General features: G+C 38.9%; 1 protein-coding gene across 1 annotated transcript; it reads right to left on the bottom strand.

Moving 5' to 3' along the window:
* Positions 1–276: 276 nt before the first annotated feature.
* RBPJ (recombination signal binding protein for immunoglobulin kappa J region) lies at positions 277–61,618 on the bottom strand. Its single transcript, XM_039381438.1, has 11 exons — positions 61,571–61,618; positions 29,365–29,403; positions 25,876–25,971; positions 16,060–16,225; positions 14,789–14,963; positions 13,185–13,322; positions 12,884–12,996; positions 10,631–10,771; positions 6,262–6,417; positions 5,240–5,343; positions 277–4,449 (listed from the first exon to the last, which is right to left on the bottom strand). The coding sequence occupies exons 1-11, from the start codon at positions 61,588–61,590 to the stop codon at positions 4,134–4,136; spliced, it is 1,464 nt and encodes a 487-aa protein (XP_039237372.1). The 5' UTR covers positions 61,591–61,618; the 3' UTR covers positions 277–4,133.
* Between the last annotated feature and the right edge of the window lie 60,278 nt (positions 61,619–121,896).

Here is a 121,896-nt window from a genome sequence, read left to right as displayed (position 1 = left end):
AGATGACCTCACTGTTCATTTGGGGAAAAAAAAAAATCAAACCAAGCAAACAAAACCCAAAACCATACTCCTTGGTTAACATTGAAAAAATCCACAAAAACATGGCAAGTTTCAACACCTGCTCAAATTGTAAGTACTTTTGTATCATCATACAGATGTTCAATTATGGTTGTCACATCAAAAGTAACATGACATTTTATCTTTAGCCTTGTAGGAGAAAAATCCGATAGCATATGCACATGCACACACAGAGTACACTTGACAAGAACACTTTTACGTGGTTTACATTTCACTTTTATTTAATCCTCAAAACTGCCCATATTGCAGGGTTTTTCTTGATGAAATATGGAACTGAGCAATTAATTCTACAAAATTATGGTAAAAACTTGCTCATTTTTCTACCTTTATTGCTAAGAAACTTTACAGGTGCACAGTTTGTAAAAATAACCCTTTTAAGACTGAATGTATACACATGCTACAGGATTTAAGAAAAACCGACATTAGCAGAGCACCTCCAGATGGGGCAAACGCAGTGCTGAACACAGACAGAATGTTCACGAAGTTAGAACTAATCATTTATTTTACAGCTTCTAAAGGGAAGAAGTTGTTCAGTCCTAAAAGGGTTAAGTAGAAACCCTAGTATACTTCTTTTTCTAACAAAGCTGCCACTCAATCCCACAGTACAGTGCTTGAAAACAAAGTCAAAAGTCTGGCACAGGAAAGTATACACATTTGTTCAGTACTCATAAACACAGCTGCTTTTGAAAGAAAGTAAATAATATGGTTAATAATTGAAGAGCATCTTAGTTTCAAGATGGACACCTCTATGGAGTCATTTAATCTACAAGTGGGTAGCTTACTTCCAATAGGTAATTTGTTTCACTTGGCATTAATATTTTGTATATGGGGAATCCACCAATTTATGTCTTGAGTTCATGTCTTTTCAGGTAACCATTCTGATCTTTTAAGTCTGTGCAATGAAAAGAAGTACAGAATACCATTATTAACACAGTTGTGGGATGCCCTCAAGGCAAATAATTAGGAAAAACATCAGCAGCAGATTATTAAAGACTATGCTAGTGTTGAATTCTGAAATGCAGTTCCAAACAACAGAAAATAAGAAAAGGCATAGCTAAATTAGAGCACTCACTTTGCTTTGTCTTCCTAAAGTTGGAACTATAACAACATTCTGAACACAGACTCAATTTCTATGTATACAGAATTAACAGCAGACTTAACAGCTAGACTTGAACAGTTATAAGAGTTTCATACTGAAACATTCTATAAGTAGTTTTATCAAAATCTTGAGATATCGTTAATATAATGAAAATTGATTAACAGCTCACAAGGCCAATATATGTAACAATATCACCCCACAGAAAAAAGTTCAGGAAGATAATATATCTGAACAACTGGACGTATTAACAACAGTAAGGACCTGGAAGACCATTTCTGTACTACAAGATAACTACTGGCAACAATAGAGCCACAAGCCCAATGGAAAAATGGGGTTTAAAATGGTCTTGTAAGCAGAACTTAATAGGCTCTTTTTTGACCCACTTGGCTGTAGTGTGTAGAACAGCAAAAATTAGGCTAAATCTTTACACGTCAAGGAATATTATATCTATTGGGCAAAATTACTGCACGTAAAGAAACTGAATATAAAAAGTATTGCATTTATATGTAAAAAATTTAAAATAATGAGTATAAAAGCACGTGTCAAGTTCTGAAAAGATATTTTAAATAGTCTTTGAAGGTTAAAAGGCTTGTTATGGTTTGCCTGCTGTGTGTATATCACGGTGTCTTCAATACCCTCTAAATCTGATATATATATCTCGTCACTCTCAGTCTAATTACCGATGAAAATCTGTGGCTCTTGAACTAAGCCATATTGTAAGATACCTATGTCCTTCTAACAAAAACACTGTGAAATGATTCCTGCCACAACACGATAAAACAAAATTTTATAGCACATACAAAGGTAAACAGATTTGCAAGTAAATGCCAGTAAACAGTTTAAAACAGAGATAAGGCCACAATGAATTCTGCCCTTGGTCACTGGAACGGAGATGAGGTGAGGCAGCATTCACTAGTGCTCGGAACCAGCATCACGACTGTCACGGGAACAAGTTTGTAATACAGAATAGCAAACATGAAGGCCTGTGGTAGAATACAAGCACATTTTAGGAGGACAGTGGCACTGATTTTACCATTTGCTAAATATGCTTTATAACTGATCTCTTCCTTTGAACACATCCTTCTCATACACAACGGAGCACTAAAGCAAGCAAGTAGAATGGAGCGTCAGAGTATGCAAATATGGTGCAGAGTCGATGCCTTAAACGGTGGTGGGTGTTGAAACTGGAACAAGTGGTCAGAAACAAAAACCCTATGAAAATGGTCAACAGGTAAGCTGGTAAGCAATGCACTGCTGTAGGAAGCCACAGGTTCACATTTACACAGCAGTGGCGACTTTTGCTTCAGAGTACAGAAAAGGCTAAACGTGTAATGAAATTTGTATTTTGGCTTTTAAAGAGATCACACTATCAGAACTTGTCCTACAAGTCTATGCCTAGCTCTGTGACTACAAATGAACTACTGGGGTATACTTTCAAATACAAATGAAGCAGGCAGGTCTACAAAGAGGGACAAAACATGGCAAAGTCAAAAAGAAAAAAAATGCAACAACCAACAAAGTCAAAGTGCAAATGAGCCTTGAATTTATGATGGAGAGAAGACTTGAATGTTGCACAAGCTGTTGGCAGGGAAAGGGAAACCCACAGGAAACAAAGATGGGAGGAGTTGACATCTTCATAGTGCTTTTATGATTTTCTATTTGCCCATTTCTAAGTAATAAAATTTACTTCTAGTTATTATGGTATGATCACTTCACAATGAAAGCACGTTCTCAATACAAGTGTTACATGAAAGTCTGGCCTAATTTACTGAACAGTATGAAGAAAAACATGCTTGTTGTGATTCTCAAGTGATGGAGGGCATCACCTACCAATCCCATTTGTAGCACATACTTCTCGTGGTACTTTAGTTACATGCCAACAAGACAGAAGACATGCTGCCAAATGAAGTTATTGGGAACATTCCACTTTTGAAATAAAACATTTAACTTACATTTAATACAAATTATATACAAGATTAGAAAAACCTGAACAGATCCTGAAACATTTTCAGATGTAATGTGAGTGCGCAAGGAAGAGGGGGAGTAACCCAGTAACAACCCTTCAAAAACACCAACATATGCCTGTGACATGAACAATCATTAATATGACTGCTTGAGATGCCACTTTAGGAAAAAAACTCATGTAATGTTAGAACCTCATGAATTATCACTATAAATACGTATTTAAAAAAAGAAAAACAGAAATAACTATTAACAATGACTGAAAACAGAGCACTAAAGTTAACATACATTGCATGTATTGCAGGCAAGGCAGAGGCATTTTTTAAAGCTTTTGCACAGACTTCATATAATCTTAAAAAAAATATGCTGGCCTTTACAAGGTTCTACTTGCTGAAATAAAAACAATTTCAGTCCATAAAAAGTCACAAGACTTCAGTTTAAAAAAAGGAACAGTTCCAGCCACAGACCAAAAATATATATTTTTTTTTTAAAACTGGAAGAGTATGGTAATTAGATTATACAAGCATGGTCAGGCTTTGGAACCTGAATATACTTCAGAGCAAAAGCTCAGAGAAAAAAAAATATAAACTATTTGGTAACAAAAGTGTACTATATGTTGTGATACAAAAAAGGTATGGTGAAAATGTACCTTTTATACTAAAGCTTATACAAGTTCCTTGGTCCATAAAAACTATGTTGTGTTCATGTTTTCTAGTTTGCTCAACATGTATCCCAGCCACATTTTTGTTTCTTGCCCACTAAAAAAAACCAGCTGAAAAATAGATTTTCAATAAAGTTCTTATGTTTCGGCTGTTGTTTTGTTTTGTTTTTTTTTTATCGTGGCTTCTGTTTTTAAGATCTCACTTGCAGGTAACAAGGTTCAACTCATATCACCTAAAATGGAAAGGTGTTTTCCCATGAAACCACAAAAATTGTTCAGTTCTCTTGAATGTAGCACATGACAGTCAGTTAAAGTCCAGACAAACAACAGTAGTTAGGAAACTACGGTTGCTGTAGATGATGTGACGTTGGTTGGGTTTGTGCTGACACTTGTGTAACTTCCCTCGCTGTTTGTGTTTGTTTCACTGGAAGCCATGAGGCTCGAGTTGGCTCGGAGGATTGCTCCAGCAGCACTGCAGTGTGGCCGGGGCCCTGGTTCCGGTGTGTATGTAAAGGTAAGGCTGGTGGAGTAAATTATGCCATCGTTACGGACCAAAGTTACTGGAACCTGGACTGGCTGTCGGACCCATCTCCAACCCTCTCGAAATGCAGAAATGTCTGGAACAACACACAGCATGCTCTCCGCGCATCTGGAAAACAGGAGAGTCCAATGAGCAGAATATACTTAAATTTAAAGAACAGAACAGAGAAATTTAAAGAAAGAACAGAGTAACTCAACAATCATCTAGTCCACACTCTGACCACTGCAGGGCTGACCAAAAATTAAAGCATCTTATTAAGGTCCAATAACCTTAATATGCCTAAATACTGACAGGCCTGGGGCATCGACTACCTCTCTAGGAAGCCTGTTCCAGTCTGATCACCCTCTTGGTAAAGAAATGTTGCCTCATGTCCCATCTAAGTCTTCCCTGGTGCAGCTTTGAACCATTCCCATGCATCCTGGCACATGACAGCAGGAAGCAGAGCACAGCACCTCCCTCTCTCCTTTCCCTCTTTAGGAAGCTGCATAGAGCAATGGGTCCTCCTCCTTTTCTCCAAACTGGACAAGCCCAAAGTCCTCACCTGTAACACACAGGACATGCCTTCCATCCCTTCACCAACTTTGCTGCTCTCCTCTGGAAACATTCCAGTATCTGGACATCCTTAAACCATCAGGCCCAGAACTGCATACAGTGCTCATGGTGAGGCTGCACCAATGCTGAATACAGCAGGACAATCACCTCTTTTGACCAGTTAGATGTGGTTTGCCCTCCCTCCCCTCTGCCAGGGCACACTGCTAACTCATACTGAGCCTGCTGGCAACCAGATCTCTTTCTGCAGGATGGAACAGTATACACTTAAGTGTGTACACATGAGTATACACTCTTCACAGCACCCAGGAGAATGTAATCACCATGAAAGTAAGAGAAAATACTGTACCTGTACATGGTTTCAGCTTCCACATCCCCAAACCAGACACGTAAATTTGGAGTGAAGTTCTGTCCTGTAAGTTCCAACATTGCTACATCCCCACCACCATTCAACTGGAAAAAAAAAAAAAGGAAGAAAATTCCCCCAAAAATATGTATTAATAAAAATAAACACTCCTCCATTAGGAAACAAAAACAAACAAAACAAACGAACAAAAACCCCCAAACAAAACAAACGAACAAAAACCCCCAAACAAAACAAACGAACAAAAACCCCCAAACAAAACAAACGAACAAAAACCCCCAAACAAAACAAACGAACAAAAACCCCCAAACAAAACAAACAAACAAAAACCCCCAAACAAAACAAACAAACAAAAACCCCCAAACAAAACAAACAACTCCTCCCCCCCAAAACAACAAAGAAATCCCAAAATCTTCATATGCAAACAAGAACTGTAATCAGTGCTGTTTCTATTCAGCTGGACAAAACCGAAACACACACAACCTACACAACTGAACTATAAAGAAGTAACACATACAAAAGGTACTGCCAATTAACTTGATAACATGAGGGAATTTCCAAGTTTTGATAGTGGTCACTTAAGAAACAGATGTCAACAACGCTTTGAAAACAGAGAACAAAATCTTCCAGAGAATGTGTTAGGAGAGCTTTAAGTTTTTCTCAGATGAATGCTGATTGTATTTTAATAAGCTCTCTTTGATTTATAATTGTCTAAGAGTCAAAAACAATTTCTAAATAATCAAAACAGAAGTCTTAAGGATATCACTACCACAGTATTTTAAGAAATAAAAGTCTTATTGTATAGAGCAATACTAATATTATTCCTGTGATGGATAGGCTCATGTATTCTGAAATGTAGGTAAGAAAAATTATTACAACATAAAGTAATTTTACTACTTATAAAGCCATTAAGACTGTTTTTCTACAGTATTCCAAATGATGATTAAAACAGTATGACAAAAATAATCTAACATAAAAGAGCTTATTAAAACCAACAGCAAACTTACTTGAAGACTTTCTACAACAGGCACAGGCGTCACTGGAGCATGGACCGGTCCCATCCCCTCATAAAACGTATATTCAGCTTTGTCTGTGCTAATGATTGTCCAGGAAGCTCCATCATTAATCATTTCTTTATTTGGTTCTTTTGGGCATGGAGTGGCCTTAGAAAGAAAGAAAAGTTTCAGATCTGATCTGTAGACACGTCTATCAAATCACAGACCCAAAAACCAACTCAGTCAGTAATAATGCCTATTATTGCAAAAACATGTTTCCTTATGTTTTCCTCTAACAAAGTGACTGAGAGAAACAGTTACATACATTTCAGAAAAACTAACAGAAAACTAATATTTGTGAGAACACCATAACTATCACTTATGACACTGTCACCTCGCCTTATGTTTGAGTTTTATTTTAGTTCAACTTTTTAGGTTTTAATGTTATTCAATAGCCATTATCCAAAAAACTACAGTAATGAGAAGTAGCTGCTTTAAAATTGATTCTATTAATGCAAAGTGACTAAAACAGCTACAGACTGAAGTGAAATACTTTTCATTAGTTATGATTTACACCTGGTCAAGATTTTTCTTTTTTTTTTTTTTTTTTAGAGTTCTTCACCATCCACAAAATGATGAAAACACAAGCTTATATTTCAGTCTTTGTTCAAAGACATAGGACAGAAGCTGAAACAACAACCTTGCAAATTAGAATAAAAGAATCATAAAATGGCTTGGGTTGGAAGACCCCTTAAAGATCATGTACTGTCTCCCTCTAAATATTACTAAATTAGTACACATATATATATTTATCACTGTATCCAATGTGGATAGAGCCTTCCCAAATCTTCGTTCGTGAAGCCTAGCCATGATATATTTATCTACATAGACAGAAAATACACTGAACCTTTTTCTTATGGCAACAGAAGCCTCTCTGAACAATAGCAACAACACCTAGCAATCAATAAGGAAATTGTGTATAGGTTAAACACTGGCACAGAAAAAAAGTGGGACTCAAAAATTCTAATACCTAAATCCTGTTTTTCCTCCATTGGGCTTTAAGAATGTCGAGGTATATAACAGTAACCTTCACTCTTCAAAATGTCAGATAAACTTCAATTACTGTGAATTGACCAGTTCAGATGTTAAAATCTAAGCCTAATTTTCACGTGGAGTCTTCACTCTGGTATAATCATGTAAAAAAGCACTGAAAACAGCTTGCAAGGGAAGTGTGCAACATGGATAGTAACTATAGATCTTTCCAAGCTCAAGATCAAAATGATACTTCCACTAGAAACATATGGAGCTTCTAAATTACTAGTCCAACTTCAAAAGAGGAGCTGTTGTATATGTTGTATAGGAACTGTTGTGTGCTATTTTGAAGCATGACATTTTTCCTACAGGTTGATCGCAATTCCTCTTGGCACGGACTGACGCACTTTGAGCCATGACAAATAAAACTATGGATATAAAAAAATGAATGAACCTGTAAAGGACCCTTGAGTGACTTTTTTCAGATCTCCTAAACCCACAAAATGGAAGGCAAACGCCACAGAATTTGTTTTCAAAGTCCTGCTACATGAAGAATCATTTCAGGAACACATTCATTACTTCTGTCACAGAACTCCTTGAAAGATTATGAGTCCTATTCTAGAGAAACATTCCTCCTTACCACTTCTAAATACAGCAGTTTACCTCCCGGGACACTTCCTTCCCTTTATTTCCTTTCATAACTAAAGTTTCTCAATAGATGGCTCTGGAAGATTGAAATGCCTTAACATCATGGTCTGGCTCCACATGGAGACAGAAGTTACAACTCCTAATGCTGCCACTGACAGTTCTCTGAAAAGGCCACCTCAACGTGCAGTGGCAGCAGTGAGTGACAACACAATGTTGCACACCATCAGAAAAAAATACTGAGAACAAGCTATCAGGTGTTATTTTGCCAGTGTAGATGTTTTGTTCATCTAACTCTGGAATATTGTGTGCAGTTACAGTCTCCTTGTCTAAGAAAGCCATGGAGGAAAAAAAGAGAAGGGACAGAAAGGGCAACTAAAATCACCAAGGAGTGCTGACCTTACGAGAAGAAATTGAGAAGACTGACTGTACAACTAGGAGAGAAGAAACTAAGATGTTGACGGCTAAAGTGAATGCAGAACTGTTGCTCACTAAATCCTGCAACACTGGAAGTAGGAATCACTCACAGAAATCGTTACATCATTCAAAACAAATACAGCAAAAGTTTACTACACAAAGGACAGGAAACCTCTTGAACTTTCTGCCACTCTGCAGAAAGTTCACTGCAGTTCACTGCAGAAAAAGAACATCAGCACATTCAAAAGTAATCAAATTGATGTACAAATCTACAAAATGATACTAAAAGATAGAATCAGGGAGGCAGCCTCTAACAACACCTAGTACAAGCAGTGTGGATGCTGGTAGAGTATAACTGCACTGGACTGCATAAAGCAACCACATCCACCTGCTTCCCATGAGCACCAACTCCTATTGCTGCTGTTAGACAGAGACATGGAGTATGCTCTGATCCTGTAAGGCATTATTTATATTCTTTCTCTATGCTCCAGAACACATGTCTTGAAAGAAAGATCTGGCTGGTACTTCAGCAACTGAATTTCAAGGTTCATGCTCACTTGTTAACTTTTTACAGCCTCTCTGCTTTAAGCCTCTAAGGTCTCTATATAGTGCTATTTCCATTCACCTAAGGGAGATTTGTCACCCTAAAGAAAAGTTCAGGGGTTTTGTAGGTTTTTGTTTTGTTTTGTTTTTCGGGGGTTTTTTGGTTTTTTTACAGTGACCATAGTTTGCCTAGATTCCTACTACAGCAACAGTATTCAAAAGCAAATGCTTAAGAGCAGGCAGGTGAAAGATACTACACATGCTGTTTCCCTGGTCTTTGTCTTCTAATCCAAATAAAAATCAGATAAAATAGGATTTCTCTCCTGACATTGATAAAAAGAGTTTATTGTTCATAGTAATTTCACTTACCAAAGCATGGTAACAGCCCAATGTGCAAGACAAAAGATTTTAGCCAGCAAGTAGAAGCAGCAGGTACCAACTCCACTAAAAGAATTCAGAATAGGGGGTTGTCCTTTTATCTAACTCCTACCCATGTGGAAAGTTCAGAGCTCTTATCAGACTGGGCTCCATGAGTGCTGCAGAAACTGAAGAGTGGTAGGATGTACTGATAGTCCCACAGGCAGTTCCAGGATGCTAAACTAAGGCAGCTGTCAGAGAAGCAGGAGTTGCTTCTTCATTCAGCACTTCCCATAAAGTACTCTGAGAAAGATTAAATAGTAAGGCTGATCTCCTGAGGTATTGTAATTTCCATTTCACAGTCTTCTTCTCCTATATCATACTATATACTATCATATAGTATATTAATAGATACATGTCTGCCGTGTGCTGTGGGTAGAAACAATAGATCAAACCACCTTCTGAACCACAGGACATGAATATGTTTACTGAAATAAGAACAAAGTTTTTCATATTCTAGTTCCATTGTCCCAATTCAGGACAGAAGTCAAGTGAACCTTTACCAAGCCTTCCACTTTCCTACCTCTACTTTTCTTACCCAAGAAGCTACAGCTGTTCTGAGGAAGTCTTGAGTCTTTCCCATCTTCCTGAAGCACAGCATTATCTCTCAACACCCTTTGCTATTTGAGCTGCCCTGACATATTTAAAGAAAATTGCAATAGTTAGTCCTGAATTTGGACACAGTCTTGTTAGTCTGGCAGGAATTACCATGCTGAAAGTCTGCTAAAAGCATGCTAACATACACATGAGACTAAAATCCAGTATTTTTCCCCATCTGCTGGAGAAAAAATAAATACTTCTGAGACAGTTATATTCTTTACAGACAAACCAAGTTTCTGTGGCTTTATAAGTTACTGTGGTCAACTGCCACAGCTGTCTACGTTTACACTGTCATCCAAGAGCAAGACATGGCAACTGCTGAGTTCACCATGAAACAAGACTATTGTTGACTGTATTGTTTCCTATTTGTGGTAAACTAGAAATGGACACACAAGTGAGTGGTGCAACTCCACCGGCATATGTCAATATGTTAAGCCACAATATCATGATTGCATGCACAAGTTCCTAGTCTGTTTCCATTTTTTTCTATTGGAGAAACCAGAATTCATTGTCTAGACAGACATGGAAGAAGGTTTTGAGGAAAGAAAAACAGATTTGGAAAGGGACAGATGAAGTTTGTAGCTTTCCATCCTCTCTTTTCAATACAAAGTATCAGACTTGCATTTAAAACCTACTGGAAAAATGGTATTCGTACATATTTTGGGAATATCTGGGAAAACTTTGCAACCACGCTTCTCATCTATTGAAAGAGTTTTAAACAACTTACTTGAAATTGAATTATTCTCTCCTGGGAAAGGCACAAATACATTCTCTCAGTGTCTTTAAGGTAAAATGCACATTTATGGAGCTGTGATACTGGATCATCTGCATCCAATAACGCCGTTTGTTTATCTACTTTTCGAATTATCTGTGAATGAAAATAGTACATATATATATTTAGGACAATTTCTGTATTTTATTACATATGTACTGAAAATAAAGGAAGGGAAAGGTAATTTTTTTTTACATTTACGTGCCTCCTGTTTTAATACCAATATTAGATTCATAATTCTCAATGCTTTTGAAACAAGAACACAACATTGAAGTAACACTCAGTACTACTTCAATGTGCTACATGCATATATATTTTATCTTTGTTACAGGAGTGGGGAAAAAAAGTTGAAGCTTCAGCAAGATCTATTTTTGTTCCATTTGTCAGTGCAGAAAAGCAACTATTAATTATCTTACTATTTTTATTATTAATTACTATTTTTAATAATTAATACAGTTCTACAGAAGCTTCCAACACTGACAGGATCAACAACATTCTGTGGCAAACCAGTTGCCGAAGGAGAATAGTTAAAAATAAGGATTAACTTAAGCACATCTCAATACCTTTAGAGTTTTGGAAACACAACAATTACAGTGTATCTTAACAGTAGTTGGTCATAAAATATTACTTAAAGACAACTGCAAGGAATAATTGTTCCTTACATCCAGAAGTTCAGTGAAAAAAAAAAATCTGCTAACTTAATTCAGATCTGTTTTACCAATTTATTTTTAAAAATTAAAAAAGTTACTCCCTTACAGTCAGGGAAAATCTGTAGCTCGTAATTTTAATCAACTTCCAGAAAAAAGTTTAATACTTAATTTTATGCAGTAGCAGCTATGTGCTTGCAGATTTTTAAGCTGACAATCAGAAAGGCAACTATGTCCTCTAGGATTTCTAATGACAGTAAAAGGTATTATATCGATGATGATGATAATAATAATAATAATTATGTTTCAAGGTTAACTTTTTCCTTCAAAGTTCTTTGCATTAGCCTATAAAACATCTGCAATTTACCTTTTAATCACATCACCTCCAATCAGTCCTGTAAGGCATATGGCAAACAAACAGGAACCTTTAGCCTAATTTGTTTTAATCTATTTCTACCTGCAAATAAGGCTTCTGGAATAATAAATGATGGCATCTCCTTTAAGCAATAAGAAAATATTAACAGGAAGCCCACAAATAAAGTGACATTATGTTAATGCATTTCATTTGCTTGCACCAGATCAGTAGTAACCAGGTCTGGACTTCACTGTCAAACAACGCGATTTAAGAAAAAAGAAAATCTATTGAAATTATCATTTTGTCCCATTTACATTGAGCAGGCTATTATCTTCTGTTTTATCTAAGTTTGATATTGAGAAAGAATTTCTCATTACAGTCCTAGTAAAATGTAGGGAAGGCTGGTTTTACATTGGTGCATTCTACAGATTGTTTCTAGCTAAAAATGGAATTGAGAAAGCCTTGTATGTAATTCATAATGGGCTGACAAACCACAATTTCACAGAAGATCTCATAAGAAGCATTATTTATTATCAGTCACATAAAATTCCACTTAGGCTGGCATTAAGCACACAGAAAAGGAGAAAAAAAAATGTGTAATTACACTTAACTTTATTTATAGAAACTGCTACTGTGTATCCAGAAGTAAATTTTTTTTTTTTGGTTCACAAACCTTAACTGGTCATCTCAAAGGTACTTCCCATGTTTCATATTAATATTCATAGTATTAATAAATTTTAAAAAAAGTTTTTGGAAGCTGATATTGGTCTAATGTATCCTCAAGAGTACACAGAACCGCTTTTAGATTCAAATCAGTAGAGCATTTTTAAAGCTGTGCTGAACTCAACACATGGAATAGTCCTACTGGCTGCAAATATTTTACTCATCCATTCAATATCAATATTTAAAGTACTTCGGCACAGGGGATATACTGTTTTTAAAATAGACAGATTAACCTACTTTGGCAGGCTTGAATTCTGAAAAATATCCTATGCTTATTTTACAAGATGATCTTTGTTCACAGAATTAATCTGCGGATATAAAAATATGCTTTCATTAAAGTGAATGCCATTTTCCATATAAAACATGTAGTAACAAAGGGAAACATAAAAAGCCAAAAATTGTAAACCATGTGAACCCAACTATGGAATTACATTAAGTAGCTATCTATAAATTAATTACAGCATTGGAGAAATTAAACTGTACCAGTCTTGGGAGTGCCATGCCAGTAACTGAGCATACAAGTTTGACAGTCTGCCCATAATGAATGTAGCCATCTCTCACTGTGAATTCTTCTCCTTCTGATTCATCATCATCCACTGCATGAAACAGGATTTTTCAGAATTATTTGTTTTGATAAGAACAACAATTAACATCACACTATTACATCAAATATATATATTCAGTAACAAAACAAATCTGCATATGGGCAATTAATATGCAGGATGTTTTTTTGTGAGGATGGAGGGAGGGAAGTGAAAAGATATATTGCTTTGTTTTTACTTACAGAGGTGAATGTAAAACGCTCCCCACTGTTGTGAACTGGCATGGAAATTACCACCTTCTACGTGCAAATATCTGGTGCTAACTGTTTGGGATCGAAGTCTATTAAATAGTGCCACTTTTGTCCCTGATGCAATACATACTGCAAGGAACATATACAGACTTGAGATCATAAAATTACTTCATTATTACATAGAAAAGTAACAAAAAGTCACAAATACTGTAAAATAAACTGAAGCATACGTGAAATCAAGAAATAATTTTCAAATATTGGTAATTTAGGAAATATTTATATTTGTGACAGACCAAAAATACTCAAAATACAAGTGGGATAACAAACATAGTGTCTGTTCTCCAAAGGCATGCTAGCTCATAGGATTTTGCCACTTAGCCAAATAGGCCAGTGTTTGCCAGCTGAAGACTCCTTCTCCAACAACTGATTATTTGAGCAGAAGCTTTAGCCTGCCCTTGCAAAGTACTTAGACAACTTTCGGCAATCATTTGAAGTATATTTGAAGTATAAAGAAAAATTATTCTTACAAATCACAAGCAATTGAAAGAAAGACGGATGTAACTATGTCAAATTATAACCATGCAACTTGAAATGTTCTTGGATCTGAACTTACTGATCATTCAAGAGAGAGAAACGCAAAGTTTGCTCCCCTAAAAAAAAAAAATCAGCAACTAACATTTTGCCATCAAAATGGGCTTGTTGTTCTACTTGGTTCATATTCACTGTCCATCAAAACTATCTGTCTGAATACAAATTCAACAGTGCATACTCTGAGCCCACGGGTGTGAACTGCACAGCAACAGATTGCCTTTAGTCATGTGCCAAGCTAGCGGCCCCGAGATCCACATTCCATAGGTGAATGGGTTCCAGCCCAACACAGATGGAAGAGCCTTTTAAAGCACTAGTGAAGAGAAAGAGAAAAACAAACAAAAAAAAAAGGGTATCTCTTGAGGTGCTCCAGTGGTATGCAGGCAAAAAACGCTGGAGGAGAAGCAAAAATGTTCCAAATCATACATTAGCACCAGAGATACCGTTAGCTGAAAATCACAGTAAGCAAATATCTGGGTGAAACATCACCATACAGATTTCTTAACCAACTACTTAAAAGGAACCATGCAAAACAAAAATAAAAACATGAAAATGGCCTGAAGGAGTAAGAAGGTGGCTGTGATGTAAGGAAGTGCAGTTTGGGTAACGTGACGCTACTCATTTATCACTATCTCTTTGATACTGATCAAAATATCCTAAGCACCAGATCACAGCAGCTTAACAGATCCAAAAGCTTGGAAAGCTGAGGTAGAACAGTCTTTATACACTTGTCTACCAGGATTCAATTCTCAGAATACAGGCTTTTTGGTGGACCTTCTGTATTTACTAAATAATTAGCTGTGACTGCATAAGACTCAACAGTGTAACCTATCTATATTGGAATATATTAAAATACGCTGATGTGTGCAATTCTGAAATGCAACAAAAAAACACGGAAGTTGAAAATGTCCTCGTATTTACTTTGTAATCAGACATCAGAATACATAAAAATTTAGTAGGAGTCAAAATTAATTGCTACATATAGAAAAAACCTGTAAAATACTTACAGTCTGCATTTTTCAGTGACTGTTTCTTTTTAGATGGTTTGGAGATGACTTTGATCCGTTTACTGAGGAACACACCGATGTCATCACTATTGCCATAGAACATTTTTACTGATAACATGAAGTGCTTTCTCTTGTCTGAGTCTGATATGTATAAGGTTTTGGCAGTGCAATAATTCTGTAGGTGAAAACACACTGTTGTTTCTTCTTTCAAGTCAACCCAGTTCCAGAAACTATGTATATTTAATTCTGAACAAATAGGAAATATGATGCAGTAATTTCTAAAACAGATCAGAAACTGCTTTTTCCATCTCTTCCCTATGGATTTCTTTTATGACTACTGTTTAACTTTGTGAAGTTTAGCACCCAACCTCATTACTTTACAGTTTTCCAGGACTGGAAAACATGATTGGAGACCATAACTGTGTCAAAGCCATCTCTGAGGGGTTAAGAGCACTGCTAAAAATTACACTTGAGTATAGCCATACAGACACTACACTGGGCATGCACAAGAGGCTACCTGTGTAGAAAATGTGTTGAGACAAACTTTTATTGAAAGGATGGGAAAGACTGGGTTTTGAAACATGAGAAAGTTACTTTTGGCTAAGTGTTTATGCTAGGTGACAACAGAAGCTCAAAAAATATCAAAAAGAACTTTTATTATTCTTTCCTATTCAGCAATATATGAAGCACTTCTGGTAGACAGTGCTGGAAATACTAGGTGACTATAAAATACAGTTTAATAAAACAACCAGCTAAAATGAACACTTGTGCTGCTAGTTTCCAACTGTTTAATTCATCACAAATACCTTTAAAAAAAAATCTTGTAAGCAATTGACACCACTGTAAAAAACGATCTACCAAATTTTTAAGACGGTATTTTAATAGTATTTTTATGCAAAGGGACTTAAAGACCACTTCTAGCAGCAGATGTTCAGACACTTCCATTCATGCAAGGAAAGGGACGTGGAGTCTGGGCCAGAAATCAGATTTCAGTTAGCCACTGATGCCTACCAAACACCTAACAGTTTATTGACTCTGCATCAAGAACCTACAAATTAAAGGTTAGTATCTTGTTATGACCTTATGAACTAAATCCACCTATTCAACCATCCTACATATTTTCGAGGGATTTTTTTTTTAAACCACTTATGTAGTATCTGCTATAGTGTAAGAAAAGTTACCAAAAATAAGCAAGGGCATTCCTTGAAATATGCACCATGTAGCTATAATATCCTTTCAGTAATCTGAGTGGTTTACTACAGTTCTTCTACCTTTCCTTCCAAGTTCAGCTGCTGCATTTCTTGGTCGCTGTTTCCTATCCCAATAAAGGCGCAAGGTTGTGATTCTTGCTCAGTGCAACCATCCCGTTCCATTTGCTCTTTTTTTTTCTTCCATCCACTGCCCATAAGATACACACATGGAGGAGGACAAAAGAACCTGAAAATGAGGAACAAATGATAGCGTTACACACAGCTTTCCAGAAAAACAAACTGATGTGTACCCAAAGCTTTCTTAGCCCATTCACACTTTGCATTTGAGTTTGTACAGGCATCTCCTTCATTTGCCTTGAAGGTTTTCTAAAATGCAAATTTAAAAAAAAAAAAAAGGGAAAAAGTAAGGACAAATTCAGCAGTAGATGCACTGTCACTGAGTATCTTTCCAGTTCAATATATGACAGTCTGCGCCTCTGTAAAATGAAAATGCTTTCTACCCTTACAAAGAGATTCTGAAAGTAAGTAAAAAGGCCTCAAAAGTTATTATAGTAATTTGCTTTTGTAAGTGCTTAACATGATGCAGCGATTAACATACACAGAACAGTTCCACACACTAATTTAATGGACAACTGCTGACTACTATTCCTAAACATTTAGTGGTTTGTCATTAGCAAGGAGGGACTCTATTCCATCCATGCATAAGCCTCTCTTCAATTTTTAAAAGGATTAAATGATTTTTTTAATCTTCATCAGTAACTACAGAAGATAAGACCTAGTAGTCTTCAGCAGCACTGACTGCAACCCATTTAGAGTCTACACATAGCAACATGCTCAAAATCAAATTCAGCATAATACAATGCATTGGTCTTGAGGTTTCTGTATATTGTTAAAGCCCAAATTGTGAAAAGGTTTGGGTTCAGTTAGTGAACAACTGCAGTGTTTTTATCGTCATTTCATTAGGATGAAAGATAAAAAAGCAGGAAGAGTACATCCACTTGTGAGGGAGATAAGGAGGCATGAAGGGAGAGGGACCTGAAAAAGTTCTTAATGATTCTATTTGCTTCAAATTAGAGTAGTGCTTAACTTGGCACTTCTGAAATCCTGCACTGACTCCTACCTTGCATAGGTGGGAAAGATTTTTTTTTTTTTTTTTTTTAATTTGGCTTGGGACAACTGAATTCCAGGCGGAGGGAGCAGACCCCATGCCGGGGCAGCAGCCAGTTGTGCACCACAGGCAGCCCCAGCAGCAGGCAGGAGCGATCAGGGCGTGGGTGAATTGAACTGCAGGCTCTGAGTCACAGGAAAATGATCAGAGGATAAAATTATTCCGTTTCTAAAGCATCTGTGGGAGTCCTGGGCAGGAGAGGACAGTGCCAGGTTACTGGCTCGACTCAATGATCTTAAAGGTCTTTTCCAACATTAAATGTTTGTACAACTGTTACTTCTACTAAACATCACACAAATCTTCATTAGTGGAAGTCAGCCTTAGTATAAAAATCCAGTCTAAATCACTTCTTTATCTCACCTATTCAGCAGAAATAATCTTTATTTAACAGATACAAAATTGTCCTTCTAAGTAACAGAATCCTTAACAGGTGAAACCAAAGTACTGTTAATAATAACATAATTAAAGAAATGTAAATATCAGGAATTCATATAAGTAACTAAAAATATTTGTAGTATTTTCAGTTAATGGACACAAATAATGTATATTCTTTGTCAAAGAAACAAACAATCAGATTTTGTTTTACAGCTATTTAAAACATCTCAGTGCTAATGAACAAAAATTACTGCCTGCAGGCAAAAAAACCCCCAAACTTACTTTCTTGACAATAAGCCTGCAGTCAAAATTTTTCACTTACATTCATCCTATGTAAAACACAGCAAAATGGGTGCTATACCAGTATCCATTCAGCTCAAATATCTGTGAACGTCTTTCAAAAGTATTGTGGTCCGAAAAAAAGACCACTTATAAAAGAGAATCTGTAGAAAATAGCTCACTATGTGACATCACAATTTCTGCATTTTTGAGGTGTCCAAATTAATTCATGAAACTGCTCCCCAGATTGCTTTTTAAACTTAATTCTAAACAAACAGAAATGCTATATTTCCTCCATGTTGATAATCCATTTCAGCAAAGACTTAATTATTTGCTCCTTTTCCCACCTTCACACTGTTCTGAAGCATAGAAATTTTGATAAATAGAGAATTATGAACTAAGAGAAAGCCACTTGTAGAAACAATCTATTCAAAGTTTAACAATTAACATTTTTTCATGTGCTTATTGCATCAGTTTTTAGTATTTGTATTTCATTCTTTGGGGTAATCACAGGTCATATGAAGGCTCTAGAATCTTTTTCTTCCAACTGAAAATGCAGGACACAGAGAACCAAGGTGGCAAGCAGAAACTCGCCAATTTGCAGAGCAGATGTTTCCTGATGACCTGTCAAGAAGCTACGCAATAAACCAACACAAAAATAACACTTCCACAGTAGCAGCACATGAGAATACTTCCACTAGCCCAACCACTATTCATAAAGCTAAAATTTGTAGTTATCTGACATTAGAATGGGTTATTGTAATATTATTGCTCTAAGAATAGAGATTCTGGAATTTGAAAATCACCATGAATAGAGTGAGCAGCAGTAAATATTAAACAGCACACACTGTGTATCCCTTTTAGATTGCAATTATGCCTTTTGCTTCTTATCTTCTGCTATCTGACCTCTGTTGCAGCTTCCCTCATCAAGACATTGAATGATGCAGTAGAGGTATATTTAAGCACACCATGAGTTTCTGTTATATGCTGATTAAATCTTCCCCTTACTACTACAGATTTTTGATTTGAAAACCAGGAATGCATTTTCTACTTTTCAACGGCATTTATTTCAAACACAACAGATGACTTAATTTCCCTCAAGTGCTTCTCTACCCGAAAGAAAAAATTATCTTAAGAGGACTTACATTTGTCAGGGAGACAGTGCAATTACAATGGTCAAGATCATAAAGTTCATATTAAAAGTACAACACGTATATTTACTTTCTACACATCACCCCACGACTAGATGTAAACACCCTAACTGTTGTTAGAAACCTACTCGGAAGTTCACCTACTGGTTGCTGCAACTTTCAGTATTTTTTAGGGAAACAGAAAACCAAAGAAAGAAAGAAAGAAGTTTTAGCATTACACTGAGAAAATGTCTACTTAGACAACTGTGGTAACATTAAAAAAAGAACCAAAACATTGGGGGAGGTGTGAGGAAGAAACAGGATAAGCAGGAGTCACATTCTTATTAGATCAAGGGGTCGAGTGAGGGCAATGACCATGCCCAAGTACTGTAGAGAGCAAAGCAGAGGCCTAAACTACTCTGCCATCCCAGATTAGGGAAGTGTGACCATGGTCCTCTAAGAACAATACTTTCCAAATGCAGGTTAGGAACTAAGTCTAAGATATGCAATTTCGGGGGGAAGAAGCTTTCAAGTAACGCACCACAGAGCTTCTGAATTTTCAAACCAAAATGACAATACAAGACCTTTTCAGTGTTGACAGACATATCCCACTAATTTTCTTCTGACAACCTATTTCTGATGAAGAAGTTATACACAGACTAAAAATTAATACCAACCTTTATTAACATAGCAATGCTTTGAAAAAAGAAAACCCCTTGTATTCCAAGTATTATAACACCATAAAGCACATGTGACATATTTACCTTTCTTCCTCATGTACTCTTTCATATTTATCTTACTGGTTAGAACACAAGAAATATAAAACTCCAAACTTTTTTCATATCCTTTCTCATTTCAGCTTAATTCTAAACCAAGTCTTCTGAAAATCTACAGCCACTAGATGGCAATGAAGACCTTTAAGAAACAAGCTGTAACCCATTGAAGAAGAGGAAACAAGCCACAATAATTAAAGCACTCTTTTAAAATTAGATCACAGAGAAAACCCCTCAAAAACTATGACTTACAGAACAAAGAAACAAACTTTTGGAGCTGAGAAAATTTTAAATTGGGTTAAAACTATGAAAAAGAAGAGTGTGGACATTCACAGTTTGAATGGATTTTCTTATGTAACAGGCTCTTATTCACCCTTCAGGCACAGACAAGTATAGTCCAAAGTAAAGTCCCAAGGCCTTTTACTTCATATTTACAGTTCCAGGAAGTAATGTATAGGAGAGATTAATTAAAAATTTTCTATCCAATATACAGTGAGTAAACTATCACTTGCTCTATATTTTTAATTTTCACAGAGAATTAAAGAAAGTCTCTTTGATATGTATAAAATAACTGCTGGAAACAGGTTCTCTCATTAATAAAATATTTCCAATGTAAATAGGAATGTAAATGTTCATGTGAGAGGCTGGTTTTCAGATAACTGTAAAGAGAAAAAGAGAAAAATCACCTCCCCAAAATAAGTAAGGTAATTTATGTAAAGTAAATTCCAGTACTACTGATGGAAATAAGGTAGGATGACGTTTGGTGGAACAAATGAAAATACTCTTCCTTCAACCTTTGATTTACAAGCCCTACCTCTCTTTAACCACAAAACTAAAGTGACACTGAGTAGGAGGCAAAAATTCTTCTGAAGTATTAATCTGAGTAAAAAATAGTAAAAAAAAATTATGTTGCAGGGAGAGGTAGCTGTGTCTGATTCTTCTGAACTTCTTCGGAATTTTCAGTACAAGAAGTAATAGTAGAAAATCATATAGGATATAATTTCTTCACTGCATTTGTAGCATATTCTTGTAATACCTCTTCTCTATGCCACGAGCAGGCTGGCATTTTCTTGCTGAATGTGCAGTAAAACAACACAAGGCATTTCTCTGTGAGGTAAACACCTAACAACTTGATCTAAAAAACACACGGTATCTGTTAGGGATTCCTTCTGTGAGTTATTTCATTACTGGAAGTACAACAACCTGGAATGTCATTCCTGAACAAAACCTATTCCACGTTTGTTAGAGTCGCATGACAAGATGCAGGTTCAGTGTTTCCTACTTGCTGATATAAAGCAGAGTGACTGAACCAGGGTAACAGTTTGGGATACCAGGTCTCTGCAAATACTTCACGTATTTAACGTATCCCTACAACATTTTGTTACGGACTCCTGGTTCCTCAGAGGCTCTGTGTGATGCTCCTCCTATGCATCTTTAAGTATTTGTGATCAGTGTAATTAAAACCATGGGCAGTTTTAAATGAAGCTAACATGGGAACTGATACTATCTAGAAAAGGTCAGAGGATCAACCTCCAAAACGTAAAGGGCACCCCCATAGTATCTTCTTACACTATAATTTCATAGGCCGTTCAAGTGAGGAAAGACCAACCTCCTGTTAGACTCCAGGTTTAGTAACTCAGTACAGCAAACAGAAACAAGCTGTTACTCATCTGTTCTGACCGATCTGTTCCATCAGACCAACTGGAAACCAACCATTTTTCCATGGCAAGAAAACCAAGCTGAGATTTGTCTAAGGATGTGCCCCTTTATTCCAAATGAGTTGAAGGGAAGAATAGAATAATTTCTAGTGTTTTCCAAATCTTGACTGCAATAACACAAAGAGAACCAGGTTTGAACTTTGGCAGTGCCTGGAATACTGTGTTAAATCAGACAATCACCAAAGGGGAAAACAATACTCCTTCAGGCCAATCAATGCAGAGAAAATATGGTACTTCAACTACAGAAGCTACCCTAATTTGCCAGGAAGCAAGGGGTAGAAAGTAAAAAAAAAAACCAGCTCATGTTACTGCTACCTAGTTCTGATGTACTCGATGCCCTCCTCAAACCACAGGCTTCTGTTCACAAAGGTTTGCTTTCTCAAATCCTCCAAGTCATCCGTGTTCATCTTACAGAAGTATTTGCCTTCAGGAGAATTCAGGGGTTTCCACCAGCTAGGGTTTTTTATATTCAGAGTGACATTGGAAGGGAAGTTTTTCCTTTGTACCTGTCAATTCCAAGTCAGTCAAGCAGGACATGTGTTTGTCAATTACCCACGTTTTTCTGAGACTCCCTTTTCTTAGGAGCTAAAGAGCTAACAACATTTACTAAGGAATTCATTACAACTACAAACAAATGAAAAATCATTAGGTCCAAGAGTGCAAAGGATGAAGCAGCGAAAACCATTGGGTAAGCCCTGGGAAAGGCTATGCTCTCAATAACAAGAGCATTATCCAGAGAGCAGGCACACTCAGTTCAGGGAAGGGAAGTATTTGAATAGAAATTACAGGAGCTCCTTCACTAACAGCCATAAACCAAGATGCAGTCAGAGCATTCTCATGCTAATCAGCAGTGATAACGTCTAAACTCAGAACAGCATGTAATACAAATACACCAGTTGGGCTCACAGTCTTTAGATGAACTATGTCTTGGAATCCAAAACACTTCAGTTCTTTAAACTGCTATAGGATCACACTGTTCAGACTCTGAGAGAGGTCTCAGTTAATGGTAAATATGGAAAAAAATACAAGCACAGACCAAATACTCACACTCATCAGGAGTAAATATCACCTGAGTCTCTATCAGTTGAATGTCTCTGAAAGATGACAGTCATCCAACAGGAAACATGAGGCATGAAGTCTTAAATTCAGCTAAAGCCCATCCCTGAGCTTCTTACCTCCTGGCTTCTTTGTTTAACTAAAAAGCATTAACTTTGGGAAGTGCAAGGCTAATATGAAGAGTCAACTCAAAAAGGAAAAAAGTCTCCTTTCATTACTGTTACTTACAGACAAGTATGAAGAATTCTCAAGCTAACCCAGAAAGTCTCCATCCACGTGACAACAACCTGGAATTGTGTTTCTGTGATGCCTATTTAAACCAGGCCACACTACGTGACATCTGCGCCGTCTACAGCACAGTGTTTTCAACAGAGTATTTCACCATCTACTAAGCCTCATCAAAACACTGAAAGGTAGTTATTATGCCATGCAAAGTTTATTAATGGTAAGTATTTTCCATGGCCTTGCAACAAATAAGATTTAAAGACTGGAACAAGAGGTGGAAGTTTGTTTAGGTGGTTTTTTTTTTAGGTTCTATATTTATTTGAAAGAGATGTCAAATTTAAGAAATAATTCCTTTTGTAACTGGAATTCTTAATTACAAAAATAGTACAAACTAACTGACTCTTTAAAGATCAAAAGCTAACCAGATTATATACAAGTCATAATGAAGTCCCATGGAAAACACGAAATTTCTCCATAAAAGAAAAGCTATGAAATAGGTTTCTTCCCATAAAGAAGATGTATGCAAAACAAGTCACTTCAGAAATGGTACTGAATGTAAAAATGGTAAAAACTTTACTGGTCAGTTGCATAAAGCAACGTTAAACCTTTACTAATTTTGCTCAGTCCAGAAATATGAAGAAATAAAGGGCACATTCTGCTATAAATAAAACAGAAGCAATTAAAAAAAAAACTCAAAAAAAGAAAAAAGGAATACTTTAATTCATCATTAAGTTTCACTAAGTACCTTAGGGCACACGTGGATCCAAGGATTTAATAATGGGCACTTTTCTTTACACTGATAACAACAGGACATCATGACTGATCCTGACAGTCTGGGAACTAGCAGAACAGTATGACAGACTGTATATATGGTATGCTAAAACTTAAGAAAACCTAAAATACTTAAACAGAAAAAATGAAACCCTAGTATGTATGGCAAGAGGCTATGAGCAGAAACTGATGCACTACACCTGAACATTAGGAAGAATTTCTTTACTGTGCAGGTGACTGAGCACTGAACAGACTGCCCAGAGAGGTTGTGGAGTCTCCCTCACTGGAGATATTCAAGAACCATCTGGATTCAATCCTGTGCCATGTGCTCTGGGATGACTCTGCTTGAGCAGGGAGGTTGGACCAGATGACCCACTGTGGTCCCTTCCAACCTGCACCATTCTGTGACTCTGATTTCACACTATCATTTCATACCCATACCAGGACAGCAATCATTTCACCATCGTACTACTTGATAACCAACATCCAAGCATTCTGGTCATCTTTTGCCAAGGTCTGAAATTCTTGTTTGACATGCTTCCATTTTTAAAGAGGGAAATCTGAGATACCTTTCTTAAACAAATGCAGTTGTGCTGAGATAGGACGCTGAACTGCATCTCAAAAAAAATGGTGAAAGAATGCCTAGTTTCAGTTAGCAATTGTTTCAAGCAGTGAGAAACCAATGACCAGTTTGCTAACCATTATTAGTACTCAGGTAATGTATGTACCACAGTGACGTTACAGCACTAAGTGAACTATACACATATATTCAAGGCAACAGGAATCTATGGCAATACTATGAAATACACGTAGGCACTTTCACAAACTGTTACCGAATAACAATTTGAATCTTTGCCCTGGATATTTCAGAACACTTATGTACATCTTCCAAACAGTAATGAAACTTTTAATAATCAAAATTACATACTTTATATTTTCATCCCACTTTTGATGTAATTTGCTCTCCAGAATAATGACACATAGGACAGCTTTGAAAAATGTTCCTACCCTTATGAACTGCTCTGGCCTCAAGAGAACAAAGTTACAGATACACTGTTTAGAGAATCACTTTCTTATCTGCAAGCACATCCCTCATTTTTGGGGAATAATATGCTTAACTCATCTGCAGTGATAAGTTAACTATGCAACTCTTGAATGATAGTACAAACTGAGAAGATAACCAGAGGTCCCTATATTGTCAGGATAAATCTTTCTGGCTTTTGAGTTTGCTGCTAAGGGTCAAAGTTATCATGTACTGATAGCACAGCCCGGCACTGCAACCCCTTTGCATTTAAACACGGCAGAGAGCAAGAGGGCTGTACAGCTATGCAGCAGGTACACAGCACACTTGTCGGCTTTCGTGTGCTTCCTCCTTTTTCACTGACTTCCTACTTGATTCACATCAAGAATTTCACAAAGATCCAAAAAGCACTTTGAGCAAACAATTCCATGGAGCTGGACACTGCTCGAAAGAAAGGACTGCAGACACCGGCTAACAGAAAAGACAGCACATACTGAAGGACAAGTACTCAGGCACAGAATACTGAAGAACAGTTGACAATATAGTCTGTATCTCTGTGATTCAGAAAGTCATCAGAAAGTGTGACTTTGGTAAGTAGCAATACACTGAGAAATCTGCAGATTTAATTCTAACATTCCTGTTTTTCTAACACTGTCATATATAAATATCTTAAACCTCTAATGTCAGAAAGTTGTAAAAACATACTGATGTAACAGGACTTTCACAACAGTGGCAAAAGAAAGGTTAAAACTTCAAAACCATTAGTGTGTTGAATATGTGGTCTTTTGTGTGGTGAACAAATAATAATAATACAAAGTATCTGAAAAATAGCCAAACACTGACTACTTCAGTGAAATGTAAGGTAGAAAAGCATCACTCATAATTAAATAATGTTCTATTTCACCAAAAGAGGGCTAGAAACCTGCATATATGAAGGACCATCCTATTTGCTTGTACTAGTCATGCAATAAAAACCATCACACAGACTACAAGACCGCACAAAAAGCACCTTTGAAATTCTTCAGGAAAACACTCCTCTACAAATAGTCACTGTGGATCACCTTATTTACACCAGACTTAAAATGCAACGTTTAAAATGAAAGCCATTTTACTTCAATGGAAGAAAAGCTTCACCCACAGACAGGGAACCTGTTGGTATAAACAGGCATCGCCCCATTGAATGCCACAGGTTTGCAGCACTTGTTACAGAATTAAATGATTTATGAGAAAGCATTTAGTTTCGTGTTTCTTCAGACTACACTGCATTCTTAGGAATTCTGCAAATTATGCACCAGACTCCAAACTATAGTTTCCCTGGCTGGCAGCTGAAAAGGCAATGCAGGAAAGCGTAAAGACTTACCTTTTTTCATTTCCATATGATTTCTGCGCAACTTTTGCATGGAGTATTAGTACTGTTTGGTCACCTCGCTCCTTCAGGTAGTTTCGCATTGCTTCCCTAAAAATTAAAAGACAATATAAGCTTTGAAAGTTCTTCTGGTTTTGTTTATAATTAGAAGAACTGAAAGACTGTTTTAGGAGAAAAACCCCAAACCCAAACACCTGAAAAAACAAGAAGGCAATCATTAACAGGGTCAAGATGTGTTTGCTTACTGTTTAAGACAATTGCACAGGAAAAAGAAGGAACTATCTTGCATGAAACTAGCAATAAGGGTCTGTGGTCATTTTCAATTACTACATTTTCCAGAAATAAAAGATGCTTGTGTCAAATCGTACCAATGCCAATCACTACACCATGTTCAAAGTCCTACTTCAGAAAGTACGATGCCACAAATACATGATTAGAGCAGACTTCATTAATTCAATATTTTCTTCATGAACAACTTAATATCTCATGATATTGACAAATTGTTTAAATTTTTTAACTAAATCAGTGCAATGTTTATGTACAAGCTTTCTTTTGGTTGTGAAGATACTAAGGAAAAGTTAAATTCTTCAGCTTATTGTTTCATCTAGTTTTCTAGAGAAAACCTCTACTTCCTGCATAAAATGAGGTTAAAAAAATTAATTTTTAGAACTTTTCTATTGTTCATCATCCCTGTAATGACAGACATCATATAAGTGCTGTAATTACCTCAAACACACCAACAGCAATTCCTCGAGAGAACTGAGAGAACAATACACCCTATCATTCTTCTGCATAATATTCTAACTGTTCATTAAGCAGCATGCCAAATTCAACACCCTAGGGATTAGCTGTGTTGGAGTGCTGGCAGGAACACTTTTAAGTTCCTGAAGGAGTTTCTGCGGGTTGAATGCCCACCAACGCATTCATTTTCAAAGTCATCAACTAAAGAAACAAATTATGAATTTACCAGGAAGTTATATGAAGAGATTAAACACTAAATAAAGCGAATTTTTTGCTTGGTTGGATAAATTTTTCTATTTTTAATTTTTTTGTGAATGACACCAACTGTTGAATTCCCTTTGGAAAGATCTCGAGAAGTAAACATTTCTAGTGGAAAAAAATGATGGAAGATAAAAGGCAATATTTTATCGACAAGACCTTTTCCAAAAGAAATCTCCTCATATAGTTTCATAGAGCAAAGCAAGTCCATTAAGCGGGGGTCGAGTTGGACAATAACAATCCAGCTTTGCTAAGGATGTTTTGCAAATCTTGTGTTTGTCATGGCTGAATGAAACATGATTAACGTCTAGTGGTTAGTGTGCAGATTTTCTGTCTAAACAGCAGGATATAAAAGCAGACAAAAGACTTCAGTTACTGTTTTAAATTTGCACTAACTTGATCTACTTATATTTGACATTAAAACTGATTTTACATTTGATAAAACTGATGTTTATCCATGAAACACAGCTGGAAGAACCGTGTTAAAGCAGACAGACTTACCTATTTACAACTATTGTTTAAGAATATATTTTAAAACACAAAACATAATTCACTGTGAAATTATTATGACACACTTCACTATGATATATATTAGCTGCATTTGTTTAAAAACTTTTAACCTGACAATTTGAAATACTCTATCAATAGTACTGTCATACTAAATTAAGAACATCTGTCATACTAAAAACTTTTGACTTGACTACTACTACAAAAAAACCCCAAACCACTCAAACCCAGCAACCCATGCAGAAAACCACTAGGTGCTATCTTTATTTAGCATTTTATGAGGAAGAAATTTTGTCTTTTCTAATGGTCTGTTGCTACAGTGGACTTGAATAATCCAAGCTCCTGGGAGAACTAGGGATGTTCCCCTCCAACCTCTCACACTGATAAAGAGAACGCATAACCATTGCAATTCTTACACATCATTTTTCATTATTAAATCTTAAAACTCTTCACAAAGGTTGTACTTTTATAGCTTACATCCAAAACCAACTAGCACAGTATGAACAAAGTGTTGTTCTGCTGGAGCTTGCACGACAATGAATGGATTATTAGCCAAACCAGACTGTCTTTACACAGAAAAACCCACAATAATTTTCCAATAATTGGACTAAATGCTCTAAACTAAGGGTTTAGAGACATATTTTACAGCTTTACACAAATCAGTCTTAAAAATCTGTGTGACAGTCGTTAGGTTGCTTGTTTCCAGTTAGGTTAGGTTGCTTGTTTCCAGCCTCTAAGGTTTTACAAGTTGCTGCTTTGAAGGATGGTGAGTACTTCCCAGATGCCTACTCTGCACTCACAGGAAAGAGTACCTAGCACACCTAGTACGTAAAATCCTGCACATGGAATTTACAGTAAAAAACTACAGTAAATAGTTAAAAGACCTTTCACTCACTAGTCACTATTTTTGTTGCTTTTTTTAAATCACAGAAGATAAATCCTATGAGCAACTTCAGGGTGATACTAACAAGCGTTACTACTCAAGACAGAAAGCAGCTCATTCCTTAAAACACAGTATCTTCAAATATCCCTGAAGACTGGCACGCCAACAGCAGACAGCCAAGTTTGTTTAATTACCTCTAAGTCAGTACAGATCAGTATTTCATTAAAATGAAGTTTAATGATGACATAAGCTAACCTGAAACTTATCCAGAAATGCAATGAGACAGATATTCATAAAACAAAATGTAAATGCTCCCTGCCCCAAGTGCTAACATGAGGCAGCATTTCATTCAAAACAGAGGTTAAGTCAGAGTGACAAGGGGCTTCCTCTATTACCACAAGAAAACTATAAAACAAATGGCACATCTTTTTTGCTTTCAAGCAAACCGTGGATTTTAAAGCCTGTAGCTATTTATAATGGGCACAGTTTGTGGCATGGAATAATAAATATTTGCACAGACTGTGTTACAGCAGTTTGAAAAGAAAGGTGACTACTTAACAGCTTCTGGTGTAAATACTTCCAAGGCAGACCAGGAGCAAATCAGGCACTGCGTTCCAGTCACTCTAAGCAGTTTTCAGAATGGATTGACTGGATAGTACTATTTGATACTCTCTCTGACTGTTTAGGTTTCACCAAAAATTGGTTAAGATCACTCCCTGACAGCACTGTGTTCAGTTTGGGAAGCAAGAAGTGTTACTTTACACAACCTCAGAAGGCACCTTTAACCAAGAAACAAAATCAGCTCACTCCTAGTGATTTAAAACTAAGCAGATTCACATCCTACTGAATAATCTACAATAACTGATGTAAAGCCAACGCCATTTCTAAAAATGTCATTTTGAGTTTCATATTAAAAACAAGCCACTCTGTTTGAAATTATATTTCTGGTTAATGATTGCATATATAATAGAAAAGCTTTGATATTTAGAATTCTAGGATTAGCAAGCCACAAATTTTTAACTTACGAAATTCTTCTGAGAATGAAAAGGATAACTTCAGAAAATTGTTAAATACAGAGTTTCTTTAACGCTTACCTGGTGAGCCGTTTCGGTTGAGGTCGCTCTCCGAATTTCCTGAAAAAAGAAGAAATTACTAATTTAAAACAAAAGGATTTAGTCATAATTTTACAGTGAGATACAATCCCAATTTTACAATTTTTGAAATTGTATTGGAATTTGGTATCTTTTCTTTGTAATTTCCTAGATAGATCCCTATCAAAATATCAACCACCTCCTCACAACAGCTTTTCCTAAAACAGCAGAGGATTTTATTTGGAACAGTACATAATTTTCTTTGTTAATTCATGGTTTCCTTCACAATTGCTTTTGAAAAGTTCAGATACCACAGGAATGTAAAAAACCAGGAGATCTTTGCCATAGAATTGACCAGAAGTGCCAACAACAAGCGGTTATTATCAACATACAAAAATTAACAGACATATCTCTGAGTTGACAAATCACAGTGAATGCTTCCGATCAGGACAATTTCACAAAAATCTGTTTTTCCTTCATGACTTCTCACAAAAAGGATGACAATGTATTTCATAAATGCCAGTACAGAACTATAGGAAAAATCTATTTCCTATGGAATCCATTCCTATGGAATGCAGCTAAGCTTGATCCATAAATAGCCAGCTATACACTCAACGTTTTTTAGCCATAAAGTGTTTTGAGACAGCTGTACTTCCTTCAGTGCTTTAACACCATTCTTGAGAGAGAAAACACTCTTTATAGAAAGGTAAGACTTTCCACAAAAGCCTTTTACATAGGACACCAAATTTACACACTGCAGAAACATTTTTATTATCAAAACCATCCTCAGATTAAGCCAAAATGGTTAGGTAAAAGATCTGCGAAAAGGAAGACTGTACCCAGCAATGTACATCTGCTCAACCTGGTAAGGAAGTATAACCACAAGCTAAAATGATGACAAAGAGAGGAAAAAGAAGAGAATACAAAAACCCACAAAGCAAACCAAAAAGGCAGGCTTATCTTAACACCTTTCTACCTAAAAATAAACTGAGACTGTGCTTTTGGTGCCAGTGTTCATAAATACCTCTATGATTTGCCAAAATGTTTTTTAAGTGGACATATCTTTCCCTTTGTGCTCCCTGGATAGGGAAAAGAACCATCTCCTACTATTTCCCTGCAACAGTGTTGGAGGTTCCATAGGACAAGAACTTGATCACTAAGTAATGTGAAAGGAAATTCCCCTGTCCGTGCAGTGGATCTGTCCTGGACTCTACAGCAACTGGTGGTGGAATGATTTCATACATTCCAATTTAATTTCAGTAATTCTAGAAACATACAAATGTATAATTACATAACTATTACCACATATAGTTGAGCAAAATAGCACTCTCCTGAAAAGACAGTGGTAACATTCAGAAAATTTTAAAAGTTATTTTTCAAGACTTGAGAAATTAGTCTTCTAAAGTACTGGCAGTCCACTCGACACAGAGGAATTGAATAAACAACATGAAGTCAAATTATTTTTTTTCAGCTTAAACAATGAAATAAAAATTTATCTTTCCAATTACAGAAGTTCATTTCATGTTTTACTTTGTTGTTGTTAGTATACTGTTCACTTCTCTGGCTTTATTTTAACTTTAAATGAAAAAAAGAAACCAAAACTCTTGCTGAAAGATTTGTTTTTATGTATTTTAAATTTTGAGGTGTACTGGACACAAACTTCATTTATCTTTTCCTCTGTGGTATGTATCACTGCATTGTCATATTTATAATGCAGAAAGGTAACTACAAACGCCAAAAAGCTTTGCAGTTTGGCAGTGGGGAAGTTACATCCAAAGCCTTTCTGCTTCTAAGACTTATCTTTCCAGGATATGCCTTGCTTCATCTCCTGAGCACACCTTGTGCCTCAGATTTTCCCTGGATAACAGTGTGAGTAGGTGTGTGTATCCCACCTCCTCAGTACCATCTGTGTTGTTGCAGTTTTCCCCTGAAGACCCAGGATCATTCTGTCTGGCAGAGGTTTGACTGTCTGTGACTCGCTGACTAGACAACAGATTACCTTTAAGCAATACTCTACAGACAAACAACATCCCTGTGGATTAGCTCCCTGCTTTTGAGCAGAACTACAGTCTTTGTTTCAATCCCTCTGTGCACCTCGATTCACCATGAAAAAACATTAAGAGTTACTTATTTTGAAGCAAAGAGGGCACTATGCACACCACACTTCCCTGTACTGTGGCCAAACAGATACAACCCAAGATGAGGACCCAAGTGTATCAGGAACTGCATTAACACAAAAAAACCCCTTACAGACAAAAACCTTACACTGCCCTAATGCAACACATACCTTTGCAGAACTCCTGAGAGCAGGAGATACGTTCCCCTTGCACAAATGCTTATTGTTAAAGAGTTTAATTAACAAAGCAGCTACACAGCACAGCTGCAATTACTTAAAGAAATAAACTTCATCTTCTTCCTTAGTCAAATTCTGAATATACAGCACAGGAGAGAAGTACCAAAATCCCCATTCTTCAGAGACAGAGCTAAAGCACTGAGTCACCCTGGAGATGCACAGGGTAAATAAACTCTGATCTGATGCTCAGTGTAGTACCTTTCTAAATCACACACCAGCTTTCCCTAGCCTCTTCCATCTGAAATAAAGTTAATAATGTCACTGCGATCAACTTGTGAACACATACAGTGCTACCCTTAGCAACACGAACCTTCCAAAGAGATGATGTAAAGTAAATTGTGTAGATCTTTCATTATTCTTTCAATATACATTAGAGGGAGAGGTAGAACAGGAGGACACTGCATCTTGATATTTACTTTAAGTCCTATTTTTAGCTGTTTCTAATTAAATTCAGCTATTTTTCCTCAGTAATGTTATCGCAACAGATGACTGACGGTTACGTATCCTAGCTATGGTGTCAATGATCAGCACTTTCTCTACCATCTCAAAATCATTTCAATGATCCCATAAATATTCACCTCTCTAGTTGAACAGCAACAGCCAAAGAAGTTAGAATTTAAAAATGATTAGGAATAGAATAGGAAATGGAAACATCACCATGTCATGGCATTATTCTGCCACACCCCCACAATTCAGAAAACGTGAAACAGTGGAAAAAAGTTATCTCAAGATAAAAAAGATACACAAAAGTCAGTATGGATAATCAATAGTTTTCATATGCAATTGGATAAAACCTCAGCCTCCAGTGAGAGTATGAGAGAAAAGTGACAAACTGATGCAATGACATAAGAGACTAATAAAAGGTATGCAAAATGTAAAAAGGAGATGGTTATTCTCTCTGTCTCATAAACACAGGAAATGGGAAATATTTCTACTATCTGAAAATTTAATTTTAGAATTTTTTTTTTCTCCTTGCTCTAAAAGTACTGTTAAAACTGAGCTGTGAAACATATTGCTAGAGTATATTGTGGAGGCTGAAAGCAGAAGTGGACTTAAAAGATTAAACAGAAGTCAGCTACAAAACTCCATTAAGTATAATGACCTATTTTACAACCTTGTTCTCAGGAAAACCTAAACCATGTTCTACCAGCAGCAAAAATATATCAGGAGGAAAAAAACCCAAACTAGTCTATATTTACCCTGCCTTGCATATTCTTTCCTTATTCATCCATTACTGATGACTAGCAGGCACAGTCCAGCATGTATACTCCTATGAACCAAAGCAGCAACTGCATCCAGGATGTCAGAGTTTCAGTCACACTACAAAACTCAGATATACAAACTAGACACAAAAATTGAAAAAAAAAAAGTATCACATGCATTTTATTTAATGGCTTATCTGGTTCACTCTTCCCATATGTTCATAAACTGATGTAGAGACGTGTACTGACAACACGACCTGAAGGACAGAAACTATCTTCAACTGCTACGCAGAAGAAAAGACTAAGAGGCTTTTTAATTTTTCTGATGTTAAGACAGATGAAAGTGCAAGAAACACATTACATATATGGTTTTGTACTAAATGACAGACATTGCACAAGCTGTGAAAGTTGCTATTTCAAACTTTCATATTTGACTGGCATATTGAAAAAAGAGCCAGTTCAGACATCACAAGGTTACCTGCCAGAGATGACACGGACCGCAACACTTTTCTAGCGTAGGTTTTCACTGGCTTTCACTGTTATGGAATTTCTTTTTACACTGAGTATTTCTATTTCTCCCTTCTTTACATCTTGAAAAATATGCAGATTGATGGATAACAAAAATGTACAAGAGAGGAAATTAAAAATGTATCATAGTTCTATTCCTACAGTGGTTATTAGACAAGATGAATGTACATCATTTGAAATCCTACTTACAAGTTATGTACCATTACACCTGAATGCTCACCAAGTTTCTTTCCTTTCCTGTTTTTTTTTTTTTTATTTTTTATTTTTTATTTTTTTATTTTACTATCCAAGACTAACTGCTGTTTCAGATGTCCTCTATGGGGATTCTGGACATACAGTCAAGCTGCTGTTTCATTCACATCAGTTCAAACTGTATTCTATAAGTATTCCCTAAGACCCTGCACTGGAAATACGAGTGCAAGCATTAGTCACACTGTAACCACTTGCTGTTGGAGCAAGTTATACTTGTCCTAATAATTCCTTTCCCAGTCCCATATTTTCTCCAACCACTAGTTAGTATTCTGTTATTTCACGTATTTTATTTGTCTTCTGATGCTTTGCATCAATTAATTTCACTTCCACATTTTGCACTGTAGGCATAGCTTTACTCCCACATCACATCCCAAATAATTCCTCTTTTCAATTCCAGACTTTTCATTTAGCAAGTCCCAGTTTGACATTTAAACCTCCTTTCCCCATTCACAGAAATGGAAGTGAACATACTTTTTCTTTTTACCTTTTCGTTGCCCTTTCAAGTAACTACGGAAGCAAGCAAGTGCACTAACATTATTATTAATCTTGTAAGTACAGCAGCTAGTTTTACTCAAACTTTTAATATTTTCAGGTAAACACATGGCAAAATGTAAATTTCAAATGTTTTTGGACAATAACAATGTCAAATCCTATTTGGAATTCCTAGTTCAGATACAACATGTACTATAATATAATTTTCTATGGCTGCAGGAGGATGAATTTTCACTGTTTCCATCATCTACAGAGGAGCACAAAGAAATCTATCAGTAGTTATGTGCCTCTACTAAAAATACCAAACTTATTTTCCAGAGATAACTATTTTGGCTAAATTTTTTTGTTGAATAGTTCTATGTGTCAAGTCAATTTTGAATGGAAAAATTAGTAAATGAAAATTAAGCACAACAGTTTTGTTATCTGCCAGAAAAAAAAAATTATGGAAAAAAACCCTCTACAAAAATCACATGCTATCCCATCCTCAACTCTGACTGCAGATCTGTGGTCACTGAACAGCTCTAGCATCCTCCTGCCTGGAATATGAACTTTAAATTTTCCGGTACTGGTCTTCAGCCAACAACATCCTTTTTACAGTCCCTGAAAAAAGTCCATTCACCTTTACTTACCGAGCAGAGAAGCCTTGAAAAAATATTTCCACAACATTCAAATAGAGACAAACTTCAGCAATTAGAAATTCTACTTGGCTTACAGACTGACACGTTTTGGCATCTAGTAGGAATAGCATGGATCTTTTTGTAAATAATGCTCTCCAGAGAAGCAAAAGGCAAAAGGGAGTTGTCAAATTTGACTACAGCAGGAACAACAGCTGAGCAGAAAGTGAGTGTATTGGAGAGGCCAACATGGGGGGAGCAGCAGAAACAGTGAGGACTAAGAACGGGAAGACACAGAAGAGTTGCTAAGTGAAATAAATGGACCTGAGAACTCTACGGGCAATGGGTACCAGAAAAGCCTGCGGCGAGGCAAAACATTCGGCTTTAAAGACTGGTAAAAATACACTACAGTTACTGTTTTCTGTGTCGACTTTTTCGTGACAGAAGCTTTCCTGGTGTCTTAACATTGAAAAGAAAAGCAAATACTTGCCTTACCCTGAAGAATGCAAAAATATATTATACAAAGACAGCCTGCCCAGATAGCTGGTAGATGCCCCATCCCTCAAAACATTCAAGGTCCAGTTCGACAGGCCTCTGAGCAACCTGATCTAACTGAAGATGTCCTTGCTCACCATGGGGAATTTGGACTAGATGACCTTTAAAGGTTCCATTCAAAACAAACTATGCTATGATTCTATTTTACAGTTATAGTAGATATCCATGTGTTGAGATCTATTTTCTTTCTACTCATACCTTCATGAGTATGAAGAGATCAGGTGGTGCTTAACTGCCCAGTAGGCAACTAAACACCACCCAAATGCTTCTCTCCCCCTGCCATCACACAAGTGAAAAGCATGAATAAAGAGCAAGAAAACTTGTAGGTTGAGATAATAAAATTGTTTAAGAAACAAAAGAGAAGTGGAAGAAGAGAGAAACAATAAGCCAAACACTCACCACTTCCCATGAACAGACCGATAACTAGCCAGTTCCCAAGCAAAAGCTGGGTAACCTCTCTTAAACCTCCCTCCTCTCCAGTTTATTGCTGAACATGACATTATAAGTCAAGGAATATCTCTTAGTTATTATGGGTCATCTGCCTGGTTGTGTCCCCTCCCAATATCTTGTACACCCCTCAGTCACTGTGGGGGGAAGGACACCGGGCGGAATGAGAAAGAGAAAAGGCCTTGACGCTGTGCAAACACGTTCAGCAAGAGCTAAAATATCAGTGTGTTATCAACACTGTTCTGGTCACAAAGAACACAGCATCACAACAGCTGCTATGAAGAAAATTAACTCTATCCCAGCCAAACCCAGCAGAATGAGAAAAAAACATAGATGCCTTCTGCATGGGCAAAAAGTTTCCTGTTCATTGGAAAAGTTTCACCCCCAAACATCTGACTGCCAGATCATTTCCAACTGGACATACACACTTGTTGGTGCTTTTAACTATCTACCAAAGGCCTAACATCATTCCCGAACAGTGAAATCAATTCTCTATTAGTCCTGTTATATCATAGCATGTCACAGTATTTGCTGCAGAACATATCAGAAGAACTCTTTAATAAGCTACAAGAGACGACTGTAATACCTCAGTACAGATTTTGGAAACCATCTCCAGACAGTGTCACAAGGAAACTTCCCTGGAAGGAAGTTACCCCACAGTGCTCAGTTCAATGGTTTCAGTTCCGTCTCCTGCAGCACAGATGTCTCAACACTGTCACAAATAAGATATGGCAATCACTAAACTAGGGCAGTATAAGACCCAGAGACTCACTGAGTAGTAAGTCCCACTTGCCTTAAACAAAGCTGTTGAATAAACAGGTTTTGAGTCAAACACAGAGTGCTGTGCACAGGCTTGCCAGGGGCTTGAGATGATCAGGATTAAATTAAATACAGAATAGTGACTAAGGGAAGTTTTTACTTCCCCAGAGGAGATCTGAGGGAAATAATGCTTCAAATAGAGGTTTAATGAAAAGAATTTCAGACTTTCACATAGTTTCTAGAGACATTTCAGAATACACTATGCAATTCAGAAAGAATGAATGTAAGAAAATATGACCTCTGCTCTCCAACGATATGAAGTGACAATGAAGTTTGGCGGGAGGCTCAAGTTAAGTTCCAACCCCCATTAAAACAGGGCCTATTACTTTTTACCATAAGAAACAAAAATACTTTTCAAAGAATTAATTTTGAGTTGCTTTGTGATCAGTTACGAGAAACCTACTAAACTACAAGCTCACCAGTATGAGATCTCAATGTTTACTTGGTCTACTGAAGTTACCTAAGATCTAGGAAAGTGAAATACTGAGGTTTTCATTTAAAGTTTGAGGATTAATATACAAGTATTCCTTTTCAGTTGCTAACAGAGACATCTTCTGAGAAAAGCTGAAAGAGACAGATTCAAGTAGCACTCTGAGACTCTGTTTTCTCTTTTTCTTTTAATTCTTTATCCTCTGCCCATTTCCAGCTTCAGTTTGCTTACAAAGACAAATCGGTGAAGAACTGAAGAAGCACTGAGGGAAGTTCATACTCATGGACATAAAATACGCTTAAAATTATCCAAGCCAACATATGCAACAGTGCCCATGTACAAGACACACTGAATAGTTCTCAGGAGCAATCCCTTAATTTGCCATTTGTTAGAAACGTTTCATCAGATTAAACAGCACACTACAACCTACATGGTAAGACTCAGCTACCCCACATCAGACTTGATTTAGTTCTGCAGATTTCTACATTTAGGATAACATGTTACACTAACAGAAGCAAAGCAGTAGATGTACATTTTAAAATATAGGATTTTTCTGTTAATGAAAGTATATTTTCTGGTGCACAGATTTTGGCGAAGACAAAATGCAAATACTGAAAATATTTCTGTGCATTCACCTACAACCATAGTCTATTACAAACATTTTAGAGCACAACTCACAAGGGAAAAGATCATCTGCCAGTAGGAAACATTATCCCATATGGTGGGTTCATGGACCCAAAGAGAATTCCTATGTATTCAAAAAACTGACCATTTATGATCCAGCATGAGCTGGCACATAAGACCACCATAAAATTTCATATAGCAGTTTTGATTTACATCACTTTTAATACGTTTGCTGTTGGAAATAACTGATGCATTTGATTTCTATAAGTGCACCCTATTCCACAGCGATATCCTTTATTTTTTAAATGAAGCTGAAAATAGTGCACTGCTATGAATTGCCAATGGTAAAAATGCACAGTTTAAAAAAATGATGTCCTACAGATTTAACATGATTAAAAAAAAAATCAAAGCACCTAAAGGAAACAATTTCTAAGAGATTAATGCAAAAGACATATAATTGTATATATGAATTCAGTCAACATGGAAGTAAACACAAGCAATTACTTATGCTCAAACAGAACATTTCACATTTATCTTTTCCATGGATGAAGATATTAAATAAATGAACCATACAATGGCTAAAACAAAGCCTTCAGAAGGAAAATTTTGTCTTCTCCAAAACAAAAATGCGTTCAGTATCCACAAGTCTGATCATTATGGGAAACAGAAGCAGTTTTACTACCAGTAACATTCAGCGCTAAACAAACACCACACTGGAAACACAAACCAAAAGAACTAAAATAAACAAGCCTATACTGCCAAAAGAAAGGACAGGTGATGAAGTAGTTCTCTCAGCCACTTTATACTCCATAGCCTACAATTCCACACAACCTTCATTCTTCACAAAGTTCTGAGCACATTTACTTTTCTCAGGCTACCCCCCCTCCACGTCCCGCAAGATTTTGGGGCTTTTTGCCCTCCACTGATTTTTGTTGGTTGTTGTAACTTAATGCCATATGTAATGACCCAGTCTACCCTGTGTCCCTAATTACTGTGGCTTTCTCTGTGTAGTATCATAGAGTAAGCAGTTTTTAAATCCCTAGATTACTCATATCCTAAACATTTTATAGTCTTGTTCTTTCTACATGATCACACACCTGAGGTACAGAAACTGCTGAAGAAATGACACCTGTCTCCTCTGTTGTTCCCTGCAGACACAACTGCGTTCATAAGCACGATCCTTTGATGCTGATGAAGTCACCAAACAGACTGACAGTTTCCAGCTCACCCATCTCTGGTTCATCCCTCAGGACGAACACAACTACTAACAGAGTCACGTGCAGCCACCAAATCGCTCTCACTTTTGCCTGCCAGCAGCACTTAGGCCCTGAATCTCATTAGGGTGCCTACCGTAATAAATATTGCCATAAAGACTTCATCCTGAAGATTAGGAGTTGAACTAAAAGCTAACTCATTTTTAAAAATAAATACAGTTTTCGTAGTCACATACAAAGAACTAACCTCAACCAATCTGCTTTGAAATATACTGACCCAATGTACCCTCTTTCTCATTCATCCTACAAAAGGAGATAAAATTCATTAAAATCTCACCAATCAAGAATGTCTAAGGGATATGAACAATGCTATCATTTCTCCTACTCCTAAAGTCCCTTTCTCCTCTGTAAAGAGCAAATGATGGGTGGTCCAACTGCACTGTGACTCTTTGGAAGTAGGGGGCACAGCAGCCCCTGAAATCACAAAACCAGAAAGTTTTTGATCAATACACAAAACATTTTCCCTCTTCAACGAAAAGAAACACCAAAAAAGACCCACCTGCTCCAGGGTGAATGCCAGCAACCATGCACTATCATATCTTTGTACTGCATTATCCTGTACTGCTCCCGACTACACCTAAAGAATTTAAGTCCTCCAACACAGGGAACATATTATGTGTTTGAAACAAGTCTTCTGCTCTACAGCACTGTATACAATTTTGGCACTATATCAAAAAATACTGACAAAAATACAACAGAAAAAGCTCTGCTGCATTTAGTCACGCCCTCTCACTGCAAGTCACTGGTTCAATTAGAAACTCCCTCTCCCTTTTCTGATCCGCTTTTATCCTCCCACGTTGCTTTCATTATTGTCCTCTCTCTTTTCCAATCCCCATAAAATCAGAGAACCATAACTGAAATTTAAATACAGCTTGCTCCATATCACTAAACAGGCTCACTTCCAAAAAAACTCACAGAAAGTAAAAAAAATTCACTTCTTCCTAGCAGTCTGCCTACATTTGGAAAAAAAACTTCATGCAGTCATCATTATGCCTTTATATGACTCTAAAAGTCAAAGGTCTGGTCCAAACAGGACATAATTTTAATCCAGACAGAATTCACACAGCTCTGCCACACTGAGGCAAGAAAGTCAGTAATGACAGCTTATTTAATGAGGAAGTGCCTAAACATACATCTGGAGGTGTGTTTTCCCTGCCTTTGCTTTAGTTGTAGGCACCTGCAGCAAGAAGTTAGTAGTCCTATCAACTCAAAGGATACCATTAAAGCGTTGGAGTGGTGTAGAATGTGAGAAACAACAACAACAAAAAGATTACTCCATTTATTAATATTCTTTCATATTCACATGCTATTAATTTCTTTTTTATTAACTTCCCAATAACATTGCCTCAAATGTTCAGTGAAAACTGCAGATTTACACACACTTACCTTAGCAACTGAAAGAGTTATCAGCTTGAAAAGTCATCATACCAACAGAATCTCAGTCCCTAAAATACAATATAATTTGGCTCAGATATTGCAACTACATAGGGAATGCACTCGTTAGTTTTATCTTCATCCTCCCCCAAAAAAATGAGGGGATAATTGGAAAAAGGAAAGCACCTGCATACAGTTCACAAAATTGACTACTAAAATAATGGTGATACATAAAACCCGCCTCGAGCATGCTGTGCTTGTACTCACAACATCTCACAGTCACTGACAACTCACAGCTTTCACTGACAACTACTTTGCTCAGCTTAGGATTATTGGGATTCTTCTTGTCCATCTAATACAGCAAATTTTCCCCTGGATCTCATCTTGCACATCACCTTTGAATACATATTTCTCCGGCAAACTTGACTTTTATTTCCTAAGAAAGCGATTCTATATCCGCTACTAACCCATAATTTCAGCATCAGCGAGCCCTTAAAAAACAAGCGGCTGCCTTTTAAAACATTAAATTTCTAAACATGGTAAGAACAGAGCTATTGAGTACTAAAGCTGTGCTGTTTACACTTACTATCTGCCCATAATTGCAAATAAGATTTAGTCTGAAGAAATATTTCTTTTAGATGCACGAGGAAACAACTTTAATAAATGTATCAACTATCATCCCTGTTGCCCGATTACTTGAAAAAAGTCACAAATTAGATACAAGAGGAGACTTTTTCAACCACTTTCTTACTGACATGGGAGCCCTGCACTATACTATAGCACCTAAGGATTTGCTCAACCTTCATTTCAATGACTAAATGTCCGCAGTGTTCAAAGAACAGTGTCCCCCTGTATATTGAATTAACTGGAAGATAAGTATTCATCTTCTGTGCAGAAGGCAACTTAAAAAATGAATAAAAAAGAAGCACAAAATCTTGAGGCTCATGGTTTTCTCTGAATTGCCATCATTCACTGTAACGCCAAAAATACATAACAGAAGGAGAAATTGTGAATGATTTTGCAAGGAAGTGGTGAAGAACCATACTGAACTTGCAAAGGCAGAAGATTCCAAAAAAGCCAGACTAACCTCACTAACCATAAAGGTAAATATGTATTTCTTTGGAACACCTCTTAAAGAGATAACAGGTTCTTGACAGGGACAGTCTTTGGTCAGCTTCAAGATTTCTAACCACTGCTCTATTAAAGTAATAGGATAATCACTTTTCCATGTGCTTTCTCTTACTCTATACATTCATAAACAGAGGAGGTTCACCACCACAGTATCTGCTTTCTCTGAGCAGAAAAACAAGGAGAATAGACTAATCTGTCTCTAAGGGGCTTACTGTCCCTGCTGCAAGCTCCTCAACCAGCTTCCCCTGCATCACCTGCAGAGCTCAGACCTTCAGAGGGAGCTAATTCAGCCCATCAATCTGTCACACCACTCATACACTGGGAAGCAGGAGACAGGGAAACAGTGGTGTTGGTTGCAGAAGGCTGTTTGTTCACCTAAGCAAATTCAACTTTAACAGAAGCCAAAACAGATTACACAGAAAGAGCAGCTAAGCAAGCTGTAATTCTCACAGGAAAATAACTATAATGTAAGACAATATACAGAAGAATTCTGTAAGGAAAATGACTTGCAAAAACCAAGTCTTAAGCATAATTAAGAGATCCAGAAGACTAACATCCTTAGTCAAAGTTTAGCTTAGGAGAGTCATAAAACACTCACTCCAAATGCAGTCAGAACAATGTAAAATGACAGCTAAGTAAACTAACTTCTCTAAGGTTTAAGCAGACCAACTCTGACAAGTCTTGATGTGACAGTTTAAGTCCCCACTGTCTCAAATGCCTTTCCCACCTCTTTGCTAGGTCTAGGCAAGCAAGTTGGACTGTGGCTTCACCGGCAACCACCAAGACAGGTCTTGCCTGCCAGCTTCCCCCTGGCAACACTGACCTACCCTCACACACCAAAATTCAGCACTTGTCAGACCTTTCTACAGACAAATTCGAATCATAAACCCACTGAGGGCCAGCACCACCAGAGTGCAATCAAAAGGCACACTCAGAGGAGATTGTGACCTCCCACTTCAGTAGCAGGGCACTATTCAAAACCTGGTGCACCCATAGCTTCAGTTTAGACTCACTTCACTGTATTTTAAATAATGTAAATAAATAAATAAATGCCAACATTCCTTTCACTGGTCTTGTTTTAGGAACTGTATTCTGAACACTAGTACATGCAGTGCTTAGCCCTCCAAAGCAAAAGTTTCAGGAGCAATTTTTACGTACCTTTATTTTTACACTTCTAAAAAACATCTTTAAGAAATGGAGACAATTCCCTACCATCTCCTTCCTTCAGCAACTCAGTCATTTTGGTCAACCTTTTTTACAGAATTTTATTTATTTTTTTTTAACACAGTATTATGACAGTCTGTACCTCTCCTTTAATTCCCCTTCTTCCTCCGACTTCTATACTGTGAGCCTTCAAAGTGCAATATGGAAGCAGCTCCTTATATTCATCAAAAGGAAACTGCCAGAGTTCTATAAGCTTACTTCTATGAACTACATCTCATCCACTGATTCTAGACTTGTAAAACAATTCAAAAACTGTATCAGTAGGTAAGCAGAGAATAGGTTATCGGGTCCCAAGCAGGTTTCCATGCAAACAGTAATTTCCAAACAGGCAAATAAAATTAGTCTCTTCAGTAGGTTAAAATGATGACCTAAAACCTGTGCATACATATACTTTTTAACAAAGCTCTATTTGGCACCAACCTGTTTTACAAAATTATAGGGTTTCCTAGATATCAGATGTTTTCTTATTTCATCACTCAGGAATTATGTGGTTACACCAATTTGCAAAATGAGCTGCCAGTATCCTAGAATTAATCAATCTCAAGTATATTGTTTCGTAATTAAGCTTATGAATACATCATCCCATGAATATAAAAACAGCAGCAATAAACACGTCCCAGAAAAGAAGGAGAATTAGAAGGCTCTTTTTCAACTTTCTAGGACAGCTAAATCAGTTCGAGGCCATTCTTCACTGTTAATCTTTTTCAGTGTGGTTGTGCTGAAGGTCTCTAACTGGGAAGCATTTTATATAAGCAAATTGTTCTTAAACTTCTACAGTCACATAACTAGACAGCAAAATTAGGTGCTATTCCATCTGCAGTTTACAAACCTGTGTTTTAATAAAAACATAATCATTTTGAAAGATTTAAAAGCTGTGTTTTTTTTGTCATTGTGGTTGAATTAATTCACAGTTCCTTCTATATTTCTAAGATATTAATTTATACTGCAGCTACAGCTCCTGCAATAATTAATAGAGCACTCCAACATAGGAAAGACAGAAATTCAGGTTCCCATTTAACAAATACTTGAAGGAGAAAGAAAAAAATAGGGTAAGTATAACAAGTATATTTCTGTTTAAATAATATAAGCTAGCAGCTTCTTTTAATTATTGCTATTTTCAATTCCAAAACTTAAGTATTTAGAAACAATTTGCTAGAGAAATATAATCTCCATAATGCTTATCATCAAATATGATAATACTTTCAATAACTGTTATGGTAAGTGGGTCAATGATCCCTGAACAAGATAACTAAATGGACACTCCAAAATTAAACTTTTACTCCTCCTTATCACAGTACATTTACAATAACCATATAAAAAGATTAGATTACATGGTTGGAATGTTAGCAGGCTAACACCTTATCATCCTTTCTTCTGGTATTATAATATTACAGTTCTCTTACATAGTTACACATGCTCCTATTGTGCCCCAACGGCTTTTATGCAGCATTTTTCATAAGAAAAAATCTGAAGAGCACAAATGCAAAGCAGTTATTATTGTCCATTTTTTTAAATGGGAATTGTGTGAATCATACTTAATTCAAGTAGGCTTGCTTTTCAGGTTTGTCAAGTTTGAACTCCACACAGATGCAAATTACTGGTAAAACTTCTCCCTGCATCTTAATGAGGTACACTCTAAACCATGAAGCCAACTTGAAAACAAGAATGTTTTTGAGACAAATTTTACTTGACTTAGGTGTTCTAAGTGTTCAAGGAACGAGCATTTTAAGAGAAAATTTGACCCAACAGCACTTAACTTCCACATGATCTTGAACCTGTGAGTGCTACAACTCCAGCTTCCCAGAATAACGCCTGTGCTGGCACAAATTTTTTGCAAGGATTTTGCAGCACGATAAGCTGCCTAAGCACTGCTGAGAAGACTCCCAACTGCTGAGCTCTGAACCCAACCTCTTTTCAAAACATTGCCTCATCATTCCAAGAACGGTCAGGCCAGAAGGGAAAGCAAATTGTCAAAACTGTTGTGAAGTATTAAACGACCAAATATGTCACTTCAGTTAGCACCATTTCAAGTGTATCTTTACCAGTTTAAAAATGATTGCCAACACAGGACTACCGAGTATGCAGTTGGTGGAACACGCTGATGAGTAGGGAGATTTCTTTCACAGAATTCCTGGCTATTGCTGCTTCAGATAGGGCAGACTGAACTCTCAAAAAAAAAAAAAAGGGAAAAATTATTGACAAATGCGATCATTAAGGTTCAACAATCAGATAGATAACCTGAAGTATGGAATGAACATATGCAGATGCCCATGCAGCCAAGATAAATGAACAAAAAAAGTCTCATCCTGAAGAAAATCAGGAGATGACCTATATTAGAAGTTACTGGTTAAAATTCAGCATTTTAAGGAGATGGTATCTTTTCTTCCAAGGCATTAATGCATTCTGGAAAATATGGCACATTAATGTGTCCACAGAGCAGCTTAGTGCTGTAACAACTAATATTCCTTCACTGCTTTAATTTTCCCATTCACTAAAAAATGAAGCTTATACTAGAAAACTGATTAGCCATCCTTGAAAAATCTTTGGAACCCATAAATCAGTTCTATCTAAGTTTAAAAAGAAGAAAAGAGCTTTTAAAGATAATTAAGTTGCTATGAGTTTTATGAAAACTGGAAGCTGGGTAAACATTTCCAAAATACCAATGTCATCAAAAAAGACAAGCAGAACTTGGAAATTATATACTGTTTCACAGCTGGTCACTTTGCATATGCCATTTGGATAGACAGTAAGCACATGCCTTAACTCTACTACAGCTACACTTTGCCCACTAGGGATGAAGGAGCTTGTGGTATTGTCCTGTAAACTCTCCTCACCATACAAGGCTCAAATGCACAGGAAACACAAGTTCTTTAGTCCTGCTGTTTACAGAACAACGTAGAGGCCAAAAAACCCCAACCCTGTTACATGGCAATAACATATATAAAATGCAGTCTAAACAAATGAAGAAAGTTCAGGATGCCAATTTTAAACTGCCTCAATTATCTTATATGGTTATGGGAAAGATTGGTTATTGTCAAGACAGCATTTATATCGAACACAATACCAGCACTTCACCTTACAAGTCTTTTGAACTTGTTATTTACATGCTGCTCACCCAGGCATAAGAAATAGAGAAACCAACTGTTTGCTCTACAGTCAGATTGTAAGCAGAGGGTCTCCAGAATCTCTAGTGGCAATAACACATTATGAAATGCAACTTAACTGTTGAGTTACACACAATTTTAGGGCCCCTGCCTTAAATGGATTTTTAAACAAAAAAAAGCCCATGAGTTGCATACTGAATTTATTTATGACTATAACTCTCTTGGAACAGGTATCAAGTTATATTATATTTACTAGCCTGAAGAAAGCCTAATAAAACATTCTGGCAATTTAAAGATAAACACCAGAAAAGTATAACACTGGGTAATTTTTTTTTAATTTAGCTACCCTACTTGCTATGATGGTGTCTAGCTTTTTAAATAGATGGTATTGTTACGGGGCAGAGGAAGAACTGCTAGACCATCTGCATGACAAGAAGGGTAGTGGGAGAAGTGAAATGTGAGCAGCAGGTTTGGAAGCCTGAGGTATTTTTCACTTCTGTTTTGTATTTTTCCATATACACAGGAAACTCCCTTGGGGGGAGAAAGAACAACTTCCCTACAGCTAAATACAAGAACACGTGTAAAACAGAAAAGCCACTCAATGTTTCCATACCTCAACAAATAAGAATGTAAAGAATCAGACAAAAACTTCAACACAGAGAGTAAAATGTATTATCCCCATCTCCAAAATTTCTTTCAGACAATGTCTTTGTAGTAGTAGTAAATTCAAGAGAAGATTCCCTCTACACACATATACAGAGATTATCATGTACCTTCACATTTAGAGAGTCTATTCTGTTCCCTAACCCCAGACTACCATCCATCCATTCCTATCCACTCCCTTTTGCTATTCCAAAGTGAAGCAAAGATGAAGAAGAAGAAGAGAGTTAAGACAGTCCACCCAGAGGTGCAGGGCCTTCCACTCCCACTGCTACTGGATGCAAGAGTTATTCAGGCCAAGACTCCAGCAATTCATTTCTCCAAGAGCAGCATTAAGAAGAGTAAGAGCTGAAGAAGAGTAAGACCCATACAAGCCTAAATGGTACTTCCCCTGAACATTCTCCTGTCTGTGACTATTTTCAGTTCAAAGGACTTTTGAGCCCAATGTTGATATCAGGAATGAACACAACTTTTATTAATAACTGGACCTCAGGTGGTCCAAGCTCACTGTAGATAGTAAAGGACACATACTAAGCACTTTGGGCCCCAGTGGGGCAGCGAAGAGACCAAAGGAGAGCTCTATTACACAACAGGACTACACTAGATGTGCAAGGAAACCTCAAGGCAACTTGGCATCATCAATCATTATGGCATCATTGATCAGCCTCAAAAGGTCACCCAACCTGAGAACCAAAATTCAGTTTTGACACATCAGCAAACCCAGTTTCATACTGGAGTGGCACTGGAAAAGCCTGCAAATCACAAGGCTCAGGAGCCACAGAGGCTCAGAGCACTGCAACAACACTACAGCTGTCTGAAAGGATGCACAGAAACCAGCTGTCAAGTGTGACATGATAAAACAAATGCTTATTAATAAAGTTAACCACAAACATTAAGGGAAAGCATAATGAATCTCTACTAGTAATTCTTTTTTTTTTTGGGGGGGGGAGGAGCAGGGAGAGGGCAGTGCTGTTGAGTTTTTCTGGTTCAAGTTATTTTTTTTTTAAACAAGGAAAGGATTTTCCAGTTTTCCCCCAGAGACTGGCAACTACAAAGCACAATGTCCTCTGGGAAATAAATCTTCGTTAACTACACAAACAATGCTGTGATAGATATCCAACAACTTTTCAACTGTGCTACTTTCAATAGTTACAAGACCTGGTCAACCATGCCAGCACACCTGGGGACAAACGTGTAGTATAGTCAACATCAGCCCAGCACTCTTCCCAAAACACAAGGAGCATAGAGAAGTCCTCAGAGCTCCAGTTACCCTGACTGGTTTTGTAATGAAGACTAACAGAGCCCATCTTTTCAGGTATATTAGAGCCCTGTTAAAAGGGTTCCCTGGGCCTGCATGCCACCCAGCAGTTTGCAAGCAGTATGAGCGACAGCTGAATACAGGTTACTTACAAGAACGACACTGTGCCAAGACCTAGGGCACTTTGAACTCAGAGTCCTCAAGAAGATGCTTCTAACAGCTACAGTTAGCTACAGACACTGCAGAAAACAGACAGAATAAGCAATGAAAAGGAATGAGACAAAGTCAAAAGCAAGTGGGCAATGCAATAAACGGCCTCAGGCAGAAGAAAATGTAGTGGATTCCATTACAGATTATTTGGCAAAGGAGAAGCTGATAAATGACTCAACTCTTAGGAGAACAGCATGAAGCTGCTTTTGGCTTCCAAGAAAGAAATTAAGAAAGCAGCTGAAAAAAAGGAAGAGGCCACAGACTGAAGGAGCAATGATGATCTAGGACAGTCCTTAAGTGTTTGCTTCCTGTTTCTCCCAACTATGGTCCAGTGCTGCAAGACTGATAGCATGAAGGTTCCTTTTACCAAAGGAGAAAGGTTGGACACATCAGCATCACAGGCTGGAACCATTACTCAACTCTGATATGTCCAAAGGACATGCCTATTTGACTTTTTAAATTTTGTTGCTAAATGAAGTGGGGAGGATGCTTTAGACAAAGGGCTACATGTGCAGTTTAATCAGCAAGAGCAAACTGAGGCTCACTGTTGGAAAAAAAAGTGCACTATTGTTACACATAAAGTTCCCAAATATCTTAATATTAAGCTTTCAAATACACATTTTTTGTGAAGCAACAGAAGCAGGCAAGATCACGACGTGTATCACAAAATCTACAAACTAATAAAGATGCCTTTATGATGAGAATAAAAAATGTAGAAGAGAACTATTTCAATCAAAGTGGTATTTTTTAACCTATATTAAAACACCTTGGGTACAATACTATTTCTCTAAGGTTCTGAAAAGGTATTAAGAAAAGCAAATCTAATACTTACATTCAACCACTGAACCAGGCAAAAAGAAAAGCTACAATTTTATGCAGAAAGTCACACAAGTTCTTTTAACCCATCTTATGTTAGGAGAAACTTTCGTATAGTAAATATTAATCCAAGTTGTCTATCAAAGCAGTATAACAAATAACCCAAAGTGTATCTGTATACGCAGACACACACCCATCACTATTTGGGCAATGCTTATTTACAGAATTCAGCTTTCAAAACCTGGTCTCAGCTTTACTCTGTTTGCTTTCATCACTTCAAAAACAATCCTTTCTCGTAGTTCTGTTGCTTTAGAAATACACTATGTTAGTAAGAACAAAGTGTCCTGCTTCTTCACAGCTTTCAATATACACTCTACAAAGCCACTAGGAACAGACTGCAGTCTGAATTCAAAGTTCTATTTTATCCATCCTCTTTGGAGTAGCAAAAGGATAAAAAAATAGTAATAGCTTCCCACACATGAAGGGGACTGAAACATTTCAGTAAAAGGAAACAACAAAACTCCTTCAAAATAAAGTGATCCTCCACTATGTCTTCTTTCCTCTCCCAAAACATTTCCTGCCTTCACAATATTAACAATTAGAATCTTCCTTTGGCTTTTCCATTTCAATTAAGTTCTCCTCCTCTCTCTGTGTCAATGTTTTGTTTTTTGTTCTTGAATTCTTTAGATCACGATCAAAGGCACTGAGAGAGTCAAGTTCCAAAAAGTAAGGAGTAGGGCTTGGACTTGATTTAAAACATACAGTTGTTAGATTATCTCATTGATTGAGCAGCAACAGCAACTTTGCCGTTCTGTAAATAATGGTGGCGGTGATGTTCTAAGCACAGCACAAGCCTTACAGAGCTAGTAAAGGCAAAAATTCAGGGGAAAAAAGGAGTAACACTGTTGTGAAGTAGACTGAAAATACTGCTCTGGACAAAGGTAAGTGAACATGGACTGCCCAGGAACAAAGAGAATAGGGCTTACACAGAACCTTTATGGAAAAAAACAGGGAAAGTATTCCAGTGTACTACTACATGAAAACAATAAAAGAAAAAAAAGAGATGTAGAAGCACAACTAATTGAGGGCTGCTCACAAAATTCAGGAGAGAACAAGATTGAAAACAAGTAAAATACAAAACTGTACATTATTTCAATGTACTTTATATGTAACAAAGGAAGCAAAATTGACCAGATCTACACTGGAATGAGAGGAAAGGAATGTCAGGCAGTGGTTATACACATTTTTCAACTAATATCAAAACAAAAAAGCAAAAATATTAACTGGGAATGAAATTTGGACAATGGCAGAATAGTATTTTTCGTCTTATAAAAAATAATATCATTACTGAAGGAAATCTACAATTAAGGCATTAGGTAGAAGAATACTGAACACAACAGAGAAAATATCTGAAGTGCCACCAGTAAAATCTGTTAAGAAAGTACTTCCTACAAGCATATCCACAATTTAATCCAATGCAGCAGAAACACAGAGGAAAACTTCCAGTAAGTGAAGAAGTCTCTTATCTCTACAGATATAATACTCATCACTGCCTAGTAACTTCTGGCAAACATTAATTTGTTGCTTTCAGAGATTTTTGATTTTTTATAAGAACTGTTCAAACTGAAAAAGATTAACTTTCAAATCTAAATTGATGCAATACTACTTCCATGACTATGCAAACTGACAAGTCTAACCAGTCCACTGCTAACCCTAAGTGCCATACAGCAATATGGTGAGACAGTAAGGCAGTAAGTAAATAATTAGAGAAAAATCAACTCACCTAAGTATTTAACAATTAAAAAAAGTTAAGATTCTGTCCAAACAAACTACTTGAATGAAACACTGGAAAGCCATGGGACATATGTCAAGAGCTTTTTTCTTACGTATTTTATTTCCATATGAAAATTCAGCCTAGATTCAACAAGCTCTCACGTAAGGACTGGCTTAAAACTCTGCCTTGAACGGTACCTTCAGCATATCTTCTGAGGTCACCTTTTGTTTACTGCAAACTCAAAAGCCACGTGCAGATGCAGCTAGTCAAAAAGAACAACTTTTATCCTTACAGTACAAGGGATCCAATAAAAAGAGTTGCCCTATACTTTCTAGTAGCCTTTAACAATTGTAAATGACTGCAAAGGCCTGGTCTGCTTTTCCATTGCTACTATCTGAAGATTTATCATTTCAACAAGCTAATTGTGAGTAAAACATCTCAATAAGACCTTTTTAAAATATTGTTTCATATTGTTTTGCCTCCTAACTGCTGTGAAATACAGGTATTTTGCCCATTGCAAATAAAAATGCAAAAAGTTCTGACATTTGTTTTGGTGCAGTTCTCACATTTGTTTTAACACAGTTCTTGGTACTTTGAGAGAGAGTGCTGCTATCTAAACATAGGCACTGCGAACACTAATCTTATTTACTGTATTATCAAAACCAAACATGAACATGGCCAACATCTATATTATTAATTAAAATAGATATCAGGATAAGTTTCCAAGCCTTTCTGTTTCAGATGACCTTTAGAGCAACAAAAATTACTTCAGCTGCAGAGAACTCCGTTTTCTATTGCTACATAACATATTCTTCTGTCTCTCTTGAAGACAAACTAAGGGGCACATTTCCCTCCATAATCAGCAGCAAAACAATTAATACAGGTAGCAACTCCTGTAAATTCAGTGCTTATACAAAGAATCTCTCTAACTTTTACATCATGATTAGAATTTCATGTTAGTATCATCTGTGCTGACTGAAACACTTTGTCAGAATGCATCAAGTGTACTACAATCCTCTTTCACAGAGGAAGCCTGATCCCAAATACTTACTTTTATTAACTGCTCTGTATGACTTAATTTATGAGAGATTTGTAACGCACACATAAACAAAACAAACCAAAATTAACACCAACCATGCAATACTAAATAAAAAAAACCTGGAATGCATAAGGAGAATTAAAAAAAAAAAAAAAAAAAAAAAAAAAAAAATCAAAACCAACACCCCAGGACTCAGTGCTGGCAAAGAAGTGCTGAACAGCAGAAGAAAAGAATTTGGCCAGAGAAATACTTGGACAGAAAAGACACGTCCAAAATAGTTTTGCTATATCCCCATAACTTCTGGAAGATATTACATTATTAAGGATTTTACTAGTCATCACTGTATATCTACTACAAAACTAAGAGAGCGTGAAAAGAAACACACACATGCAGAATAACAGCAGTCTTTCAATGAAGCTTTTTCTTTTCTGAATTCTTACACTCACTACTGAAGCCAGAGCTCACTGGCAGATTCAGAAAGTGGTGACACTTTTTCAATTTTGAAAATAAGTACCTATGCAGAATAATTCCTCTGCAGTATAAAGACATGGCTACAACACACTGCAGCACCACCTCATTTTATTACATCCCACATTTATCCACTGGTCATGCCCTAGTCATTGTATTTGTCTCAATTATGTAAGAGCAGCATCTCTCTAGTGCCTATTCTAACACCCCTCACTATAACCAAAACATTAATGATGAGCACAGTCACTCTTGAGTCTTCCTTACCATACCTTTCTCTTATGCAGATTAAAAACCTACGGAAGTTTGGTGTCTTCTGACCACCTTCCACAGCCAGAGTTGGGAGAGAAGACACGGTGTCACCTGTCAAAACCCAGGGAACAGCCCGGAACTACACCAAGCAACAAGAAGAGAGTCAGGAGACAGTCATTCTATTTCCACCTCTCCATGGACTTTCTGGGTGACCTTGGCAAGGTACTGGGGTTTTGTGCTTGTTTTTTCATGTTCAGGACATGAAGAGCTTTTACGCAGACGGCTGGAACAACAACAATAACTAAGTCTAATTATTAGTTATTCTATTATGCCTGGTCTTAGAACTCTTCCACAATGGCATAAATTCAGAGTGAGCACAAGAACCTCCGACTCTCTAGACTTTAATTTTGAAGCTCCCTTTATGTAAGATCACCAGTGAAAGCAGTAACAGCCCTTATCAAGACACTCTCCCCTGTATTAATAACAGATAAAAGCTTAGTTTCACAAATTCTTGTGCTGAGCAAACAAGTTTAACCTTATTTTCTACACTGGCAGTTCCTAATCCACAATTTGCAAAAGAAACACTACCAGCAAGATCTTTTGCCACTGCTTCTAGACAAAATTGAATTATGGAGTTAAAATAAGAGCTGCCAGGAAAAAGAAAGTAGGATATTATTTAAAGAGTATCTCTTATTCCGTGAAGTTTCTATGGTCCGGGAAAAATTAGGGACCAGTATTTTGCACAATTCAATTCCCTCTTTCGGGCTCGGAAAATTCTGAATTTCATGGCAGCCTGATCAAGTTTCATTCTGATACCAAGTTTCCTGGTAATCTCCCAAAGCACCACAGACTGGAAATACGCCACAAGTATGGCTTTAAAAAAACAACAAATCGCAGATGAAATGTTCTACAGACCAAGCAATCTTACCAAGAATACAAGCAGAGAGGCTTTTTTTCTGGCACATTTAGAAAAATGTCTACATTACTCTGCACTCATAAATGGAAAATTTTAAGTGTTCATTCTGCTACTCAAGTAACTATAAGAAATTAGATTAACAACTGAAAGACTGACTAGGACTGACTATATAGCAGTATATACTGCTTAATCTAACCTACCAGAAGTAGAAAAATTAAATGAAGAACCGGGTGTAATCTCACACAGAGAAGTTAAAAATGACCAGTTGCCAAACCGGCTTGTTGCGTATTAGAGAAAGTGTTCTGGATTTTCACTACAGTGATTACATGGCACTGCATACAAGTTAGTCATGCAATTACAATGAAGTGGAGACACCCCTTGCTCCTGAATAAGAAACAAATGAGGAAAAGTTATACCATAGCACAACCACCGTAAGGTCTTCATGTCTTCCAGTGAAGCAATGTAAACAACTTTAGAATCATAGACTCAGAATATCCTGAACTGGAAGGGACCCAACAGGATCAGTAAGTCCAACTCCTGGCCCTGCACAGGACACTCCCAAAAATCACACCACGTGCCTGAGAGCACTGTCCAAATGCTTCTTGAACTCTGTCAGGCTTGGTGCTGTGACCACGTCCCTGGGGACCCTGTTCCAGTGCCCAAACACCCTCTGGGTGAAGAACCTTTTTCTGATATCCCACCTAAACCTTCCCTGACACAACCTTAGGCCATTCCCTTGGGTCCTGTCACCGGTCATCACAGAGAAGAGATCAGTGCCTACCCCTCCTCTTCCCCTCATGAGGAAGTTGTAACTGCAATGAGGTCTCCCCTGAGTCTCCTCTTCTCCAGGCTGAACAGACAAAGTGACCTCAGCCCTCCCTCCTACGGCTTCCCCTCAAGGCCCTTTGCCATCTTTGTTGCCCTCCTTTGGATGCTCTCTAATAGTTCAATATCTTTCTTATAATGTGGCACCCAAAATTGCACACAATATTCAAGGTGAGGCCTCCCCAGTGCAGAGCAGAGCGGGACAATCCCCTCCCTCGACTGGCTGGTGATGCTTTGCCTGATGCCTCCCCGGACATGGTTGGCCCTCCTGGCTGCCAGGGCACTGCTGACTGAGATTCAATTTGCCCTTGACCAGGACCCCTAGATCTCCTTTTGGGGTGCTGCTCCCCAGCCTCTTGTTCCTCTGTTTGTACATACATACAGGGCTGCCCTGACCCAGGTGCAGAACCTGGCACTTGCCCTTGTTAAATTTCACATGGCTGGTGACTGGCCAGCCCTCTAATTAGTCAAGATCTCTCTGCAGGGCCTCTCTTAATTAAAAGAACTACGGAAATATGTACTTAAATTCAACAAGCAGGCTTTCAAGACTTATCTACATAAGAAGAGCCTCGCAAACTTCCTGAAAATACATGCTGTTGACCGCAGTTTTCACACTGCTTTAGAAAGAAAAAATCATATCCCAGCAGCATGTCATTCATTGAACAATCTTATAAATCAAAACAGTAAAATATTATAATGATATTTTATAGTAAAATTTTATACATCGGTAAGCTTTTAAAAAATAAAAATCCTAAATGGAACACAAAACTAGTGTTTATCATTGTCTCTTTTAATATATAATATATATATGATATTAAAATATATTATATATATAATAGACTCCATCTATTGTAAGGATCCAAAACTGCAACCCTAATCAAGGGATTTCTCACATTGTACATACTGAAACCTCTACCTTCTTTCCTTTTTAGGCAAAAAAGTTTACCACTGCAAATATGCAGCTTACACATTTACAAGCAAAAGAGCAAGAAGATACGTGGCCATATGTCACCATCTGGCTAACTAAAGTCCATTTGACAAGTAGGAAGCATTTTGCAGAAAGTGAAATTATTTTAAACAGTATAAATAGGCTTTGAAAATGGCTGTTCTGTGACACAGCAGAGACAACGAAAGAGAGTTTCTTCAGATTGCAAAGGGTACTTAACTTTCTTTTAAAAAAGGTAGCAACCACAAAATACACACATACACTCAAGTATGACTAAAGAGCACCACAGCATAAGTAGAACCCCAGGAAATGAGATAATGTAAAACTAAGTTTAGCACTTTTCCAACACTCAGTAAGAATACAGATATGGAAACTGCTATTTTCTGTTAATAATTTTCTCTTCAAAGAAATTTATTGGCTGTTTCCTTTTTTGCATTTTTATATTGGAAAGATATAATGATAATTCTATATTTATATTTCTGTATTTATAATACAACTATAATATTCTATATTCTTTCGCTGCCACTCATAATCATAATTATCAATTAATGCAATTATGTTCCAGACAAGTATCAAGTGTCTAATAAGCACTATAAGCATTTCCACATAAAATAATTAAAGTTCACTAAGATCAAGAATATTACTGTACACCTATAAGTATAAAACTGCCTTGAAATAATATAGACTTAAAAGGCATATCCAGTTTTGTTAACAGACAAGATTTAGTCTGACAATACAGTTAGTGACATTTACCTTTTTCCCTTCTTTACCTAAATACACAGGAAAAACTAAGCAACCCCATAAAAGCAGGCAGACACTACAATTGCTCATTTTTTAAAAACAGTGAAATAACAAATCCACTTAGAAATACACCTTCCCTGTGAAATGCTCTTGGGAGGCAGCCATCCAGCACCTTACAGTGACATATAGGTCAGTTAATAATGTGCTTGCAATTAACATCCAAAGAATTGAAGGTGGCAAGTATTACGAACATAGAAGAGATGCCCTGAAACTTCAAAATTCTGTTGACACGATTTGCTCTCCAGATGTGAAACTAATATTTTGCATAAACTATATTCTTCATTCCCAAGAGAGATTTAAATGTGTTGCATAAGATAGAATACTTGTTTGTATGAAATATCTATTTTACAAACCTAAATTATAATTTGGCTCTTCAAGTTTATCAATAAACAGAATAGGACAGGTTTGAACTGCACCTTAAAGGTACTCTTCGCCAAAAATGAGTTACTAAGTATAAAACCTTTTTTCAAAGTCCCTGCCACTGAAGGCACCATAAGTCTTTTAGGAAGACTTCGCGTGTACCTACAGGCTATTTAACCTTCTTTTCACAATACTTTTAAATATAGAAATATTGCAGTTCAAAATAATGAAAAACAACTCCAAAATGAATTAAAGAAACTCTCTCTCATTTGCAAACCCAGTATAATTATGCAATTCATAGCACAGAACATGATACTTAAAACAGAGTTACTTCTGCAAAAAGGTATCAGCAAGGGATATTGTCTTTTAATTGGCTCTAACAAACACACACATACTGTGCCAAATAAAATAGTCTACAGATTATTTCTGGAGAAATCAAGCTATAGAAAGATTATTTTCAAAGTTTCTTTGTGCTTTGTATCAACTAGAATAAGTCAAACAACAAAGAGCTACTTAATACAATGAATAAACAATGAAAGCAAATAAAATCCGAATTAAGAGCTTAACTACATAAAACTGCTCCTACTGAAACTACAAAAGGTTAAAAGATTATTTGCCAGCATCACAGAAGATTCCTTCAAGATTATAGTGCTCACAAGGATTTCCCAATAGTCAGACTTAAGACAAGACATGCTCCTTGATAATGATTTAAATGTTAGTCACACAAAACATCTACTCATTTGATTGCAAACGAGTTTTTCCCAACCTTTAACACTCATCAGGTGCATATACACAATACAACAGCTGTAGTTATGCTATTACTCAAATCTTAATAAGCACTGTTTAAACCTTCAGTGACAGTAAAAATGTAGCCTGAAGATCCCATCCATGAATTCTAGTCCTACAGTCTACATCATCCTGTTTCCACTCAAGCTTCATTTAAACCATTCTCACTGACATCTCTTGCAGCCTAACCCTATGATGAGGCTCAGAATCAACATGTAATTCTTATCTTCCTAGACTTGTCAATCTCCCAAGACTACCAGCAATGCTTCTTTTCCAGAAATACTCTCCCTGACTTCCTTGGCATTGTTGCTCTCATGATTCATCCCTTATCATTCTAATTGTTCTTTCAGTATATCCTCCTGAAGCAAACTCCTCATTCACCTGTACTATTTTATGAACCATTTAATAGGTTTCTGTTGTGCATCCCTTTCCATTCTTCTTCACTCTATCCAAGGCCAGGATTCAAATTCAACTATGAACTCCCTGCCACTAATCAGAAACATCCTTTCTACTCCCTATCTCCTGTGCTTGTCCAAGTCGACAGCCCAGCTTGCATCTCTCTTTCCCCATACTGACACCTCACTATCAGCTCAGCCTCAGCACAGACAACACATAGGTCTTATCCCTTTTATCACTGCTTCAGTCTCCTTTCCACTAATGCAACTCATGAACTTTCAGGAATCTTAACTAAGTGTTAGCATTCAAACCGTGGTTCTCTATAGGTCCTAGAAATAACCTGGTGTTGAGATCCTGGCGATACCCATCATATTATCAAGATATCCCTTTAGTAGCTAAAGTTTTAGCCAGTGACCACAGCAGTTCATATCTGAACTAGTGAAGCATCCTTCATCTTTCAAAATCCAGAACTGACCCTCATGAACATTGTTCTCTCAATAGCTTTTTTAGCCCAAGGTCAGATCACACAAGTTCTCCCTTCACTCTCTACTTCGAGACCCTCACTGGTCAATGTCTTCATCCTAAAATTACTAATCAGGATGCAGATGAGGTTAAAGTTTCAATGAACTGTTATATTTTCATCTCTAAACTTCTCTTTACTTGGCCTTGTGGCTGCAAGAGCTCCACAAAGCAGCATCTTCTCTCAAAAAACCTCCTACAAGTTTTTTCACCGTTCCATTAAAAACAAACAAAACTACCAGATGGCTGGGACATCTACACCAGTACACTAAAATTCACTGCACTGATGCCAAATATTCTCCTGTGTCATCACAGATTTGATGTGTCTTCCCTTGCCCTTAAATCATTAAGCATTCTGGGTCAGGAAACCCCTCTTAACCACTCAATTCCGGGATGACTAACTCAGACACGGAACTTGAATAGCCTGTTACTTATAAAAGCGTATTAAGACAATTTCTACTTTACAGTGGCTATGGAAAACATCATACCAGTGATAAGCCCACTCAAGTTATTTTTGTCTTTTTCAAGGCTTCTCAACCTGTTTAAAAAATAATAAAAATATTATCTCTTATCCTCCTATTACAGAGGTTTTCAGTGGTAATTGAGTACTCAAGCCAATGCCTATATTTTTCATTTCAACCTATCCTTTCTAAATTTTGTGCACTTGCTGCTGGTATAGGCACCTTTGCAAGGGCTTGGTTTTTTTGTTGTTTTTTGGGGGGGTTGCTGTGTTTTGGGTTTTTTTGCAATGGTTTCTAGTATTTTAAAGATCTGGTTGTCCCAGGCAACTGAGAAGACACCATTACACATGTTATGTAATTTTAAAATGACATAAAATTAAGTTCATGGCATTGGAGTTTTTCTGTCATATGGCTGTGTCAGAACTAGCACAGCAATTTTCAAACTGACACCTACAGGTACATTTGTAGTACCAGTAATTATTTAAAACCAAGTGTTTTGCACTCAAAATGTGCTTCTCTAATTATATAAGATTTTCATTGATTTTGTCATCTTAAAATTACGTTTCCCTAAATTGTTCACAAGCAAAACCAAAAACACTCCACAAAACCCCAAAACACTATCCTATAATTCCAGCCATAAATTATCCACTTCTTTTAATAATAGTTCAAATTGTAACTCATTTTCAGTTACATACCTCATGTTTCCGTGTACTTTCTCATTATATCTGGTTCTGACACTGTAAAATTTAGGTTCAGTCACTTTGTACATACAAGCAAATTTGATCAAAACACTTGAGATGCAACAGCACGAGTGTGCAAACAACAAAGTGGTAACATACCCTGACTGCCCCCCAAAACTACTTCCATTCCAACACAGCATAAACCTATGTACCGTAATTTAAGCTCAGTCATACAGTTTTCACAGGAAAAAAAGTTTTTACATCCAGCTAACAGTGACTGCAGGAGAGCCATATAAGCTTTACCTCAGGTTTGAGCACCCCCAGGAACTGCAAGCTGCCCTTTCAAACACAATGCAGGATTTGCACACTACATTCTTCACTTAACTGCTTTTTAATTTCAAGCACTTTTTTCCCCCCTGCGTAAGTAAAGAATAGCCCAGAAAGAAAACTGCTTGTACTGACTATTTTGGAAAAAAAAAATAAAAAATCAGCTACTGGAGTATCATCAATTTTTAATCCTAATACACATAGAAAACTCAGCAACAGAGATGTACTCTAAAAACGGGTCATATAATAAAAAAAAAACACACAAACTTCTGAATGCAATCTAAATATAACATTAACCAAAGTTAACGGATTTCATTTTACCAATGTTAGAGCATTTAATAATAAGAAAACAAGACTACTTTTCCAGAGAATTATTTGAATTACAGGTTTTGAACAATAAGTTTAGCATTAAAATCCTAACCTGCGCACAATTTTTTCATTCCTGTTAAAATGTTATTTTTTCTACGGCTCAAATTTTTTGATCATTGATGTTTTTTAAAAAATAAATAATCTACAGTTGTTTTTGTCAACATTTTAACAGATATCTGAGAAGGATAAAAGTAATGTCACAAACATGACAATGCTTCTGACAAACCTGTAGTAATCAATAAACAAAAGGAAATGGAGCCCAAATATTCAGATGAGTAAACTAACAGAAACGTGGAAAAACTTAAGTGCTAACTGGAGCGCAGGCTAATAGTTATAGCAAACTTTAACACCACTTGTTCCCTTTTCTTAATTCTAACCTCTAAAATAGTACATGCCAGGAATCACAGCAAACAAGACTAGCTTCCCTAAAGAACATTTAATTAGGAAAACATATATGAGCAGCAAGATGCCTCCATGAGGAGAGAAATATAGCAAAATCTGTGATTTATTTTTCGACAAACAAGAGTGAGGAATTGGAAACACTACTGCAGCCAAACAAAACAACAAAATACCATAATGCTACCTTCTACATGAGAACAAAAGCATCAACCACCAACTCCACCCCACCCCCAAGCAGGCTGTTGCTCTCTAACCACAGAGCCAATGCTGTAGACAATGTAATCCCACAGGGAAGACAGAAGGTCACAGACACACTGTGAAATCTTAAAATAAGGTCCACGTTTCAGAAAGACACAGCAGTACTTTAACCAGTCAGAATTTCATTTGGAACAAACAGGTTGAGTATAGAAACAGCTTGTTGTTCTCCTGACTGTCCCTTCCCTCAACACATAGAGGGAGGTCACATGTGCTCAGTGTAGTCCAAAATTAGGGACACGGCACTTACAACAAGCAGCAGCAATCAAGATGTGGTGACGATGGCAACATGCAATGCAACACTGCATGTGTGATTGCACACTGTATACCAGCACTGGATCTGTTATTATTCATCAGCTGTAGGTGGCTAAAAGGGTGTCACTTATTACAGTGACACATCCTGCAGCTGGCTAGCCATGATTAAGTATTACCCACTGTGGTTGAAAGGGACGGCGACTACCATTCATTATGATCCAGCGTAGCTTAGTGGGGTAGGGACGCTGCCACTCTTCCAAGTGGCAGTACTTGGAGGAAAGCAGCTAAAACTCAACAAAGCCCCAGGAATGGTATGCAGAGAACCTCGGTCTCCCAGCCCGAGGGAAGGGGTGTCCCGCTAGCAGGGGCAGAGCCCGCCCGCGCTCGGCGCGACCGGGAGCGCTCGGCCGCGGGGTGACAGCGCCGGGCCCGGCCCGTGTGCGAGGGGCGCCGGGGCACCGCGGGAACACTGCGCTCAACTTCCACCATAGCAAGGAAAGCCTTTGTCCGAGTGCTGCCGGTGCGCGGCCGGGGGAGCCGGGGGACCCCCTCCCGCGGCGGGACGAGCCGGGGCGACCGAGAAGGAGGAACAGCCCATGCCAGCCCCGCGTCCCCTCCCCGCCGGGCTCCGCCGCTCCCCTGGGAGCCCTCAGAGCGGGACCCGCTCCGGAGCAGCCGGGATGAGCACTGACCCTGCACGGAGTCCCGACCGGCGTGTCCACGCCGGGGAGCAGGAGAGCAAAGGGAGCGCCCGGCCCCGCCGTGCCCCCCACGCTGCGGGGCGGCTGGAGAGCGCGGCCGCTGCCGGCCCGGACCCGGGGCGCCTCCTCCGTGCGCCCACCCGGCGGGACCCCAACCCCGCGGGGTGGCGCGGCCCGCCCGAGAGCCGTCCAGAGGGCAGCCCGCCGTGCCCGCGGGCGGCAGGCGAGGCGCGGGCGGGCGGGCGCGGCGCAGCCGCGGCGCGGCGGCCCCGGGCGGCGCTGACTCGGGCGGGCGCCGCGAACGCCCCGCACTCACCCTGTCACAACAGGCGCCATCTTCCACAAACTCTCGCCAAAACTCCTACTCTCGCGAGAGCGCCCCCCTCTCCGCGCCAGGGACCGCGCGTGCGCGGGCCCGCGAGACACGCGCGGGGCGGGGGGGGCGGCGCGCACCGCCCACTGAGCGCCTGGGCCGCTCCCTCAGACACAACAGCCCGGGCGTGGGAACCGCGGTGCTCTCGCGAGACTCGCGTGCCGCCGGGCACGGCGCACAGCGGCGACAGATCTCGCGAGAGCGGAGCGCGCGGCCGGGGAAGCCGAGGGATTCCCTCGGCCCCGCTCGCGGGAGGGGCCGGGGGGGGAGGGACCATTCGGGGCACGGGGGGGGAGGGCGGGGCGGTGCCAGCGCGCGGGGACCGGCACGCGGACACGGCTTCCTCCTCCCCCACCCTCGCGGGACGGTGGCGTGGGAGCGCCCGCCTCGTGGTGCCCGCGGGCCCGGCACGTGCGCGGCCTAGGGACACGAGTAGAGGGATCGGGATCAGGGACCCGGCCACGCGGGGCTGGGAAACCGGGGAGCGGGAAAGGACGTCGTTTTCTTCCAAGTGGTGAAAAAGAACTTAGCAGCAGGAGGCCGGGATTTGGAGGCACAGCCGTTAGAAAGGTCTGTCACGTTTCTTACGGAGGAATGTCAACACCACTTGTTTTAGGAGTCGGTTTTACATTGAAAGCCCAGTTTCATAATATTGTTTCTATCTGCAGCCGAAGTGCGTAAGATGCGTTTGTTCAGCAAACAGGAGCAGTGGCGTGTGCCAGAATTCCAGCCAGCACAGCGAGCCCGCGGTGACAGAGGGGACAGGCTGGAGCTGCCGGGGTGCGCCGGCGTTTGGACATGGCAGAAAAAGACGACCCTAATTTTAGATTCATTTAACATTAGCGCTTCGGGGGGGGGGAGGGGGAAGGAGAGGGTCTGATTGTCCATTAGGAGACCATGTTCGAAAATGAATCCTTTTACGTCAAGAATTCTGTCCATTCAACCTCTTCCATGTCTTTAGTACAACATGTCAATCGAACTTCGGGCACAAATGCCACACTGATTTAAAGATTGCTGAGATTACAAAGGCCGCACCACTTTTATTGCTTTAGCTCTGCACCTCTGCTGTCTCCCAAATTATGGAAAAAGATAATATTTCAGTAATCCCATAAATATGAGTTTGAGTTTCTCTCCCACATACTCTTTCCACTGCTAATACTAATTCAATGAATAATGTCTCAGATGAGTAAAATCGTGTTTTAAGAGACTGCTTGGTGACAAAGTTTGCTGTAATTCTACTCACTGTACAAACAGCTATTGTCTCCTGTCATTAAGGGACTTTCCCCATCATGATTTCCCCCTCCCCGTGAGGTGGGAGAGGACTTTGATTGCCTCCCTTGTAGGCCCAGTTCTCGGCAAAAGCACAATGCATACTGGAATTCCTCTGTATTGTTTGCAAAGAGCAACTCGTAATCCCTTTGGAAATCTCTTTCTAAAAACATCTCTGTCTTTTTTTTTTTTGTCTCCCAAGGCTAAAGAATGATCTCAGCTCATGCTAACTCCATTCCATTAGGAGTAGTTTCTGGATATTTGCCATGGACTGTCTCTAGATGGTCATTTTATGGGGCCCCTCTTTTAGTGTGTTTTGAATCAAACTGGAAAAACTAAAAATGCAGCACACAATAATCTGCAGTGTCTAAACTCTTTTAATAGTTTACAAAGAAGGCACTTTGATTAATAACCAGATTAATTGGGCACTGGAGCAGGTATATTATTTCAAAGAATTAATAATTATAGAAAACATTTTTATCCTTTCCATCACTGACAGCAGTACATTATGAAACAACCAACCATTGATTTTCTTTTTTTTTAAAGTATAGACAATCTGCATTTCAAAAGGCCAGGAATACTATTCAAATCAAAAACAATGGCCTGAACTTAATGTGAGTAGCTGGTGGAAGAAAAGATAATAAGCCACAGAGGGTTTTTTAATATTGTTTATGCCTTGAATTTTCTTCTTGCTGCTAAAAGTTTGTATTTCACACAGAGTGTGAGCAATTCCTATTGACTTTATTGGAAACTGAAAGCATCTAGTACCTCAGGGAACTAGACCTCGCTTTCTGGCCTGTGATGAGTATAAGCACTTCCAGAGCTGAGATAGAACAACGAATTTAAATATAAGGTTTGCACCAGTTAAAATTTTGTGTTTGTTGTGCAAATCAGAGGTTTGACTTTTTGACTTAAGCCCAGCCAAGGTTGGCAGAAGTCACTTCAGAGACAGTTTGGAGAAGCACAGCTTGGAGGTGCCTTTGAAGGACAGGGTTTCGATGCCTCACTTGCCTTCCAAGCAGATGACCTGCCTGCCAGGTGACCCCAGCTAGGTGCTCAGAATCATGAGCCACCTTCAAAAATGGAAGGCTGTTAAAGCAGGAAATTGAGTTTACTCTGTTGAGGGACAGGACAACCTCCAACTTCTTTGTATTCACCAATGCATGCAGATGTGGACAGAGCCCCTTAGCCAATACTAAGTGGATGCAGCTTCACCTGGGAATCCATATGGTTCTCCAGTCCTCTCAGAATCTTGCTTCATGTGGAAAGAGGAGAAAAGAGAGCGTAGCAAGAACTCACGGAGTCATTAGGCATGAGGCCCTTTATGTGGATGGGGAGGAGGTCTTTTGGCCTGGAGTTTTGTCCCATCAATGGGACAAAACAGAAGCTGCTGACCAGCAGTGCTCAAGCAGCCCAGCTTTGGAGGAGAAGGGCAGGCAGGAGCAGGGAGCACTGGATTGCGAGCTGTAATAACTGGGCTGAAGATTTCAGCAGCTTGTTTGGCCAGTGCAGACCAAACTTTTTTCAGCTCAGCCTTGGCTCTAGGCTTCCGCTAAGCTCATTTCTTTGGGCACAGCACTAGCTAATACTCTTCTCATTTGACGACAGTCTCCTGCCTCACTGACTTGGAGAAAATGAGAAAACAACAGACCTGCATTCTTTTATGTAGAAGCAGTCCCATGTCTCTTATGTGCTTAGCAAAAGTATGTAAGAGATGGCCAAGGTTACAAGAATCCCATTCTCAGATCAGCCTATCTTATAAGAAAAAGGTCACAGTGTGTCTTATAAAATCTCGGCTATTTTAAAATCCAGCGACCTTAAGAAGCATTGCAGGTAGTAGAACCACAGTTATCTGGATCTTCATTATAAGCAGCAGGTTTATCTTGAGATGTTGCAGTTTGTATCTGGTGGTATAAATCACACATTCTAGTGGCGGGTCCTGGGATACAACCCTGGTGGAATTTCATAAGCACAGGATGTACAGTGTGGTTCAACTGCGTGTCTGGGAAAGAAAATAAACAGGCAGTTGCCCACAGAACATCTCTTAGATCTGAACTTGGATGCATATGCCAACAAAAGTTATTGCTTAAGCTGTTAGTCGATCAGCTTGATGTCAGAAGTGCCTCTCCTGTTTGAAATTACGTTCAACGTAGCTCAGAGAATTTGCAACGTTATCTTGAGGGTGACAGGGAGAAAGAATAGGCTAGTTAGCAGTCTGCAGCAGGAGCGCTGTTAAATAGTTTTTGCTTGTGTGTCATAATCTCAAAGAGGATGGTAAAGCAAAGAAAAATCTGAATCTGCATCTTAATGTGGGCTCAGGTACAAGTGTGGGAGTACCCGAAGGCTACAGTTGGGTTTGGGGCTCCCTGTGGTATTGCCTTGAAAGCAAGTACAGTACCTTCCCAGAGTGTTCTTATAGTGTAAAGACAAGATGCAAGGAGTATAGCAAACAATAGGAAGGAAGAGGGGGAGGTAAGATGAGGTTAACAGTAATAACATCGTGTGGTTATGTAGGTTAACAGTGTGAACAGCTTGATGACTGCTTTACAGAAGTTTTATTTTAAAATACTCTTATTTTAAAATACTTTTATAGAACACCCTGTTAAGACATTTTGCATTGTATTAAATTTTGCTCCTCACCTACCCCAGAAAAGGATCCACTTATTTTCCATTGGGTTAAATTTCTTGTCTGTCTACATGTAAACTATCCTGCATTCCTCCTTAGTTTTACTGGGCTCTTCAAAGAGCCCATCTCTGAACTAATCTTATGCAGCAGTGCTCCTCCACTTGCGTACGTGATACCTGTTCTCCAGTTAAGCATAACACTGGGTTATTCCCTTAGCCCTGCTCTCTACACACAGCCCTCTGCAGTGGTGGCTGGTGCCATCAGCCTCCACACTCTCAGGGTGCCCCTCAGGTACCACCAGACTTCACTGAATGATCTGGAGGGTAAAATGTCCTGGGGGCTGGCAGAGCCTGCCCACCACACACCAAGTACTGCCAAGCCCCTGCACCCCGGCATTCACAGCCAGAGGCACTGGCAGAGGGGGGTTCCCCAGGCACCTCCTTGGTGCTGCTGGGAGCCTGGCTCCCATGCTGCCTTCACCTTCTGCCATGGCTAGTGTGTGCACCCACCAAACCAGTTCTAAGATTAAACCATAGTATGTGGGGTTACAGAGTCATTAATTACAAGGAGTGCAGCAGGATAAACTCTAAAAATCTCCATGCTTCCAGAACATACAGAAGATACAGTGCCTTTTCAGTCTGTCTGCTCCCTGTAGGACTGATTGTGAGCAGAAGACACCAAAGGAAGTTAGTTGCATCCTGCGGAAATCAAGAAGAGAGGAAAGATTGAACTAGTTGATTAGACTGTGAATTATCACAAATAATTAATGAAGTAAAAGGGAGATTTAAAGATTATGATATGGCTCCAGATGTTTTATTGATTTTATTCATATATAAGTACAAATTGAATTTGCAATGCTACAGTTCTGAATCAATGTGGAAACAGATGTCTTTGTGGAGAAAAACATTTTAACCAAAGGTGCTGTTGCAGTTTTGTTGTTTTCCTGATGTATATTAGTTCACCATGTACACTGCCAGAGGCGTGCTCACACCCAAGACTGTAATTTGGTGACTGAGTTACAGCTGATTTTTTCAACTAGCCTGCTCTCCCATTCATGAGGCTGCTCTTTGAGAAAATGTATGCTGACATGCTTCACCTCCACTGTAAGTAAAATGCGTTTTTGGAAAACACAAAGAATGAAAACTCATGTGGTTCAACAAAACACGAGAGAAACCCACACTCTTGATTATACACATTTTTCCTACCTGAGGGAATAGTGTAACAGAATAGTACTTAAGGGAATTTCAGACTAACTATAGTAAGGTATAAAAAGCCAACTCATCAGACTACTCTAAAAGAAAACCACAAACTGCACATAACCTCTTGATAAAACTACCACTAAAAACCCATTTGCCATTATAAACCATCCCATTTTATTGTGTACTACAAAAGTCTTTGGCCCAGTCATAACCACATGTCAAATGGGACAGAATGTGGACAGAAATCCTTAACCTGTAATTCTAAATACAAATACGTGCACACAGGAATTCTCACTATGGCTAGAGAGAGGAGTCAGGAAATTAAATGCTTCACAAGGACTATAAAGCTAGGTACCACATAAATGTGATTTGGAGAATTTAGTGATGGTTAAGCTTCATGCTGGTCCTGCACGATGAAGTTAAACTCATTTTGTGTGTTTAGGGGCTTCAGACTGTCTGTGGCCTCAAGCTATGAAGATAATACTTGTTTTGGGGCTGTTTCTTTATTTAAAACACTGAGGAAGTTATACACTCCTGAAACAGAAGATTCTTTAATATAGTCTAAAGGCATGGTCAAGGAACACATAATCCTAAAAAATAATTATCTTGTAATACTGCCATGTTGATATCTATTTGGATTATTTCTTTTGTCAAGAACATTTGCACAAATTCTAGTTGTTGTGGACTTAGTCTAATTTTCATACTACTCTCATTTTGAACCTCTGTGTTCTGTAGACCGTTTTCCATAATCCCCATCCTGAAAAAAGACACACTATTTCTGGCAGTAATTGTTGAAAATAAATTCCATAAAAATTGCATGAGAATATTCCATTGCTCAGATCCGCGGTCGTTGACACCTTTTGAATTTTTTCTTCTCACGGGATTACACATGACCTTTTAATGCTAAAGTTCATTAGTGCTTGGATATCATATTGATGAGCTTCGTATAAATGAATGGAAGAACTGATAAGTCATAACTAAGGTAATGAGCTTATAGCTGTTATGGAGGTAACTGAAGACATGTCATGGGTGATAACTAATTAAAGAATTTCTCTGTAATTTCTCTGTAATGTTGTCAGTCTTGATTCAGAATTCACTCTCTCTTCTTTAATCTTAACAAGCAGTATTTCATTTTTAATGTTCCAGACAGCTATATCTTTTTCTAGAAATGCAGATATCCAGACATTCTTATTACTCATGGCTTCATTATCAGTTTGTTTTTCAGCTGATTACTGACACTGACCTTGCCAAGAGCTAAGCACATGCATAATTTTACTAGTGCGATTAGACTCATTAAAGCTAATGGGATTAGTCAAGAAAGTAAAGCTACTTCTGTTTAAGTGTTTGTTGTTTGAGGCAGTGCAGCCAGAAGCAAGATCATGAAAGTCTGGAAGGAATTCGTACTGAACAATAATTTTCATTAAAAATGATACAAAGAGAAATTCAAACATTTTTCCCTTGACCCAACCCTGATGGGGGATGAACAGAAGGTAGGTTTACACTGGAGGTGAACAGGGATTTCCTTTCATTGCTTTTTTCTTTAGGAGATGGGGACTTATCAAAACTGAAGCTGGTCTCAGCAAACTTTACAAGGTCATTTCTTAAGTCTAGGATGAAATTTCTAAATGAAAGATAATGAGACATATGCATCTCAGCCATCAGCCCAGCAATAGAGGCTGACTGTAACCTAACAGCAATGTCGTGATGCTGTGACCTGGGAGATTTCACCCCAGGAAAATTTCATTAATGTGGGGAGTTTGAGAGGGACAAACCCAGAACAGGTTTCCCCTGCACAGGAGGAGAGAGACTGCTCTGAATTAAGCAACATAAAGGTGTCCACTCTCGCAAAGGAATGCTCTGACAGCTTGGACATGGACGTAGGTTGGGGGTCTTGTGTGTGAAATCCTCAAGAGGTGCTTATGCTGTTATAGAGTGGGGAAAAAGTCTAAAGCATTTCCTTGCCGTTACTCCTACGCTACCTTTGTTCCTCATTTCGAGGACTGCAAGTCTGCCGTTCTTTGACCTGCCAGCTGAAAGCCTGGCAGAAGCATTATAGTAGCAGAAATACAATGTTTAGAGTGCAGCTGGTTTTCAGCCCCTTTCTTTGACAGCCAGGGCTGGGAGGGGAGGGGCACAGAGCAGTTATTCCATCCATCCCAAGGAACTTCCCTTCTGGACCGTCAGGACAATTTTATGGCGACTGGTAACACAGGCCAGACACACAGTGGATGATTATTAACTTCAACACGCTATAATTTGTCATTTTTGACCTCTAATGAGACATCTCATATACAATGAATTATAAAAAAATCTGGCTTCTTACTTACAAAATCGAATGCAAACTGCTCTGCTATCATTCTGAAGCAATAAATTTCCTATGGCCTTGGTGAAAACATCACTTGTGGATTTTCACACATTTTATACCTTCCTTTCAAAACAAACACTCATTTTGGTCTCTGATAAATACAAAAGACAAGTAAAATTTATTAATCCAACAGAGCGGCTATTTGTACTCTAAAAGTTAAAATTCTTAGTTAATACTGACTTCTGTACCCTGACTTTTTCTGTGCAGAGGTTAAAAACCAGCAAATCCACCACTAAGTCTAATATCGGAGTGGTAGGTATTTTTAACTTTTACTCACTTTTCTCTAGGAAAGCAACTGATCTATGCCCCAAGGCCCACAAATTTATTAACATTGGAAAGAGCCATGTGGTGTTCATATAGTGTTTAATCTCAGTGAAGTCTCAGCGCCCAAGGTTTCCTGATTAATGGCAGGGGAGGAAGACTGGAGTGACAGTTAGGGGTTGGCCAGCCCTACTGTATATACAGCTGTTGCTGTGCAGGGGAGGGAAACGCAGGGTCTGGCTGTCTGTTCCAAACAAAAAGAAATGGCACATGCTATTACTTCCAGATCATTGCAGTCTCTGCACCACCATCTGCTGGGGGTCAGAGCAGTTGTCCGGGTCGGCGTCAGTCATGCACAAACTCAATGCCTTCCACGGAGCTGCTCCCAGCAGTACATATTTACAAGAACAATAAAGCGAACCTGCTCCCTGGACACAGGCACCACAATGCTCCGTCACATTCGGAACAAAGGGGCACAACGAAAGTTGATATGCATTACAAAGGAGGTTCTCGGGGATCACAGCTTTGTGATTTCAGGCTGTAACACAAATTGAGGGGAAGAAAAACTGTCACCAATAAGCCCAGACCTAGTGATCATTGTATTTGTAATTGACGCAGCATCACTGAAAGGGTGCCTGGGTCTCTATGTTTCCTCTCTTCCTATTGTCAAAGTCCTCTCTAGAAGATAGTTAAATGGGAAGAGCTCAGACGATAAATCTTGAAAACTTGGATATGTTATCCCATAACAGCAGCAAGATGATCTCTGCTGCTTACCCTAGCTTGTCCATGCAGATCTCTTTTTCTGGGGCTTATGCCATGTGCTGGAGTGAGGTGTGGAGAGCCCTGACTGACGTAAACTGAACAGTTCCTGGAAACCGGATGAGTACAACTGTGTCACTGTGATGTTGAAACCAAATGAGCAGTTTTAGCATTTCTTCAGCCTGAAAAACAGCTAGTGAGTAATTAATTTCTCCTGCTTAAAAGGCCGCTTCAACATCAGGCATTACTGCAGGATGGTGCAAACCTTTCACTTAGTGCTGTCCTGCACCCTTGGCTGAACATACGCACACAGGCGTGACGTCCTTGGTGCCTAGAACTGGATCTGGGTTTCCTGGCAGTACATTAAGTTGTGGAAGTAAAGCACAATCCTTCTTCTTGATCTGAGCTAGCTTGCTTGGTGCAGGACTAAGTCCAGTGTTTCAGTGCTGCATAAAAATGGAAGCAGGGGAGCAATGGAGCTCAGTGCAGAGGCATCTGCATTGTTTGGGACAAACTCAGCGGTATTCAGCTGAGTTTATCAGTTTGGTCTCAGCATCAGCACTGTTAAAACAGACAGCAGTGCCAGCATGGGGTGAGAGGAATAGGCAGCAGCCCTGGAAGGCTATGAAAAGGGCAGGTGGAGCTGGACCCAGAACACTTCTTAAGTGAGGCTCATTGCCAAATAGTTAGAAACTGTGCTGTACTAGCAAAAACACACAAAGGACTGCTGTAGTCCCTGCCTCACATAGCTACAGTGTCTATCACACCCCTACCACATACATAATCTTTGACATTTCTTCTGATAATTAGTGGTTCTGGTATAAGTAAACACAGTCTTGTTAGGTCCTATGCTCAGTTGCTTTTTACTAAGCACTACTCATCATTTTTGCATAAAACCTCTCCAATCTGTGTAACATTTGACAGCCTTCTCGGATGATTTGCCTGAAATATGATATGGAAGAGGAGACCTCCAGGTAGTTGCACGCACATGTCTTCCAGACTCCACCTCCCTGGCCTCACTGGCACCAGGACACCCCAGCTGCTGGAGCCGCAGAGCTGGTTCTGGAGCCTGCGGGGGCATGCAGAGCAGTCTTTGCCTGTTTGCTTGGAAAACCTCACCAGGCTCAGTTACGTATTGGTACTTGGAGGACACTTACCCTGAGCCATTCATCATGGAGCTGAACTCTACAGGTTTGTACTGCAACTAGGCAGCCTTTCAGCATCAGGTTAAAACTAAAAGAAGGAATTTTTTTTACAGTCTGGTCCTGTGGAACTGAATTTGAAGCAAAAAGTTTCTCAGTGTTCAGGAGATATTTTACAGGTCTTGTGTTTACTAACAAATGTAAATGCAAGGATAGATACATTCTGCCTAATAAAATGATTTTCTGATAAAAATAAAGCTTTTAATGAGCAATTGAACAACTTTGTTGGTATTCTCATTCTATGGCATGTTCCCTCTGAACCATGCTCTTGTTGGTGGAATACTCCCTCCTCTTCAATCATATTGTGGCACACTTAAATTCTGCCCTGGATAAACCATATATTTATCTTCCATTTTTAAGTCTGTCATTGCACGAACAAAAGAGTTCAGCTTATTTTTCCTAATTACCTAGATGAAATGAATATATACAGCATCTAGCCCAATGGGTATTCAGTTATGCATACAGCTTAGGAGTCTAATTTTGAAACTCCACAGCATCTAGGGGCTGCACTGGAAGCTTTTTGTTTAAGTCCTTCAGTGGGAGATGAGCTGTTAGAAAATCTAGCCCAGAATAAGAGTTTTACTTTTTATATTGCCTCTTTTGTTTCATCGACATCACTCTTTATTTCTGAGGCTGTAGATATGTTTTTATAAAGACCAGTTCTGCAAGTTACCAGATCTCTGGGCAACACAAACTCAGTCCAGATCAGTGTTGTTGAATCACACAGCACACATAATACATACACATAATGGCTGTTTGTGCCAGCTGTATTCTCTATGCTGCATCAATGACAACTATGGGAGAAAAAGTGTTATTTGATCAAACTCAAAAGTGCACAGAGGAAAGGTCTGGCCTTTTTGAAAAAATTTAATCTTTTACCTTAAGCTGTACCAGTTGAGCACATTGCATCAAGAGATGGTGACGTTTTTGATCCGGGATTAACTGCTGTAACTTTGGATTTACTGCCTGGTGGAGCCTTGGCCTGATTTTTACCCCCAGACCACTTACATACTGTTTCTTATCATATATGCCTTGAACTCATTTTCAAATCTACTAACTGTCTTGTTCCAAATCTGTTCTTTGAATTGGATTTGCAATAACATCTGCCAGTTTCTAATGCCTAATGGCCAAATAAATGACCATTAGGAAATAAAGGATTCATAAAATACAATTATGTATTTTTATGAAAGCAATGTTTTAGTGATTTACAGCTGGCCTAGGGCATGCATATGGTTATTGTGGACTTGTGTTGCTTTTGTCCTCCATCCCTTCTTACTGCTTGCTTTATCCATTTACAGCATTGTATTTTAGCCCCTTGAATTTGCCTGATCAAAGAAGTCTTTGCAGTGGTATTTCCTAAACATGATACGGGAGGTTCACCAAATATATTGGAGATGCTTAAAACCTCATGAGGGAGTAAAAGCTTTCAATATTTAAATATGTTCCCATTGTTTACAGTGTTACTTTTTGTTGTTATAGAAATCCTCTGTTATAGAATTCCTTCAGGAATCCAAAAGGATTATTGAAAGGGTTGTCTCGCTTTAATAAACTCGGGAAACCTTTTTCCCTTATGTTGTTGATATTAGTCTGTTTTACTTGCACATTTTAAGCCATTGTACTGGGTTAGTGACTGAGTAGCATCTCACTGAACAACAGAACTATGCTTGCTCAGGTTAAATACTGATGCAAAAGTAGCACAAGAGAAAAATGTTGTCTTTAAGGTCTGGCTAAGAAACTCTGGCTAAGATGGAGTAGTGGACTGGAAAGATATGTGACAGAGAGAGAAATCACAGAAGTTAAAAGAAAAATTGGTAGAAAGGCAAAGGGAGAGGCTATTGCTTCGGTAAATAGAAAGAGGGATGGCTGAGCAGACAGATCAAATTGCTCCCCAACTCTGTTCTGGCACTTGCGGATCTATTGAAAACAGGCCAGAAGGACATGCTGAATTTGTTGCTCCCGTGTGCCAGCCTTTTCTGCAGCAGCAAGAGAAACCAATCAGTGCTGCTTCAAAAGCAGCTGGAAACTGAGAAAACCCTGGTCCCCCGCTGCCTGGCAAGCAGCAGTACGGGGTCTTCTCAGTTTCCAGCCACTACAGAGGCTCCATTGACAAAATGTGTGGAGCATTTGAAGGAGCACAATGTGACAATGAAAGAACCTGAGGAAGACAAAACAAGGGGGGGGGAAGAGGAAGGGAGGAGAATTAAATGAGAATGAGGGAGCAACTGAAAACAGAAAGACAAAAATCAAAAGAAAAATATGCTAATCACTGCAAAGGGTGTGATAAAAATAAATCATCCTTGTCATATTTGACACCTCTGCACTGCTTTATCAAAGAATATAGTTGCAATAGCAAGACTAGAGAAAACAAGGTAAGACTTTACTAATATTTGTTCTCACTGCCTATCTCAGATACAGACATACTGACTTCAGTCCCCTACTTTCCCAAACACTGTGATGAAGTACAGAGTGACTGGAAGACGCCAGGTCCCTCACTGGGGACCATGTTGTGCTGTGAACAGATGGTTCACACCCCCATCCTCTGCTTCTGAGAGAAACAGAAAGAGTTAAAGAACCCCTGGAAGCCAGGAGGATGGTGTGTCTTACTGCTGCTCAGAACAACCAGGAGAGAACACAAATGCTGCCTGAAACAAAGCCATGGAGCTGGCTCATTTTCTCCTTTCACTTGTATTTCATTGCATCGGCTATGAGAAGGCATAACAGAGTGGAAACCAGGGTATCACTGATGGCTCAGGGCAAAGCAGCATGGCTAGGTTTTATTTCCTTTACCACTGTCTGCCTGGTCATGTGGTAGGATGTCTGAGAGGGGCACCAAGAGCTCAGGGGATGTGCCTGTGTTATGTTATTCTCCCAGCTGTCCTGCTTGCGGTGCTTGTTCAGGATGAAGAGAGATCTGGGGGTCTGAGAACTGGATTTAGTTGCAAAACAACTAAACTGGAAGGGGCTCCCCAAATGTCCTCAACATGGCTCATGGACTTTTAGTCCATAGGTCCAGCTTGAACTCCTTCAGATTAAAATCCCCTGAAACACACATGGGGTGAACACAGTAGGATCTTCTGCACCAACTGTTTCACTCCAGATATCTGCTCTTACTTGGAATAACTCAGCAAAGTAACATGCAAAAGTTAATATTGCTTGGGAGAGAGCACTGGCATCTACAGATTTTCTGGGAATTCTTGGTACATTCTGAAAGGTCAGAGACATGCACCATAAAAATTGAGATAGAAGAATAGAAATGCTGCTGTTAGTTTCAAGAGGCAATGTCAGCCAGGAATGAGAAGGGGGAAAATTCTGTGTGCCCAAGTTGGAAATAGGTACGCTCAGTTTATGTGCATTTGCCTTTGAGCACCCCGCTGTCATAATCTTAAATGAGTTTTTCTTTTTAAGTAAAGGAAGGCCCCTGTCTTGATGACAGAAGTTTTGCAGTTAATAAGGCCTTCTTAAAAAATTCTCATTTATCATTCAGGTTTAAAATAAAATGCTTCCATTTGCTCTGTTAACTTGACTGTTACTTTCAGTCTTGAGAAATTATTCCTGTAAAGTAGTTACTGCATAGATCAAAAAAATAATCTGTTTCTCCAAAGCAAACTTAATTTGAGCATGATCCATGGAATCTACACAATCCCCAGTTTTTAGATCAGTGATCAATTTGTATTTCTCTGTAGGAATAGTAGGTAATGTAGAATGGAATTGATTTTCTTGTGATATTTTTATTAGTGAGTTCTCATGTATTATAATTTTGAAAGAACCTACAGAGGATTTAGCAGTTGTAAAATGAGACCACCATCACGTCTGATCAGAATTCCCCCACTGTGTACTAGTTTAAGAATGAGATATTCTTTTCTTTATTATTTCATCTGTTCAGTTCACAGATAGAGGATCTAAATTGGTACTGTATTTTCAAATACACTACTATTTCAGAATGTTTTCATCTGACTATAAGTTAATTTAAAGCAAAGGTATCTTGCTTCATCTGTAAAATCTTAGCTGTGCATTTTATGTCATAGGAGGAGGTGACAGCAAGGGATGTAGAGGAACTACCGTCATGATAAGCAAACGTGTAGAGATACCTCTGAAGATATTGTGCAAAAACCTATCTGATACTTTTTGTGATTTTGTTTTTTCTTTTTTGTGTTTGTCTCATGAGCTGGCTACATTAATGAGTAATTCATCATAACAGAAACAGATCACCATATTGAAGTAGTTAGTGCTCAGAATCAACTTGTTTGTTATAAACATTTCAAAGATTTGAACTTCAGGCTACCTTTAACTCAATCCCTTGGATTGGCTCTTCTCACCATGCAGGCTGCCCAAACCCAAAAGCCCACTGGTTGGTTTGGACTCTTAGTGTCCCTGCTAGAGTGCACTTCATGTGCACTGAGCAGAGCTTCTGGGTTAGTTCCCTGCAAAGGGAATGCTTTTTGCACCAAAACTGCTCTATGAACTGAGCCAACATGCAGTAAATGGAAACGGTCAGGGGGTGGGATTTGTGACAAAACTGCATTGGTGCTCTGAACCAAAATGCTGATATATAGGCAACCATATATATTTTTGTGGCTTTGGGAAGGCACTGCATATTTTTCTCTAGTGTGCAAACCCAGCAACCTCTGGTAAGTTCTGAATGTTTAATGATGCAAAGACCAAAACAAACTACACTGAATCATTATGTAAGCAGAGAAATCCTTATATGTGTACTTTATGTGTAACTCAGAAGAGCAGACTTTATCAAGTGATACCAATTGTGGTCCTCACATAAACAATGTGAAAAACTGTTTTCTAGCTGCCTGATGAAATAGATGCGATGTAAATTGAAGAAGTTTTACTTCAATTCTCAAAAAAGAGAAAGTGATGGGTTTGCCAAATCAGGAAAAGAGCCTAATTGTCTGTGATCAAAGAAGGCCTTGCTTTACATAGGGTTTCATGAGAATGCATAAGGAGTGAAGGAAAAAAGAGTTGGAATCGTGTAGGCTTCGTTTAAAGCAATGGGATTGAAAATTCATTCATTTAAATGTTGGATATTAAAATAAATTAATAAGTTTCTTCTCAGCTGAAAAACCCCACAATACTGATTACTTCCCCTAGCTGACAAACTTTGCACAGTCTGCAGGAAAAAGGACACAGATGTGCTAACCTGAAATGCAGATACTTGGGGTCTTTAAGCAACCGATATTTAAAACTTCACCCACGTTAAAAGTTTTGTTTTGCTGCTAGAATCAACCCTTCTCTTTTATATCTCAGCTTGTATCTTAGACTTCTCTTTTCACTTAAGTTTTAAGCAATGAGTACAGCACATAAATGTACTTCAGCATCTGAACAAAAAAGAACATTTTCTTTCCAACTCACTTATTTTGATAGTTTATCTTGAAAAGCAAGTTGATACATTCTAAAGCTCCATGAAAAGCCACCTCTGTCTTCTCCTTCCACATTTATCAAGTAAAAAGCTAACCAAAGGCATTCAGTACAAACCTGAAAAAAAGTAGTTAACTTTCATTTGTTCTCACTCCCCTCTACCAGAGACAATACAAATAACATTAGAAATGCAGATATCCTATAGTACATTGATGTATTGATGATGAAATCAGAAGTCAGAAGTTCTGCATGCTAATTTTGATTTTGTCAGTCATTTCAGCTTTATTCAAGTCATTACTATGCGAAGCTTCCCTCCTGAGCAAAGAAATATTAATGCTTTAAAGAGCAGAAGAAAGAGTTCAACACCTAACACTTTGCCTTTCAGATTTATAGTTTATTTGTTTCAGTGAATCATTATTTTGCTCTTAAAATACTGCTCTGAATTTTGTCTACTACTGCTGGCTAACTTTTTGCACTGAATGTTTTGATTTTGATTAGTCACATTCATTTTTGTAATTTCAATTCCTTGTCTGGATTGCCAGAGCTCAAGCAAGTTTCTTGTGCAGCTGCTGGTATGAGTACAAAATCTGATTTCAATTAATTCTTGTGTATATGTTTTTTGCATTTGTTCTCAACAAATGATCAGGCACATTTTGAGTGAATGCATGTTTCCAGTAAGCCAATAGAAGGGAATGTAAAGTGAATGGTAAAAAGCATGTGATTGCTAAAAAAGAGAATTCCTTCAGTAGTGTATTCCAGTGGCTTTGTGCTAATGCTCTTGAATTTCTTCCACTGCTGTCTGATCCATAAAGGGGTTTGGTTACTTAAAATAGCAATTATGTCTCTTAGTATGTGCTGTTGGAACTTCATCTCAGCTTCCATATAAGTTTAATAGAGAATACCATATTTACACCACAGATTATACTCACAACCTGCCTTTCAAGCTGTTTTGCCACCTGAAAGGGAGTGGTGTTACCAGAAACCCTGGGCACTGCAAGAAATTCAAGCAAATGCACTCTGCTGCCACGGACATGCCTGAGCTCACTGAAAGCCTCCTTATTCTGACCTGGAGGCTCCCTTGGCACCTGTGGTTGTGCATTTGCCCGTATTCAGAGCTGTGTCTTGGTTTGCAGGTTACTGCTGTCGAGACCTGACCAATGCACCAGCTCTGGTGCAACGACACTGAGGCTCTCCTGAGGACTATGTTTGGTGTGCGCAGCAGGAGCAGGAAAGATTTCTCTTTGTAAAAGGCTGCCATCCACTTTTGTGCAATATCCAGTTTGGTCCAGATCCCTGACAATAATATTTTGAGGATAGTGTCCGAAGCTGTACTTTTTCTGTCCCCAGATGAGAGACTAAGTTTGTCCAGAGAGCTGGGAGATGCTGCTTCCCAGGGAGCCATGATGCTGTCAGTCAGCTGTGACTCCAAACTCCTGGTACGTCACACCCTAATTAAAAACAGCTTCAAGAATGTGTTTCTCACTCGTGCCTTGAAATGTTATTTTAGTTTAGGAAACTTTTAGACACAGCCACGTTCAGCTTCTTTCTGATTCTGAGAGGACTCAAACCTACATTCTTCACTTCCTAGACATCCTCTGCTTCTGGGCACCTTATCTACCTTTTTACACCAGAAGTGTATTTGTTTCCTGATAAGAAGATTCTTTTGTAAAGTTTTCCACCTCAGTTTTGCAGAACCAAAATTTTCCCAATAGTCAGACACTATGGATTTCATTAGATTTAGTTTTTAATCTGAACTCAAGATGGTCCATAGGGGTAGATAAGGTCTCAGTTCAGTCAGATAAAACACCAGGAGCTTCATCTCCAAGGTGTTTGTGATTTCCTTCTTTTAATGAAACACAAGAAATGTAAAGAATCTCCCATTCCACCCCAGATTTATGGCAAGTCCAGAGCTGCAGGAATTATTATAACTGCATTTCTCAAACAGACATATTTTTAAAATTTTAGCAGACTTTAAAATTTTAATTTGGTCAGCTTTTAAAAATTTGGTCTCTAAAGAAAGCTTGCAGGACTTCTGAGTAATTATTGATGGGTCACCTGGTAAATCATGGAGATCAGTACTTCTTATCCTCAACCATTACATCCCTACTACAAGTGAGTATACAGAGACAGGCAGCTCAGGCTTTTACTTTAGCACAATCCATACAGATTAATTAAAAAACAGGCCCAACACAAACTACGCCAAAACAAAAAGTCCAAAGCACGAAAAGAAGCCAGAAAAAGAATTACATCATTTCCTTGTATCTTCCCTAAGGACAAGAAATTGGAGAGTATGAGTCAGTCTAAAGACATTAAATAAAACCAGCCCAGCTTTTAGTGACTTTTCCTTGTTCTTACCTTCTGGAGCAGAGCAGGCCGTCAGGAACAAGCCGGAGAAATCTGACTGCCTAACAGGTTTTAAAATAGGAATGAAGTTGTACTTGTGGATGGCTTGGCTTTATGATTTGTGACAAGATATAGAGACCAGGAAAAGTGGATTTGAATACGGGGCAGCGTGGCCTTGTGGACATCATATCTACTACTGCCTACAGTCAACTACAAAGTAGATGTGCTCTACAACTAGTGAGTGAAATATTTTCAAAGCTCTCTGTTAACGAGAAGAACACATATTGCATGTCCTTTTGGATTTGCAAGCCTCTTCTTTGTACCTTTGCTTTCCAGTCTGCAATACAGAGGTGCTGTAAGGATGAAGCAATGGATGACTTATAATTATTTTCTTGGTACAGGGACAGTACATTTTGTCTATGACTTACCACTTTGGCATATCACTTGGCCATCTACTTATTTTGCTCTCTATCCAACATTACAGTTTCAAATATTCTGGGAAATTACATTTAATAATAAAACATATTTTCCTGCTTAATAGTTCAGTCAGTGACAATCATCTGGAACATTAATGAGCTTCCTACTGTGTCAAAATGGTGTTGTTCACTTCTGCTTAAATAATGCTCAAGATAACAGAGGATTGGCTATTTGAGCCACGAGTTCATTTGACATCATCATTCGCATTTCCTTTAAAATCAAGGATATTCATGAAGTCAGTGTCTCTAAAGACACTCAGACATAATTCTGTGTTGTTTACATTGGTGGAGAAAACAATAAAGGCAACACAACTCTCTGATACCAGTGGAATCTTTCAGTGATCAAACCTGGTAAGTGCCAGGACTACCCTGGAGCCTCCCAGGTCAGAGTTTACAGGGCAGAAGGCTTAGTTACTTGACTCAAGATTCATTGTCCCCCAATTCCTCAGATTTCATTTCAGAGGAAGAAGACTGGGGGTGTCATTTTGCCCATATTTTTGTAACTTTATTTTTTTTCTGCTTTTCACCAGTAATTTCTAGTCTCTTCTGTCTTTTTATATCATGTTCTGTCCCTACTCCAAATAGCTAGTCTGGCAAGCAAAAAGGCATTTAAAGGTCTTTGGCCAAGTTAAGAGCGTGTGTAGAACTGATGGAGGACTTGAGATGAGAAGGTGGGAGAGGCCTACCTGGCAATATACATAAAAATTTCTTTTAATAGTTTAGAGCCCAAACCCCCTGAGATTCATTGGACTGTATCACAGTTTCAGTTCTCATTTAAAAATAAGTCCCTCTGAAGAAATACTGGTGCCTATACTGGTGCCTGTGTGGACAATCTCAAACAATAGCTGTGAGAAATGCTAATGTGCATCATAAAGTTCAAAAGTGTTCAGTAGCTTCAGAGCTCCCTGACAACTTTATTAAATGACCTCATGTACCAGGACAAGAAAAATGTGAAGACTTCATTAGACCCTCCAAAACACTGGCTTTTGCAATAATGATCTCTGCCTCTGTCAGCCTATGAGGGGCAAATGGGAATGAACCATGGGATGGGTGTAAGAAGCCAGGAGCATGCAATCTCCATGTCATGCTGTGCCTTGGGCAGAAGCTTGCAGTCATCTGACCCTGTCCTCAGCATCTGTTTCCCCGAATTCCATGCTGTTTTTATGTCCTGCAAATGCAAATTTGCCCTATGACAGAATGAGTCCTACGTCTGATAGAGAAGATTTCGCCATCCCGTATTGTGTGTGTGCTTTATGCTGCAGGTTCTACGTAAGCCTGAGAAAAACCTTCTGATGTGTACTACTGATTGTTTACATATGTTATCAGACGGAAAAAAAACAGGAAAGGAAAGCTGGCAGCTTATGTTGCCAAGAGACCTGGCAGTGGCTAGAATCACATTTCGATCATTTCCAGTCAATAGACTTTGTTTTCATTTAAAAAAAAATCCTTCCTAGAAAGTTGCTGCACTATTCTTTTTACTCTGTTACAATCAGTCCAGAGGAATACTTGCAATGGCTCCTGTCCTTACCACCAAAGCAGGCAACATCAGGAGATGCTTTCAGACAAAAAGTGCAAGGTGTAGTAAGATACTGTGTTTTACCCAAGTTCAAAATATGCAATGCTGTTTGGAGCTGTGAACATGCTTCTGTTTGATAAAGGCCTTTTAATGATAATGAAGTCAGGGACTTGTGATGCAAATAGAAATCTACACCAAAAGAGGAAGATAAAGTTTGGGACCTGGGCGTATCTTTCATATTCAAGTCAAGCTCTGTGATGGGGATAAAAAGTACAAGCACTGGAGGGTGGTACTCCAGCTCCCTGTATCTAAGAATCACCTGTGCCAGAATGGTTCCTTGGACAGCTAAGTCAGAAGAGCTCATGGCTTCTCTGAAAAAAAAATGATAGAGGGAATAGATACCAAAGCAAGTATAATTAGTGTCTAACTAAGTTAGTGTGTTTAAATCTGTTTTGTATCAACTATTCTGTGGCCATTCACATTTCCAGGTGATACTGGAAACTTTGTTAGGGTGAAATAAAAGTTGCAAACTTACATTACCATCTCAAGTACTACAATCCCAGCTAGTCCAGGCCCAAGCCTTGGGAGTCCTTTACTATCAATACAAAGCTGCTCTCATAGGGTTAAACATATGGGGACTCAAAACTGCAGCTTTTGAAAACGCTGACTCGTTTTAAAATAACAACCTTAATGGCCTTTCTGCCTGAAAAGATACAACATAAACAAAACCAAAATGTAAACTTCAATATCAGCATAAATATTAGACAGTCATACTAGCATCATCCAGAGAGAAAAAAAAAGAAGTTCAAATGCAAGCAATCACAGTGATAAAGAGGTCTAGCACGAATTCTATGTAAGAAGATGCAGTGTTATTGGCATCAGTGTTTTTTCCGACATCTTAGTCATCAGAAGCATAAGGATGGCAAAGGCAATGCTACAGAGGAAGTAGGGCAGTGATAAATGCACTTTGCATCCAGTATCAGATTCCAAAACAGAAGGATTATTTTCTGTACACACACAGAAAAGTGACAAAAGCTATTTGCTTTTGACATCTAAATGAGACATTGAGGAGACTAAAGTTAGCATCCTAGTTTTACTGTGGCATCCCCAGAGAAGGGAAGACCAAATAGCATCTATGACATGCTGAAGTAGCCTATAGGTTACAGCACACGCTCCTTCCCTTTGCCCTCCATGGTCACTTGGAAGTCACACGACACAGGGTCATGTCAGAGACTCTGGATGTTAAGTCACATGCTCCAGTGCACCGATGCAAGGCATAAAAAGTTGTCAATGATACAGGAAAAACAAAGTAATGCTTGTAGGCTGAGATGTCAAGGAAAACCACAGCTGAAAAGGAAACAAAAAAAAAGTTATGCTATGCAGTCAGAATTTGGTGGAAGCTATCAGCTTCTGCTGTGGTTTTCTTGTGAGAGGGACAAAGATGTTTTCTGCTAAAGGCTGACAATGGTAGGACACTGGTGTGCAGAAATTTCATATCTGGAGGTATTCCAGACCAACAGAAGTGGAAAAGAAAACAACCTTGAAATAAATGGACTTCTGTGCCCAAATCTTCATCCAAAAGATCTAATCCTGGTCTGAGCTACTTCAGACAGCAACAGTCCTTGGTGCCAGAGTCCCAAACATACCCCTGTCTGTGAACTTTTTACAGGTTTAGGAGTAAAGGGAAAGGTTGGATGAGCTAATTCTGGCTGAGGTTATCATGGTTCCCTGATACAGGCTGACTTGAAATATTTTTGAACCTAGCTCTTCTGCAAGAACTGTCTGACTTCTTTCCAGGAGAAGAGTGAAAGTGGACCGGCACTGTTAATAATTTTACAGAAATCCATCATCTACCTTGATTTCACACTCATGACTCCTGAAAATGTCAGATAGGCTGTGGCTCAGCGCCAGCACATGGTAGTGGCAGCAAGAACTCCTTTCCACTAGTTTCTTTAATTCACTATTTCCCTTACAGATCTGAGAAAAGATGAATCAAAACTAATTGCTTGCTTAAAAAGTAATACTGACTTATTCATTAAACCTTGTTGAGGCACTGGGTGCAGGCACTTAAATGATCTGGAAAATATGAAAAGAACTTGGCTGGGGAATCAAAACAGAGCTGATACATGGTAATGGCAAAAACAGAAGTAGAAGCTATATAATAAAGGCAAATTCCTATTGAATGCCTCTTTGTCTTGCTTTAAAGAAATACAGAGAAGCACTCGAGTTGTACAGATAACTAGCCAGTGTTTCTCACTGCCAAGCTCAAGGAAAGAAGGAAATGCTTCAAGGGTTAGTTCCTGACTATATGGAATATTGCTGAACTGAAAGCAGTCAGCTGGAGTTCATTCTGATAGTCCCACAAACTATTTTATCACAAAAATGTACTGTAATCAGTAATAAGCAGTCACAGTATTTTCCCACCACTTTTGTGCTTTATAGGCATGTAGGGAAAGGGGGAGAGAGACTACAGTGTGGGGTTCATGCTGCATGTGAATAACGTGTCTTGTGGAAAGAGAAAAATAAAGAACTATGGTTGCATGTGAACTTCAGCTCTTCCTCCTTCCTACTGATTATTTGTTCTGTCAGTTAGGGCAGTGTTGTTTGCATAGTTGTTCATATACTGCATTGAATGAATAAAGATGAGTCAATGAACTGATGGATGTTACATTCTGTAATGTCTTTGCATCTGCTTCCACTGCTACACTACCAGTTGGAGAGAGACTCTAGAAGCATCAGTCCTGCTTCACAGGCTGATCACTGGTTTGGTGAGGACAGAATTTCTCCTATTTAGAGGAGTAGGAAGTTAGAACCAGCAGAGTATTATACCTTCAGAGAAACTGATATTGGCTACTATCAGAGATAAGAGTATTGACTTGGCCTTCAACCAAGACCTACAAGAATGCAGTTTTAAGGTCTATTTTCTCTTTATGGTAATCTGTATTTCAGTGTGATGTTTTGTCATGTGTTTGATATACAGATTTCATTGTCTCAGTGTGAGGATACAACCATATTGTCTTAAAAAACTAGACCTGTTGTGCTTCAACCTCACAGTTTAGATTCAGGAGTACAAACGCTCTCAGTTTGTATTCAGTTCCCACAGTAAACTGCAGACCTGCTTTATTTGAGTCCTTTGAACAATGACATTGAAAAAAAATTCATTATAGTTGTAGTAAAGTCAAAGGCAAAATGACCCATTTTGGTTTCTGGATCAGGCAAGTTCTTACACTGTTGTTCTTCTACTAGTTCACTTCCAGCTGACACATGATGTATAAATAGTTGTTAATGTGTTATGAAAGAAAATCCCAGTCTTGCCTACAGCAAGATAAGATTAGTATGAAGGGGTTTTATCCTATATTGTAGGGTTACAATCATAGGATTGATGGCATCACGGCAAATTATTTTCCTGGCATTTTAGAGACACATTTACTAACTCTGTGAAATTGTCATACAGTCTGAGGCATTTATATTTTCCTCTTACGTATCTCATCCCTGTGGCCAGAATGGAAGAATTGGTTCAGAGGTCAGCTAGTAATTTTTCTTTTAAAAAGTTAGAAAATTTTTCTCTAAATTTTTCTACTCTGCTCTTGTGAAACCCCACCTGGAGTACTGTGTCCAGTTCTGGGGCCCCAACACAAGAAGGACATGGACTTGTTGGAGCAAGTCCAGAAGAGGCCATGAAGATTATCAGAGGCCTGGTGCACCTCTCCTATGAAGACAGGCTGAGAGTTCAAGCTGTTCAGTCTGGAGAAGAGAAGGCCCTAGGGAGAGCCTAATAGCACCCTGCAGTACCTAGAGGGCTTACAAGAAATCTGGAGAGGGACTCTCTACAAGGACATGCAGTGATAGGACAAGGGATAATGTCTTTATATTGAAACAGGCATGTTTAGATTAGGTATTAGGAAGAAATTCCATACCTTGAGAGTTGAGAGTGAGCACTGGACCAGGCTGCCCAGAGAAGTTGTGAATGCCCCATCCCTGGAAGTGTTCAAGGCTGGGTTGGATGGGGCTTTGAGCAACTCTGGTGTAGTGTCCCTGCCCCTGGCAGGTGGATTGGAACTAGATGATCTCTAAGATTCCTTCCAATCCAAACCATTCTGTGATTCTATGAAATCGGTCAAACCTGAAGTGCTCTCTCCTGGTCTTGGTGGGCTGCAGTGGCATTGCTGTGAAGTTTCTGTCTAGGAGTCCATGGTCCTGGAACCCACAGTTCCACAACAGCCCAGTGCCCAAGCTGTCCTGGGGACAGAGAAGATTTGGGATCCTGCTTGAGCCAAGAGCAAGGAAGCCTTGGAAGCTTTGGCTTTTAGCTCTGTTTTGGCCTCCATCTTTGTATCAGTTAGTTTGCAACCCCAGCTCAAGCCAAAATTTACCTGCCTTGCAGACATCCTACCACAGAGGAGGCTATAGAGGTTCATTGCTAATTCAGGTTGACCTGGGCTGAGGATCCAGGGTTTCCAGGCTCCCAGTCCATCTGGCTTTGGGATTACACCTCCATTTAAGGATACACTTCAATCCAGTTTTAGAAGGCTCCAAAGGCTGACATTTGCTTGAACATCTAGCATTGCCTTAGTTTCAGTAGTGGTTTTATCTACCTTCTGCCATTAGCAGTGTATATATAGGTTTAGATGATTCTGGGGTGCAATGCTTATCAAACCAGGAAGCCCCTGCAGCCATTGTGCTGGGTCAGATGAGTAGGAAAAGTAGAGCACAGCATCACTGCTACCATATCTCTCTGCAAGGCTTTTGGAAAAAAATAAGAATAGCTTCCTGCTTTAGCAGGAAAGTTCCTATTATTTATATAGTCCTCTCTGTCCCCTAACATAAGGTGTTAAGTTTTTAACTGAAGTGTAGTGTGTCAAGTATTATAGCTCCATGAATTTGAACCAATTCTCATTTCCATTGCTTCATTCTCATGAATGAGTGACTGGCATGAGCAGAAAAGCAAAATGAGGAAGATTTTCGATGACTGTTTTCTGCTGGAAGTTCTTGTTTTTCTTATATTAAAATGAATTTTGGAAGGTGAGAGGGGGAGAGAGTCTCTTATGTAATATACCTTCATCACACTGCATGTGCTTTCAGCTGTCTATTTTGCCTCCAGCCAAGCCTTCGGGAATAGGGCCTTTAACTTTGCAGATATTTGAAGCTTCAAGGTTGTAAACAAGACATGGGAGAATATTATTTGTTTTGAGTGTTAAGCTAGAAAAGAACAGTGTGGTAAGGCAGAATGGTGTTTGGCACTGCAACACATTGGGGCTAAAAATTAGGAGACTGTGTTATTTTTTCTTCCACTTTAATATTTTAATTTTCTTGGCAAGTGTGTCCATCCCTGTATCCTCAGTGGGATAAAGGCTATTACAGAGTGTTTGGAGTAGCAGGACAGAAAGTATAATGTAGGTCCTCTTACTGCAAACCAGTTCTACTGGTACCAACTGCAACTGAATTTGCAAAGGTACAAGCATGAGAGTGGGCAATCTGGCTCCAGAGACAAACTGTTATCTTACTGGTGCAGACCCAAGGAATCCAGAACCCCAGAAAACAGCAACCAGCAAGTGTCTGTGCTGAGGCTTTTCTTTAGGGAGTGAAGGTATGAACTCAAACCAAGATATTTTTCTTGGTCTGTATTACCACCATAAGAGACTTGCTCATCAGGAACAGTTGTGTACAGATTCCTTTCATTTTAAGCAATAAACAAGAAGAAGAGTATCAAAAGTCCTGCATAAGAATGTGTTTCCTGCAAAACTGTGTCCTTTCTTCCCTTCCTTGGCAGCAATAGGTGGAACAAACCTTTCCAACTTATAGAGGTGCAGTAGATTTTTCTGCAGAACGTTTTCACTGCCTCACCCCAACTGTTTTGGCTTTTGAGGTAAGAGTGGTTTAATTTTTCAGATCTCCTAGGATTTGGCCTGCATGTTTTGTTTTCCTTTTCCTGTGTTATTGCAGACTTGTGCCCTTCTTGCTTATTTATTCATTGGCAGCCAGATAATGACAGTCAAGAAGATTTTTTCTCCGTGTATTTTTTTAGGAGTGTTTTTTCCATGGCAGAAAAACCAAAGGCAGTGAAATTGGGTTTAAAAGTTTAGTCACAAGCATTGGTTTTGTTCAGAATAACTTTCAATTTTCTCACTTCAAAATACAAACAGCCAGAACTGTTTTAACAACAATGGTGTCATAACGAGTCCCAGATTTGTTCATTGATGTCCAGCCTGCTTTTAATTGTCTGAGTGTTATAAAAGTAAATTCAAAAGTTTTGAATTAGCAGCGTTTAAAAATCTGTGCAAATCTGGAACTAATAAGGCTTGTACTGAATGTTTGTTCTAGAAAGTAAGGCCATTTCAAAATATATTCATTTGTGGCCATTGCAACCTGAAGTTTTGGCCTGAATTGACTTTGTACAGAACTGGGATACATTATGTATGATGTTAAGAGAGAAGCCAAGCCCAGAACTCAAGAGGATAGACAATGCTAGATGTGATCAGGGAAACAGAGACGCCTGATAATGTCAGAGTGGTGAGGAAACTGTAACCATATTGCTATAAAACAACATATAAACAAAGGCACCAAACGGATGGGGTAGACGTAATTTTAAGAATTGTGTGCGAGGAAAGTATCACTAATTCGGGTTGCAGAAGAGGTGGAAAAAAACCCATATGAATTTGTGCAGCCACCTGTCACTAACTAACCTAAAGTCACGTGAAAGTTATTGTGCAGCTACATAGACAGAAAGCAGGATTAGTAAAAGTATTAAAATGAGGCAATTCAGCTTTTCTATTACAGCTACAGATATAAGGCATAAAGTGAAAGAATAGTCAGGGAGAATTTGAACCTAGTAATCATTAGATCAATAAAAAAGAATTTGTTTAGGACAACTGGGAAATTAAGAATGTAAAAGCAAGCACAATAGTGATGTTTTGGCCAGGAGCGTCTGGACAGGAAAAATAATTTTTTTCTAATGTCAGCAGAAAAGTTTGTCTAAATGTCAGCAGCAAGAAGAAAATGTGAAATCATCAGCAAAAAGAAACATTTATCATTCCTGAACTTCCATGTCACCTATGGCAACTTCTGGGAACAAGCTTTTCTACAGGGAGTATTATGAATATTTACTGGCAATAGATTTCAAATATTTTTAAACATCTCCCTGAAAACAAAATGTATCATTGGATGTCCACTTCAGAATGGCCTTCTGTATCTGAGAGAAGAAAAAACTTGAACAGTACACCTACTTTTATGCAAGATCCAGAAAGATTTTCAAAAAAGCAAGGGCTGAGGAAGGTGGGCTTTTCTGGTTTTCCTGTACAGACACAGTTGATCCCACAATACTGAAAAAAATGAATGCAATGTGGTCTTATAAATCACAGTGAAAACCATCACAGTGAAGGAGATATGTAGGAGCCCTTTAAAAACCTTGACTCAAATAAAAACAGGTAGACAAACTCATAGTAGTTTATTAGCAGATAAATGTGGAACTCCTCCCCTGGTAAGTGTGGTGACACTCTGGTATGTACCCGATCCACCACTGCTTCCCAAGTCCCACAAGTCCAACTGGCTTATAGCACCGTGCAACTGTAAGGGCTGGAAAATGCCAGCAGCAACTCCTCATCTCCTTGTAGCATGTGAAACCTTCAGATGAGGCCAACACAGTGCAAACCACTCAGTCTGCAAGGCAGCAGAAGACTGGATTGTCCCCTACCAGCCCATGTGGCCGTAAGAGCCTCTGCTGCTGCGAAATGCCCCTTCTGACCAGTTCAGAGAGGGACCTTGTGCTCCACTCTGCCCCTTCCCCACTGAATGCTTGGTGGTGGTGCTGTATCCAAGGTGCTGCCAGGAGCTCTTCATGGTACTACAACCTGCTCCTCATTTTTTGGGATCAGGCAAATTCTGGGCTGAGGCTGATGGAAAGCTCCTACGCTGTTGGACAAAAGTCTGGCTCTGCTAGCAGGATGAAATATAAGGTCCTTATCCTTGCTTGCTCTAAACCCAAAACAAGTTACTCCCTACAAAGAAAAGATGATTGACCTACAGGTAAAGACTAGAGGGAAGTAGGTATTTGTCTGTCTACCAAGGTCTGAGTGGAATGCTTATTTTGGAGCTACACAAAAGAAGTTAGATTGATGAAAGTGCTTCTTTGAGAAAATGTTTTGGGTTTCTTTGTTGGTTTTTTTTGTAAATTGTGACACTAGCTGCATGAAACATATATCCTACCATAGAGTCTATGCTAGAGCTCTGATGAAATTGAAAAGCATGGCATAGCTTAAGACCACAATAATTCACAGTGTCTGGAAGAACTAAACCTAGCTTCATTTGAGTGTAAACCAGTAAATTGTATAAATTTATATTTTTTCTGAATAGAAGAAGACCTAAAGGACTCCCAGAATATCTAAAAAAGCCAATAGCCTTTTTTGTATTTTTGTACCAAATTCCCACTCTGTAATATGCTCAGTTTTTCATCTTACAGCCTGATTACCAGATACTGGACTATATCCATCATGTTCTTTTTTAAGAACACTACTTCAAAAAAAGCTAAATGAAACTTGCATCAGTTTTGTCATGATCAGAGGCATTCCTGTTTACAAAAACATACCTCTGAGTTTTAAGACAGTAGCAAATGGCACAATCCCTTGTCACATCCAGGATTACCATGTAATACACAGTAAAGGGGATTTAAGCCACTGCTCTCTGTCGTGGCACAAGATAGATTAAGTATGTGGAGGCACAAAGAAGAACTGCTTTGGAGCTTTAGAGACTGTCTTGGATCACTGAAATGGTAAAAGTGGGGAGATGGCAGCACAAGCTCCACCCAGTGCAATGAATAACCAGAATTCTTAGCAAATAGGCACATGTGGTGTTTCTTAGGAGTTAACACTGAAAATTATAATCAGCTCCAACCACTTCACCCTCAAGCTAGGAAACCAAAAATCCTAAAGAAAAAACAAGGCAGCAGCCTCAGCGTATCATATAAGCCTGTTAAAAATCAGCCTACACAACAGCTCCAGGAATTTAAAGACTATGAAAATAAACCAAATTTTACTATTCAATATCTAAGCAAGAGGCTTCACCATTACCTAGTGGCCGGCCTAAGCTGTTAGCACTATGCAGTAATATTTAAAGAACACTTTGAGAGTACTATTTAGAACATAGATTGTTACTCAAAACTTTGAAATGTGCAAGTTTCACTTACTGAGGTTGCTGAAGATTAGTTGAAAACTTGACTTTTTGCCATATGGCTTGCCTTTCTACATGTTATCTAAAGTTCCTATAGGGTGTCTTACAAAATGAAGCCCAGATTCTGGAATATAACCCTTGACTGGAATTGTAAAAATCTCTTCCTAAGGGAGATAAACATTTGCATTTCCTCTTCTGGGTTTGTGTATTTTTGGATATATTATTACAATGGAAAATTCAGGAATATTTGACAGGTTCTGTTAAAGAAACATCTTAAGGAAAAGGTTAAATAAATCTCATGCCTATGCAATGATTCAATGGATTTATGATTATAGAACCCACGTTCATGAAATTCTGAACCCAACACAGTTTTTATTGTGATGGATTGGAAGACCAGACATTTTATCAACAAAGAGATTCTACAAATTTCTTTTAATCATACTACATAATTCTCTTTTCTTAGTCTCAAGTTAAATTTCAGTGATCCGGAAAAATCTGAAGTGCCAATTTTTTATGTAAGATTAGTCAAGTACCTTTTTGTGTACATTTATCACACACATATACACTCACATACACTCACATTCTCTTTGCTATCATTTCACCATTAGGTTCTATATAAAAGCTGCAGAGGTTCTTCAGATAATTTCTGATGGCTCAGAATACCCACTGAGACTGAAAGCAAGCCAGAGTTTCTGGAAACCTAAATCCTCTCATTTTAATAGTTTTGAAAATCCTTGGCGTTTAGCTTTGAACTTTAACCAAGAAAAGTTATATCTTATAAACAATGGCGTTTGTTGATTGGATGAAGAACTAGATCAATATTGATTTTGGCAACTTGTTTTGGCTGGGTTTGCACGAAGAAATATGCTGGTTGTGGTGTTAAAAAGTTATGTCAGTTCCTCAACATGTGCCTCTTTTCCTTGGAGCATTGCCTGAAAATTAGTTTCCAAAGTTACTTCCAGAAGTTAACCTAGGGGCTGTCTATTGTTATGAGCTAACAGCAGACTTCTGCTGAGATATCAGCATGTATGAAATAAAACCATTCAAGAAGGCAGATTAAAGACATATAAAAGAATTGATTTCTGTTTCACAGAAGTGCTAAAGCATAGGACCCAATTTTTATTTCCACTGAGTCTGATTTACACTGTTCTTTCAATTTAAAAGGAGCTGTAAAGTAAATAAGTAGAGTGATAGCAACAAGATTTTAGGCACTATGGGAATTACCTAGTTAACACACAGCAAAATAAGAGCCATACATGAATCAGTTCCTGATTCAAGAGCAACACCATGAATGAATTAAAATGTATCTGTTAGAGAAAATGTGCCATTTTCATTACAAAGTTTCCACTGAGACAGAATCTACTGCAAGCTGATAAATAGCTACATCACAACTAAAATTTTCATCTTCTTTTGATTTCAATTTTTCTTGTTTCAGCTTCCAACACTTTCAGCCTCTGATAGAACTGCTACAGGAAGGAGTCACATTGAAAGTGACTATCTATTTATACATCTATCCATCTACCTACTGATCTTCCATTTCCTGTATATGCTGTTAGTTCACATATCTTTCTCCTCTCTTGGTGCTCAGCCCTCTGATGTATTTCCAGAAAGCAATCATATCACATCCTACCCTTTTTTTTTGCTATGATAAACAAGACAAGCTCCTTCATGCCTGCTCTACCAGAACAATTTTCTTCATTTCATCCAGGAGCCTGGTCTACCCATGCACAAGTTTAACTTCTCAAACATGAGTGAACAAATTCTCCAGATAACATCCTATCAATATTCTTGACAAATTGCATTAATATTTTCTCATTTTTAAAAAGAACTTCCCTCACATGATTCATTCTGAGATTACTTGTCCCTTTTTACATTCAGGTCACTTTGTTCCTCTGACTGCATCCTGTGGCTGTCTAGCCTTTTCATTTGTGGTTTTTTTCTTACCGTGCCCTGATGAGGAATGCCACTTTACAACAGGAATTCATGTTCTTTGACCCAGAGGATGGAATTAATCTCCTCTGTCTTTAGGGACTTTCAGAGAGTGATTTAGTCTGTCCTGAGAGAGGAGTCCAAGACACCAGAGCTGCTGCTATAGTATCCCTTTAAAGATTTGGTGATAGCATTTTCCTGTAAGTTCTTTCATTATTTCAGAAGTCCTTTCCAGTGTACACTCAGTTAAATGTAAGTAAAGGAGAGAAAATATTCTACAAGTAAGTGGTCCTTTTTTTTTACTTTACAAGAAAAATTTTAGCCGGTTTTATAAGTCCAGCACTTCTTGCAGTCATTCAGGGTCTGCTATCTGAGTTTTGATCAGTGCTAGTTTTGATGGCAGTATTTGCTGTCAGTTTGAAGTGGTATGTGATAGAATATTCTTTAGCATTTTATTCCAGGTTTGGCTAGAGATGAAATTCTCCAACCCTCTTTACCTGAAATGGTGCTTTTAAATTATGACAAGAGCAGAAATAATTTCCTTATTGCTCCAGAATTTGTCAGACACCTGTAGGAGCAAGCTGTACCATGGGATTTCTGTGTCTCTGCCTCTGACCCTAGGTTGCCAAAGTCAACATTCAGAGCACACAAAAGTGGGGGGAAAAATTCCTTCTCCAAGGGCTAAAATGAAATTTGTTTACTTTTTTAGACCTTACTTCTTTTTCCCCTCTTTACTCAATCCTAATGCATGGTAAAAAAACCTGGCTTACCAGCCCCAGTCCATGACACTAAAATCAATCCAGAATTCTAAAGAATCCCTCAGAAATTTGCAGGTGACATGCCAGCTATGTAGCCATTATCTTGCCTGGCTTCTTCTCTAATGCACAGTCCATTTGATGCAATAGTGTCATTGCCACTGAGGCCAGACCAGGCCCTCAGCCAGAGCTGGTCTTGCTGGAGGCAGTGCCTGCACGGGATTCAGCAGAAGCAACAATCCACAACCATCTCAGCTGGACCAAAGTGGAGCTGTTGGGAAAAGCTGTTGGACTTTCAGGGGAGGCCTCTGATCACATCTTCTAGGTCTTGTACTTGTGTTTATTCACTGAGAAAGCCCTTTATCATCAAATTGTTTCTTCCTCAATGAGCATAACTTGCAGACTCTCCCCTAACTTTATTCCCTACCTAATACATAAGTTGAGCTTCTTTGAGTCTCTGCGTATCCTCCAGTTCTTTAACTGTTGCTTTGGATCCTCTTTGAGTTCTCTCCAATTTTTTTTTGAGATCATTCTTGAAAGGTAAAAACAAGAACTGCACTGTTGTAGAAGCTGTTGAAGCAATGCCAGCTACAGAAACTCTCAGCCAACTCAATTGCTTGTCTTCTCAAGTTTGGTGTTTTACATACTGAATTCCACCACTTAACTCCACCCTCCTACTAAGAGGCTGAAATAATCAATGAAATTCTCAGTCATCTTCAAGATCCTCATTAATGGCCCACAAATATGAGAAGTTGGTTCCCCAACCATGCAAAAGGCATGTCAACCCGCACACCCACATGCCAGGTCACAGTGCAGAGAGATTTGGATGTTCAGTCTCTCCACAGCTCCTTGGAGGTACTTGTGGGCAGGTGGGAGCCAACACACATTTTAGCTAGCGAAGAACTAAAAAACAGCTGCTTTGAGGTGCTTCACAGCATATACCTCCTGTACAATGAAAACATATCCAGAGAGACACTCAGACTCAGTTTAGAGGCCCAAAACTGTAGCCAAATGTCTCACAGAGAGAAAATAACTAGAAATACAGATTGAATCCACAGTCTCTTCACCTTCTTATATGAGGTTTCCCAAAACTAGGTATGAAGGGCTGGTAAAATACAAAATTACTTAATTCTGCTTTCTTATAGCACCAGGCAGAAGTTGTTAAATTGACAGTTCTTAAATAAAGTCCACCTCACTAGAAAATGTATTGCTAAAAGAGCTATTAAGTAGGTCAGAAGCAGAGTAAGTGCAAAAAGATTTAAGACTATGTTTAAATAGTATGATAAGCATTGCAAGAGTTTCATCAAGTCTGGTTTACAGTATAAGCATGTGATGATCTTGCAGTGCTTTGACCTCCTGAGGCACAGAATTGACAGTCTCCTACCTTATCCCCATTCCTCTGTATCCTTCTGGCTTTTGGGCTGAACTCTGTTATTTTTAGCTTGAAGCACAAAAAGGAACTTATTCAGATCTTTCTTCTGAAATTCACTAACTACCTAAAGAGCAGACTTCCTGGTTCATGTATGGAGCAGGTCATATTCCTCTTTCACTATGACTGTCAGGTCTGCCATATAACCTCCAAAAACCCACTGCAGAGAAATTCAGACCGATTTTAGAGAAGTCATTTACTTTTGCTAAATATAAAAGGGCAGGGACTCACTTTTGAAGACTGAAATTTTGCTTTAATAGTGATCTTAGTAAGAGAACAAAAATGAGTCAAGAGCATGTGGAACATATATTATGTGTGAGACATCTTGCCCACGCAAAAGGAGAGGAGATACAGAGAGGAGTTTTGCCTGCACTTACAACAACCTTCAAAAGCTTCTTTCTCCTTGCCTTGCAGGACAGCACATTTCTTTGCTCATACACAAACCAATCACGTGTATCCAATCTCCGAACTCAACAACATCCTCCTGTCTAGTATGACCACTTTGAGTGGCATTGCCAGTACAATCTACCAATAGAAACATATGAAGTGGTCAACTTCGTCTGAGTTTCAGGATAGTTCTTAATACAGGCTGCCTCCCACCTCACACCCTGCTGCAGCAGCAGTAGAAAAAGGAAGTGACTGGAAAGCTTCTAACCCAACCAGCTCTCAGCTGCACTTGAAGCCTTCTGTAACTCACGGAGCCCTGGCACCAGCTCTGTGATCTCTCCTGTTTCTCACCATCCCTCTGGACTGTTGTGTTCTCCAAACAAGGATGTGACTAATAGGAGGGAAACAGGATAAAAGCAGGAATGTGAATGAAATGAAATCACATGGCCAGTTGACATTGACCAGGTTCAAAAACCACAAAGTTGTCAGAAAGAGAGATCTGAGGTACTGGACAGGTCTAGTAACCTTTACAAGAAACACTCACATGCTCTTCTGTCTTCTAACATTTTCTCCTTTACGTGTGTGCATGGCAGGAGGAAGCTATTACTGCTTTCGTTTTACACATGAAGAACTGAGACTAGTGCTTATAACTAAGTAGCCTGGTGCAGGGACACATAAATCTACCCAGCTCAACTATGTAGCAGCAAAACAGGCACGGGGAAAAGAACAGCCATGCTTGCCTAGCTAGTCAGCCCTGCTGGAAAGCAACCTGTGCCTTGCTAATGAGATTATCCTGCTTCCAGAAACCAGCATTTCTCATTCAGGGACTATCCTTTAGTATTTGAAATTTGGCTTTAGAAATTGTCTTGGTATGGAAAGGTTTAGAGCTGGCTTGGTCATCTCTGCATGGAAAGGTACCCAAAAGAACTGGACGGATCATCCAAAAAGTACTGAAGACTTTCAGAGGAAGTCAGGGCAGAGAAAGCAACTGTAGCCACATCTGTTTGCCAAACTAACCCCCAAACCGATGAAACATGTGCTGCTCTGCCAATGGAGACTCTCACTCACACGAAAAAGCTTTGACTTGGGCTCCTGGGTATGTCAATGGCTCCACTGAAATTATACTACTGTTTTCATAAGCTATTTATTTCCTGTTAATACCTTGGAAAAATTCTTAGAAGAGACTTAAATGAAGACAGTATTGCAACTTGGCAAGTTCACTTCAAAATTCATTAGTGCTAGTTTTCTATTTTCCTTTCCAGAGCTCTGGTGCCTGTCATCAATAGTCAAGGGGAGAGACGGGGGCTGGTTTTTTTTGATTCTGATTCTACAGAGGAAAATCCTATTGGCTTCAATGTTTGGCCCTAAAAAATTATTGAATTTCCCCTAGGAAGCTGTAACTTTAAAATATTCTGTGCTGATACATTTTTAAGTCTGCCCAGATGTAAAATGTTTAAATGAATTAACTTCATTTTTTGAGTACCTGAGACAGAAAGATTTCCTAATTAAAGGAGATATATTCTGCATTATTCTTTCCTATCTATTGTGATTCAATAGATATAATCAATCTATTTTCCTTCTGTCATGGACTGCAGAGATCATTCAACCGTGGTGATTTAACATAGTGCCGTGCTGTGTTTGTACAGAAACACTGCACAAGGGAGATTCCAAAGGGATTTTAGCAACTCCCATCTAACAGAGGATTTTTTGAATAACATTACTTGGCCATAGGCAAAAGAATTTCCTTCTGGCAGTTTTTTTCTCCAAAGAAAACACAAAAAGTGGAAGTTAGATAGTACTGTTATTAGAGCTTTGTTGCAGTGAGGGACAAAGTGGTGTTCACAACATCATGGATACAGCAGCAGCTAGGACACAGCTCCTCTGCTGGACCTTCATTTGTTCAGCCTCTTTCCTAGATTCAGGTTTTCAAGGAGCTGATCCCTCTCTTGGACCATGCCTAACATATTCCACTTCCTTTTCTTAGAATCCTCTATATCATTGGGATTTTGGGAGGGTAGAGAGTAAGCAATGAGTTCAGCGTTGAGGTTTTTGTGTTTTAAGTGTCAGTTACTAAAGAGATGTTTGGAAATGTTAAGGTTTGCTCTGTGTGAAATTCTAATGGAAATAAAAAGATGAAGACTGAACAATCCTGTCAAAAAATCCACAAGCAAAAAAAAGCCACCCATACTTGTCCTTGGCTGCAACCTGAATGGTGTAGGAAGCACCAGAACACAGCAGGTCTGTTTCATACACTCACTAGAGCCAGGGAAAAATGTTAATATTTTCATAGAAAACATTTCAAAATAATCCCCTTCTGCAACAGCTTTTGGATTCTCAGGGGTTTTTGGTGGTTTTTTTTGGTTTGTGTTTTTTTCCCTTCCTCTCCTTTCATTTCAGCTTCACTGGTGCAAGAGAAGAGAGCAGGAAAGTGGCAAGTGATCTAGCTAGTTAGATACATGGGTAGGTATCTTGCACTAACAGGACAGTAAACATGCCTTAAGGTAGTCAGGCCTGTTGAACTGAAACTTAGTTTTCAAAGATTTCCTCCCATAAACCCAGCACAAGTCAGACTCATGCTTCAGTTCCAGTGAGTGACATGTTGTGCTGGGGGCATTCACACAGCTAATGGTACACTGCGACACTATTTGCTGTCAAGCTGAGAGAATGTGTGTTCCAGCTCCATCGCAAACACAAGACAGATTTGTCTTTAAACAGTCTGTTTATTCTTTTGACTTGCATTTGTCACCTGTATATGTTGAATTGTAACTTGGTCTTGTTTCCATTTACTTCTCCTTTATGCTGTGCATGGACAAAGCAGCAGTCGGTCCTTGAACAGTTCCCAATTTCATTAACAGTTCTCATGTTAAGTTTCTGTTCCTACATAACTATATCTAGAACTGCTTTAGGCTTTAGAGAACTGGTTCACTCTTTTCCTTTAATCGTTTCATGCAGTATTCTGATTGCATAAGGTAACAAAGCCATAGAGCACTTCTCTTCCTCTCTTAGACCTAAAATAGAGCTCCTGTTTTAAGTCACCCCTCCTGGGTGCAAGGCTTTCTGTTTTTAAAAGCTGATTCTTACTTTTAGATTCTCTTTTAGAGTTCAGCATTAGATACCTAGCAAATCTAAACTGAAGTCGCACAAGATTTTTTTTCTTCTTCTTAATACTACTAAATAGATGTCCCAGGCAGTTGCATTAAATGACCAGTTGGTCTGTAAAAGGTAATCTCTGGTTCCTCTTTCTGAATTTTGCAGCTATAAGCCGCATGTGTAGGTGAGGCTCAGTGCTCACCAGACCTGTTTGGCACCAGCAGACACGTGAAGCACCTCCTCATCCCACTCCGCCTGCCCAGACCTCGCTACTGCCACGTTCCAGTCACAAAACCCACCTCGTGGCATTGCAGCCATACTGATTGGGTTTTTAGCGGTAAACAAGGCAGGGCTCAGTAGAGGGAGAAAGAAGGTTTTTGAAATGTGATTTAAAGTGTGTAACCGAACTGGAGAATGATGCAGAGAAGTGGAGCTGGAAGGGACACCAATACATCTTGGAGAACTCAGGCATGACTCAGTCATGGGATAGTGAATGCTTGAAGTTCTAGCATGTAAAACCAAACATGAAAGGACTGCCAGCTTTTCCTTCCCTCTCCATATTTTGTTTGTCTTTGGGCCTTTTTTGTGGTAGCTTCTCTGTCAGCTACATGGAATACCAGAGGAACTAAAACACCCAAGGCTTGCAAAAAATACTAGTTTGTGCCTCTAAGAATGAAATGTTTTTTGCAACAGGCTAGTCCTTTGTGCCATGAAGGAGTAATATGCACTAGAGGCTAACTATTTTCATTTCAGATTTGTGTAACTGAGGCAAACAGTGTAATAAAACCAGCACTAAACTTTGAAAAAAAAATTTCTTTACAGAAGACTTCCCAGTTTATGTTTGGACTACTGTTTAAATGGCCAATAAAATTTTGGCCATAAGCCTGCTTCCCTCCTTCTCCCTCCTCTTTTTCTCCTACTGCTGCAATTTACAGAAGCAAAAAGAGGAAATCTGCTGATGACATTTTTCCAACTGTAGAACAATTTTTGCTTAGTGTTCCCTGCAGTGTTCTTTGCATAATGTGCTCATTTCTTACTCCCTTTCTACGTGATAGGAGGAAGAACTGATTGCTGCAAGACTTGGTACGCCCATGCTAGACTTTCTGCAGATAGCAAGGCTAACGTGGAGACTCGGGACACAACTCACGGGTTGCATCTAGAAACCCAGGTAGTTCCCAGTTGTACCCTGTTGTACTGCACATTCGTTTTTGTGAGTACTGAATACATTGCCAAGGGCATAGGTAGCATCTTATAACTGAGTCTGTTGACACTACTTTCTGAATGTATCCTGAATTTATTTCTACTTATCATAAATCTTTGAGACAGGCACATAGCACAGTGACACTTCCACAGTGATTTCCATCAGATTGTCTCAAGATATTTTGCAAGGCATGTTTAAGACAGGAATACACCTTTAGAAACTGGCAGCCCACTATCCCAGAAACCATAGGAATGCTGGCATATCAGCGTTCAGTGGCCCTTTCTGATAACAGACAACATTAGATGTTTTAAAAAACAATGAAGAACTCCTTGTAAAATAATGGTTTATTTTTTTAAGGGAGACTAACTGACTAAGTCACTGGACTAAAACCACTAATCCGAAACTGACAAGATATATTCATGGGCACATCAATGTCCAAATAACAAAAGTCTCCCTTGCCTGTTATATAAAAGACTATAAGAGTCAGGAAAGATTATAGACAAAAGGACTTAACAAGTTCAGAGAACAATGCTTGCTGAATGAAGCGCTGGGTGAGATTACATTTAAAAACTTGAGAGGAATGGTTCAAAACTGATGAGCAGGAAATTTGGCTTACTTGACAAACAACAAAGCAATAATCCTATTTTGCTTATTGCACTTTTGTGTCCATAATTTGATGCTAAGAAGGCTGAAAGGAGTGAGATTTACCTTTGTGCCACAAAATGCCCCCCGTATGCTGGGACTTGAGGGTTTTTTATGGCATTATTCTCCTATTGCCAAGAGATGATGTGGGCAGAAAGAGTCAGTGGGAAGAATCCAAAAGAACTACTAGTTTCTGTTCAGTTCTGAAGGATATCCAGCACGTCAGGCTCAGGTTACTGCTCCCAGCCTCTCACTGCTATCTTCTTTTCCTTCTTCAGTTCAGTGAATCTTTCTCTGTTCTTGCCATCTGTTTAATTAGTCTGTCCTAAACTGTTTCTTTTGCCACACTGCTGCAACCCTGCAACCAGTAAGGTAACCGAGAGTGTAGCTCAACACTAGTGTAGATTTGCCAGGTCTCAGAGTGGCTGATCAGGCTTTCTGCTACTTTTTTCTTTGTCTACCGGCAAAGCTTGGAGGACATAGAATAAAAAAAAGTACTCTGATGCTGTTTTGCTGTCCTATTTCTCCTCTCTTCTTAAGTTTTTTTGTCTTGCGTTGTCCTCAAGAAACTAGGAGTCAGTTTCAAGGGTAACAAAATTACCTCTTTTTTGTTCTACCAAAGGGACAGTTAACACCATAAAAGATTCAGGACAAGGGAGTAAAGGTATCTTCACAAGAACTGGCTGCAGCTAAATGGAAAGGAAGAAAGAAAGAGGGTTAACTCCCTTTCCTTTTTCACCCAGGTCTCCAAAAATGTCCAAGTAATAATAGAGAATAGAGAATAGACTGTTCGTCAGCATGTCATAAAAGAGAAGATCTTGTTAACACCTGTGAATCTCTATCTCCAATTGCTTCATTGAAGACAACTCAGAGCAAATGGGCCTCCTCTGCTTCTGCCTTCTTTACTAACTGCCTGTTATTGCTGCAATCAGTGCGTATGGCAGAATGCACGCTCTGCCCCAATATGATATTTAAAAAGGCAGTTAAATGCTCTGGCATCCTCATAAGAAAATTTCCCACCTTCAGATTGTCCATGATGAAAGGGACAGAACTTCTAAGCCACTAAGTTCTTCTACTTAATCATTTTATGGCAATGGAAATTTGGCATTTATACCTGTTTCAAATATGTTCCCTTGAGTCTGTTTCTTTTTAGCAAACTTTTTACTTCCTTTTTCATTGAGTTCAGCTGATGACAAAGCTTAGCAAGGATGGCTGACTGGAAAATTGGAATTCTGTTTCATTAAACTGCGTCTAGTTTCAAAATTTGTTTCTGTATGCATGCAAATGCAATCTGCGACCTTTCCACTGAAAACAAAGCACAACTGTGTGACAAAGCTCTCAGAGAAGGTTCTCAGTGGCTGCACTCCCCAGGAAAGGACGAGAGGCCTCTGGAGAGCTTTCACTAACCAGACTGGAGGTGGAAACTTGGTTTTCCATACCTGGGAGAAAGCCAAGGCCTTTCTCTTAGCCTGTCTCTCCTTCCCTCCATATATCATCTGGAGAAGGTATTTTGCCAAATTTTGGTGAACTGACATTTCAGTGTTTGACTGCTGCAACAAAATGACATTTTCTGACAAAAAAAGAACTGTCAAAAGACTCCTAATGTTTTATAGTTGAGTGCCCAAAAAACTTTTTCTGTATAATTCATTACCGTATAATCTTTTGTGAAAAGAAGCAGCCCTCTAAATTTTTCTCTCATCAGTTGCACTGAAAGTAGCACTTCAGTCTTGACATTTAAAAATCAAGTCTTTTATGCTACAAATTTGATGACAACACAAATGTAGAAAAATAAATTGTTGGCACAACATTTAAGAAAACGGAACTGTACAACAAACCCAACTCATAAACAAAAATTAGACTCACTTTTTTACTGCATCCTTGTATTTTTCTGCAGTATTACTTGCAGAATCTCATATGCATAACTTAGCATGGAAAACAGAAAAAATATTGCAAACACTGAGCTCCAGGTGAAGTTTGGGTCAGAGATAGTAAAATGAGTTGATATTGTAGATAAACTGGCAATAGGGCCCATTCACCTCTGAGAGCTGAAAGCGTACCCTCAAGTGTACTGTGACATGTTTTAATCAGCTTAAAATGGAACTGTCACTAAAAACATGGATCTCACTCTACATGGAGTTTGTACTTCTCTTTTCCATTTTATTCTCCTTTCTATATAGTCTTTTCCCACACAAAGAACAGGGTAGCTTTAGCTGTTTTTCTCTCTTCATCTTGCTCACGTGAGGCTTCCCAAGCATATGCGACAGGATAAAAGGATGAAGAAGAACTGGGAATGAGTGAGCAGCTGGAGATGGACAGAACAATATTTTTTATTGCAACAGCGATGCCAGTTTAAGCAGGACTACAGAATATGCTGCTATCTGGTAGTTTCTCCAGATAAGGTCACCAGAAAGCCATGAATTTCTCTATAAAAGTTGGGTTATGGGGAGACCTGTTTTTTGTGTCAATTGTCCCTCTGTCTTTTCAGTACAACAGAAAGGAAGCAAATTTGGACCATCCTGAAAACAGCCATTTTCCTGAATCATAGCAGATGGCCATGAACTCTTTAATAGGTGCTTGGCACCCTCCAGGCCTAGGCTGTGTTATATCAAAGGTAACCTGTCTGGCACACACAATGCAGTGTGTGATGTGCAGCATAACACTGGATTTCACTCTCCCATCAAATTTGGAAGATTCCTGTACCTATTGTTTTGTCAGCTATTGGGAGTGGGAGTTTCATGCTTAAATTCCTCAGTTAAAACCAGACTATTTTATTGACTAAACAGTATTGTTCCCCTAAAAAACACACACAAGACATAAATGCAGATGAACTGTTAAGTAATTTGAATAGTTCTAAATACTTATATTCATATCATGCTTGTAGACTTTTTTTCATAGGAATTCATTTTGCACTCATTAACAAAGATGCTATTCCATTTAAGTCAATTGGGGCTTCTCTGGTGTATCTTAGAACAGAACTGGAGCCAAGATATGTATCTTACTCAGTTCATTAGACTCTCCAAAGCTGTAGATTAAATAAGCAAGTATGTCACTAAATCTGTTCAGCATTAAAATGATACAAAATGTATTTTTCTTCTTCCAACTAAATAGTTTTCTTCAAATTTGAACCAGATGGAAACACAGTGAGTTATCTGAGATGAGCTCATCTAGACTTCTGAGTGGAATGTCCGACATTTGGTCACACATCTTGACATGTGAGTTAGGGTCTGAAGGGGAAATTTTTATCATCTTATATTTACTCTTGTGGATAGGCTCATTAGCTTCAATGGGCAACAAGAAAAACAAGTGACACATGCACAGACAGAGTAAGACCATGAGGATATGTTTCTGTATAAAATCCCTCAAATGTAGTTTGCATTCCCAAAGACAACTTGCCCAAACTTCCAGCAAACATGATAAATGAAAACTTAGCATCAAAATTAATTAAAAAATGCAGAGCAGCTCTTTTTTTCCTATGTTTTCCGTTAAACCAGCTTTTGCTATGTTTTTCTGGGAGATTAATATTTTTGGGGGCACACTGACTTATGGAACCAGGCATACTGTTGCCATTTGACTAATTAAAAAAAAGCAGGCATCTATGTTACTCCTTTTAATAGTTATGGAAAAAATGATGAGGGGAGTTTATAAATGTAAAGTAGCAGACATTAAATCCCCTTGCTTGCAGGATTAAAAACAAATGGTTCCAATGAGAACTCACTCCCACACGGCAGTGCTACCAGAACTACGTATGTTTCAGCTGTAGAGTCACTTTCTGTTGTCAGGTACATCAAGTACTACAGTGAAATTCTCTTGTGTTGAAGTACCTGTCCTTTATTAGCCATGTGAGGCTAATCTTGCCTCACTGAACTCAAGGGAGCTTTGCTGTTGCCTTCGTGAAGCTGGAATTTTACCTTTAGTCAAGAGCCTGAATACGATATGCGTTGAGCTCCTGCATCTTCAGCCAAGAAAATGAGACCTGAAAGTACTTAGTACCTTCTCTACATTATGCACACCTGACTTTTAGACAGTCTGGTGATGGCTGCTTCAGGCTAATTTACTGGGCTTCCTCGTAAGATACATTAGCATAGGTGGAACTCCCCTCTGTGAGAATTAAGCTGCTTCTAATATTTAGACTGAACAGGTTTGGTTCTTTACACTGCATTGAACTGGGGCCAGCATACTTTTAACGTGCAACTCTCCTAACTCCCATGAGCACGCTGGAAGAGTCTGTTCTGTGGCAATGAAGAACAGAAAATACGTATATCTGAGAGAGATTTCAGCCATCTGCCTGAAAGTTTCTCCAAACTCTACTACGGATTTTTTCTGTTGGGGTTTATTTTGGGTTTGAGTTTTTTGGGTTTGTTCTTTATTTTTTAAACACTTCTTATCACAGTCCTAATTAGAATGGCCTGAATTTATTCCTTGTATGACTCCACCACAGTTCAATAATTATTTTGTATTTATTCTTTCCCTCTTTTGGAAGGAAGACAGTGAAAATATCTGCATTTAAACAAATTTCAGGCTCATAAGAGAGCTTTCTATCCTGAAGAATTCAGAGGTTTGTTTTTTTAATCAAAGTCAGATACATAAGATCTGATTTGTATTGGCTAAATTCCTATTTATTCCTCTTGCCTAATGTTTCCTTCTGGCTGGCCCTACATCTTCAGCTGTGTAGCCAAGAGGAATCACCAGGCATGGGGATGTTGGAGGAATTTAAACTGAATAAATCTGGGCCTTGGTGCCTTCATTTTGTGACCTTCTTTTTTGATATCTCTGAAATGTTTGAAAGAGACTTAAGAGTTTGTGGGCCAATATTTAGATTGTTACTTGAACAGCAAAAGATGAAACAGAATATTCTGAACCATAAATGAATTTGCCCATGAACTCAAAGCTGAATTTATCCAGCAGAAATGTCTCTGTAGGACTTAACGGACACCAGAAGGAATGAAAAATTGCAGGATTAAAAAAAAATAAAAATCATACTTACTGGAGCTGTGGACATTTTCAGGATAATTAGTTACATATGTTTTGGTTGTGCCCTAGGGTAAAATAAGTTCTGGGATGAGGTAATAAATAAATTAAATGTGGTTTTGGAAATAGTTATCCCTCACTACCCAAAATGTCCAGTGCTAGAAGAATTTGGATGCAGCCGACTTTGGAAATTTGAAAGGACCACAGAAACAATTTTTATAAGGGCAACAATACTGCAAAGAAGACACCACAAAAACTGAAGTCAGCACAATTTTGAATGCTGCTGATTGATGCACTGAGCTAATCTAATTGACACATTTTAGAAGATTTGTTTGAATAACCTAGGTAATTTGGGAATGAGGTATATAATAATGTACCCCCACTTAAAGTCATCAATTATTGTAGCATCAGCTGAAATACTAGCTACATTAGCTACATATTTTGTTCACATGGATGAATTCTATAAATACTGAATTGCTTTCCCTCACCACCGTCCTTTCCCCCCCCCTTCCATTTTCTAGAATGGAAAATGTAAATACAGCTTAGTTTCACTTATCATGTCCTATGTTCACTTACTACTGTTATTCAGTCTTGCTTGCAGTACCTCGAGAGCAAACTTTTTTTGTGTCCTACCCCTGTGATGACATAGAGAACCCGCTTGACCTGGCCAATCTGAGAAGATGTCCTTGACTAATCACTAGGCTTAGGGCTAATTTCCATTTTCAGTGGAAAAGACAGATTTTAAAGACTTGACAACATGCTGGAGCTTTATTTGGTCTTGTAGAGGCAAGGAACAAGTAAATTTGCCCAACTTTCCTGAGGTTTTAGTAAACTGAGGAATTTCCTTCTCACAACAAGTCTGATTAGCCCCACAAGTTTTTCTTCAATTTTCCATTCAACTTTCATAGAGTTCTCACCATTTTAAATGTATTCTTGTGTTGGACAAAAAATACTTAGTCTGCAGTATCAAACTCATTGCTATGTGTCTTTGCTTCAGTTGTCCATTTTAACTCTTCTCATTCCCCCTCCCTTAGATGCAGGTTGATTCTGGAGAAGCAGCTCCATGAGAAGAGCCTCCAAACTAGGGACTCTCCCAGTGGAAAATAGGAATCAGCAAGTCCTGATGCATGTTTCTAATGCCTATTTAGCATTTTATTAAACAAAAGGACAAATCGAGACCAGGTCAGTTTATCACTCAGATCCAGTGATTCTATGATTCTGCCCCTTTTTGCCAGTTTAAGCCTCAGCCAGTTTACTTCAGCCCAATAGAGGTAATGAAAAATTCAAATTATTCCAATATCCAAAGGACTGTAGTCAGGGACTAGACTTTGGTATCTCTCTTCTTAGTCAGGAGTTCCTTAGTTTTTAGATTCTTCCATCTGTAAATTTAAAAAACTTAGCAAAAAGATAACAAAAATTAACTTCCAGATATGTCTTTGCCATTCTTCCACTTTTTCCATTTAGAATACAGGTTTAGAATACATTTTCTCATTTCTCTTTTTAACTTTGAAAAAAATAAAGGGATGCTAGTATTCCATGGCTTTAAACAATTGTCAAGTGCTAAAGAATAAAGAGACAACCCAGAAATCTATTGTTCAAACACAAACAAAAGCTGGAATGTTATAAAATGCATTTTCTCATCCTGAAAAAATCAAAACAACCACAAGACTGACACACACACACACAAAGAAATCCCACAAACACACACAACCCCCCCCCACCACCATTTTCTTAAGGGAATTATTTCCAGAAAGGTATTGGAATCTTCCAGGTAACCCTGTTAAGGACATAAATCTTTAGATTTCCACTGCCCTATCTCCTACATCTAAGTGTTCCTTCTTTCCTCATTATGCCAGTTGAATAATCTGGTCCATCCCAGCTCTCCAAGACACAGCCATGCCTCCTGTTCTTGGAAATCCACATGTGCAATCAGGCATGACTGCCCATCACAAGAAGTCATAGAACAACATCAGTTCCATTTCTGCTAACTGGCATATATTCATTTTTAAAGAAGAAAATTAAGAAAAAGCTAAATTCACCAAGTTTCCATACCTGACAAACACCTGAAAACACAATTTCATCACTGGTCAGCAATGGATCTAGTCTTTTAATTTATGCCTTAGGTGATTATCAGCAGAATTTTTGGATGGACAATGGCCAGCTTTCAGTCCCCTGCCATTAACGCAGTCACCTGCATTAGAGAAGAAGCTCTGAACACCCACTCAGTGAAGTGAGTAGAAATTTACTCTAATTTCAGCATCTGTATATAGCTTTCTGTAAATACCTCGAGGCCACTAACAGAATCCACGTGAAGTATTTTACTCCAGAGTCAGATCCTCACTCATCTGAGTTACTCATATGAAAGCTGGAACCTCTCTTTAAGTAAGCAGAGCTGTCTAAGAAATAAAGGAGGTGCCTAAGCAACATAAGAAATTAGACATTTAACTGAAATCTTGAAGACAAGAAGTGATCTACAAGCAAAAGAAATCATGGAAATGCTCAAAACAAATCCAAGCCCATGAAAACAACAAAAGAATAGCTGGTTATTGCTGTACAAGACAAGCAGAGGTGGACTGATCAGAGACAAGAAACCTGTGTTTCAAATAAGGAGATTAATCAGTCTTTGTTTGTCTACTTACCTCATCTGAAAATTGTTTCAGCTGTAGTAGGATTTCACTTCACTGACTAACTCTAACCATAACCTCTCCCCTCTTGTCATGAAATCAAACAATACAATTTTACCTTGCATTATTTACCAAGGTTTGAGGACAAATACCATGTCTGTGGTGCTCCTGTTGGCTCTGAAGCCACACTGACTTTCAGGAAGGATTCCTTCTGCTATAGTGGGTATTAGTCTGTTCAAGAGTATTCTTGCCAGGATTTTGCCAGCAATGGAGAGCAGAGTAATACCACGATAGTTTGAGCAATCTGATTTAGTACCTTTCTTCTTATACAAAGTGATGATGACTGTATCAAGAAGGTCTGATGGTAGTTCACCGAGCTCCCAACAGCGCACCACAAACTCATGAAATTTGGTGTGGAGTGCAAGGCCCCCATGTTTCCAGACTTCAGGTGGAATTCCATCAACCCCAGCTGCCTTGCCGATTTTCACCTGCTGTATGGCCTTGAGGGTTTCTCCTAAAGTGGGGGCAGTATCCAATTCATATTTTACCGGTTGTTGTGTGATGGACTGAATTGCTGAGTCTTGGACTACACGGTTGGTACTGAAAAGAGTCTGAAAGTGTTCAGACCATCGATTCAGAATGGAGGTTTTATCTGTTAGAAGCGTTTGCCCGAATCATGGGTCATCTACCACCACCACCTGCGTCTCCTAGAACGCTTCCATCAACGCTGCCTCCGTACAATCCTAAACATCCACTGGTCAGACTATGTGACCAATACATCTGTTCTAGAGCAAGCAGCTGTCACAAGTATTGAGGCCATGTTGCTGAGAACACAGCTGCGATGGGCAGGGCACGTCTCCAGGATGAAGGACCACCGCCTCCCTAAGATCTTGCTTTATGGTGAACTTGGCATTGGCTGCCGCATGAGAGGAGCCCCAAAGAAAAGATACAAGGACTCCCTGAAACAACATCTCAGCCTTGGCCATATTGATCACCATAACTGGTCTACTCTGGCCTCAAATCGGGAGGCCTGGAGACACACCATCTATAACGCAGCTGTCTCCTTTGAGAACACACGCAGGGTCACTCTCGAGGAGAAAAGGCAACGCAGAAAGAACCGTGTATTGCAGAGTACACCATCTAAGGAGTCTTTCTGCTGTGCCTTTTGCAATCGGATATGTCTGTCACGTATTGGCCTCATAAGCCACCAGTGTGCCTGTAGCAAACGTGGATAGAGCCTTCCCAAATCTTCGTTCGCGAAGCCCAGCCATGATTTACCAAGGTTAGTCAAACCTCCCAAAAGAGGAGAAAGAGAAGATGGGATTTGTGCTAGCTGATAACATCTTTCTGATGCTAATTATCAACAACTGATGGGAACACTCTCACAGATTAGGAATCCAGCGTTGAATTGTTTCTTATCAACATGTTTTTCTAGAACCTCCTAAGAATACAGGTTACAGCTGGGAAATACTGTTCAATTTATTAAAATTATTATTATTACAAAAGTTTCCAATGCAAATCCAATAGTTTGCAAGTTCTAGTTTCATTTCCCTTGTGCCTGCGTAGCAAACACAATCAGTCAGTTCTCTAGCAGAGCTCAGAAGGAACGGGGACTCCTCCAGCACTGTGTCTGAGCAACAACGGCATGAAAAAGTTGATCCCAATCTTGCTTAACTATCCTGGATGCCCAATGGACAGTCATGTGACCAACACTTTAAGCACTGACCATTATTGCTTATTTGGTATTTGCTCCATGTACCTCCTGATTATGTCTCTTGCAATGTCTCTTTGCTGACAGCCTCACTTTTTAAGCTCCTCAAACTTCTAGTCACTTTTCCTTTTTTCACTAGTCCCCTATTCCTATGTATTCAAGTGCCCACGGTAAGAATTATGCAAGTAGGTGACTAGCGAATCAAAGAGGAAGAAATCATCCACTTAACATCACTCAGACTGGATGCCTTACTGTTGAGTTCCTCAGCTTTTTAACTCAACATGAAATTATTTGAGGTGACTAATGGATTTTAAAAATGAGTATGAATATTCACATTGGGCATGAAAGCTAATAGAGGATACTTCTGCAAGCACCCTAAACCTAATTTACATGGACCATGATCTTACTGTAGACAATACCAGGTGAGCATTTATTAACACAGATAGAACTTCTGAAGAAAAAGTTGTATTTGTTTTCTATTAGGAAGGTTCGTTTCAGAAGATCTTCTGATGTTTTTTTCCCAGAATCAGGCTTGCAGTAATACCCATACCTAAATCTACATCCCCCTAAATACCTTCAGAATGACTTTTACCTGAAAGCAGTACTAAGAAAATTCATCTTATTCAAAGGATGACAAGAACTTCACCTACTTCGGGAAGCTACAGATCATTGGGTGTGCATGAAAGTAATCTGGGAAACACCACTGGTTGCCTGTCCTGTTCCTATACTCTTCCCAAAGTGCCTGAATTTGATCCTAGTGGATTTTCCTCCAAAAGCAATGGGTCTTTGCCAGTCCCTAACAAATCTGAACACCCTCTGTCCACAACCTCCCATCAAAATATGTGAGCAAAAGAAAAACTAGGGAGAAAACAAAAAATAACGGGTGGCAACAAATGAAAGACAGGGAGAGACTTCATGATCATAGGTAAAAAAATGAAAAAAACACTATTTGAAGATGTAAGGAAACAATAGAGGCTCCTTCCAAGGGTCCCTGAAATCCACCAAGAGCTGGTGGATGCTGTGCAGCAGCGCTCTGCCCACAGACATGACAGATTAAAGGATGAAAATATGCTCAGGTCCATGACATCCCCATCAGGCATCCCCTCCTGAGGCTCTGACAGAGCAGCTGAAACACAACAGATGAAATGGATGACAAGGTATCCTACAACCTAATGGATCTTGGGATGAGGCATATAAATAAAAAGGCAAAAGGAAAACTGAAACCAAAACCTGATTAAGAAGTTTTGAAGGGGCCTTAGGAGGGACTGCCACTTGGCAAACTGAATATGCTTGTACATTGTGGTCATCCAGCTGCCACAGAAAAGACATATCAAAGGACCCACATAAATTGCAAAGTAGCCCATATTCTTATCATACAAGCACTTCCATATAATATCAAAGATACATGCTAAATCAAAAAAAACTGTATGAGTAACTATATTTTCTTGACTGAATTTAGCAACAATCTGTCTAAATCCACCGAAAATTATCTTTTAATAGCAATCACTGTCTATGTTCTATCAGAGTATTTTTGAAACATATTCAAGGGTGTTACAGAAACATGAGGTATAGTGGGTAGAGGCATCAGTGGGTGGTCACAAAACACATATTAACCATAGCTGGTGACTAGTTAAGTTAGAGTTAAGCAATTTTCTACAGTATTGCATTTTACAATGGTAGGAGGGAAATAATCTTAATCACATGAGTAGAACAAGTATAAATCATTCACTTCTTGCCATAATGATCTGTCAATGTTTGTAGACCTTGCTCTAAAATCCTCTGTTCTGAGCAGCAGCAAGTTGTGGTAACATAACTGGCAGAATCTAAGTAAATCAGAATTCATAACTACTAGATAAAGGGCGATGCATTGCATCATTAATAATATATTAAAAGTTAATAATCATCTTGAACTTATAAAATCTTGAATGTAAGGCTTTAGCACAACTCATACTGACTACTGACTTTTTTGGGGGTCTGCTGCTGTAGTTGCACCACCAGACTGGCATTCAAGAGATGTAGGGAGAGCCACATGTTTCCTGTGTGACTTTGTATAAATCTCTTAATCTCTGTTTCTCAACTCCTCACCTATGAAACAGAGTTATTTCCTTGTGCCACAGGAATGTGTATTAAAACACATGTATTAATGAACAGGTACAATGGCAAAACAAACTATGTAAAATGGCTAATACCTCACTGATAAAATTTTTCATTTTCTTCTCTAGTTCCCTAGAGAACATTGCAAAAATACTGTGTTTATCTAGATAGCATTCTATGACAATAACGTTTCTGCTATTTCTTTCAACACATTGTGGATAAAATATGTGAAAAATTAGATCAAAGTAGAGATCATCGAAGAGTATTTACATAAGAAATGAAGTATCATATGAGGAAATAATCCCACAAAACTTTGTATGCTTCAGCAATCTTTGCCAGTGATAAAAGTATTGTTGAAAATTTGTCCAATGTGGAATTCAGATATGTTAGAGATGAAACTGTAGGTAATTTGATAGGTTGAAAACATGTAAATGGGTTATAGCAATGCCTTCTTTAGGACCTTTCATTAAAAAATGCTCTGGTTATGTCCTGAGTATATTGGAGCAACTCTTTTTATGGCGGGTAAGGGAAATGGGGAGGCAAAGAGTGAGGGATGATGTAAGATTGCACAATTGCTCCACGTGGAGTGAATCTGCTCTAGCACTGAGGAGCTGTTTGAGGAAGCTGGGAAATGAAGAAGGGTGTGGCTGGTGAAACCCTGTCTCTCAGAACCTAACCACATGTTTAAAATAGCCTTGAAAAAATACACTCTGGCCCATCTTTGTTGGTTTTGAGTGCAGTAAGCTTCCTACACAAGTTCTTTAAAACAAGCACGCATACACAAGGACAAATAGAAACCATTAGTGGCATAAAGCATGTCCTTAATTTCCGCACTCCTCACAGTTCTAGGTAAGAAGGAGCTCCCAAAGGCAAGACTCCATGTAGTTATTGTCTAGCTGAAGTATCCTCTTTAGCGATGCAGCAATAGAAAATATTTATTATTGCTTCCACAGAAAATGAAAGAACAGAAAACTGGCAAAATACTCACTTATAATAAAAAGAAATGTGGGCTTATGCATCATGAGTATAGATAGGTCACAGTCAGGAAGAACATAGTATTCTGGTAAAATAAGTTACTTAAGAAAATATTTCATTTAAGCAGGGTAGGAGATTTTTCAATGACAAATAACAAAAAAACCCCATGCAACTAAAAGCAGTAGCTTCTCTAAAAGTATCTTTCTAACCAGTTATTTAAAGAGGGAAGAGGTAGACACAGAACTATCACAATCACAGCTACCATTCACTTTTGACAAAATGTTTCAGGAGACATTAAAACGACAGAATGAAAACAAAAGAGATCCTCAGAGTGATCCATCTCAATCTGCCTTCCAGATTTGCACACTGTGGGATCTTTTGCAGAGGAAAACTGAGATAATTTCAGAGCTGAACGGACTTCATTGTAATCAAATAAGCTTTTCTGAACTTTCAAATATTTTGGAAAACTTAATTTGGGTGATTGACATTGCTTTCATCTGAGGCACTGGTATCCTGCACAGTAGGAAGAGTAGATCCCAGTTTTGTCCTCCTGTGCAGGGTTGGTTAGTGCTGTGTGCCTGCTGCACCATGCGTGCCAGGGCACATTCACGGAGAGGCACCTTCCCACCCTGCCCTTTCCACCTCCTGTAAAAACCCCTGCAGCTCTGCAACTCACTGCCCAGCGTTCACAGGCACCGTAAGTGTGCAGCTGTTTGAGATCTGCTCTGTCAGATATCCACTCCCTTTTGCCTCTGGGGAAAAGGCAGCAGGTCAGGTCCAGCATCTTCCTCTGCCTGTCCTGGGCCACATCCCTACACCACCATACAACACCATACAACAGTGCAGCATGGTCCAGGGGAGAGTAGAGCTGGTGGGACCAGGTTAGGTCAGTTACTACTTTGGACCCCCAAAGCAATTCTGCTGCATTTGCACACTTTTTTGGGGTTGAAGCTGTTAAGCACAGGTTTCAATTGAAGATGTGAAAGACTGCAGTAAGATCCTGGAAAAAATGTAAAATATTCTTCGCATTAGGTTTATAATGACAAATTAAAAATAACCTGTCAGGAACGTGTACGGATACCTGATCCTGGATCAGTGCTGGCCAGTTTCAGGTACAAGTTTTTTCCTCCCTGCCATTTCTACAATACCTAGTTAAGAGCTTCCTTTTTCCATTGGGAATCAGTTCTTATGTTGAAATACTCCAACCATAGCTTCCTTTGTTGCATAGCCATGCATAGGCCAGTTGAACCTGAATAAAACCTCTTCCAGCACTAGTGCTTCTGGTTACTTCTGACTTGTTCCATATGGGCAACACATCACATGCCCCCAGGCTCCCACAATCCCAGCAATCCCAGCCTTCCAACACCACCTCACCGATGTTGCTTGAGCCTACATTCTCCTTCTTATACAGAGAGTCATGTTGAAGAGACCATCTCACCCCTCTTGCACCTGTTTCACATTTGCCTTGATTTATTGATCACAAATCAAAGTTCAGGAAGGAAATATTTCATACTACTTTGCAATCTTTTCATGTCACCTTGTAAGCTTCCATGCATATTGATGTGTCATTACAGAAAACACAGTTCATGCTGGGGAGCTCACAACTAATTTGGGCCTCCTAATCAGATATGAATATTGCAGAAAGGAGGGTCCACCAGATGCTCCAGAATACTTTGAAGACTGATTGCGAATAAATTTTTTTGTTTAGATTGATCTGACTTTAGATTAATTAGAATTGATGTTAATAAACAGTGAATGAGTTTATGCCGAATGTTGCTGCCAGTTACTTTATTTAACAGTGCTCACAGCAAGAGTATTTAAAAAAGATCTTATGGGAATCATTACATTCCCTCACTGTAAAAGGATTTCTTCTTGTTTATCTTATGTACTCTTACTGCCAGTTCAGGCATTCAGCTTTTAAAACTTTCTTGGCCTGACTCTGCCAGTTCTCAACCACTGTCACCCACAAAGACTGCCATTCACATTTCTAGAATGCTGCCTTTTTTATTAATTAACTGCAATATTACAGTTACTACTACATTTGTATTATGATAGTAGCATTTCTGATATGCAAATATAAAAAAATTAACATCACAGCCTAAAGGGGTTACAGCATTTCCCTATGATCCCCTGGTTAGGACGAAACCCTGGGGCAATTACATCTGTATTCTCATACTCATGCCCACTCTGCTGTCTTGGACCAGTCTTTAAACATCTGCATCCTTCAGTTTCATCATTTCTGAAACAGAGACAATAACACCTTTGTAGATCTTCATAATGTTTGTGAAAAGCTTTGAAATACTGGGTTTAAAAAATGCTAGCAAAACCCAAAGTAAAGGCCTTCATTTGTCTGATTGTGTCTTACCTAGGATTTATGTGACCAGAAGATCCAACTTTAAGGACTTGTCTGGTGACAGGGAAAGGAAAAACCCAGACTTGTAGGCATGATAAAAGATGAGAAACAAAAGATGCATACAACAGGCTTGCCAGCTGGTATTCACCACCAGCTATTTTGTTTAGCTGTCTCAGAGACCTGATAGACTCACACCCAGGGCAGGTGGGCTCAGAGAAGCCTGAGCCTGTCCTGCTCATACTCCAACCTGGCCAGCTGTGGGGCAGCTGTGGTCTGCAAGCCAGGCAACTATGTCCAAGCTGGAATATTCTGTGCTAGCATGGGCCAGGGCTTTCAGGCAGGAGCTTGGCTATATTCAGTTACATCAAAGGACTCTTGGGCTGTCTATACCAGCACAAATATACCTGGACATATTCATAGAATCATAGAATCATAGAATCATAGAATATTCTGAGCTGGAAGGAACCCACAAGGATCATCAAGTCCAACTCCTGGTCCTGCACAGGACCATCCCCAAGAGTCACACCATCTGCCCGAGAGCATTGTCCAAACACTTCTTGAACTCTGTCAGGTTTGTTGCTGGGGAGACTGTTCCAGCACCCAATCACCCTCTGGGTGAAAAACCTTTTCCTAATATCCAACCTAAACCTCCACTGACACAACTTCAGATCATTCCCCTGGTTCCTATCACTGATCACCAGAGAAAAGAGAATAGTGCATTCCCGTATACTTCCTCTCGTGAGGAAGTTGTACACTTCTATGAGGTCTCCCCTCAGCCTCCTCCAGGCTGAACAGACCAAGTGACCTCAGCCACTGCTCATATATTCAGTGTATTCCCCGTCTCCAGACAAGTATGATTATCGCATACCACTCACTGTAATAATTTCACATCTCACAAATACTAGGTCTCTATTTTCCTCTGTTCACAAATTCACTTCCTCACAGTCCTTGTTCTTTAGGAAAAGGAACTGTAGGTTGCTGCATCAGAGGGGACTCACAGATTCTCAACAAAGAAGACAAAAATGCATTTTGCCTCCCTCTGGATGAGAGGTCAGACTCTTTATCCTTGGAGGGGAGGGCAAAAGGCAGAGGTATGACAAAGACTGAGGGTAGAGCCCTCATTACTCATCCTGACATTGGAAGAGGCCCCAAGCTCAACAACTCCTGCCCTCCTGCTCATCCCTGCCAAAGACCACAGTGACAAGCCAAGGAGCAGGACCTCTAACAGACTGAGGAAGCTGCAGAGCCTTTTTTGCTGCCACTAGACATCTGCCACCCTTGACAACACTCTGCTTTGCCTGTGCTGGCAGCTGGCCTCGACTGAAGCCCTCCACAAACAGTGCTGTCTATCTCCAGTGCCTCTCAGCTCTGGAACACTGGAGGGGCCCTGGAGCACTGGCAGCTCCTGTACTCTGGGAGTACAGGAGCTGCTGCTGTCCTTGTGGTCTAAACCTTTGGCTCTGACGGGACTTACTGCCAGCTTCATCTGAGAAGGGCTTTAGAAAATCTGTGCAAGCAATTAGGGGATGAACCGCCTCCAAGGAAACTTTCTCTCTAACCCTTATTAGTAGTTAGGGGTTGGCAGCAAAGCAAGAGCTTTACATTCTCAGACTTACAGACACCATTATGATGGACGTCCCGACAGGAGCCAATTCAAAACAGATACATGGCCTTTGTTTGGTAACATGGGTGCACTGGTTTGCGTGAGGGACTAGTGCTGCAACTCTGTACTGGATTGACGTGGCTTTATCTTTTCTAAGCACTGGCCTTTAGGAGATTAAAAAAGAATTTTTTTTTTTAATCTGAAGCCAAAATAACTTGATTTTGACAAGACTTCAAGTTGACCTGAAACCAAATCCAGACAACCTATAAACATTTGAAAATTAAATCTGTTATGAAAAGTGATTTATTTATAGGGGATTTAAACGTTGTTATTGACATGTCATGCAGTAGTGTAGCAATGCTGTCTCACAGGACATATAATATTGTACAATGCTGACAATATTCTATGAGCTGATTCTCATAGACAGCTGTGTCTAAGTCAAGGCAGAAACTCTTTATTTTATGGACGGGGAGGTCTTCTGTTTGTACTGTGACACATTTTTTACAGAATATTTCAACAGAATTTCCATCCCACAGGAAGTTTCAGGCTGTTTTCATTCTGAAGGAGAACAATTTTCAAAGTGACAATATTTTCCATGACAGGAAAATCTCAACTTTTAACTCATTCCTGTCCCAAAGCAAGGAACTGTGTGGATGACTCCTTCCATCTCACTCACAGCTCCAATGCCAACTCTTGGCATTACTTACTGTTGCTTTTCAACTCAGTATTTATGTTCCTGAAGTTAGCAAGTATGATTCTGAGTACAGGACTAGGAATATTTCATAAAATGAGTATGCCATTTTTTTGGAAGTGTCTCTCTTCAGATCACAATCACACTCTAAAGCCAAAGTCACAGTCCCAGATTTAATATATATTGTGTGTGACCAAGCCCTGCATTTTCCAAGTCATAAGAGTTATTATGACCTGGTCTTGAAGGGAGTTGGGTCCTGAGTTGTGCAACTATTTTGCAGCTCCTTTTATTTGCATGAATAGCTTCATCTGTAATAATACTCTCACCATATGCAAACTCTTGTTTGCAATTCACATAAATTATTAATACACAGCTTAAGCTGCACATTTCCTCTATTAGTCACATTTCTTGGAGGCTTTTCATTACTGCAACATATGGAAGTCCTCTTTCCCTATGGTGCTGTGCAGGCCTTAATTGTGGGAATCAAAAGGTATGTAAAAGACATAATTTAGGACCAAACTCAACATAGAAATTTCCAGCACAAACCTCAACCAAGCAGCAGAGTTACTGAAAGTTTACATGGCTGCAAGCTTTTTCAGTGTTTGAAGACAACGTATTTTCATCTTGTCCAATACCAAATGGACAACAGGAGTTTGAGAACTCTGTGTAGGGACTAATGACTAGCTGGGAGGAGCTGATGGCTCAAATGCAGTTGAGGGCCATTGATTGTGGGCAGTCATTAATTCTCCGGCAACACCCAGTGTCAGAGTTGTTACTCTTACGAATAGTTGTTTAAAATCTTGTCTATGAATGTTTTTAGGGTTAGGTAGTTATAGTCATCATGTATGGGGCATTTCTAGAAAATTAATCCTTTGTATGTTAGGCAGATTGCTTATGTCAGCTCTCCCCATGACTCTCATTTGCTAATATAATTTATTTCAGATGATGAATTGTGCCTTATGTTATTAGACAGTCCCAGTATAGGACATTTAAGTCACATCTATTTATTTTCAACAGCCTCCCTGTCTGTTTGTGTGTGTGTGTGTGTGTGCACCTTTTAAGAGAGTGTATTGCAGAAGAGACTCTATGTTGATCCATCTGACACGACTTGTGGAAACCAAAGGAAAGAATTTTAGGAAAATCACAAATGAAGGGAAAACCTCCCAGGATGTTTCCAGTTATGTGAATATACAAGAAAAGGACAAAGGAAAGTAGAGCAAACTGCTGCCAACAGCCATACCAGCAAGGTATTTTTAAGTCAATTGCAAACAGGGAGACACATTCCCGTTGGACACACCACAGACTGCTCCAGGATGCGTATAGGGCTGGTAAAAAGTGCAAGTTCAAATAACTATGGGAAGCTCAGAAAAATGATGCTGGCACATGAACCAGTTTTCCTTTTAGACCTCCAACTAAAACCTTGCTAATGATGCCCTATATCTGTTTTTATGGGTTGTATGAAATGAAAATGTAGTTTCAGTTCCGTTCTCAGCAAAGGCCTATTTGCATCACATAAGTCATCATCAGAGAAGATGTTAACATGACTTCCTTGTTGAGGAAGCCAAGACCTAAAGGACTATGGAAAATTAAGCCTCCTTTTCCTTTTAGAGTTGTTTGCTCCAGGTTGAGTTGGAAAGATATTGGTAGTGAAACACAAAAAATATTCCTGTCCTGTGTATGTCTCCCAGCATGCCTAGTTAACAACTTTCATGACTACAATATCCATTTCTAAATGGTCATTTTAAACAAAGAAAAATCTACCATTTTTTTGTTGAATATGACTACTAAAGCCAGCAAGCAGACATATAAGAAAAAGAGCACATGAACAGCTGCAGATGTAATCCAGGCAGCCAAAAGACTACTGTAAGCTTATTCTTCTAGCCCTCAAAGCCTGCCAGAGGACAACCTCTCCCTCTCCCTCTCCCTCTCCCTCTTCCTCTCCCTCTCCCTCTCCTATGGGAGGACTTAGGAGTCCTACTGAGATTAAGGTTCTGTAAGAAAATATCAGTCTCCAACATGAACTTATTACTAATCTTGCTTCATATACTGTTTTCTCTGAGGGCAGAGCATTTTTGAAACATTAAGATTGCTCTGTAAGGGGAAACTTCTATCTTTTGCACAGAAGGAAAACAGAAGGGTCAAGGAAAGAGATAAGGAAAGAGTTCCACTGTCAAATGAAATTGGGTACTTAACTCATCCTTATAAAACACAGAGACATCCATGCAAATTTGAGAGTTGTATATTTCCGTGATAGGGAAACTGCCTCATTTGCAGATGCAGCCGTGTATTTTATGCACACCTGTTTGACTGCACAACAGCTCAGATTCTTGATCTTGCAATGAACTCTTCACAAGCAGGTCCCTGTGCGTAGGTACATTTTTTGATAGTGTAGTCTCTAAGTCTTTCTTCAGAATAGTTTTACGGTTTCCATGAACTTTGCTCAAAAATGTGCCAAAAGACTTCCAAGTAACAAACATGCTTTTGCAATTTACTGAAACTTTCCCCTTGTGTTCCAGAGAAGCAACCTCCCCATTACTCACCAGAGAGACACACGAGCCAAGAAGGAAGGAAAGGGAATCAGCTAGTAAAAACAGGCAATTCCCTTCTTTAGTGTCTACACTTAGTCATTAAATAAAAAATAGAAGTGAAATCCAAACTTTTTTTTTTTCTTCCAAATGGGTCATTGCTTCAGTGGAAATTGAATAGATGGGGACTATTTGTATCTTGGTTTTGATCAGGACATTTTGTAATCAGTTGCTTTTTTGCTGCACTTCATATCGTAGCAGGAGCTATTGTGCGTTTGAGGTACTCTGCATCCTTCCAAAGGAATGCAGTCTCCCAAGTATATCTTTTTACACTTCTTTAAATGACCGGTGAACTATATTACCCAATAAGCAAGGGGGTTGGAGTATTTTTGCCAGATACTAATTTTACATAGAAAAAAACTGAGTCAAGGCCAAGGCACAAAGTTCATATCTAAATCAAATTCACTTCCCTCTAAACTTAGAGTGTGTTGCTCTCTGAGGTTTCCAGCTGACTCTTCTTAAAAATGGACATTTACAAACTTGCTGTGTTGAGCCTGCTTGGGTTCTAGGCTCGGTTCAATTGGGAATTGTAAAAGTAGTTTTTGCAAGCTGTGTTGCATGGAAGGACAGGCCCAGGAGATTATAATGTCCGTTCCAGCCTTAAGAATATGGCAGTCAAGATCACTGGAAGACTGGGGGGTTAAGGGGGGGGGGAAGTAGCTCCTATATACTTGCTACATCTAAGTGTAGAAATACATTAAATAATCAGTGTTGCATTGTCAGAGACACCTACTTTCCATGCATCCTGTCCAGAGCAAATTCTGAAAGGCCTTTTGGTGCCAAAGCAGTTGAATTAAACTAAAAAATGGCTAAATTTAGCTATGCCTCCAGATCTAGCTCCAGATGAAGGTGCAGAAGGGCTCACAATCATGGGTCAAGTTATTGTAAATCAGCTGAGTCCCAGAAAATACCTGGCCGCACAGTCTTAATTTGGCCAAACACAGGGTAGTATGGCTTAGTTTAGCCATCTTTCCCTACAGGCAAAGCTACATCAAAATGTCTTACATTTTCCACAGGCTAAAAGCATTCACACTGGATTTACCACATCTCAGCTGACAGATGGCAACTTATTAAACATCAGTCTGCTGATGAATATTTTTAGCCCAAAAGACTTCCAAGACTTTGAAAAGAAGTAATTCCTAAAGTATGCTCCACAGTTTCCACCTACACTTCTAGCTATACATTTGCAAATGCTTTGTAGGTATAAGGTGCCATATTTGCAAAGCCAAGCAGACGTGGCACTTCAATCCCTTTCCTACCTCCTGCTTTAACAAGTTATCATCCTATTGAAACAAGCAGGCTATTTGGCACAGTTATAAGTGTGGTTACATAACAAAGCCAAAAAAAGCAGCTCCCACAAATCTAACCCACAGATTAAGTCCAGTTTTAGAAGATAATATGTACAGTAGTGACAATGAGAATTAACGCCATAAGGAGAAACAGCTCTCTGGCTCCATTGCTCACAGTAATTATGTTTAAAGGCTCACATGTAAATATTCTAAAATATTATAAAAATTGAGTATAATAGTCAGGCTGACATTTTCCATTCGTATCTTTTTCCCACACCTACAAGTTCACACTGGATATAAGCAAACTAGTTTGTACCAGGCATTCCTTCACTACTTAAGAGCTGTCTCTGGAAGCAGTACTTAACAGCATTTTGTGTTTATATACACAAAAAGGTGATGGAAGAAGGAAAAGGAAGAAAGGCTGTAGGCTTCAGAATGAGTAGGCTTAAACTTCTTCTGGAAGGGTCAAAAAAGTGCACCTATAGAGTCCTAAGAAATCTTTGCTGGCTCAGAATACCACTGGACTCCTTTCTGAGGCACGCACATTTTAGAGGCAGATGCACAGCCACATTTCTCTGCTTGTGGGTAGCAAGTAACAAGCGTTTGGAGATCTTTGGTAGGTGAAACATTATTTTTCTCACATGATTTGGGAAATGCTTCTCATTGCTACCTTATCCAGCAGCTTGAAATGAATCATGAAAGAACTGGTTGGTTGTAAGATAAGCTGCATACACGGGTCTCCCAAAGTATGTATCCTCCAGTGTAACTTGACAATCACCTAGAGGTTATTTGCTGTTTATATTTGTTTGTAATTTTGCATTATCGTCATTAATGAGGCCAAGAATGAAAACTAAAAGCTATGTGCTTTGTTAATAGGAACTAGAACAAAAACGACATGGCTTTGGCTGCACTTGAATGGAACAGTTGAGAATACGCTCAGAGAAAAGAACAAGAATTTTCAGAAGCTGTAAATTGGATATTCACAGGCTTAACAAAGTGTCACACGTGTCTTGAGATTCTGGCCCTATTATGTGCATTTATTTTTTAGTCCTGGTGGTTGATGCAGGAAAAAATCAGCAGCTACCATTTTATAAAATACTTGATAGATCTGGAATTGATTATGAATGACGACAAACAGAAATGAGTTTCAGACATTCCAGAAATAGAGTCAGAGTTCTCATTTAAAGCAAAACAAAACCAAACCAAACCAAACCAAAAAACCACCACTCAACACAATTCCCCCAACCCTAAAGCTAAATTGTAGCATATGAAACACAAGAACTAATTCCTTATTATTACACTAACAGTTGTCTTAGATATGTAGGAAGGTTGAGTATTGGGTAAGGACTAGCCAGCCTTGTCCAGGACACAATTTCTGATGTTATTTTGAGTCTACAC

The sequence above is a fragment of the Pipra filicauda genome, unplaced genomic scaffold, assembly GCF_003945595.2.
Source record: "Pipra filicauda isolate LSUMZ 115617 unplaced genomic scaffold, ASM394559v2 scaffold223_size1779592_pilon, whole genome shotgun sequence".
Lineage (NCBI taxonomy): Eukaryota > Metazoa > Chordata > Aves > Passeriformes > Pipridae > Pipra > Pipra filicauda.
Note: the sequence above shows the minus strand (reverse complement) of the source record. Positions and strands in the feature narration are given on the sequence as shown.

Bases quoted from the DNA above. Each gene is read 5' to 3' on its own strand.
- RBPJ (XM_039381438.1), bottom strand. From the start codon at position 61,590: ATGGCGCCTGTTGTGACAGG. The intron at 5,344-6,261 runs GTAAGTTTGCTG...TTTTTTTTCCAG, and splicing joins CTGTTGTAGAAAGTCTTCAA to TTGAATGGTGGTGGGGATGT. The intron at 4,450-5,239 runs GTACAGTATTTT...CCTGTTTTCCAG, and splicing joins GAAGCTGAAACCATGTACAG to ATGCGCGGAGAGCATGCTGT.